Here is a 144,179-nt window from a genome sequence, read left to right as displayed (position 1 = left end):
AACCTCTTCAGGTGCAACGGCTTCTTTAACGGAGGTGCCATGTTGTAACATAACTGAGGATGAAATAGCACACTCTTGTTGCCCTGAAACATTTATTTATTAATCAGGATAAACAACATCTAAACAATCCCATCATCAACAGGTTTTACAGCTGGCATGTGTACCTGCAGGAGTAATGAGGACAGGTGAGGAGACTCATCAAGTCATTGAAGTCAACATAGAAATACTGCTAGAACCACATCAAGGACGCAATCAGAAAGAAGACCATACTTTCCTACAGACTGACCCCAATTTCAAAATCGACTCCTGACCCCTCAAACAAATAAGGATGTTTAACTTCTCAGATTGTTTAATTCAAGCAGTAACCCTGAGGAAGTGAAATTATGTAGTGTTTTACAAGAAAAAAAGGAGCGATAAATGTTCTAAAAACATAGCTGCTTTCCTAACTTGGTGATCATCTCACAACTACTAAGAGACACCTTAAAGACATGAAGAAAGAACAGAAAATTAAAGTACATGAGATCAAAGTGCAGCATTAATTGATAAATTAAAAGGACAGATTTTGATTAGATGCAGACATTAACGTACAGTCTCCACATCTCTTTCAACACCTTCAATTCGCACATATCTTTTGGACCATTGCACATAGGTCATGTGAGACATACTAGTTCATACTGTGACCGTTTGCACATTCCTTCACAAAACTGTACAGCTCTTTCATTTTAAAGGCAGATATATTGTAATTTTCCTCAGTGTTTGTCCCTTTTTATTTTCTCTCACTATATTTAGTGTTATGCAACTAAACCTTGTACCCTTGTCTGTTAAAACCAACTTGGCAATAGACCAGATTCTGACAGTTTGCTTTTGATTTATGACCTTTTTTGAAAGAAAAATCTTTGAAAATGTATTTTGTAATGGCAAACATTTCATGGAACTTTAGGCTGCTCATATTTCAATTTGATGATTTGTTCATAATGTAATACATGTCTACAAGCTTCCTTCTACTCTGTAATTTGTGGGCTTGTTGTATGGTTCTAGATGCAGTATTTCTATGTAGAACTAAAAACTTAGGTGGCCACACCTGGTTTGTAGTTATTTTTCAAAGTCAAGGTTAGGATATGCCCAGCAATGACGTGATGCCCCTTACCAGCTGGGAAAATGTGAAAAATTAACACTACCACTTCATTCTTTCTGTGCCCTTTAGCAAGGCATTCCTCCCTTCTGCCGCTGCAGTGGAGCTCCACAGAGACCTGCAGGAGCAGTGAGCTGTACTGGGAAGCTCCCAGCACAGAGACAATATGAAGTATGATAATGCTGGAAAGTTTCCGTGAATAAATAAAGGTTAAAAGTTTAACACAGCCAAAGGCAAGCTATTAAAATATGCAGATGAGGTCCAGGTGGGGAAAAAAGTGAGATCACTTAAAACTGAAGGTCAAAGAAACAACTGCCACTTTCTGAGCACATATTCACATACAGTTGTACACATTCACAATGTGAGCTGAGTCACGGGGCTCTTATTTTTGTTATATTAAAAGGATTTTTAGGTTTACTTTAATTAAAAGTTGGTGAAAATCAGATCAGAAAAACTGCTTATTTGCACATTCCCTCTTTTCTCTTCAGTTCCTGAAACATTACATTTTCTAATACTGCTGTTTTACTGTAAGCTGCAATGAACAATGTTGTTTTGCACTAGGAGACACAATCACTTTAAAAGGTCATAAAAGTTTAGGTGAAAATCTGTTTTAAAATGATCAGCTCTTTTAAAACAAATTCAGGCGATTTTCAGTTTTCTGTGCTGCTTTTTCTGCTATGTTTACCGCGTTCACTATCTTAGCTAAGCTTGTTAGCATGCAAGCATTTGTTAATTAGCGGCAAGTGCTCATGTGTTGTTCACTTTCATTGTCGGGTCAGTAGGCTACTGCCTGAATCTGCTCAATGAAAAGTTAAAGTCTTTAAAGAAAATGCACTGAGCATAGGACCCATTTTCATTTTTAAGGTTACATTGTTCTGTCCTTGTATAGACGAGTGTTTTAAGTGAAGTTTAAAGGTCCCATGGCATGAAAATTTCACTTTATGAGGTTTTTTAACATTAATATGAGTTCCCCCAGCCTGCCTATGGTCCCCCAGTGGCTAGAAATGGCGTGAGGTGTAAACCGAGCCCTGGGTATCCTGCTCTGCCTTTGAGAAAATGAAAGTTCAGATGGGCCGATCTGGAATCTCCTCCTTATGAGGTCATAAGGGGAAAGGTTACCTCCCCTTTCTCTGCTTTACCCACCCAGAGAATTTGGCTCACCCATGAGAAAGAGACATCATGGCTTTCAAACAAGCAAAGTGGCAGTTGGTCAAGAAATCAAGTTACGTTACTTTAAAGCAACACTAGAGAACTTTTTCCGCGTCAGTCCCCCACAGGTTGGAAGCGTTACATTACATTATGCAAGTTTGCCAGATCGGGTAGCCGAGCTGTAGATCAAACGAGACAACCTGTAGGGGGACCGAACCGGGAAAAGTTTTCTAGTGTTGCTTTAACACTGTAAGTATGTAACCTTCAATGAGGGGTCTTGAATTGACTTTGTATCATTTTAAAAGGCCCAAAATGTTCTTCCTAACCCACCAATCAAACCAGCAACCTTCATTATCTTCCTCAGGTCACCTGGTGAGTCATCCTGTCAGGAAGTTTAAACAGAGCAGTCACAAAAGTTTAGTGGAACCTTTTCTCCAATGACATCGAAGTCTCAGCTCCCCCACTGTCATCCTGAATATATTCCAATAAATTAATGAATATTCATTGGCCTGCTATTAGCATATTGTTAAGGATATTAGCATAGCCAGTGACATAAACATGTGTGACGGGGAGCAGATGAATCAGAGGGCACGCATAGAAAGAGTGGGCAGATCGGGGCCTGGAGGGGGGACAGCAGGTCGGCATTCATTACTATCATGAGCACGGAGGACACAGGAAGGCCTGACAGGGAGAGGTAGCAGCAAAGGAGACATTTCACAACACTGAGATTAAAGTAAAGTCCAGGCAGAGTTAATTTAGAGGTAGACGTAATCTGATGGAGTGGGTGGAGCAAAAACACCAGACTTCCTATTACTTACAGCTGTGACCAAGGAGCAGCAAGAGGATGCTAGCTAGACTTTCAGAGTAATGGTCTTTATACATAGCTTTAACCAGATTTGCTTAACATTGGGTAGTTTGTTAACTTTCTCTGCATTATAGACACTCATTTGGCAGATTACTTCCCACAGAGTTTTAATTAACCCTTGTGTTGTCTTTCTGTTGACCATGAACTTGTTTCAAAGTTTTTTTTTTAAATTCATGGTCAATACACCTAATGTATATGACATTATACCTTAATTTTTTAGCTAAAAAAGCAGAAATTATAAATTCAGATCAGTAATCTTCAAATGCTGTAAATTGAATAAAACACCCAATATTCAATGAAAGTAATCATTTATGTTAATGGTAAAGAACGTTGTATGGGTTCCATACATTATTTTAGGGCAATTTGGTTGAAAAAACCCTTTTTGACCCGAGGACAACACAAGGGTTAAGCATTGATCTCTGGAAGTCCACCTCGTCAAGTTCAATCTTACCCAGATATTCCCCATGTTATGGTGACGGGACAGAGGCCGTGTAAAATTACCTTTTAACCAATCCAGAGTTGTGTGTGGAACAAAAACAGAAAATAAAAAAAATGGAAAGGTGCATCTTTACATCACTATAATAGGACTAATGGCACTTAATGGATTAATCGGCTGCTATGTGTAAAAGCACTTGTGACTGTAGGATTCTCGTAGGGTACAGATTTGATCATTGGCAAATTATCAAAGATGTTTTATCAATATTAATAAAGTTATGAATATGGTTATTAATAACTTTATCAAATCGACAAACAATCAAAACGGGGCACCACCCTGCAAGTCAGGGACCAATAATCAAACTGTGGAACAGTCTCATTTCTGTGGTAATCCTTTAAAAAGGAAATAAAGGAAGGGTTGAATCCAAGCACGGACCTGATCGACCAGCAATTATTACAACAAGTACACAAATAATCACAAGCAACTGCTAATTAAGTATAATAAGATTTATTAACGTCACAATTATCAGTAGCTAATCAATAATCCTTCAATAATAAACTTATATATCATTTACAATATCACAACCAAAACAAAGCAAAAACAAAGCAACATGGACACGTCTGTGTCTGTGTGAGTGTGTGTGAGAGAGAGGAAAAAGGAGGGCGGTGTCGAAATGTAGTTCTAACACAAAAACAACTCCAAAATGGCTACTCCAGTGAGCTGCACAAAACTATTTAGCGAGGGCCGTGGTGGTGCTGGGTGCACGCTTAGCTGGTATGGTAGCTAGTTCCTGTGTTAGCTCTGTACGAACGTAGTTTTTATTCCACGTGGCGAAACTACAGCGTTAGCTCGAGCCACGCTAGCCTGTGTTGTGTGTGTGTGTGTGTGTGTGTGTGTGTGTATTAGTAAAAGAAGAAAGAGAAGAAGCGTAAACACTCTGATCTTAGTTATCGATAATGACCCAGTCCCCCTCAGCCACTCAGGTCTGGGCTAACGTGTAGTTAGGACAGACTTATGTTTTGCTGAGGAAAACGCCATTATAACCACTCCAGTGGCTAACAGCTGATTTTCTTGCAGACAGTAATTAAAACTCCGTGAAAGGAGTGATTAAGCAGGTAGCGATTACAGTTATACCCAGCTACTTAACACAACATAACCAACGGTATAATGATCGATTATACATTCACAGCAACAGATTAATAACCAGATATGGCCAATACATGATTACAATCAGATAACATTAATGGCACAAGCGGTAGCGAACCCTTTGCTCATTAATAACAAAACAAAACGCACTAGTTCTAACATCTGCCCAGAACTGTGTACAGCCTTACGGTGTCGTTGTTTGTCAGTTAAATCTCTTGCCAGAGTTTAACGATCCGTTTAAATCCAGAGCAGTGGACGATACGTGATCCAGGTCGACAAGCAAGAAACAGAACGCCGTCCTTTTCTTGAATCCAGGCTGATTAAACCCGCTGCAGATGAAGGAACACTCGGCCAGTATTTCCTCGGATCCCCTTTGTATATCAGGCCGATATAAACTTGTCCCCGCTCAAAACTCGACCAGCGAGGTGATGCTGGCTAGCTAGTCCGGACTAGTTCTTCCTGTCAGCAACCGGGGGTTACCGTGAAAGCGAAGAAACACAAACGCGGACAGCTTTTATCCTTGCTCCACCTCCTAGTGGCGGGGTGGTGCATTCAAAGACCCGACAGCCAATGGGAAAACTGCAACTTTGTCACAGGTGTGAAGCAGTTCTTTGTCTCACCACCAGTCTGCCTTGCCTAGCATGTGGTGAAGGTAGAACCTCCATCTTGACGACTCAGCCTGTAGGAGTTTGGTGAAACTGGCTTTGGGATTCACATGTAGGCCAAGATCCTTTGTCTCTGCAGTCAGCTCAGTCTGAGCCATTTTTGGTTAAGATCAATGTTTAACCAGCTTCTTGGTCCCCAACATGACGCTCCAGTTACAGTTACCAGGTGTGCACACAGCCACAGAGAGAGGCAAATGCCGTCATGCTGTCGTGAGATGCCAGGTAAGATGAGGCTCTGAAATGCAAATGTGCTCAAAGATAAAGCCCATGCATTTTTCATGGTGAACACGGCAATTTGGCTCCTCTGATATGGCAATGAGCGCTTATTGTCCTGTATGCTCAGCTGGGCGTGCGACCATGGGCACAAATGCAACCCGCACCTCACTGGCTGGAACCGATTCAGCCCTGCACTGCAGGAAACATAAGCAGTGTTCGAAACCGCTCCCTATCACGGATATACTGCACTATATAGTGTGTTCGCCATCTTGTAGTGGGGATCAAATTCTCCGCGGTTCATTTTGTTCACTAAATAGTCCACAATATTGTACCCACAGTACAGTATTAGTAGTATATAGTAGTTTCAGTCTGCTGTGAGTGCTGAATGTTAACCGTTTGACCCTGTGATGTGAGCTGCTAGTTTATCTGTATTTTGCTAGCTTGCTAACTTTCCAATACACACATTCTATGTCAGTATTTGTTAATAAGTGATTAATAACCCATTGTTAAATCAGATAATAGTAGCTATAACAGCTGTGACATTAATGTACCTTTTGGAGTTTATTTCAGAAACTTCCTTCATATCCAGCAATGTACAGCCTGTGACTGCCTTAATACCAAGTAAAAAGTTTAACTCCAACAATATGATATAAATTTGACTGCTTTCTTTAATAACTACATAACACTTGTACTTTCACTTTTAGCACTTGATTAGTACATTTTAAAATAAACTACTTGCAATACTTAAGTACAAAAAATGTTGAATACTTAAGTACTTCCACTTAAGTGGGGTGCTTAGAGAGCACTTCTACTTCTACTCAAGTCACTTTTTTGATAGAGCACTTGTACTTTTACTCAAGTATGGGTCTCTAGTACTTTATACACCTCTGTTTAATAGACACTATAAAGGGAATAGTGAGTGAGTGAATGAGGGAACAGTTTCAAACACAGCTATAATGTAACTGTAAAAAGATGATTTATTGTTTTATATCACTTTAAAAATGAATGTTCATTGTTTCTGTCAATGCTGGATTGCTACTGTATGTCAGAAAATCAGACAAGTTTGAGTTGGTACAGCTCAGCGGTTGCAAAGGATCTGCTGCAGCTGCTAATAAAGATAAAAACATTTGCACATTTGGAAGTGATTCTTCAGAAATCACTGTTGAAGACGAAGTCTGTTCACCAACCTAATGTAATTATACTCTGAACCAAAACATTTTCATTCCTAACTTGTCACAAACAGACGCTTGGTCAGGACCCTTTGGCATCATTTTTCAACGTGCAGGGCATCGTTATGGATAGATCATAGTTTGGGGTAAATAAGTTAGTTTGTTGTGTACATAAACAATATTTGAAATGTTTTAAAAACCATATAGAGAATATTTTAAAATGGTACTGGTATTTCTAGTACTGGTATTTAAAATACCCTTGGGGACATGTTTTCAACATATTGGAGCATGTATGCAAATATACAAAACATGTAGTACATTATCCGTATGTTGATGTCTTCATGTCTGTGTGTGAGTGACAGATAATAACTCACCTTAGAGAATAGTGGCTTCAGGCATGAAGCAACTCGTTACTGTCAGTATCTAATTAAAACAGCCACGGCCGAGTAGTTCCGCTGCCTTTTAATGAGCTGTTTGCCTGATCGCTGTCACCCCTGAGCGCAGGCAGCCGCTCTATCCAAACACCCTAAAACGGAACAGCTCACTCAGCCGAAATGAAACCTGAGGGGACCTTCAAGGGCACAGCAAAGTGGAGGCTCGCCTACATCTCACGCCACTCACTCCCTCTGACCTTCTATCTGTATGTAAAATCTGCTGCTGTGATGCCGCCTTGCTGTCACCTTTTTTTCAGGACATTTATCCCTGATTTATCTGTGTTTGTTATTGCATCTCAGATTTCTGTGGCATTTGACCAACTTTCAAAAGCCTTTTTCAATTGATCAGAAGGAGTTTAGTTGACTGACTGTGGTTGCAGTTTCATTATATCAAAAGAGAGACTTTGTGTTGCATTCGTGGAAGCTAATTCAGATCCTTTACTTCCTTTACTATCAGCAAAATGTTTAAGTACTTAAAGTAAAAGTACTGATTTTGCAGTAGAATGTTCCTTGTCAGAGTTTTCCTATTATATCAGATGTTTCTGGATTAATTTTCCTGCTGCATTAATGTGCATGTTGCATTTTACTGCTATAGATGTTTAAGGTTGTGCTCATTTTAACCCCCTTTATATACTATTGGGTAGTTTAATCCACAGCAATATATCATCTTCTATAAGATCATATGTTTGTAACATCCCTGTGAGAAACACGTATCTCTAAAAAGTCTTTCATGGTGTTCTCAACACATAAAGGAACACTTCATCCTCCAGTTTATCTCAAACTATCTCAACATCAGCACATATGGGGATAACTGGATTTCACTGGGCAGGAAGGGGAGGAAAAAAATCATCTGAAAAGTAAAGCTGTCAGACAAATGTAGTGGAGTAAAAAGTACAACATTTACCTCTGTTGAAGAGGAATAAACCAATAAAGTAGCAAAAAACAGAAACATTCAAGTAAAGTAGAGGTCCCTCGAATGTGTACTTGAGTAAATGAATTCCACATTTTATATTATTATTGCTTACTTCTTCTTTATCTTGCATAGATGTATTCACGAGATGCTAATAAAGGAACCATGTTATATTATATGAAGCAGATGAAAGCAGAAATAATGTGGTAGAGCCAGAGAGAGAGAAAGAGGAATACGAAGAGAAAGAAAGAGAGAGGGAGAGAGAAAGAGAGAGAGAGAGAGAGAGAGAGAGAGAGAGAGAGAGAGAGAGAGAGAGAGAGAGCAGTTATGGTTAGTTAGTTATGGTGTATAGAAACATCAGAGATGTGAGTGTATACAGTGTGTGTGTGAGACAAAAAGACAGGGAGATATAGATAGACGCATGGAGAGAAAGATGGGAGTCTATATTTTATTTATCTCTGCTTAAGTGCCAGTGAGAGCTGCAGTAAAACTGCTGGATGAAACCATTTCACTGGAAGAACAGAGCGTCCTGTAACTCTCACTCTGTTACCTGCAACATGACAGGCCCATGATTTTTTTTTTATTAAAACATAACTCCTATAAAAAGCATTTTGTGATGTATTGTTTAGGTGCAATATCATTAAAACTGCTTTGCACTTACTAATAAAACATTTCTAACATGAACTCTTATTATTACAATTAGCTATTTATGTGATTGTTATTTTCTAGTTTTTAGTTGTAGTTTAACGGTTTTAATTCATTCATTCACATTCAAGACTAATATATTACTAAAATATTTCAAAAACACTTGCATTGAAGGTGAAAGTGAAAAACAATGACGACAAATTGATTTTTGTTTTGGTCTTTAAAATGTGCATTTATACAAAACTGAAATATAACCTATGACAATAAAAACGTTAAAGACAGATATGTAGGCGTACATACATACATATACATACATACATACATATATACATATATATACTTTAAATGTCCTATCTACTTTAAATGTCAGTAAATAGATTCAATGCAACAGTTGTGTCCAAAACCTTGTTGTCAAATGTCAACCTTCATTTCTCAGTCTGTTGCTGCCCTCTGCTGACTGTGAATATAAATATTGTTATATGATAACAGCATTTCCACCTTCCAGAAACGGTGGTCAAGTATTAAGCTCCTTTATACCACTAAGGTTCACACGTGGTGTCAGAATGATCTCTTATGCTATAACTCATGACATGGTCAAAAATATGCACAAATTATAAAACATATGCTTATCTTACAAGAAAGGCAAGAGTCGGCACACTTCCTGCAGAGGCTTGAAGGCTTCAGTGTCTGTAACAGGATGCTGCAGATGTTCCACTACTCTGTGGTGGCAATAAATGGATGAACGTGCCTACTGGGCACAGGCAGGGTACAAACAATCTCATACAGCTTCCTGACCAATTGAGTGTCAATCACAGCTGTCTATCATGATGTTTCACCCTTTTTATAGCATCACATAACTAAACAAAACCTAAACTTATCAGAACAATGAACAACTAAACAAACATCAGCGTGATCAGACTTAAAATGACAGAAACCATCTTTGTGAAAAATGTATTTAACGTGTACTTTGACTTTTTAGTTTGGTCCACTCCGCTAACATGGAGGGAGTGGGATTTATGACATGTAATGCAGCCAGCCACCAGGGGTTGATAAAGATGTTCTGGCTTAATTTACATAGTCTACCTAGTTGGCCTCAACCCCTGGCTCAGACATGAGTTGCAATGGTTAGCATGTCAAGCTAACTAATTATAGTCTTACTGAGGAAAATGTCATTAGCTCTGTATTGACTTTCTTTTTAAGCCTTATCTTTCTTTTCACTTTCAAAGGTTAATAATCTCTTAAATTTATATTTACATATATTTATAATTTACACGTGAAAGGACAAGAACAACTTAATGTCCTATTCTGTTTGTTTGGCATCACAATGCTTTTTTTAATCTTTGGATTGTATTATTTACAATGCATGTGTTTTGCCCCATAGGGTCAAGGGCAAGGACAAAGAAATAAACAGAAAACATAATTGGGACATACTTCTCTGTAATCACTGAAGTTAAAACATGTTGTTGAATAATGAACACATGAATACACATCTCAAATCAACACAAAGAACATGCTATTTCCCAACTAAAATACTGAGCTGCAGTATAATATACTGACTTTGTTCTGAGTGCTGTAGGGAATGAGTCCTAAAACCCAGAAATAAGTTAGTATTTCTGCACTTCCAGTTTCCTTGTTATGAAGTCAAAGGTTTTTTTTCAAATAGCTTTTTGGTTAGATGCCCGTAGGCATTTAGTTAACACAAGCTTAAGAGATTTTCACGTTTTTTTCTTCCTACGACATAAAACATATCAGTAAATACCCCGCTCATGAAAGTTTTTTTTACGTGTCTTAAAAAAGGCTACAAAGGCTGTCAACGCATTGGCATGGCGCACCGCATGAAATTACCGCTAACCACTTCTCTCAAAGTTCAAATTATCACAAGTTTTAACTTGTTGGTGCTGATCTTTGAAGGTGCAACCACCTTTTGCAAAAACCACAAATACCTGCACTGCCCTTTGTCTCTGATCCACGCCCTTCCTCGCGGTTGTAGCGTATCTTTTTAGCAGAAATCAAGCTGCATCTATATTGGAGCACTAAAAGAACAGAACTGTTTCATATCTGTTAAAGCCTTATCTTTATGCTTTCAAAGGTCAATAATCTCTTAAATTAGAGCTGCATTTTCTTACTGTTACTTTCTTTTCTTTCTGTTTTCTTCTAATCATGAAACATTTTTCTTTTTTGGCAGCACAGAAGCTTTTTAAATTTTGGATTTTATCATTTACGATGCCCCTTTACAACCATTTCCTTGTTGGATCAAGCGCAAAAAAATATCCCTATTTGTAAGCATTGTAGTTTCACATATCAATTGAATAAAGAAATAATGACTTTAACCCCATCAGTCTTATACTTGACATCAGACATGTCCTCGCTGTATATATCTTTGCTAATGCTCAGGACCTGATAGCTGTAGTACCAATTCTCATCCCCGTCATACGGAAGGTAGAAGACCTTATCTTTAAAAACAACCTTCCCAAGACCATACTCATTCTTTCCAATATATATTTCACAACCGGAGCAAGTCTTGACTGCATTCTGAGGAACTGAACCGGAGTAGCCATCTTTCCATTCCATTAACTCAAAGTTGTCTTTGTTTACCAGGATCTCAAATGGCCAAAGTAAAGAGCTAACATACTCTTTCCCTCTAAAGGTGTAGTAGCAGTAAGGACCCATGCCATGGTTGTAGAAACCAGCCTGGCCAAAGAATTGGCAGACACAGTCGAAGCGTCCAACATATTGGTTGTTGATGAACACAGCTCCGTTGGGAAGAGAGCTATTAAAGATCTGCCATTCCAGGTTGGTTTTATCAAACTTGATTGAGGGCACTCGGTCCAGCTTGTCCTCAATCTCTGGAGGAGTTGGAAGAGCTTGATTTGTTGATCGGTTAGCAGTGATCTTAGGAACTCTGTCCTCCAGACTTGGGTTTAGCAGGACTGTATAAAAGAAAGGAAAAATAGTATAAATAGTAAAAGTATAAACCACATGACATCAGTAATCAAATGATGTATCCATAATGCCTTCAGCTAAAATTGTAATAAAGGCTATAGGGCAAAACAAAAACTGGCCAATGGAGAGCAAAAATGCAAATAGTTTACCTCAAAATAGTTTTTAAATCACTTACAAATCCTTCCACTGTACAAAAGTGAAGCCAAAATATTCTGGATAAGGGCTCTGCAATCTTGTAATCTTTTAGCCAGATTTTGCGCAGTAGTGATCAGGCAGTAGAGATGTGGTATCGAAGTCCTGTTCATACAGCTTCCTGACCAATTGAGTGTCTATCACAGCTGTATATCATGATGTTTCACCCTTTTTATTCATCACATAACTAATAAAAACCTAAACTTATCAGAACAATGAACAACTAAACAAACATCAGCATGATCAGACTTAAAATGACAGAAACCATCTTTGTGAAAAATTTATTTAACGTGTACTTTGACTTTTTAGTTTGGTCCACTCCGCTAACATGGAGGGAGTGGGATTTATGACATGTAATGCAGCCAGCCACCAGGGGTTGATCAAGATGTTCTGGCTTAATTTACATAGTCTACCTAGTCTGCCTAAACCCCTGGCTCAGACATGAGTTGCAATGGTTAGCATGTCAAGCTAACTAATGAGGAAAATGTCATTAGCTAACTACAGTAGCTTGTGAAGACTAAAAGAAGTCTATAGTATGTTTTAAATGTCAATGTGGGGCTTATGGTAATAAATATGTGGAATATCCAGGCAGATATAGCTGCCTTATTGCCTAATCAAAAACCAATACACTCTCACTTTATCTGGGCTTTGACTTTGACCATTAAATATTGGGGTAGAAGAAATCAATAAGACAAAAAGTTGATCCCTCTTTTATATCTCTCTTACCTTCATCATATTTTGTTGTCTGTTGCTTTGTGTTTGTGTTTTATGTCCCAACAGTTATGAAGACTACAGATCATTTAAAATGTTAACCTGCATCATGGTGCTGTGGTTTATCCACAAACCAGGTTCATTTACCAGCTTGGCAGCAAAAAAACGGCCAATTCGTTTTATTTGCAGTTTAATATCAAATGCTACAAACTGCTCCAAATTCCACTCACACTTAGTTCATTATATACCCAGGATCTGTATTGACTTTCCTTTTAAGCCTTATCTTTCTTTTCACTTTCAAAGGCTAATACTCTCTTAAATTTATATTTACATATATTTATAATTTACACGTGGGACCCATTGGGTCAAGGGCAAGGACAAACAAATAAACAGAAACATAATTGGGACATCCTTCTCTGTAATCACTGAAGTTAAAACATGTTGTTGAATAATAAACACATGAATACACATCATCTCAAATCAACACAAAGAACATGCTATTTCCCAACTAAAAATACTGAGCTGCAGTATAATATACTGACTTTGTTCTGAGTGCTGTAGGGAATGAGTCCTAAAACCCAGAAATAAGTTAGTATTTCTGCACTTCCGGTTTCCTTGTTATGAAGTCAATGTTTTTTTTTTTCAAATGGCTTTTTGGTTAGATGCCCGTAGGCATTTAGTTAACCCAAGCTTAAGATATTTTCAAATTTTTTTCTTCCTACGACATAAAACACATCAGTAAATATTTTTATATTTTTAAATAATTTTTATGTATCTTAAAAAAGACTACAAAGGCTGTCAACGCATTGGCATGGCGCACCGCATGAAATTACCGCTAACCACTTCTCTCAAAGTTCAAATTATCACAAGTTTTAACTTGTTGGTGCTGATCTTTGAAGGTGCAACCACCTTTTGCAAAAACCACAAATACCTGCACTGCCCTTTGTCTCTGATCCACGCCCTTCCTCGCGGTTGTACCGTATCTTTTTAGCAGAAATCAAGCTGCATCTATATTGGAGCACTAAAAGAACAGAACTGTTTCATATCTGTTAAAGCCTTATCTTTATGCTTTCAAAGGTCAATAATCTCTTAAATTAGAGCTGCATTTTCTTACTGTTACTTTCTTTTCTTTCTGTTTTCTTCTAATCATGAAACATTTTTCTTTTTTGGCAGCACAGAAGCTTTTTAAATTTTGGATTTTATCATTTACGATGCCCCTTTACAACCATTTCCTTGTTGGATCAAGCACAAAAAAATATCCCTATTTGTAAGCATTGTAGTTTCACATATCAATTGAATAAAGAAATAATGACTTTAACCCCATCAGTCTTATACTTGACATCAGACATGTCCTCGCTGTATATATCTTTGCTAATGCTCAGGACCTGATAGCTGTAGTACCAACTCTCATCCCCGTCATACGGAAGGTAGAAGACCTTTGTCTCTGATCCGCGCCCTTCCTCGCAGTTGTACCGTATCTTTTTAGCAGAAATCAAGCTGCATCTATATTGGAGCACTAAAAGAACAGAACTGTTTCATTTCTGTTAAAGCCTTATCTTTATGCTTTCAAAGGTCAATAATGTCTTAAATTAATCTAAGAGAAAGGAAAGAGAAAGAGAAATGTCAACTTTATGACATGTTTGTTTGGTATCACAGAAACCTTTGGATGGTATAATTCACGATATACTATATCAAGTTCAAGACCAAGTTGGATCAAAGTCAAGACAGAAAAAGACCTAAATTGGAACATCCTTCTCTGTCATCACTGGAGTTATACATTCCTGCTGAATAAACAGGATAAACTCTTCATATTCGTATATGAATTAATTCATTTTCTGTAGCATTTATCCTAGCCAAATTAGCACAACGGAAGCAGGTAAATAACACATGATAAGGGCCTGTTTACAATCTTCAACACTATGGCTAACAAATGCATTAAAAGCAGACGGAAGGAGAAAAAAGCTCCACTCTTTCTATTTTAGTTAATTATATGACCATTGCTAACTAACATTACCATATAGTAATTTAATTGTGTAAAGCAATGCACATTTAAGATTTAAGAAATTACTCAAATTTTCAGTCATTGAACTTACGAAAGCCAGGAGTTCTCACTGTCTCTCTCATCATCTGAAACAAGGAAATATAAACATTGTATTCTGTTTACTGCTGTACACAGACAGACACACAAACACACAGACATAGACACACACACACACACACACACACACACACACACACACACACACACACACTAACGTTAACTCAAACTAAACACTGGGGAATACAGGTTACAGCTGATGTAACAGATGTTATATATTTTAACGGTTCTTTTTAGGGTTTATTTTGAGGGTCTTTTAAAGTTTTTACATGCTGTCTCAGCTAGTGGTTAGCCGAATTAGCTGTTAGCTAAACTTACGCTAGCTTCCTTTATTCAGTGTGCGGTGGTTTGTGGGATGAGTAGTTCCTTTGCTCGATATTGAAAATATGTACACAGTCTTGTACCTTTGACTTTTTGGGGATTTTCTGTTTTTTTACTTGAAGTGACTCATATGTTTATGAGTCATGTTGTAGCTGGTTAGCCTAAGGCACGGTCTAAAACTCTTTGTATACAGATTTTTCCAGATGTCAATGGGAGAAATGAATGGGAAATTTACTTCCGGAACCCAAGGTCTCTCGGCGTAGACTATACCACTGGGTAGAGGCTCCATATTCATGCGCCATCTTGAAATATGTTAGCCGGTAAGGGACATACAGGACATACTGCTCCGCCTTTCTCGTTTTCGCTGTCACATGATAAACTCACAGCTGCTGCTAATGCTGCTAATGGGTATCGTCGCTTCCCGGCCCCCGGCAAGTTTGAAGAAGGAAACATGGAGGACCACATGTATTCAAAATCCACATTTCAGGAACAGGAGTCTTCTTCTTTGCCCAGAATAAGAAAAAGGATATTGAAAAGAGCAAGAGACCGGCTTTTTGCACCATGAAGGCTATACTGTAGTTGTAATACGTACTTTGAACTGCGTGGCACTTGAGAGTTGATTGCGATAAATGATCTCAACGCTTGATGGGAGAAATTCCTACACATTGGACCTTTAAGTCCTGTCCTTAAAACATACTTGTATCAAAGAACCTTTTCTGATTTTATTTGTGTTTAAACCTCCTTTGAGCTGTCTATTTCTTTCTTTTTGTGTTACTATTCCCCTGCAAAAGCTCAACAAGAAAACACTGTCTGTAGAAACACAAAGAGCACATTTACCACTAAAACCATTCACTAAACTACTGAAGGAATATTGGATGTGTCTTCTATACCAACCTAGTCTCACGGCAGTTTTGAAATGGTCACGCTGTTTAAGCTATTGATTTGTGTACATGGACACATTTATGTTGTTTTGTTGTCAGACTAAACATACATTAAAGGAACACGCCACCGTGTTGAAATAGGGTTTTTCATCGTCTGCCCTAGATTAGATAGGTGGGCATTTTTGTCTCAGTATACACTGTAAATAAAAAAAAGTTATTTCACTGGAATTTACTGTACAATTTTACGTATTTTTTCTGTTTAGTGTTAATGCCATAAAAATACAGAAAAATACTTATATATAATGAGACAATATAGTTGTTTAACAGGATAATTCCATTGCTTAATGGTGTTGAAAGTTAGATTACATTTAATTTTATGTAAAAAGACAAAGAATTTACATAATTTTACTGTGGGAAAAACACCAGTACCTCATATACCTGCTTGCCTAGCTTAGCGTAGTGAATAGAATTCTTTGTTGATGGTTAGCATGTCGTGAGTAAAAGTGAGCCAACAACAACAACAAAAAACCTGGCCTGCATATTAACAACAAGTACAAATAGCAATGCAGATTAAGACTAGGCGATTTCTTAGGCAGATATTGACTTGGGACTATATTGGAGCGAAGCACAGGCGAAGCACTGTTACTTGGGCGCAGAGATAGGAGGCCTACAGGAGTACAGGAGGCTGTTTTGTTCTTTTTCTTTTTTTAAAAGCAGTAAGCATTACAATTATGCAAATAAAACAGTAACACTTTAGTTAAAATATACAACTAAAGAAAGAAAAGAAAAACATCAGAAGACATGAATGCCACTCCCAGGAAGAACTGAGATACTGGAGGCATACCATTTAAGGTCATATCCTTATCAGCTCTGCAGTATTTATACCAGCCTCTTTTCCCCAGTCACTGACAGTTTGGCAAAGTTAGCATCTGCCTTTCTTTTCTTACAACTGTAACCTGGAACTCTGTCACATGTCGGCCTGCCTGACCCTCCGCCTGATTCCTGGACTTTTGACCTGTGTCATTGTAAGTTTTTGAAATTTCCTATAAATCCACTCAACTGATCATGTCTGCCTATTTTTCTTTGTGTTTGGGTCCTTCACTTGATCAATGGTGGAAACAGGAACTTTCTCTCTCAAAAACTGTAAACTTTAAATTAACTATAGTATTTTTACTTTTTCATTTTGATTCTTGTTCTTTTTTAAGAATGTAATTTTTGAATTAAATAAAATGTATGACAAATAATATAGAAGTGTGTGTGTGTGTGTGTGTGTGTGTGTGTGTGTGTGTGTGTGTGTGTGTGTGTGTGTGTGTGTGTGTGTGTGTTTTAGAGGAAGAGGGGAAAAGGAAGAAAATATATGAGAATAAAGGGAAAGAGGAATTTTTAGTTTGAGGACAATGACATAGCTGGATATTTAAAAAGGATTAAGAATATATTGATTGATTATTTACTGTATGTAATTTGGTTTATACTTAAATACTGTTCCTATTTGTGCCTTCTCAAAGGTAGTGAGCACAACCTGACCATGGATCAAACCAACCTGAAATGGCAGACCTTTAATGGCTCTCTCCCCAACGGAGCAGTTTCAATCTACAATGAATATGTTGGACGCACCGACTATGTTGCCAAATACGGTAGCACGGCCGGCTTGTACAACCCTAACAAGGGTCCTTACTGCATCTACCCCTATGGTTTGAAAGAGCATCGTGGCTCTCCATTTGAGATCCTGTTAAACAAAGACAACTTTGAGATTTTAGAATGGAAGGATGGCTCCAACGGTTCAGTGCCTGATAATGCAGTTGAGACCTGCCCCGGCAGCGGTATATATGTTGGGAAGACCCAGTATGGTCTTGGGAAGGTAGATGTTAAAAATAAGTCGTTCTACTATCCGTGGGAAGGTTCTGAGCATTGGGAACGTTCCTACCAGGTCCTGACTGTTAACAAAGGTGTAATGAGGCAGGAAATATCTGATGTCATGTATAAGACTGCGGTTAAACCCATTAAGAGTCCAGTGACCTTGAAAAAATCTGTCGTCACCAACAATGATTGCCGCTCAGTGAAACAGACAACTACACTCTCAGAGACAACCCAAAAGACGCAAAGGTGGGACCACAACCATTCAGTCACAGTGGGCGGTAACACTACCATCACTACTAGAATCCCCTTAATCTTTGAAGGAAAAATTGAGATTAACGCAGGAGTAATTTACCAGTACAGCACGGGGATCACTCATAGCGAGTCGACCACCCACAATGTTGCTGTTGAGGTCAATATCCCACCAAATCACTCCTGCTGTGTCAGTTTGGTGGGATATAAGTACACGGCAGACATCCCATACACTGCACGCCTCAAGCGCACCTACACAAATGGGAAGACCTCATTGACGTCAATCTCTGGGACCTACAGAAGTGTCCAAATTGGAGAAGTCCGGGGTGTGGTGGATCGCTCTACTCCTGTCCCCAACGCCAGGCCCTGTCCTATAAAAATAGCCTTAACATTGTAATGAAAAGCTAAAAATAAACCTGCCTTTATTTTTCATATGCCTTAACATATTCTATAAGATAATTAAACTGCTTGGCATTTAACTATTTCTTCAGTTTTTCAAGCAATTGTTTTCGAGCAACATGAAATGTATGAGAAAATTGCATTTAATCATTGTTTAAAAAATAAAGTTTACTTCCATGCAAACTAAATCTGTTTCACAATCACTTAAATATTCAATCAGTCCGGAACAGCAGCATGGCAATGGTATAACACATCTACAAATAAATAAGCCATCACTTCATTTATTACTTCAGTGTTGTTAATGAAATAATCAGAGATAAGAAAGTATAATAATCCCTTAAAGGTTCAGTACATGTCAACCTTAACTGCTTGGTTCTTTTCCTATCAAGGGGAAACGTTAAGAGAAACATGGTTCAGCTATTCAAAACTGCTAGTAAAAAAGAAGAATGCAAAAGATAAAAGAAAAGTTAAAAGAAATGTGAGTAACCTGGCACTTGGCATCTGTGTCGCACTCATTTAATTAATCTTACATTATAATTTATTGTTATATACAGCCTACCTAATTTATTTTTGCTTTCAGAAGTTAAATATATCCTACACTATTTTGCCATAAAAACCACAAAAGTGCCTTCTTAATCTTGTAGTCATTTTTAATTGTTTAAACCCCTAATTGTTGGGGTTTTGGAATTTATAGAGTGTGGTCTAGACCTACTCTATCTGTAAAGTGTCTCAAGATAACTTTTGTTATGATTTGATACTATAAATAAAATTGAATTGAAATTGAATTGAATTGAATGTATTTAATATACATGTTTTTTTTCTTCTTGGTATTTGTTTTCCATATACACAGTAACTATGTATACATATATCCTTTATTGTGTTTTTTATGTTTTACTATGCTGTTGGCATGTTGTGTTATTGTTTGTTTTTGGTCAGTATTATAAAGGATTAAATCAAAATGTAAATACGTTTTGTACTTTTCAAGAACCACAACTTAAAAATAATAATAAATAAAAACATCCTTCTTTGATTAAATTAGGCACGTTAGAATAAACCATAGGAATTGTTACCTTATCAAAGTAATTAGAGGAAGTAACAGGAATAAATACATAGTGGACACCGCCTTAGGCCTTTATTTTGACAGGACAGCTGAAGACATGAAAGGGGAGAGAGAGGGGGAATTCACGTATATGGAAGTGAGTCTATCGATTAATTGGTACGGTTCAGTCACTTTAAAAAACAGGAATAGACTACAGGGCATTGTAAAGGCATGCAGCAAAATCTCAGGTCTTACCCTGAATGACCTGACTGCACTGTATGGTGGGGGGACATTATTAGTTTAAATAATGGTAGTTTAAATGTTTTATTCATCTATCTACTTGTTAAATGTCCTGCTCTATTGTTTTTGTTTCGTTCTTTACTGTCTACCTGTGTTTTGTGACTGCTACATTGCATGTATGGTGTGTGTGTGGTACTGCTGGCTGTAAACCAAATTGCCCCTCAGGAGATAATAACGTTTTCTTTGAATCCATTGGGTGTATTTTCATGTGGTGAAAGTGTGCCCTCTTGTGGGTACTTTTACATTTAGTTTTACATCAATATAAACATCTTTTTCATGAAGAAAAAGCCTCACATTCTCCATGACAAAGCTGTTCCATCGGAGAAAAAAAAGCATATGACTACAGCTTTTCAATTTGTAATGTTTACTGTGCTTTTGTTTTTGTCACACTGAGGTCATTTCATGAGAATTCCCCATCTTTTAACAAGAAATTAAATCCATTTCCATCTAAAAAACTGAAGGAGGAGTAAACCTCTATACGTGGGCGCGCTCCACCAAGTGAGCTACCCAGACACCCACACTTGGCGTCTTTTTTGACAAGCAAAGGTTAACTAGGGCGCTTTTTTAGTTAAAATAAAAAGGTGGCAACTTCATAAAAAGAGTCTACAGTCATAGGCTACTTATACACAGCTGTGCTAAGATGTAAATGCTAACTAATGATAACGTGCACACAATGACAATGCTAACATGCCAACGTTAGGCAGGTATGTTTTCCATGTCCACAATTATAGTGTTCTAGCATGAAAAGATGTGATAGTTAGCAGTAATCACACAGCTGATGAAAATTATATTAGTTCTGCAAGTATTTGGTCATAAACCAAAGTATTTGGACAAAGAAATATTTGTATCTAATGGTAGACTGGCTGAATGTGTGACATATGTCAGTGGTGTAGTTTATTTTTTTGTATTGAGTATACTGTGATTTTCCCCTCCCAGCCTCATACTCGCCTGTCCCAGAGCGACACCCCATACACTCAGTACTGTGACATTTCCGAATACAAACTGTAGCCGGACAACAGACGTTTCAGTATTGATGGCGTTTACTTAAAGCTCTGGAAAAACAACACTTAAAGTTGAGAAAAGATGAGACAGATTTAACTTTTTGAGAAAGGCAACCAAACCTGAAAACAACAGGACATCACACAAATGAACCATTTAACCAACACCCCTACACTGCTACACAAAACCATGACTAATAATTATCATCATCATACTAGTTTTGTATCTATTAACAATAACATCTGCTGATAAGGGCCTACATTTACTCAAAAGTAAACTGTTTACAATCTTCAACACTATGGCTAACAAATGCATAAAAAGCAGACGGAAGGAGAAAAAAGCTCCACTCTTTCTATTTTAGTTAATTATCTGACCATTGCTAACTAACATTACCATCTAGTAATTTAATTGTGTAAAGCAATGCACATTTAAGATTTAAGAAATTACTCTAATTTTCAGTCATGACCTTATGAAGGCCAGGAGTTCTCACTGTCTCTCTCATCATCTGAAACAAGGACATATAAACATTGTATTCTGTTTACTGCTGTACACAGACAGACACACACACACACACAATAACGTTAACTCAAACTAAACACTGGGGAATACAGGCTACAGCTGATGTAACAGATGTTATATATTTTAACGGTTCTTTTTAGGGTTTATTTTGAGGGTCTTTTAAAGTTATTACATGCTGTCTCAGCTAGTGGTTAGCCGAATTAGCTGTGGTGCGCGGTGGTTTGTGGGATGAGTAGTTCCTTTGCTCGATATTGAAAATATGTACACAGTCTTGTACCTTTGACTTTGTTGGGATTTTCTGTTCGTTTTTTTACTCAAAATTACTCGTTGTATGCTTATGACTCATGTCGTAGCTGGTTAGCCCAAGGCACGGTCTAAAACTCTTTATGTACGGATTTTTCCAGACGTCAATGGGAGAAATGAATGGGAAATTTACTTCCGGAACCCAAGGTCTCTTAGAGTGTGGGTGGGACTGTTGAGCTCTATACGGCGTATACCTGCATATCACGTAGACTACACCACTGGGTAGACGCTCCATATTCATGCGCCATCTTGAAATATGTTAGCCGGTAAGGGACATACAGGACATACTGCTCCGCCTTTCACGTTTTCGCTGTCACATGATAAACTCACAGGTGCTGCTAATGCTGCTAATGGGTATCGTCGCTTCCCGGCCCCGGCAAGTTTGAAGAAGGAAACACGGAGGACCACACGTATTCAAAATCCAAATTTCAGGAATAGGAGTCTTCTTCTTTGCCCAGAATAAGAAAAAGGAGATTGAAAAGAGCAATAGACCAGCTTTTTGCAGCGTGAAGGCTAGTAGTAGTACCGTAGCTGACCTTTAAGTCCTGTCCTTAAAACATACTTGTATCAAAGAACCTTTTCTGATTTTATTTGTGTTTAAACCTTCTTTGAGCTGTCTATTTCTTTCTTCTTACTATTCCCCTGCTAAAGCTCAACAAGAAAACACTGTCTGTAGAAACACAAAGAGCACATTTACCACTAAAACCATTCACTAAACTACTGAAGGAATATTGTACCACTTGGATGTGTCTTCTATACCAACTAGTCTCACGGCAGTTTGTCTCAACTAGTCTCACGGCAGTTTGTGAAATGGTCACGCTATTTAATCTATTGATTTGTGTACATGGACACATTTATGTCGTATTGTTCATGGTGGAGAGCACGGACTTTAAACTAATGTATTTCAATGGGAAGATCTTTCGTGATCACAGTATGACAATGGTAGCGAGTAGTATTAAAAGCCGAAAACTCTGCGCAAGGAGGTTGGTTGGGGTGGTGGATGGGTCAAACAACACAGGAGGATTGTGTCCCGCGTGTGATGGTTCCTTTCCCAGTCCGTTGTTGTCTCATTTCCCGCGAGTCACGTTTGCTTTCCCGGTTCTTCTTTTCCTAATACCAACCGGTTCTTCTTTTCCTAATACCAACCGGTTCTTCTTTTCCTAAACCCAACCCCGTTCTTCATTTCCTGAACCCAACCAGTTCTTCTTTTCACCCAACCAGTTCTTCTTTTCACCCAACCACGGCCTCGTGCTCTCCTTTCCTGTTCTTGATGCTTCCCATTTCATGCTGACCACCACAAAAAAAAACGAGATGAACGTGTCTGTGTACACGAATCCATAGATTAAAAATAACGTGACCATTTCATGAACTGCCGTGAGACCGTGTTGTCTGTACTCAGAAGTGTCATAGTGAAAGGCCTCATAAAGGCCAGAAGGTCAAAGGAAGTTCATATGTTTAGAATTGATGACTGTGTGATTTAATTGCCTAGCAATGAGGTAGAAAAGTGGACGTTGTGCGTCGCTGCGGTGGGAAACAGGATGTCTGGCCTGGGTGAACGTGCAGGTGGCTGCGACAGACGGCTGCGAAACACTGTAAAACAACATACTTTCACTTTTACTTTGGTTGTGACACTGAACAATAAGTAACAGTGGTGTGGGAGTAGATGACTAAATGGAAGGTGATCATACATCAGTAATATTGTTTTAAACTGGAAAATGAGATCACCTGGTACTTCATATGGGAAAGTATAGGCTTGGTTGAAGTAATGGTATAAAACCTACTGCTAGCTTCACTTACTATGAAGCTCATCACATCATAATGTGCAAGTGAAGATTTCAGACTAAACATACATTAAAGGACCTAAATAGGGTTATTCACCATCTCCCCTAGATTTAGATAGGTGGGCATTTTTGTCTCAGTGCATGCATTGTCTTAGTCCAGCAGAAAAATATTTCTTTTTTTTAACCATTAAATGAAGGTTGTAGTCTGTAAATTGATATAATGAGACAGTACAGTTGTTTAACAAGATCATTCCGTGAACCATCACCTTATCGTGGTGGAGAGGTTTGTGTGTCTCTGTGAACCTGAGGGCTGTGTTGTCTGGAGCTTTGTGCTCCTGGTAGGGTCTCCCAAGGCAAAGTGGTCTCAGGTGAGGGGCCAGACAAAGAATGGTTCAAAACCCCAATGAAAAAGCTAAGCAGAGATGGAGTGACCCTGCCCGGAGGAAGCCCGGGGCCCCGTCTGGAGCCAGGCCCAGACGGGCGGGCTCGCCGGCGAAGCCCTGGTGGCCGGGTTTGCCACGGAGCCCGGCCGGGCACAGCCCGAACAAGCTACGTGGCAACTCCCTCTCCATCCCATGGGCCCACCACCTGTGGGAGGAACCGTTGGGGTCGGGTGCGATGCCACATGGGTGGCAGTGAAGGTCAGGGGCCTCGACGGACCAGACCCGGGCGGCAGACGCTGGCTCTGGGGACGTGGAACGTCACCTCTCTGTGGGGGAAGGAGCCGGAACTGGTGCGGGAGGTGGAGCGCTACCGGTTAGATCTGGTGGGGCTTACCTCTACGCACAGTCTCGGTTCTGGAACCATACTCCTGGATAGGGGTTGGACTCTTTTCTTCTCCGGAGTTGCCCAGGGTGTGAGGCGCCGGGCGGGTGTGGGGATACTCACAAGCCCCCGGCTGAGCGCCGCTGTGTTGGAGTTTACCCGGTGGGACGAGAGGGTCGCCTCCCCACGCCTGCGGGTTGTGGGGGAAAACTCTGACTGTTGTTTGTGCATATGCACCAAACAGGAGTTCGGAGTATTCGGCCTTCTTGGAGACCTTGACTGGAGTCCTGCATGGGGCTCCAGTGGGGACTCCATTGTTCTGCTGGGGGACTTCAACGCACACGTGGGCAATGATGGAGACACCTGGAGAGGCGTGATTGGGAGGAACGGCCTCCCTGATCTAAACCAGAGTGGGTGTTTGTTGTTGGACTTCTGTGCTAGTCATGGATTGTCTATAACGAACACCATGTTCGAACATAGGGATGCTCATAAGTGTACCTGGTACCAGAGCACCCTAGGCCGAAGGTCAATGATCGATTTCATAATCGTTTCATCTGATCTGAGGCCGTATGTTTTGGACACTCGGGTGAAGAGAGGGGCAGAGCTGTCAACCGATCACCATCTGGTGATGAGTTGGGTCAGAGGGTGGGGGAAGACTCTGGACAGACCTGGTAAGCCCAAACGTGTAGTGCGGGTAAATTGGGAACGTCTGGAGGAGGCCCCTGTCCAACAGACTTTCAACTCACACCTCCGGGCGGAGCTTTTCGTGCATCCCTGTGGAGGCTGGGGCATTGAACCCGAGTGGACAATGTTCAAAGTTTCCATTGCTGAAGCTGCGGGCGAGCTGTGGTCTTAGGGTCTTAGGTGCCTCAAGGGGCGGTAACCCACGAACACCGTGGTGGACACCGGTGGTCAGGGAAGCCGTCCGACTGAAGAAGGAGTCTTTCCGGGATATGTTATCCCGGAGGACTCGGAGGCAGTTGCAGGGTACCGAAGGGCCCGAAGGGCTGCAGCCTCTGCCGTGAAAGAGGCAAAGCAGCGGGTGTGGGAGAAGTTTGGAGAAGACATGGAGAAGGACTTTCGGTCGGCACCAAAGTGCTTCTGGAAAACTGTTCGCCACCTCAGGAGGGGGAAGGGGGAACCATCCAAGCTGTGTACAGTAAGGATGGGACACTGTTGACCTCAACTGAGGAGGTAATAGGGCGGTGGAAGGAGCACTTTGAGGAACTCCTGAATCCGACTAATACGCCCTCTATGTTAGAGGCAGAGCTGGAGGATAATGGGGGATTGTCGTCGATTTCCCAGGCGGAAGTCACTGATGTAGTCAAACAACTCCACAGTGGCAAAGCCCCTGGGATTGATGAGATCCGTCCAGAAATGCTCAAGGCTCTGGGTGTGGAGGGGCTGTCCTGGTTGACACGCCTTTTCAACATTGCGTGGAAGTCTGGGACGGTGCCAAAGGAGTGGCAGACTGGGGTGGTGGTTCCCCTTTTTAAAAAGGGGACCAGAGGGTGTGTGCCAATTATAGGGGTATCACACTTCTCAGCCTCCCTGGTAAAGTCTACTCCAAGGTGCTGGAAAGGAGGGTTCGGCCGATAGTCGAACCTCGGGTTGAGGAGGAACAATGCGGATTCCGTCCTGGTCGTGGAACAACGGACCAGCTCTTCACTCTCGCAAGGATCCTGGAGGGAGCCTGGGAGTATGCCCAACCGGTCTACATGTGTTTTGTGGATTTGGAGAAGGCGTATGACCGGGTCCCCCGGGAGATACTGTGGGAGGTGCTGCGGGAGTATGGGGTGAGGGGGTCTCTTCTCAGGGCCATCCAATCTCTGTACAACCAAAGCGAGAGCTGTGTCCGGGTTCTCGGTAGTAAGTCTGACTCGTTTCAGGTGAGGGTTGGCATCAGCCAGGGCTGCGCTTTGTCACCAATCCTGTTTGTAGTATTTATGGACAGGATATCGAGGCGTAGTCGGGGTGGGGAGGGGTTGCAGTTTGGTGGGCTGGGGATCTCATCGCTGCTCTTTGCAGATGATGTGGTCCTGATGGCATCATCGGCCTGCGACCTTCAGCACTCACTGGATCGGTTCGCAACCGAGTGTGAAGCGGTTGGGATGAGGATCAGCACCTCTAAATCTGAGGCCATGGTTCTCAGCAGGAAACCGATGGAATGCCTTCTCCAGGTAGGGAATGAGTCCCTCTTTTATAATTTATTTATTTATTTATTGTCTCCTTATCACGGTCTATTGGTCTACTAGTCCAGAATTATTTGTTTGTTTATTTGTTTTTTAGTTGTGTATTGTGTTCGATTGCTGTATGGTTGGTGGCAAACCAGTTTCCCTATCGGGATTAATAAAGTTTTTTCAATTCAATTCAATTCAATTTCAATTCAATTACCCCAAGTGAAGGAGTTCAAGTACCTTGGGGTTGTGTTCGCGAGTGAGGGACAATGGAGCGGGAGATTGGTCGGAGAATCGGGCGCAGCGGGTGCGGTATTGCATTCAATCTATCGCACCGTTGTGGATTTAAAAGAGAGCTTAGCCAGAAGGCAAAGCTCTCGATCTACCGGGTCAGTTTTCGTTCCTACCCTCTCCTATGGTCATGAAGGCTGGATCATGACCGAAAAAACGAGATCCAGGGTACAAGCTGCTGAAATGGGTTTCCTCAGGAGGGTGGCTGGCGTCTCCCTGAGAGATAGGGTGAGAAGCTCAGTCATCCGTGAGGAGCTCGGAGTAGAGCCGCTGCTCGCTGCGTCGAAAAGGAGCCAGTTGAGGTGGTTCGGGCATCTGGTAAGGATGCCCCTGGGCGCCTCCCCTAGGAGGTGTTCCAGGCACGTCCAGCTGGGAGGAGGCCTCGGGAAGACCCAGGACTAGGTGGAGGGATTATATCTCCAACCTTGCCTGGGAACGCCGATCCCCAGTCGGAGCTGGTTAATGTTGCTCGGGAAAGGGAAGTTTGGGGTCCCCTGCTGGAGCTGCTCCCCCCGCGACCCGACACCGGATAAGCGGATGAAGATGGATGGATGGATGGATTCCATGGCTTAATGGTGTTGAAAGTTAAAATACATTGAATTTTATGTAAAAAGACAAAAAATAAACATCATTTTACTGTGGGAAAAACACCAGTACCTCAAATACGTACCTGCTTGCCTAGCTTAGCGTAGTGAATGGAATCCTTTGTTGATGGTTAGCATGTCGTGAGTAAAAGAGAGCCAACAACAACAACATAAAAAAACCTGGCCTGCATATTAACGACTACAAATAGCAATGCAGATTAAGACTAGGCGCTTTCTTAGGCAGATATTGACTTGGGACTATATTAAGGCGAAGCACGGAGGACCACACGTATTCAAAATCCAAATTTCAGGAATAGGAGTCTTCTTCTTTGCCCAGAATAAGAAAAAGGAGATTGAAAAGAGCAAGAGACCAGCTTTTTGCAGCGTGAAGGCTATACCGTAGCTGTAATACGTACTTTGAACTGCGTGTCACTTGAGAGTTGATTGCGATATATGCTCTCAACGCTTGATGCGAGAATTTCCTACACATTGGACCTTTAAGTCCTGTACTTAAAACATACTTGTATCAAAGAACCTTTTCTGATTTTATTTGTGTTTAAACCTTCTTTGAGCTGTCTATTTCTTTCTTCTTACTATTCCCCTGCTAAAGCTCAACAAGAAAAACACTGTAGAAACACAAAGAGCACATTTACCACTAAAACCATTCACTAAACTACTGAAGGAATATTGTACCACTTGGATGTGTCTTCTATACCAACCTAGTCTCACGGCAGTTTGTGAAATGGTCACGCTATTTAATCTATTGATTTGTGTACATGGACACATTTATGTCGTATTGTTCATGGTGGAGAGCACGGAGTTTAAACTAATGTATTTCAATGGGAAGATCTTTCGTGATCACAGCATGACAACGGTAGCGAGTAGTATTAAAAGCCGAAAACTCTGCGCAAGGAGGTTGGTTGGGGTGTTGGATGGGTCAAACAACACAGGAGGATCGTGTCCCGCGTGTGATGGTTCCTTTCCCAGTCCGTTGTTGTCTCATTTCCCGCGAGTCACGTTTGCTTTCCCGGTTCTTCTTTTCCTAATACCTACCGGTTCTTCTTTTCCTAAACCCAACCCCGTTCTTCTTTTCCTGAACCCAACCAGTTCTTCTTTTCACCCAACCAGTTCTTCTTTTCACCCAACCACGGCCTCGTGCTCTCCTTTCCTGTTCTTGATGCTTCCCATTTCATGCTGACCACCACAAAAAAAAGCGAGATGAACGTGTCTGTGTACACGAATCAATAGATTAAAAATAACGTGACCATTTCATGAACTGCCGTGAGACCGTGTTGTCTGTACTCAGAAGTGTCATAGTGAAAGGCTTCATAAAGGCCAGAAGGTCAAAAGAAGTTCATATGTTTAGAATTGATGACTGTGTGATTTAATTGCCTAGCAATGAGGTAGAAAAGTGGACGTTGTGCATCGCTGCGGTGGGAAACAGGATGTCTGGCCTGGGTGAACGTGCAGGTGGCTGCGACAGACGGCTGCGAAACACTGTAAGACAACATACTTTCACTTTTACTTTGGTTGTGACACTGAACAATAAGTAACAGTGGTGTGGGAGTAGATGACTAAATGGAAGGTGATTATACATCAGTGCATGCATTGTCTTAGTCCAGCAGAAAAATATTTCTTTTTTTTAACCATTAAATGAAGGTTGTAGTCTGTAAATTGATATAATGAGACAGTACAGTTGTTTAACAAGATCATTCCATGGCTTAATGGTGTTGAAAGTTAAAATACATTGAATTTTATGTAAAAAGACAAAAAATAAACATCATTTTACTGTGGGAAAAACACCAGTACCTCAAATACGTACCTGCTTGCCTAGCTTAGCGTAGTGAATGGAATCCTTTGTTGATGGTTAGCATGTCGTGAGTAAAAGAGAGCCAACAACAACAACATAAAAAAACCTGGCCTGCATATTAACGACTACAAATAGCAATGCAGATTAAGACTAGGCGCTTTCTTAGGCAGATATTGACTTGGGACTATATTAAGGCGAAGCACAGGCAAAGCACTGCTAATTGGGCGCAGAGATAGTACAGGAGTACAGGAGGCTGTTTTGTTCTTTTTCTGTTTTTAAAAGCAGTAAGCATTACAATTATGCAAATAAACATTAAAACTTTAGTTAAAATATACAACTAAAGAAAGAGAAGAAAAACATCAGAAGACATGAATGCCACTCCCAGGAAGAACTGAGATACTGGAGGCATACCATTTAAGGTTAAATGAATAGTCCCTCACCAGCACGTCATATCCTTATCAGCTCTGCAGTATTTAAAAACCAGCCTCTTCTCCCCAGTCACTGACAGTTTAGCAAAGGTAGCATCTGCCTTTCCTTTCTAGCAACTGTTACTTGGAACCCTGTCACCTGTCGGCCTGCTTGACCCTCCGCCTGATTCCTGAACTTTTGACCTGTGTCACTGTAAGTTTTTGAAACTTCCCATAAATCCACTCAACTGATCATGTCTGCCTATTTTTCTCTGTGTTTGGGTCCTTCACTTGATCAGTGGTGGAAACAGGAACTTTCTCTCTCAGAAACTGTAAACTTTAAATTAACTACAATATTTTTTTATGCTAACAAGCACTCATCCCCCATTAGCATTCCATTGACTGCCATTCATTTTGGCATGACTTTGACAGCCAATAACTTTACATCTGAAGCATTTAAAGACTCTATTTGTCCATTGTTTATTTCTAAAGAAACACTACACCTACAGTCTCCGTATCTGTAAGATTGGGAATGATTGAGATTTCTCTTGGCACAGCTACCAGAAGACTTACAACTTTCAGACACGTTGCTCACGTCACATTCTCTCCGTTGGAGGCTGCGCAGTAAAGCTGGCCATCACCGGAAAAGTGCTTCTAATAGCCTTCACTGGTCTCCATCCAGAGACACGGGGTCTATTGGTCCATTATATACTGTCTATGGTTTTATCCAGTCAAGTGTTCTCAGCAGATAAGCAAAAGAACAAGCAAGATCCTCTGCTCATTTGACAAACGCTACATCCCCGGTACGATACACGCAGACATCGTAGCTTCAGCGAGACGTCATCCATGAAGTTTGTAGTCTTTCTAATTACGTATTTTCACAGTCTTATACTTCAACAGTTTAACAATAAACTGAGACTTTCTTCAGTTGAAAAATAATGATTTAAATTGACGAACATCATATTTGTAATCCATGGCTAAATTCAAACGGGATCAAAAAATAATTATTATCTCTATGCTGCAGGTCATTCCCCCTCTCTCTCCCCTTTTAAGTCTAAGCTGTCCTATCCAAATAAAGGCCTAAAAAAGCCCCAAAAATAATAAAAAATAAAAATAAAATATATATATATATAAGTACTGTATCTTTAAAATCAATTCTAAAAGGGAGAATGGAGGAACATTTACTGGCCAAGCAAGAAACATGTTGGTGAATTATTATTTTATAGTGTATGTCTGATTCTTCCTTATGTGTCTTTGTCTAAAATGTCCCGCTATCCTCCAGAGAACATGAGTGTGTCCACCATCAGGAAACATAAATGACAATTGCAGATTAAAAAAAAAAAACTGGATAAACAGGATGAAGATTAAGTATTAAGTATAAAAAATTCCCTTACCTGAGCTTCCCCGCCCATTTCCCCACCTGCCATGCCATTTCCTTATCAGCTCTGCAGTATTTATACCAGCCTCTTTCTCACACTCTCTACCAGTTTGGCATTTTGCTTTCTAGCATCTGTTACCTGGAACCCAGTCACCTGTCGCCTATCTTCCATCCTACCTGCCTGCCTACCTGCCCGTCTGCCTACCTGCCTGAACCTCTGCCTGACCCCTGGAATTTTGACCGGTGTCACTGTAAGTTTTTCTAACTTCCCCATGAATCCAGTGAACTGATAGTGTCTGCCTGCTTTTGTCTTATCTGGATCCTTTCCTTGTTTGCTCATATACGCCAGCACACATTATTAGTGATAACTGATTGTCTTTCGAAAACATTAAACTATGTTTACTTTATTTTCAGCCACGACAGAGACGCTGGTATTGTTTTTACATTGTGAGTCTGTGTGTGTCCCAGTGGGAGTAGCTCAACATTTGATGTTCTATTTTTACCAGGGTTAGATTTTAAGTTATTTTATTACAGCAATTAACAGATAGTTTTTTCTGTGTTTCAGAGTATTGCTGCTGATTGCCCTGCCGGCTCTTTCCGCAGCCAGTGAGAAGAACGACGATCTAGGTAAACTGAAACTACCGTACAACAACTATTTCCCATTCTTTATTTTCCAAGTGTCCTCATTTATGCATAACTTAAATAAAATCTACACATAGAGGGAAACAGAAGAAAACTATGGAGCTAGAACAGTGACAGTACATTTTAGCATCAAAAAACAAGGCATTGAAAAGATTAAGTTTTTACTTTTAATGTTAACGTATAGGTTGACATTTTTCTAGTCTATCTGGATACAATCTTCACTAGTCCATATGTTAACAGGGTTGTTGGTTGCAGTAATTGTTCCTACTGTCCATACTGGCTTCTAAAAGATTGCTTATTAAGGCAATTCAATTGTAAGTGCATGATGGGGTCCTCGCTATGTGAACAAATTCATTTATAAAGTTCAGATGAAATTAATACGAGATCTCAGGAATCTGAGTTTGACAAAAAAAGTGGATATCTTAAAGTCTTTTTTCCATTTTTGTGCTGCATGTTAACAGTTGCATCTCATGATTGAATCCACAACAACTTTGTTGTCAATTGTTCAATCATGATTATGATTTTGGCTCCCAATGATCACAAAAACAGAATAATAGAGAAAATAATTATTTAGCTCATTACGTTTTGCAAGTAAACTCTTATTTTGTCTTTTGTTCTGACTGAAAAAATAAAGTTTAAATAGGTATTAAGGCAAATTTCACAGTTGTATGTGTTTTTTTACTGTTGATTTATTTAACTTTTCCCACTGTTTTTTAAGTTCAATAATTGCAACATCTTTTCAGAAGTCAACAAGTAGCCTAACCGTGTTAAATTATTGTGATTTCAATATTGACCGAAATAATCATAATTATATTTTTTTCCATAATCGAGCAGCCCTAATGACAGTCGTGCATAGTTACGGTGGACAAGCTACGAATGGAAAATTGATGTTTGGGCGCGGGATTTATGTCAATTTTACTATTTCTAATTAATGACAGCAGTCACTGACCTCTTTTTTTGTATTAAGAAAGCAAGATAAGTGATATAAAAAATAATTGTGTGTGTGTGTGTGTGTGTGTGTGTGTGTGTGTGTGTGTGTGTGTGTTTTAGAGGAAGAGGGGGAAAAGGAACAAAAGATATGAAAATAAAGGGAAAAAGAGGAATTTTTAGTTTGAGGACAATGACATAGCTGGATATTTAAAAAGGATTAGGAATATATTGATTGATTATTTATGTCATTTGGTTTGTACTTAAATAGTTTTCCTATTTGTTCCTTCTCAAAGGTAGTTAGCACAACCTGAACATGGATCAAACCAACCTGGAATGGCAGACCTTTAATGGCTCTCTCCCCAACGGAGCAGTTTCAATCTACAATGAAGAGAAGAAACGCACCGACTATGTTAGCAAATACACTAGCTCGGCCGGCTTCTACAACCCTGACAAGGGTCCTTACTGCTTCTACCCCTATGGAGACAAAGAGCTCAGTGGCTCCCCATTTGAGATCCTGGTAAACAAAGACAACTTTGAGTTTTTAGAATGGAAGGATGGCTCCCACGGTTCAGTGCCTCAGAATGCAGTTGAGACCTGGCCCGGCAGCGGTATATATGTTGGGAAGAACCAGTATGGTCTTGGGAAGGTAGATGTTAAAAATACGGCTTTCTTCCTTCCGTGGGAAGGTAAGGAGCATTGGTACAAGAACTACCAGGTCCTGACCGTTAACAAAGATGTAATCAGCGAGGACATATCTGATATCAAGTATAAAACTGATGGGGTTAAAGCCATTAAGGGTTCTCCAGAGACCATGCAAATATCTGTCGTCACCAACAATGAGTGCCGTTCAGTGAAACGGACAACTACCCTCTCAAAGACAACCCAAAAAGAGACAAGGTGGGACACAAGCTTTTCACTAACAGTGGGCGCTAAGACTACCATCACTGCTGGAATCCCATTAATTGTTGAAGGAAAAATCGAGTTAAGCGCAGAAGCGACCTTCGGGTTCACCAAGGGGACCACTCATACCGAGTCGTCCACCCACACTGATTCTGTTGAGGTCGAAATACCACCAAACCACACCTGTCGTGTCAGTATGGTGGGACATAAGTACGAGGAAGACATCCCATATACCGCACGCCTCAAGCGCACCTACAGAAATGGGAAGACCACATGGGCGTCCATCTCTGGGACCTACAAAAGTGTCCAAATGGCAGAAATCCGGGTTGTGGTGGATCGCTGTGAACCTATACCTAACGCCAAGCCCTGTCCCTTAAACAAAGAGTAATGGAAGCGGTTTCATGAGATACGACACCTGACATATTGTACTGTATGTCCATACCATTGTAATGAAAAGCTAAATATAAACCTTCTTTTGCATTATATGCCTTAACATATTTTATGAGACAGTAGAATTACTTACATTTTATTTTTTTCAAGAAACAAATGAAATATATGAAAAATTGATTTAATGGTTCATTGTTTCAAATAAAATAAACTTACATGCAAACCAAATCTGTGTCATCCACTCAAAAATTCAATCAGTATGCAGGTCAGAGACAGGTGGTGGTATGATGGTATAAAATACCTACAGATAATTGAGTCAGCACTTCATTTATTACTTCAGTGTTGTTAATTAAAATATTCAGCGATAAGACCATTTAGGAGATAAAATATCTTAGTTTTTAGCAGTTTTAATAGTTTAACATCTCATTGCATTCAGTAAAGTGTGAGACAGTGGGGCTGCCCAGGTAGCACAGTTGGTAGAGTTGGTAGAGTGTGTGTTCATATGAAGATGTTTTTTCCTCGACCCAGAGGCCTAGGGTTTGAATCCAACCTGCAGCAATTTCCTGTATGTCTTCCGCCTCTCTCTCCCCTTTCATATCAAAGCTGTCCTGGTGATTAAAGGCAGACATTACCAAAATAAGGTGAGCTTAGGGAAACCTTCCCTCTTCATCTCTGCACAGTGAAGCTCAGATAAATTAATGGGTGGACTTTAAAATACTAGTGATTTTATTTTGTATCAAACAACTTGGCAGGGTTGGTAATGTTGGAAAGCTAGCAAAATTTGAAAGTAGCATTTCCTCAGGGCTCCCCCTAACCCCTCCCCCTGCTCTCGGGGCTTTGACCCACACAGACGTGCATGAGCACGGCTGCATTGCTGCTTCAGAGCAGAGCAGAGAAAGGACCACAAACGGCAGATGTCCTGGAAATGTTCCTCCATTGATCCAGACTAATTGATACCCAAAAAACTATTCGGTGGTGTATTCCTTTAAGGTTTGGGTCATTTTTAAGAGCTTCGTGATTAAATCTTTATTGTGTTTGTGTGAGGAGATTTGGATTTCTTAAAGTTTTCTCAGATGACATTTGACAAGCACTGTTATGAGTTATTGGTTAAAGGTCACTGATATACTATGATAGTTTGAAGGAAAAAGCAAAATAAGTTGCTCCCTTATGAGTCTGTTTTTCCTTACTAAGTTAATAAGTCTCAATATTATCCTGCAATAATGTTAATGAGATCAGCATGACAGGCTTGTGCACAATTCAGAATTGAAATGAGAATGACTCATAAATTCCAATTCAATTCTTGAATTTGAATTGATGTCAAAAACAGGATCTAGAATTACAATTTGAATTTGAATTAAAAGAAGCAGAATTGCAATTCAATACAAATTCAAAGAAATTCATATACATAATTTAAGTGAAGTTTTTAATAATTAAGCTTCACAATATGTCAGATATAATTGCATTAATTGTTATTAGTTTGAACTACCTGTACAGATTAAATTTTCAGGAAATGTTTTCCCCCAGCAGTGAATGTTAAAAGCTCTAGTCACAGAACAAATAATTCAGTTTTAATTATTGTAATTTTGTGGAATATGATGGAACATGACTCCATTTCCCAGAATGCTTTAATTTAACCAAGGATTTAAAATGGTTGCCAAACAATTTGAGGTGGACATTTGTTTGAAAGCTTCTTTTCTACACAATTTGATGGTCAACACTGGGCTTTTTAAGTTTCAGAAGTTCCTTACAACTCCAGATTATAATTTTTATAGATTTGACACCTGTAATAACAGGTAACAAGTCAGCGCGCCTGCGTAGAATCTTCCTTCTACTTCTCTCCTTAGTAGCGCGGAACCAAAACATGTCGAAGCGAACTAAAAAAACTTGTCTGGAAAGACGAGGAGGTGGAGTGGAGTTGTTGTTTGTCTGATGATGACCGGCACAGTTGACCGTGATAAGCCACAGCACAGCACCCACGGGAGCACTACCAATACCCTGAGCCTCGCAGCCCTTCCGCCGCTGCTTGATAGCGAGAGGCAGCGGGCAGAGGAGGCTGAAGCAGACCCTCCTCTGCCCACTGGCCGCTGCCTCTCGCTCTTTCTCTTCATCTGCAATGTTGTCGCTTACTCTGGCTCAAATGAATAGCCTATACATATCATCATCGAACTATAACAACCTCCCAGTAAGCACACATACGTCGCCACGATGTATTGGCGATGTAATCAGAATGCGGCGGGGATACGTAGTAGATTCAGAGTAGATTGCTTGTTTGCTCACTGGCACGACGTCCCTGGGACCCCAGCAAACATTTGGACGTTTAATGACCGTTGAAAAGACGTCCGTGCGAGACGTCCCGTCATGGTTGAAAAATAGTTCCAAAATGAAAGTTGAACCGACGTCTTTGACGTCACTTGGCCGTGAATTCCACGTCTTTTCTGGCCGTGAATTCCACGTCTTTTCTGCGCGTCCCTGGACGCCAGAATTACTCTTCTTCTGGATGTTTATAAGGTGTGTTTCTGCATAAGTGTAGGCTATAAGCCTGCATATTAAACAATCATACACCCATTGTGTTAAATCGTGAACGGCGATCTTGACGTTTACACATCTAAACTTGACAAAGGTTCTAAAAAGGTCCAAAATCGGTCCAGTCATACCTGAACGTCTATAACACGTTATAATCACGTGTATATCAAACAACACTTTACTTATACATTTAAGTTCTTAATATAATTAATTGCATCTGAATATAGGGTTAAGGTTTGTTGCATGTAATTATGCATAATTTATAGTTATTACAGTAACTACATGTAACAAGGACACGGTAAAATAAACTGTTCTTATTTTCATTTTAGTAGTTCATTACAAATGATCATAAAGATAACGGGATGAACTAAAAAGCCACAAAATTCCAAATCACATTTATTTATTTTACGGTTTATACAATACAGATTCACCCGGGAAACAGGAAAAACGTGTTCATTACAAAACAAATTCCGTTTTAGCTCAATTCCGTTAATTTAGTTCAGTTCAATAACACTGTCACAAATATCTCCCTTTGTGTAGCAACTTTTTGCAACATCATTTACACCAGGAAAGTTATTTGTTATAACCCCACACTCTTCCTGGAGCATGTTTCAAGTGTTCCACCATAGCCGCATCAATTTCTGATTCAGTTGAATTTGGGCTCCAACTCTTCACAGCATCTGAGGGAAGAGAATATTACAATAATAAACAAAACAAACAGTAGGAAAAAAATGACATTGAATTATTGTCTAAATGTTTTTATGGTCCTATAACTAAATTAAAAAAAATAAATGAAACAAGATTTTGAACCAGTTTCATGAATGAAACTGAGTTAGAAAAAGCTAAAATCAATATATATATATATATATATCCCTAACCCATTCTATGAAAAAAAATGTAGGATTACTTCACCTTAGAAAAAATAACCAAATAAGGTAAAAAAAAAAATCACGATTAACAGTACAGTGCAGCGTAGCAATTGCATGCAATGTTAAAACATACACTTTCACACCTTTGACTGTAACATTAAACATACTTTATACTATGGTATACCGTTGTATGAGTTCAAAGTAACTTTTAGCCTACTAACGTTTGCTAGCTAGCTAATTTTAGCCAAACTCAGTACATTTCAGTTGACAATGTGGGCATCATTTCTTTCGGTTCATTCATGTCAAACAAGTAAAACTCAAGCACGTTAATCTAATAATACAAAATGTACTTACCCAACAGTAGAGTTTTAATAATATTATCGATACAACTCAATTCCTCCCCTCCTCGTGGTTGTTCAACGTTCAAGTTACTGGCTCCGGAGTCTATGGGGAGAACGCGTTAACATCAGATAATCTATCCTATCGCGGGATTTTGTAATATCGCGATATCTTTTGTTACTACATCTTGGCAGCAGTTTCCCTGTCAATGGTAATTACTGTACATGTTATATATGTGAATGATTACATCCAACTCCGACATAAATGGTGACCGGATATATTTATGTTTTACATGTATGCATACATTCATTTAAAAACAAAAAACAAAGAATACATCAGGTACAACAGGTTGAAATAATGACTAAAATGCAGTGGCTTTGCAATCACTTAACCACACTGGGCACTGTGTAATTATAATTTATTTAAACCACATAAAGTAAATGTACTTTGTATACAAATCGTGTTTCTTTTTCTGTTTTGCTTGACTAGACGTGTAAAAGACGCCAGTGGACGACACTATCCACAGCCTTGACTATAGATCGTGTAAAGGACGCCAGTGGACGCCTTCACAACCTTTTAAAAACTTGGCGAATTAAATTAATTATTGCAGTATTAACCATGCAAGGGTTTAGCGCAGCTTTATCACAATTGATTTCATAGAGGGGCATGATGGACTATAAATGCACGTGTAAAGGACGTCACTTAGTGGACGTCCACTTACAACTGATTCACAACATGGTAGGCTATATGTTGAAGTACACGTAGCTAAAAGTAAAAATAACAATTATACATGCAACCCCACAGAACTGTTGACATGTACAAATGTATCTGAATGCATTTTTAGGAAATGTTCTGTGTAACATCTTTTTACCGATTTATGCCGTCCTACCGCGACTATTTTTGGCCAGGGACACAACGTTGCCGTCGGACCAATGTTTGCTGGGACGTCGCTGCTGTACGTTTCAACGCTCTCTCCGCGACGTGTATATATATACATCGTTCCAACGTATTTCATACATCTTACAGATACACACATATACATCGTTCTTATGTATGTCATACATCGTACAGATGCACTCATATACATCGTTCTAACGTATGTTATACGTCGTACAGATGCACTCATATACATCGTTCTAACGTATGTCTTACATCGTACAGATGCACACATATACATCTTTCTTACGTAGCCTATGTCATACATTGTACAGATGCGGGCTCATATACATCGTCCCAACATCTCCTATACATCTTACAGATGCAGTCTCACGCACATCTTCCTGACATCTGTTATACGTAGTACAGATGTCAGGAAGATGTGCCGATCAATTGATCCTGCATTAACCCATGTAACAAAACTGGTCAGTATAGGTCACATGAAATTACTTTAAATATCTTTACTAAATTGAATTCCTAAAGTAAGATAGATAAATCATACACAATTACTTATAATTACTGTATACATTTTATTTATAAAGCGCTTTTCAGGGTACTCAAAGACAATTTACAAGTTCAAATTATTATAGAAAATAGCACACTGTAACACATTAAAAGCTATTCTTGTATGTACCTAGATTTTTGAATAATCATCCTACTGTGCTCTATACTAAGGGCTAATGTACAAAACACTATTAAAAGTTTAAACCTGTGTTTTCAGGCAAAGAGCTGGGGCACGCACGTTTCCTGAGAACGGTGTGCAGCGGCTTAAGTTATGTTTTCTCTCTTTGGTGGATGTGCCTCTCGATTATTGGCTGTGTTCCAGGTGATACCCAATTATTAGAGACGTGTCTGTAAACCCGTGGTAACAAAAAGTTGCTTGCGCACACAGCAAGATGTTTTAAAAAACGTCACTTTCTAAATTTTGTGATACCTATGGGATCATGGTAATGTTATTTGAACCCAAAGACACTGAACAATTGAGCCAAGAATAACATGTATTTATTAACAAAATTCATTATTTTTCTTAATCTGTAGGAGTCGCTGACATATACAGTATTTCTCTCTTTTGACTACACACTCCTACACACTCCTAGCACACTCCTAGCCTCTCCGTGAACCATCACCTTATCGTGGTGGAGAGGTTTGTGTGTCTCTGTGAACCTGAGGGCTGTGTTGTCTGGAGCTTTGTGCTCCTGGTAGGGTCTCCCAAGGCAAAGTGGTCTCAGGTGAGGGGCCAGACAAAGAATGGTTCAAAAACCCGAATGCAAAAGCTAAGCAGAGATGGAGTGACCCTGCCCGGAGGAAGCCAGGGGCCCCGCCTGGAGCCAGGCCCAGACGGGCGGGCTCGCCGGGCGAAGCGCCTGGTGGCCGGGTTTGCCACGGAGTCCGCCGGGCACAGCCCGAACAAGCTACGTGGGCAACTCCCTCTCCATCCCATGGGCCCACCACCTGTGGGAGGAACCGTTGGGGTCGGGTGCGATGCCACATGGGTGGCAGTGAAGGTCAGGGGCCTCGACGGACCAGACCCGGGCGGCAGACGCTGGCTCTGGGGACGTGGAACGCCACCTCTCTGTGGGGAAGGAGCCGGAACTGGTGCGGGAGGTGGAGCGCTACCGTTAGATCTGGTGGGGCTTACCTCTACGCACAGTCTTGGTTCTGGAACCATACTCCTGGATAGGGGTGGACTCTTTTCTTCTCCGGAGTTGCCCAGGGTGTGAGGCGCCGGGCGGGTGTGGGGATACTCACAAGCCCCGGCTGGCGCCGCTGTGTTGGAGTTTACCCCGTGGACGAGGGGGTCGCCTCCCCACGCCTGCGGGTTGTGGGGGGGAAACTCTGACTGTTGTTTGTGCATATGCACCAAACAGGAGTTCGGAGTATTCGGCCTTCTTGGAGACCTTGACTGGAGTCCTGCATCGGGCTCCAGTGGGGGACTCCATTGTTCTGCTGGGGGACTTCAACGCACACGTGGGCAATGATGGAGACACCTGGAGAGGCGTGATTGGGAGGAACGGCCTCCCTGATCTAAACCAGAGTGGGTGTTTGTTGTTGGACTTCTGTGCTAGTCATGGATTGTCTATAACGAACACCATGTTCGAACATAGGGATGCTCATAAGTGTACCTGGTACCAGAGCACCCTAGGCCGAAGGTCAATGATCGATTTCATAATCGTTTCATCTGATCTGAGGCCGTATGTTTTGGACACTCGGGTGAAGAGAGGGGCAGAGTTGTCAACCGATCACCATCTGGTGATGAGTTGGGTCAGAGGGTGGGGAAGACTCTGGACAGACCTGGTAAGCCCAAACGTGTAGTGCGGGTAAATTGGGAACGTCTGGAGGAGGCCCCTGTCCAACAGACTTTCAACTCACACCTCCGGGCGGAGCTTTTCGTGCATCCCTGTGGAGGCTGGGGGCATTGAACCCGAGTGGACAATGTTCAAAGTTTCCATTGCTGAAGCTGCGGCGAGGAGCTGTGGTCTTAGGGTCTTAGGTGCCTCAAGGGGCGGTAACCCACGAACACCGTGGTGGACACCGGTGGTCAGGGAAGCCGTCCGACTGAAGAAGGAGTCTTTCCGGGATATGTTATCCCGGAGGACTCGGAGGCAGTTGCAGGGTACCGAAGGGCCCGAGGGCTGCAGCCTCTGCCGTGAAAGAGGCAAAGCAGCGGGTGTGGGAGAAGTTTGGAGAAGACATGGAGAAGGACTTTCGGTCGGCACCAAAGTGCTTCTGGAAAACTGTTCGCCACCTCAGGAGGGGGAAGCGGGGAACCATCCAAGCTGTGTACAGTAAGGATGGGACACTGTTGACCTCAACTGAGGAGGTAATAGGGCGGTGGAAGGAGCACTTTGAGGAACTCCTGAATCCGACTAATCGCCCTCTATGTTAGAGGCAGAGCTGGAGGATAATGGGGGATTGTCGCCGATTTCCCAGGCGGAAGTCACTGATGTAGTCAAACAACTACACAGTGGCAAAGCCCCGGGATTGATGAGATCCGTCCAGAAATGCTCAAGGCTCTGGGTGTGGAGGGGCTGTCCTGGTTGACACGCCTTTTCAACATTGCGTGGAAGTCTGGGACGGTGCCAAAGGAGTGGCAGACTGGGGTGGTGGTTCCCCTTTTAAAAAGGGGACCAGAGGGTGTGTGCCAATTATAGGGGTATCACACTTCTCAGCCTCCCTGGTAAAGTCTACTCCAAGGTGCTGGAAAGGAGGGTTCGGCCGATAGTCGAACCTCGGGTTGAGGAGGAACAATGCGGATTCCGTCCTGGTCGTGGAACAACGGACCAGCTCTTCACTCTCAAAGGATCCTGGAGGGAGCCTGGGAGTATGCCCAACCGGTCTACATGTGTTTTGTGGATTTGGAGAAGGCGTATGACCGGGTCCCCCGGGAGATACTGTGGGAGGTGCTGCGGGAGTATGGGGTGAGGGGGTCTCTTTTCAGGGCCATCCAATCTCTGTACAACCAAAGCGAGAGCTGTGTCCGGGTTCTCGGTAGTAAGTCGGACTCGTTTCAGGTGAGGGTTGGCCTCCGCCAGGGCTGCGCTTTGTCACCAATCCTGTTTGTAGTATTTATGGACAGGATATCGAGGCGTAGTCGGGGTGGGGAGGGGTTGCAGTTTGGTGGGCTGGGGATCTCATCGCTGCTCTTTGCAGATGATGTGGTCCTGATGGCATCATCGGCCTGCGACCTTCAGCACTCACTGGATCGGTTCGCAACCGAGTGTGAAGCGGTTGGGATGAGGATCAGCACCTCTAAATCTGAGGCCATGGTTCTCAGCAGGAAACCGATGGAATGCCTTCTCCAGGTAGGGAATGAGTCCTTACCCCAAGTGAAGGAGTTCAAGTACCTTGGGGTTGTGTTCGCGAAAGTGAGGGACAATGGAGCGGGAGATTGGTCGGAGAATCGGGCGCAGCGGTGCGGTATTGCATTCAATCTATCGCACCGTTGTGGACGAAAAAGAGAGCTTAGCCAGAAGGCAAAGCTCTCGATCTACCGGTCAGTTTTAGTTCCTACCTCACCTATGGTCATGAAGGCTGGGTCATGACCGAAAGAACGAGATCCAGGGTACAAGCGGCGAAATGGGTTTCCTCAGGAGGGTGGCTGGCGTCTCCCTTAGAGATAGGGTGAGAAGCTCAGTCATCCGTGAGGAGCTCGGAGTAGAGCCGCTGCTCCTTTGCGTCGAAAGGAGCCAGTTGAGGTGGTTCGGGCATCTGGTAAGGATGCCCCTGGGCGCCTCCCTAGGGAGGTGTTCCAGGCACGCCCAGCTGGGAGGAGGCCTCGGGAAGACCCAGGACTAGGTGGAGGGATTATATCTCCAACCTGGCCTGGGAACGCCTCGGATCCCCAGTCGGAGCTGGTTAATGTTGCTCGAAAGGGAAGTTTGGGGTCCCCTGTTGAACTGCTCCCCCAGCGACCCGACAATCGGATAAGCGGACGAAGATGGATGGATGATGGATGGATGGACTACACACTCCTGAGCTGTAGGCCTATATGTGTACATGTTTGAGAACAAAAACTAATTGTCACACTATATTGTTCACTGTCTATCATAATGTCAATTGCTTCAGTAGCCCAAAAAAAAAAAAAAATGCTGTCCCTGTTACAGCCTGTGCTCCAGTCTGTTGCCAGTCGGGGAAGTCCTTGATGGCCGGCTTCGTACTCAGGAAAGTAGGATTCCTCACTGGTGGTGGTGCAGCTGCTGCTGTGACAAGAACAAAAGATTTGGGTTTTGTGCTTTATTTGAAGAAGTCTCTTTTAATGCATGGAATTTTTTTTTATTTTATTTTTTGTTTCTTCTCCCTTTGTTTTTAATGGTTGCGTTATTTTTATTTATTTTTTTGCAGATGTGAATAGAAGACCAGTTTCATTAAGCAGAATATGGCAAGCCAAATGTCGTTAACGTAGTTAAATTCTCCGCTAAATTTTCCTCAGAAGCTCCAATTCAGCCTTTCAATAGAATTGAACAGTAAGGCCATTTGGTCAGTAGGGGCGGGGCTGCAGTCTGTGCAGTTTAATCTTGGATGAAGTTCAAGATCCACAACAGGTGGGCTGTTTACGGTAGAAGGGATACAGCTACGGCCAAAAGTTATACAAAAATCCCGCTAAATCTAGACTAATATAATAATATACAGTATTTGTTATACTATAACCCAGGAAAACGTGTGTTTTGTTCCTCTAGAGTTTTAATTCAAACCACGATCTGTTTCCTGAACTGAAGTCGTTTTGGTGCCTAAACTTAACTGTTGAAACCGTAGCTGTATCCCATCAAGCTTCAACCGCTGTTAAAGTGCCATTCTGACCATATGTATTTAGATCACTTTGTAAATGAAAACTTTAAATAGCATGTTATACATGTCCCATAAAATATGCCATAACTTTCTCTCAAAAAGGGCTAACCTCAAGGTTTCATAGTTATCACAATTATTTAAAAAGTATTTACTTTTGATACCAAAGGTGTCATCTTATGCTGCCCTCTCTTTACTTCCTACTCCCATTTTCAATTACGATTTTTGTAAACTTACCACAGATGATTTGGCAAAGTAATGTCTGGGAATATGGCAGATTTCCACATTTCCCCGTTGAATATCTTGGTCATCATGGCAATTGAGAGATCTGAAAAATATAAAACATAAAAAATTTAAATAAGATAAGATCCTTAATTAATCCCACAGTGGAGGACATTTTCAGTGATACTGCACCAAAAGGAAAGTGCAATGACAAAAGCATCAGTAAAAATTGCAAGAATAAAGCAGTTAAAACACTTAAGTATACAGACAGAAAGTTTAATAACATGGTATTCACAGTATTGCACAGAGTAGTTATTGATATTGCATAATAAGATGTACATTGATGTTGCACGTGAGTAAATTGTCAGATAGGGTGCGTGTGGTCTACTTGGAGCAGTGTTGATTATAAAGTCTGACAGCAGCAGGAAGGACGTGTGGTATCTCTCCTTCACTGCACGTTAGGGTTACATTTGAATACAAAATGTAACCTAAGTACAACTTCCAAAGGGTTAAAATATTTACTGTTAATGATATGCTTTAATAATAGTTTATTACCTACCCATTTCAAAGTCTGTGTAAGTCTTCTTCTTTGGCTTCCTCTTCTGGAATCATTATTGCCTCTTCCTCTGAGCAGGCCAATTCAGCAGTGGTCGTCAAATCAGTTTTCAAACTCTTTCCTCTTATCTGAAAGAGATTAATATACAGAGGTAATAATTCAAGTACAATGTAATAGATAGAGAAAGTCTAGAAACCCTTGAACACACAGGGGGTTGAAAAATAGAGCATAAGAATCATGAGTGGCACTGTGCCTGCCCCAAATACTAGATAGATTCTGAATTACAGGTGTGTAATTTGCATCATGCAACAAACTAATATGAAAATAACATACTCTTTTCACTTGTTGATCAGGCTTATACACACATCTATTATTTTGGTATAATGTCCTTCATCTCTGCATTGCCTTCTCTCCCACCTCCTGCCCACGTTTTCTGATCTTCCACTATACATCATACCAACATAAAAACAGACTACTATCAAAAAATACTGCTCTTTTGTGAGGATGCAGTATTTGTAGTATTGCAACTACTGTTTTGCAATTAACACGGTGTATTCCTGACATTTTGTAGAAGATGGTGATATTCTTAGCAAGAACCCCCTTTTTAATGAGGGATAACTAGTGAAACAAACAAGCAAACAAACATCAACTAACAGTTTACCAAAGTTACATAAACATTATAGCACACATACGTCGCCACCATAGACAGTATATAGGTCGCCACGATGTATTGGCGATGTAATCAGAATGCGGCGGGGATACGTAGTAGATTCATAGACAGTATAAAATGGACCAATAGACCCCGTGTCTCTGGACGGAGACCAGTGAAGGATATTAGAAGCATTTTTCCGGTGATGGCCAGCTTTACTGCGCAGCCTCCAACTGAGAGAATGTGACGTGAGCAACGTGTCTGAAAGTTGTAAGTCTTCTGGTAGCTGTGCCAAGAGAAATCTCAATCATTTCCAAGCTTACAGATACGGAGAGCGTAGGTATATGTAAGGAGATAACATAAGCACAGGCTAATTATTGCTAACTAACATGCTAGTTAACATTAGTATAACCTAAACAGCTCATGTAAGTCGAAACTGCCTGCGAGCTTCTCCTGTACTATACGGTAATTCCTCTACTATGTGACAGTAAGTCACTTGGTTATGACACAATTGTTAGCTTATATTTACAAAAACATCTGCTACGGAGCCATAACGTGAGGTACAAGGTAATGGAGCCTTTTATACATTGTCGTGTTTCTTTGGAACTAAACAACGGACAAATAGTCTTCAAACATTTCTGATGTAAAGTTATTCGCAGTCAAGTGACGTAAAAAAAAAATGGCGGTCAGCGGAATGCTAACAGGAGTGATGGCCAGTTAGCAACAAAATGGCGCCATGATGGCTCGAGTTCTGAAGCGAAGCTTACCCCCTTGAGTAGATTGCTCGTTTGCTCACTGGCACGACGTCCCCGGGACGTCGCTGCTGTACGTTTCAACGACATGTAGCCGCTCTCTCCGCGACGTGTATATATATACATCGTTACAACGTATTTCATACATCTTACAGATGCACTCATATACATCGTTCTAACAGAAAAATACCAATCAAATTATTGTGATATTGATAATTGTATTGATCTCAAAGTCAAATGTGATTCAATATGTCCATTGAACGTGTTTAGTCCCTGTTAAAGCCGATTATAAACCGCTAATGTCAGTTTGGCTTATGGTCAATTTAGCTTCAAAAAAAGTAAAACATAAAGTTAACTGACTGGGCAGTAACTACATTAAGCTAACGCTAGCTTGCCAGGTAAATTGTTTTTATGTTAATTAATCAACGTTAGTGATATATCAGTAAGAAAATGATGATAACAGGTGACGATGCTCATTGCGGTGTTTTGAAGGCCAACGAAAACGGGCACCATCTAATAACTGATGTTTTATGACCGTTCCCAGCAAACATTTGGACGTTTAATGACCGTTGAAAAGACGTCCGTCCGAGACGTCCCGTCATGGTTGAATAATAGTTCCAAAATGAAAGTTGAACCGACGTCTTTGACGTCACTTGGCCGTGAATTCCACGTCTTTTCTGGCCGTGAATTCCACGTCTTTTCTGCGCGTCCCTGGACGCCAGAATTACTCTTCTTCTGGATGTTTATAAGGTGTGTTTCTGCATAAGTGTAGGCTATAAGCCTGCATATTAAACAATCATACACCCATTGTGTTAAATCGTGAACGGCGATCTTGACGTTTACACATATAAACTTGACAAAGGTTCTAAAAAGGTCCAAAATCGGTCCAGTCATACCTGAACGTCTATAACACGTTATAATCACGTGTAGATCAAACAACACTTTACTTATACATTTAAGTTCTTAATATAATTAATTGCATCTGAATATAGGGTTAAGGTTTGTTGCATGTAATTATGCATAATTTATAGTTAATACAGTAACTACATGTAACAAAGACACTGTAAAATAAACTGTTCTTATTTTCATTTTAGTAGTTCATTACAAATGATCATAAAGATAACGGGATGAACTAAAAAGCCACAAAATTCCAAATCACATTTATTTATTTTACGGTTTATACAATACAGATTCACCCGGGAAACAGGAAAAACGTGTTCATTACAAAACAAATTCAGTTTTAGCTCAATTCCGTTAATTTAGTTCAGTTCAATAACACTGTCACAAATATCTCCCTTTGTGTAGCAACTTTTTGCAACATCATTTACACCAGAACAGTTATTTGTTATAACCCCACACTCTTCCTGGAGCATGTTTCAAGTGTTCCACCATAGCCGCATCAATTTCTGATTCAGTTGAATTTGGGCTCCAACTCTTCACAGCATCTGAGGGAAGAGAATATTACAATAATAAACAAAACAAACAGTAGGAAAAAAATGACATTGAATTATTGTCTAAATGTTTTTATGGTCCTATAACTAAATTAAAAAAAATAAATGAAACAAGATTTTGCACCAGTTTCATGAATGAAATTGAGTTAGAAAAAGCTAAAATCAATATATATATATTTATCCCTAACCCATTCTATGAAAAAAAAATGTAGGATTACTTCACCTTAGAAAAAATAACCAAATAAGGTAAAAAAAAAATCACGATTAACAGTACAGTGCAGCGTAGCAATTGCATGCAATGTTAAAACATACACTTTCACACCTTTGACTGTAACATTAAACATACTTTATACTATGGTATACCGTTGTATGAGTTCAAAGTAACTTTTAGCCTACTAACGTTTGCTAGCTAGCTAATTTTAGCCAAACTCAGTACATTTCAGTTGACAATGTGGGCATCATTTCTTTCGGTTCATTCATGTCAAACAAGTAAAACTCAAGCACGTTAATCTAATAATACAAAATGTACTTACCCAACAGTAGAGTTTTAATAATATTATCGATACAACTCAATTCCTCCCCTCCTCGTGGTTGTTCAACGTTCAAGTTACTGGCTCCGGAGTCTATGGGGAGAACGCGTTAACATCTCGCGAGATAATCTATCCTATCGCGGGATTTTGTAATATCGCGAGATCTTTTGTTACTACATCTTGGCAGCAGTTTCCCTGTCAATGGCAATTACATGTTATATATGTCAATGATTACATCCAACTCCGACATAAATGGTGACCGGATATATTTATGTTTTACATGTATGCATACATTCATTTAAAAACAAACAAACAAAGAATACATCAGGTACAACAGGTTGAAATAATGACTAAAATGCAGTGGCTTTGCAATCACTTAACCACACTGGGCACTTTGTAATTATAATTTATTTAAACCACATAAAGTAAATGTACTTTGTATACAAATCGTGTTTCTTTTTCTGTTTTGCTTGACTAGACGTGTAAAAGACGTCAGTGGACGACTATCCACAGCCTTGACTATAGATGCGTGTAAAGGACGTCAGTGGACGTCTTCACAACCTTTTAAAAACTTGGCGAATTAAATTAATTATTGCAGTATTAACCATGCAAGGGTTTAGCGCAGCTTTATCACAATTGATTTCATAGAGGGGCATGATGGACTATAAATGCACGTGTAAAGGACGTCACTTAGTGGACGTCCACTTACAACTGATTCACAACATGGTAGGCTATATGTTGAAGTACACGTAGCTAAAAGTAAAAATAACAATTATACATGCAACCCCACAGAACTGTTGACATGTACAAATGTATCTGAATGCATTTTTAGGAAATGTTCTGTGTAACATCTTTTTACCGATTTATGCCGTCCTACCGCGACTATTTTTGGCCAGGGACACAACGTTGCCGTCGGACCAATGTTTGCCGGGAGTATGCACTTGTTGTATTTTAATCCAGGCTCATAACAAAAGGGTAAAACCACTGCTGAGTGAACAGAAAAGGCTCCAGGATTAAATAAATCCTGGCTGTTAGCCTGGTAAGGACCAGGCTAGCTGCACAGAATAAATCTCCATGGTGATTTATGTGCCTCTGCTTTCGTGAAACCGAGTCAAGGCTAAATTCATCCAGGATAACCAGGAAATCCCGGCTTAATCCCTTATCTTGGTTTTGTGAAACAGGCCCCAGGTTTATTGTTGTTGTTGTTGTTGTTGTTGGCTCACTTTTACTCACGACATGCTAACCATCAACAAAGGATTCTATTCACTACACTAAGTTAGGCAAGCAGGTACGTATTTGAGGTACTGGTGTTTTTCCCACAGTAAAATTATGTTTCTTTTTTGTCTTTTTACATAAAATTCAATGTAATTTTACTTTCAACACCATTAAGCAGTGGAATTATCCTGTTAAACAACTGTACTGTCTCATTATATCAATTTACAGATTACAACCTTCATTTAATGGTTAAAAAAAAGAAATATTTTTTCTGTATTTTTATGGCATTAACACTTAATGTAGACAAAAAACTTAAAATTGTACAGTGAATTCCAGTGAAATAACTTTTTTTTTATAGTGTAGCGGCGGCGCTGCCGGACTAAGACAATGCATGCACTGAGACAAAAATGCCCACCTATCTAAATCTAGGGGAGATGGTGAATAACCCTATTTCAAAAAACAGTGGCGTGTTCCTTTAATGTATGTTTTGTCTGAAATCTTCACTTGCCCATTATGATGTGATGAGCTTCATAAGTGTAGCTAGCAGTAGTATTTATAAGATTACTTCAACCAAGCCTATACTTGCCCATATAAAGTACCAGGTAATATCAGTTTCCAGTTTAAAATAATATTCCTGATGTATGATCACCTTCCGTTTAGTCATACTTCCACACCACTGTTACTTATTATTGTTCAGTGTCAGAGCAAAGTAAAAGTGAAAGTATGTTGTCTTACAGTGTTTCGCAGCCACCTACACGTTCACCCAGGCCAGACATCCTGTTTCCCACTGGAGCGATGCGCAAAATTTGCACAACTTCCACTTTTCTACCTCATTGCTAGGCAATTAAATCACACAGTCATCTATTCTAAACATATGAACTTCCTTTGACCTTCTGGCCTTTATGAGGCCTTTCACTATGACACTTCTGAGTACAGACAACACGGTCTCACGGCAGTTTGTGTTGTCTGTTGATTTGTGTACACAGACAAGTTCATCTCCTTTTTTTGATGGGAAGTCAGCATGAAATGTGAAGCAACATTGTGGAAAGTGGGGCGTTGAGGTGCCTTTGGGGGGCGTTTGTTTTAAGGCGAGTTTACACCAAAGGTTCACAACAATACAAGTTTACACTTGAAACTACTTGCAAAAAACAGTGGTCTGCAACATTAAAAGCTGCCTGTTTACACCCCTGCGACTGGACGAGACGTGGATTATAACTCTTCTTCTCTTCTGTGTTTCTTTAGGCGTTGTGTGGTGCAGCTTCGTGCTGCCTTCACGGGAACAGGACTTCAGAGTATCATCTTATATAAACTCCGTACTGCAGGGTTATGAATCGGCCTTGTCGTGAACTTTATAGTCTATATTTTAAGGGACTTGGATCATGGATAGGGGGACGCTGGTCCAAAGAGGTTGAGAACCACTGGACTAAAGTAACAGTTTTTAGTGGTAAATGTGCTCTTTGTGTTTCTACAGACAGTGTTTTCTTGTTGAGCTTTAGCAGGGGAACTGTAACACGAAAAGAAAGAAATACACAGCTCAAAGGAGGTTTAAACACAAATAAAACAGAAAAGGTTCTGTGATAAAAGTATGTTTTGACAGGACTTAAAGATCCAATGTGTGGGAATTTCTCCCATCTAGCGTTGCGAGCATATATCGCAATCAACTCTCTCTCACCACGCAGTTTAAAGTACGTAAACAGCTACGGTAGCCTTCATGCTTTTTTCTGATGATGCTGGTCTCTTGCTCTTTTCAATATCCTTTTTTTTTCTGGGCAAAGAAGAAGATTCCTGTTCCTAGAATTTTGATTTTGAATACGTGTGGTCCTCCATGCTTCTTCCATCTTGCCGGGGCAGGGAAGCTACGATACTCATTAGCAGCATTAGCAGCACCTGTGAGTTTATCATGTGCCAGTGAAAACAAGGCGGAGCAATATGTCCTGTATGTCTCTTACCGGCTAACATATTTCAAGATGGCCCATGAATATGGAGCGTCTACCCCAGTTCATGCAAATGCGATTGTAAAATTTCAAGCCAATAGGAATACTTGGAATTGATGGTGGTGGTAAATATTCATGAAGTATTCATGAACGGGCAACACAGATTTTCAGAATGAACAACTAAAAATGTTAAACACTGGACCTTAAAAGGAGACCACTGACTCAGCTGACCTAATAGGTATTCTCAAATACAAGACTTACTAAATAATATAAAGAAATATAATATTAGACTTGTGTGTCTTTTAGTAGGAAAAACTGTTAAGGTTTAGACATCATAATGATTTTAACAGCAGTACAATAGTAATTCATAATAATCACTGATCTTTAACATGAACTAAACTAAAAGTAAACTGTGTTCTGATTGACTCTTTTTGTTGTTAGTGAAATGTCTGGGGAACTATTAGAGGATTGCCATGAAATGTGGTACGGACATACACACAGGTCACAAATTTGATGATTGCCTGGTCTTGGATCTCCGATAGAGCGTGTCCTCATATGTCACACATTCAGACAGTCTACCATCAGATACAAATATTTCTTTGTCCAAATACCTTGGTTTATGACCAAATACCTGCAGAACTAAAGCCACTTTCATCAGCCTTAGCTGTGTGATTACTGCTAACTATCACATCTTAGCATGCTAGCATACTATAATTGTGGACATGGAATACATACCTGCTTAACATCGGCATGTTAGCATTGTCATTGTGTGCACGTTATCATTGGTTAGCATTTACATCTTATCATACTACATCTCATATTACATCTCATCGTGTATAAGTACAGCCTCACAGATTCACTGACTGTAGACTCTTTTTGTGAAGCTGCTACCTTTTTTTATTTTAACTAAAAAAGTGCCCTAGTCAACTTTTGCTTGTCAAAAAAGACACCAAGTGTGAGCGCACGCCCACGTAGGCTATAAAGGTTTACTCCTCGGTGCCGCGGGTTCAACTCCAACCTGCTGCCCTTTGCTGCATGTCATTCCCCCTCTCTCTCCCCTTTCATGTCTTCAGCTGTCCTGTCAAAATAAAGGCCTAAAATGCCCCAAACAAATCTTTTGACGCCAAGTGTAAACAGCCTTAGATGGTCAAACAGACCTAATTATAATACTTTTTTTTTTCTTTCAAAGATCTATCATCTCTGTGTTAACCAAGACATCAAGCAGATGAAAGCAGAAGTCAGACATGAGCAAAAGCCTAGAGGAGGATTAATAAACCTGTTTAATAAAGGGGGTGAACTGGCCTCAAAACTGAATCTACCTACCAAAGGCGGTGTCCACTATTTATTTATTTATTGCTGTTACTTCCTCTGATTACTTTGATAAGGTAACAAATCCTAATGTTTATTCTACCTGGCCTAATTTAATCAAAGAAGGATATGTTTTTATTCATTTTCATTTTGAACGTGCCAACAGCATAGTAAAACATAAAAAACACAATAAAGGATATATGTATATATAGTTACTGTGTATATGGAAAATAAATACAAAGAAGAAAAAGCTATGTATATTAAATACATACATTTAAACAATTAAAAATGATTACAAGATTAATAAGGCATTTTTGTGGTTTTTATGGCAAAATAGTGCAGGAGATATTTGACTACTGAACCAGTCTCTAAGGGATTATTAAACTGTCTTATCTCTGACTATTTCATTAACATCACTGAAGTAATAAATTAAGTGATGACTTTATTTGTAGATGTGTTATACCATTGCCATGCTGCTGTTCCCAACTGATTGAATATGAAGTTTACTTTATTTTTGAAACAATGATCAAATGCAATTTTTTCATACATTTCATTTGTTGCTCGGAAAACAATTGCTTGAAAAACTGAAGAAATAGTTATAGTTTTATCTCTGATTATTTCATTAACAACACTGATGTAATAAATGAAGTGATGGCTCATTTATTTGTATATGTGTTATACCATTGCCATGCTGAATATTTAAGTGATTGTGACAGATTTAGTTTGTATGGAAGTTAACTTTATTTTTGAAAGAATGATTAAATGCAATTTTTTTCATACATTTCATTTGTTGCTCCAAAAACAATTGCTTGAAAATCAGAAGAATAGTTAAATGCCAAGCAGTTTCATTATCTTTTAAAATATGTTATGGAATATGAAAAATAAAGGCAGGTTTATTTTTAGCTTTTCATTACAATGTTAAGGCTATCCCCAATATTACAGGTGTCTTATCTCATTGAGACTCTTTCATTTTTATTTTATTTTTTAAATGGGACAGGGCCTGGTGTTAGGTAGGTTGAGAGCGATCCACCACACCCCGGACTTCTCCCATTTGGACGATTTTGTAGGTCCCAGAGATTTTTTTATTTTATTTGAAAAAATGAATTATTAAATACATTTTTCATACATTTCATTTGTTGCTTGAAAAAATGTAAATTTAATTAGTTTTACTGTCTCATAAAATATGTTAAGGCACATAAAACAAAAGCAGATTTATTTTTAGCTTTTCATTATAATGGTATGGACATACAATATGTCAGGTGTCGTATCTCATGAAACCGCTTCCATTACTCTTTTTTTAAGGGACAGGGCTTGGGATCAGGTATAGGTTCACAGCGATCCACCACACCCCGGACTTCTCCCATTTGGACACTTTTGTAGGTCCCAGAGATGTATTCACAAAAGGTCTGCCCATATCTATAGGTGCGTGTGAGTTTTGCAGTGAAAGGGATGTCTGCCCCGTACTTATATCCCACCATAATGACACGGCAGGAGTAGTTTGGTGGTATTCCAGCCTCAACAGAAACAGCGTGGGTGGTCGACTCGGTATGAGTGGTCCCCTTGGTGAACTGGAGAGTTTTTTCTGTGCCCAACTCGATACCTATGGACATGATTTTGGGGATTCCGGCAGTGACGGTACACTTGATGCCCTCTGTAAACGGAAAGCTGGTGTCCCACCTTTGCTCCTTTTGGATTGTCTTTTCGAGGGTAGTTGTCCGTTTCACTGAACGGCAATCATTGTTGGTGAGGACAGGTGATGTATCCATGATCTCTGGAGGATACTGAATGGGTTTAACCCCATCAATTGTATACTCGTCAACAGAGATGTTCTCGCTGATTACATAGTTGTAAATAAAGGTCAGGACCTGGTAGGAATTTTCCTTATACTCCTTACCTCCCCACGGATAGTAGAAGGACTGATTTTCAACATCTACCTTTCCAAGACCATACTGGTTCTTCCCAACATATATACCACTGCCAGGGCAGGTCTGGACTGCATTTGGAGGCACTGAACCGTTGGAGCCATCCTTCCATTGTAAAAGATCTAAGTTGTTTTTGTTAACCAGGATCTGAAATGGAGAGCCACGATGCTCTTTCCAACAATAGGGGTAGAAGCAGTAAGGACCCTTGTCAGGGTTGTAGAAGCCGGCCGTGCTACCGTATTTGGCAACATAGTCGGTGCGTCCCTCATATCCGTTGTGGATTGAAACTGCTCCGTTGGGGAGAGAGCCATTAAAGTTCTGCCATTCCAGGTTGGATTGATACATGGCCAGGTTGTGCTCACTACCTTTGAGAAAGCACAAATAGGAACACTATTTAAGTATAAAAAAAAAATCACATAAATAATCAATCAATATATTCCTAATCCTTTTTAAATATCCAGCTATGTCATTGTCCTCAAACAAAAAATTCCTCTTTTTCCGTTTATTTTCATATCTTTTGTTCCTTTTCCCCCTCTTCCTCTAAAACACACACACACACACACTTCAAAAAATCACATTATGAAAAAAGAAAAAGGTTTTTTAAAGGTTACAGTTTTTGAGAGAGAAAGTTCCTGTTTCCACCATTGATCAAGTGAAGACATTCAAGTGGATTTATGGGAAGTTTCAAAAACTTACAGTGACACAGGTCAAAAGTCCAGGGATCAGGCGGAGGGTCAGGTAGGCCGACAGGTGACAGAGTTCCAGGTAACAGTTGTTAGAAAGGAAAGGCAGATGCTGACTTCGCCAAACTTTCAGTGACTGGGGAGAAGATGCTGGTATAAATACTGCAGAGCTGACAAGGATATGACGTGCTGGTGAGGGACTATTCATTTAACCTTAAATGGTATGCCTCCAGTATCTCAGTTCTTCCTGGGAGTGGCATTCATGTCTTCTGATGTTTTTCTTCTCTTCCTTTAGTTGTATATTTTAACTAAAATATTACTGTTTTATTTGCATAATTGTAATGCTTACTGCTTTTAAAAACAGAAAAAGAACAAAACAGCCTCCTCTACTCCTGTACTATCTCTGCGCCCAAGTAGCAGTGCTTTGCCTGTGCTTTGCCTTAATATAGTCCCAAGTCAATATCTGCCTAAGAAAGCGCCTAGTCTTAATCTGCATTGCTATTTGTAGTTGTTAATATGCAGGCCAGGTTTTTTGATGTTGTTGTTGTTGGCTCACTTTTACTCACGACATGCTAACCATCAACAAAGGATTCCATTCACTACGCTAAGCTAGGCAAGCAGGTACGTATTTGAGGTACTGGTGTTTTTCCCACAGTAAAATTATGTTTATTTTTTGTCTTTTTACATAAAATTCAATGTATTTTAACTTTCAACACCATTAAGCCATGGAATGATCCTGTTAAACAACTGTACTGTCTCATTATATCAATTTACAGACTACAGCCTTCATTTAATGGTTAAAAAAAAGAAATATTTTTCTGCCGGACTAAGGCAATGCATGCACTGAGACAAAAATGCCCACCTATCTAAATCTAGGGGAGATGGTGAATAACCCTATTTAGTTCCTTTAATGTATGTTTAGTCTGAAATCTTCACTTGCACATTATGATGTGATGAGCTTCATAGTAAGTGAAGCTAGCACTAGGTTTTATACCATTACTTCAACCAAGCCTATACTTTCTCATATGAAGTACCAGGTGATCTAATTTTCCAGTTTAAAACAATATTCCTGATGTATAATCACCTTCCATTTAGTCATCTACTCCCACACCACTGTTACTTATTGTTCAGTGTCACAACCAAAGTAATAGTGAAAGTATGTTGTCTTACAGTGTTTCGCAGCCGTCTGTCGCAGCTACCTGCACGTTCACCCAGGCCAGACATCCTGTTTCCAACCGCAGCGACGCACAAAATTTGCACAACGTCCACTTTTCTACCTCATTGCTAGGCAATTAAATCACACAGTCATCTATTCTAAACATATGAACTTCCTTTGACCTTCTGGCCTTTATGAGGCCTGTCACTATGACACTTCTGAGTACAGACAACACGGTCTCACGGCAGTTCGTGAAATGGTCACGTTATTTTTAATCTATTGATTCGTGTACACTGACACGTTCATCTCGTTTTTTTCGTGGTGGTCAGCATGAAATGGGAAGCATCAAGAACGGAAAAGGAGAGCACGAGGCCATGGTTGGGTGAAAAGAAGAACCGGTTGGTATTAGGAAAAGAAGAACCGGGAAAGCAAACGTGACTGGCGGGAAATGAGACAACAACGGACTGGGAAAGGAACCATCGCACGCGGGACACGATTCTCCTGTGTTGTTTGACCCATCCACCACCCCAACCAATCTCCTTGCGCAGAGTTTTCGGCTTTTAATACTACTCGCTACCGTTGTCATGCTGTGATCACGAAAGATCTTCCCATTGAAATACATTAGTTTAAACTCCGTGCTCTCCAGCATGAAAAATACGACATAAATGTGTCCATGTACACAAATCAATAGATTAAATAGCGTGACCATTTCACAAACTGCCGTGAGACTAGGTTGGTATAGAAGACACATCCAAGTGGTACAATATTCCTTCAGTAGTTTAGTGAATGGTTTTAGTGGTAAATGTGCTCTTTGTGTTTCTACAGACAGTGTTTTCTTGTTGAGCTTTAGCAGGGGAATAGTAAGAAGAAAGAAATAGACAGCTCAAAGAAGGTTTAAACACAAGTAAAATCAGAAAAGGTTCTTTGATACAAGTATGTTTTAAGGACAGGACTTAAAGGTCCAATGTGTAGGAATTTCTCCCATCAAGCGTTGAGAGCATATATCGCAATCAACTCTCAAGTGCCACGCAGTTCAAAGTACGTATTACAGCTACGGTATAGCCTTCATGCTGCAAAAAGCTGGTCTCTTGCTCTTTTCAATCTCCTTTTTCTTATTCTGGGCAAAGAAGAAGACTCCTATTCCTGACATTTGGATTTTGAATACGTGTGGTCCTCCGTGTTTCCTTCTTCAAACTTGCCAGGGCCGGGAAGCGACGATACCCATTAGCAGCATTAGCAGCACCTGTGAGTTTATCATGTGACAGCGAAAACGTGAAAGGCGGAGCAGTATGTCCTGTATGTCTCTTACCGGCTAACATATTTCAAGATGGCCCATGAATATGGAGCGTCTACCCAGTGGTGTAGTCTACGTGATATGCAGGTATACGCCGTATAGAGCTCAAGTCCCACCCACACTCTGAGAGACCTTGGGTTGCGGAAGTAAAAACAGTGGTCTGCAACATTAAAAGCTGCCTGTTTACACCCCTGCGACTGGACGAGACGTGGATTATAACTCTGTTTCTTTAGGCGTTGTGTGGTGCAGCTTCGTGCTGCCTTCACGGGAACAGGACTTCAGAGTATCATCTTATATAAACTCTGTACTGCAGAGTTATGAATCGGCCTTGTCGTGAACTTTATAGTCTATATTTTAAGGGACTTGGATAATGGATACGGGGGCGCTGGTCCAAAGAGGTTGAGAACCACTGGACTAAAGTAACAGTTTTTAGTGGTAAATGTGCTCTTTGTGTTTCTACAGACAGTGTTTTCTTGTTGAGCTTTAGCAGGGGAACTGTAACACAAAAAGAAAGAAATACACAGCTCAAAGGAGGTTTAAACACAAATAAAATCAGAAAAGGTTCTGTGATAAAAGTATGTTTTGACAGGACTTAAAGATCCAATGTGTGGGAATTTCTCCCATCTAGCGTTGCAAGCATATATCGCAATCAACTCTCTCTCACCACGCAGTTTAAAGTACGTAAACAGCTACGGTAGCCTTCACGCTTTTTTTTGATGATGCTGGTCTCTTGCTCTTTTCAATATCCTTTTTTTTCTGGGCAAAGAAGAAGATTCCTGTTCCTGGAATTTGGATTTTGAATACGTGTGGTCCTCCATGCTTCTTCCATCTTGCCGGGGCAGGGAAGCTACAATACCCATTAGCAGCATTAGCAGCACCTGTGAGTTTATCATGTGCCAGTGAAAACAAGGCGGAGCAATATGTCCTGTATGTCTCTTACCGGCAAACATAATTCAAGATGGCCCATGAATATGGAGCGTCTACCCAGTGGTGTAGTCTACGTGATATGCGGGTATACGCCGTATAGAGCTCAACAGTCCCACCCACACTCTGAGAGACCTTGGGTTCCGGAAGTAAATTTCCCATTCATTTCTCCCATTGACGTCTGGAAAAATCCTTACATAAAGAGTTTTAGACCGTGCCTTGGGCTAACCAGCTACGACATGAGTCATAAGCATACAACGAGTAATTTAGAATAAAAAAAAAACAGAAAATCCCCAAAAAGTCAAAGGTACAAGACTGTGTACATATTTTCAATATCGAGCAAAGGAACTACTCATCCCACAAACCACCACGCACTGAATAAAGGAAGCTAGCATAAGTTTAGCTAACAGCTAATTTGGCTAACCGCTAGCTGAGACAGCATGTAATGACTTTAAAAGACCCTCAAAATAAACCCTAAAAAGAACTGTTAAAATATATAACATCTGTTACATCAGCTGTAACCTGTATTCCACAGTGTTTAGTTTGAGTTAACGTTATTGTGCGTGTGTGTGTGTGTGTGTGTGTCAGTGTGTCTGTGTCTGTCTGTGTACAGCAGTAAACAGAATACAATGTTTATATTTCCTTGTTTCAGATGATGAGAGAGACAGTGAGAACTCCTGGCCGTCATAAGGTCAATGACTGAAAATTAGAGTAATTTCTTAAATCTTAAATGTGCATTGCTTTACACAATTAATCTAAAAAAAAATTATATCTGTGCTTGTGAGCAGGTTTTCATTTTGGCCCTGCATTCGTGTGTTCAGTTCATTCAGATGCTGAAATATTTCTGCCATGTATGCCAGCCTTGCACACCACTCATCAGATGCAAGCAGCTTTGCGTCATCGCACCTCTCATCAGTCAAAAACACTTTAAGTTCCTCCCGCAGCTCATACACACGGGCCAACACTTTGCCGCTCGACAACCATCGGACCTCCATGTGGAGCAATAAGGCTTTATGCAAAAAACAATGCGTGACAATAACATCTGGGTGTCTGTCTTTCACTCTGCGAACGAAACCTTTGCAGCGCCCGACCATGGCTGCTGCTCCATCAGTGCAGACACTTGTGTGGTTTTCCCACTCAAGTCCTCCTTGTTCAAGATATTCTGTTGTGACCCGAAACATTTCCTCTCCTGTTGTTTTTTTCTGGCAATGACTTGCAAAATACGCAGTTTTCTGGGAGGGGCATTCGTGTTTCCTGATGGTGAACCTATTTGATCAGATAAGATTGACTTTATTGTCCGTCTCAGTGGAAATTTGTCTTTGGCTTCTCCCAAGCAATACAGATAACACAACACACCATTAACAAAACATGCTGAAAGTTATCTTTGTTTACCAGGATCTCAAATGGGGAGCCACAATGCTCTTTTTCTCTATAGGCGTCCAATATTAATTTTTAATGGACACCTGGCAGCCAATCAGAATGAAGTATTCACCCAGACCATGATATAATATGAAATCATTTTGATGTTTGTGTTTTATTTTCCAGTAGATTTTTTGTAGTGCCAATACAACTTTTCTTTTCAATACAAGTGTTTTAATGCCAATCTTTCTTTTTCATTTCTGTTTTCAATGGCAATTCTTTTTCGATGCCAACAACAATTTACTGTCACTGTTGTAGCCCCATAGAGTTCCTCTTTTTCCCTTTGTTGCATGGACTAAGTATATATATATAAACTGAATACTATGTATGGTGGATTTTTGAAAAGTTACAAACACAACAGAAAACAGGTTGGCTCTTTATTGTTCCAAAGAACAGAGCTATAACACCTTGGGCCCTATTTTAAAGATCTGAAACGCAAGTATGAAACGCAAAACGCAAGTAGCTTTGTGGGCGGATCTCGGGCGCTGTTGCTATTATACCGGCGGGATAAATGAGTCTTGCGCCCAACGCAAATCTAAAATGGGTTGGTCTGAAGTAGATAGGTGTGGTTTGGGCATAACATGCAATAAACCAATCAGAGCGTCATCTCACATTCCCTTTAAGAGCAGGCTCGCTTGTTCCATGGCGGATTGCTATTATAACGGCGGATTTGCCACCTGCACCTGTTGTGCCCCTTATCTCTCTGTTAACTTTCAAAGGTTTATCATCTCTTACATTTATATTACCTGAGAAAGGAAAAACTCAACTGTAGGCCTATGCCCTGTTCTGTGTGTTTGAAGCCTTTTTATCTTTGGATTGTGTAATATACAGTGCATGTGTTTCCCCACATGATAATACACCCAATGGATTCAAGGTCAAGGAAAATGTTATTATCCCAGAGGGGCAAGTTGGTTTACAGCAGGGATCACGTCAGGTGGTTAGACATATGGTTAGACATATGAACTCCTAGAAACTTCATGTGTTCCACAGTCTCCGCTGCAGTGCTGTTAATGTGGACCGGTATGTGCATAGGCCAATTCCTCCTGAAGTCGATCACCAACTCTTAGGTTTTCTCAACATTCAGGATCAAGTTGTTGTTTTGGCACCATTCTGTGAAAAGTCCTCCCTATAACTGCCCTCATCACTGCCTGGATGAGAACCACCACTGTCACTGTGTCACGAGCCAAAGCATTAAGAGTTTAACAAGAGTAATAATAGCTATCATTAAGAAGGGACAGACCACTGACTCAGCTGACCTAATTCTCAAATACAAGACCAACTAAATAATATAAGGAAATATATTAGACTTAGACTAGTCGTGTGTCTTTGGTAGGAAGAATAACTGTCAAATATTTATTCAAATTAACCACTGATCTTGAACATGAACTAAACAAAACTAAATAGGGCTCTAATTGAATTGTCTGGGGAACTGTTAGATGGATTGCCATGAAATGTGGTACAGACATAAGGTCTTGGATCTGTCCTAGACAGTGTCTTTCACTCAGTAATCAATACAATTTTGATTAAGGTTTTTCAGTATGTCCGATTCCATTGGTGGGTATCCAAATCATTGTACACATTAGTCAGTCCACCATCAGATCCAAATTTCTTTGTCTAAATACTTTGGTTTATGACCAAATACCTGCAGAACTAATGACAATACCATCAGCCTCAGCTGTACTGTATGATTACTGCTAATTATCACATCGGCTAGCACACTATAATTGTGAACATGGAAAACATACCTGCTTAACCTCAGCATGTTAACACTGTCATTGTGTGCACATTTGCATGCTGATGTTAGCATTTACCTCTTAGCACATCTGGGCATAAGTACAGCCTCACAGATTTACTGGGTATAGACTCGTCTTTTTACAACTTAGATGGATAAACAGACCAAATCATTATACTTTTAACCCACAAAGGTCTCGATCACCTCTGTGTTTAATCGAGTGGCATCACTACGCATCAAGTAGATGAAAGCAAAAGTGAGACATGAACAAAAGCCTAGAGGCTGATTAGACACACCTGTTTAATAAAGGGGGTGAACTGGCTTCAAAACTTAATCTGCCTACCAAAGGTGGTGTCCACTATTTATTTATTGCTGTTACTTCCTCTAGTTACTTTGATAAGGTAACAATTCTTAATGTTTATTCTCCCTGGCCTAATATAATATATATCAAAAAAGCTGTTTTTATTCAAGATGTGGTTCTTGGAAAGTACACATCTTATCTACATTTTGATTTAATCATTTATGACACTGAACAAAACCAAACAATAACACAGTGTGCCAACTACATAGTCAAACATAAAAAAACTTTAAGAATATAACATTAGCATGACATGAATAAATGTTACGTAAACCTAACGTTATTACAACTTTATTACATTACCTCTTCCATGAACAGATACATTATAATCGATTGGTGGTTGTTCAAAAGGGAAGAAAACAACTCCAATTAGCACACACAACTTCTCAACGTCATCAAAAAGTCTGTTTCAATTAAGAGACTCCTATTGGCAGAAATATTACATATTTTGCATTTAAGATGTTTACTCTCACACCACTGGACCAGTTATTGTTTACTGTTCAACATCAGAGCCAAGACAAAGTGAAAGTAAGTTTGTTTAGTGATAAGCAGCTACAGAATATAAACCTGAAGTAGACTGAAGGTGCATTAAATGATGGACACCACCAGGATGGTAAGTACTTTTCATTGTGTTTTCAGCAAGTTCAGTAGGCCTAAGTGTTAAATTTGTCAAATTGTAAATCTGCATTGCAAAGAATTATGACTACATTTAAATAAATACCCATTTCTATCAATAAATCATGGACAAGTTAACTCCTGTGTCTTGAAATTAAAAGATGTTTTCATCTTGTGCTGAATCTTTGACCAAGCTTGTGTTGGTTTAATTCTGTTTTTATAAACTAACACTAATGTTGTTCTGTGTTTCGTCTCGTGAAGCTGTCAGTGTTGCTGCTGTTGGCCCTGTCGGCTTTATCCTCAGCCAGTCCTCAGGACATCTGGAACAACACAGAGCAGAGAAATGGTAAACACAAACTGGCTTTATACATTTGGGGAAATCGGGAAAAACATTTAGAGACATTTTCATCATAAAATGGCTCATAGATCAACAAAGAATAAAAAGGCAAAGACTCTGCAGTGTTGCAGTTCCGCCCTTGGTTTTTAAAGGATCACATTTATAGTTGAAAATTGTGTTCCATTTTATTTTTGCTTTAATTAATTAATTTAGCAATAGTTTGCTTTGTTGCAGTCCTGACATGTTTAGGTGCACCTGTTCCAAATGTTATTACTCAATTGAATTGGGGTTATCAGCCTCATTGATATGCGTTAAGGGGCCTGCTACACCAACTAGTGGTTCATAAAACTGTGGTAACTGTCGCTGTTAGCGTGGCCAGGATCCCTTGGCATCACTACAAACTCATGCCTGCTCATTCACAAGTTTTTAGTTGTCATTTTGGTATTACATTTTTCATGCAGGCTGTGCGGCTCCTTAACCTACCCTACTCCCTATCAGTGTCGAAATTGAATTGTGGCCTACTGAGCCAACTAGGATGTAGAGTACCACCTATCCACAGTGGTGATAATAACTGATAACGCCCATTCAATCTGCTGATTACATTAAGCAGCTGTTCAATCCTGGTTCAACAATGTGATGGACTTTGTTGTTATTATTATCACTAGTAGTAGTATTCACTCAACATGTTCCTGGTTACCTTTGTTTGTACTATCTAGCTATGTAGATACATGAGCTTTGGTTTCAGTTTTTGCTTGTCTTATATTAAAGCAAACATTGATTTTTGTCTGTGCCGTTTCCCTTTAAATTATTCAGCCTCCTTCAAGAACTCTGATCTAAATGGCAGTGTTGAAATCACCACTAATAGATCAATGCTTACGGATCAACATCTTCTGTCTTTTGCTGAGTTAAGGCAGAAGGTTCAGTCTTCCTCTTTTGTGTCTGACGATGGCTCTAACCTGGAGTGGGTGACCTGGAACAACTTTCTCCCAAACGACGCAGTTTCAATTTACAATGGATATGTTGATCGCATTGATTATGTCTGCAAATACATGTGTGAGGCTGGCTTTTATACCCCCAGCAAGGGTCCTTATTGCCACTATCCCAATGCAAAAAAAGCATATCCTGGTTCCCCGTTTGAGATCCTGGTGAACAAAGACAACTTTGAGATCCTGGAGTGGAAGGAGGATTCGTACGGTTCAGTGCCCCAGAGTTCAGTCAGAACCTGCCCTGGGGGGGACACATATGTAGGGAAGAACAAATATGGACTAGGGAAGGTTGCTACTAAAGATGAGGTCTTCTACCTGCCTTGGGATGGTGATGAATATTGGTACCACTACTACCAGGTCCTGACCATTAATGAGGATATAATCAGCCAGCAGATTTACAATGTCAGGTACAACACTGATGAGTCTCAAATCTTCCACTATCCTCCAGAGGTCATGCAGAAAACTGCCATCAGCAACTATGAATGTCACTCAGTGGTGGAAACAGATACCCTCTCAAAGACATATGAGGTAGAGCACACGTGGGACATTACCTTTTCTGTCAAAGTTGGTGTTACATTGACCTTCTCTGCCAGCATCCCCCTAATCACTACCGAAGGTATTCAGTTCAGCACCGAGGTTTCCTTCGAGTACTCCAAAGGAAACACGGTGGTAGAGGCCACCACTGATACTGTTTCTGTGGAGATCACAGCCCCGCCAAACCACTCCTGCATGGTTACTATGGTGCAGTATAAGTACAAAGTGGACATCCCGTTCACAGCAAGCCTCAGCCGCACCTATGCTGACGGGGTGATCCACAGGACGTCCATCACTGGGACGTATGACAGCGTTCAGGTTGCAGAAGTCCAGGCCGTGGTGGACCGATGTGAACTTCTAGAAAACTCCCAGCCTTGCACATGATGTCTGACATAATATATCTGTATGTTTGATGCTTTTTTACACTTGCAACTTTTGATGACATTGCTCCTATTCCTGTTGAATTTCAGTGCATTTATTGTAAGACACTTTGGATGAAAGCCAAATGAATGTAATGCAATAAATAGAATATGAATATTAATGTTTTTTTTAAAGTTGCACCATAATGAATTGTTGTGTACAAAATAAAATCACTAGGGTTTTAAAGTCCCACTCCACTTCAATGTGTTTTTCTTATCGTTACTTCACTTGTTGAATGTCTGAGCTTCACTGTGCAGAGTTGAAGAAGGAAGGTTTCCCTGAGCCCACCTAAAATCTCATCTTATCAGTTCATTCAGTGCCATCTACTGGATTTATTAGATATTTCAGCTGCTTCGTGAGCATCTACATTGTTTACACTTTACTATTGTGGGGAATTATGTCTTAAATAAGGCCCTAAGGCCTGTCAAATCTGACTCCAATTTATTAAATCTGTACTGAAATAGCATCACACACGGTGTTTGCAGCAGTTTCAGCTCCCCAGGTTGCAGTACCCGCCCTACAAGTGGATGACTATTTCTAAATAGGTGCAAATACTATTTGTAGTAAAGCATGTCCTCCCTTAAAGGCCCAAATCTTTTTCTTGTAAATAGTTACATGCATCTTTTTGCAAACTTTGTTGGAAAATTGCATGACATAGCTGTAGTATTGTCTTGAATATTGTAAAATAAATTTGCCCAGGTTTATCAGCCTGTGTAACTTGTACACAGGCTCTTGTTTGCATTCAGTATGACTCCATAGCTCTGCTGTGATACAGCAGATGTTGAGCTGGTCCGACGGTGACCCTGTGGCTAAGAGCTAAAATGTTGGATGGAGCAGTGAGGACTTCCAGAAGCAGAGGAAATGTAAAAAAAGGAGCAGACCAAGAGAACAGCTGCATAACAGATTGTGAAGATCAATACAATAATGGGGGTGCTTCAGTATTTTAGATAGAAATGGATTTAATTTCTTGTTATTTGAAAAAGATGGAGAATTCTCATGAAATGTTCAGAAACCCTTGACCTCAGTGTGACAAAAACAAAAGCACAGTAAACATTACAAATTGAAAAACTGTAGTCATATGCTTTGTTTTCTCCAATGGAACAGCTTTGTCATGGAGAATGTGATGCTTTTTCTTCATGAAAAAGATGTTTGTATTGATTTTAAACTAAAACTAAAACTATTTGCTATATGACCTGCACAGTGTAGGTAAGAAAAGGAAAAACTGTTTATTTAAGAAACAGACAGCTCAAATAAAATCAGAAAAGGCTATTTGATAAAATTATGTTTTAAGAAGGGACTTAAAGGAGACCACTGACTAAGCTGACCTAATAGGTATTCTCAAATACAAGACCCACTAAATAATATAAGGAAATATAATATTAGACTTGTGTATCTTTGGTAGGAAAAACTGTTAAAGGAACACGCCGACTTATTGGGACATTAGCTCATTCACCGTAAGAGTTAAACAAGTCGATACATACCCTTCTCATCTACGTGCATGTCGTAACTCTGTCTGACGGCTGCACCGGTAGCTTAGCCTAGCACATATCTTGGAGGTAACTGGTTCCAACTAGCCTACTGCTCCAAATAAGTGACAAACTAACGCCAACATGTTCCTATTTACATGTTGTGATTTGTATAGTCACAGCGTGTGCAAATAACAACGTCACATGAGACACAGCCATCTTCTAACCTATACTATATTCTCAGAAAGGCGAAGCTGTGCTACTTGGGCGGAGTGATATGCTTGCAGTTCTGCTCTCCGAGAGCAGAGCTGATGGTGGAGCCGTCAGACAGAGTTACGACACACACGGAGATGAGAAGGGTATATATCGACTTGTCTAACTCTCGGGGTTATGGTGAATAAGCTAATGCCCCAATAAGTCGGCGTGTTCCTTTAAGGTTTAGGCATCATCATGATTTTAACAGCAGTAAAATATTAATACAAAATAACCACTGATCCTTAACATGAACTAAACAAAAAGTAAACCGTGTTCTGATTGACTCTTTTTTTTGTTAGTGAAATGTCTGGGGAACTATTAGAAAATTGCCATGAAATGTGGTACGGACATACACACAGGTCACAAATTTGATGATTGCCTGGTCTTGGATCTCCGATAGAGCGTGTCCTCATATGTCACACATTCAGCCAGTCTACTATCAGATACAAATATTTCTTTGTCTAAATACTTTGATTTATGACCAACTACCTGCAGAACTAATGCCATTTTCATCAGCTTTAGCCTTAGCTGTATGATTACTGCTAACTATCACATCTTAGCATGCTAGTGCACTATAATTGTGGACATTGAAAACATACTTGCTTAACATCAACATGTTAGCATTGTCATTGTGTGCACGTTATCATTAGTTAGCATTTACATCTTAGCACAGCTGTGTATAAGTACAGCCTCACAGATTCACTGACTGTAGACTCTTTTTGTGAAGCTGCTACCTTTTTTTATTTTAACTGAAAAAGCGCCCTAGTCAACTTTTGCTTGTCAAAAAAGACACCAAGTGGGCGTCTGGGTAGCTCACTTGGTGGAGCGCGCCCTCATATATAGAGGTTTACTCCTCGGCACAGCAGCCGCGGGTTCGACTCCGACCTGCAGCCCTTTGCTACATGTCATTCGCCCTCTCTCTCCCCTTTCATGTCTTCAGCTGTCCTGTCAAAATAAAGGCCTAAAATGCCCCCCAAAAAAAAAAAAAAAAAAAAAAGACGCCAAGTGTAAACAGCATTACATGGTCAAATTATAACACTTTTTTTTTCTTTCAACAATCTCTGTGTTAATCACGACATCAAGTAGATGAAAGCAAAAGTGAGACATGAACAAAAGCCTAGAGGCTGATTAGACACACCTGTTTAATAAAGGGGGTGAACTGGCTTCAAAACTTAATCTGCCTACCAAAGGTGGTGTCCACTATTTATTTATTGCTGTTACTTCCTCTGATTACTTTGATAAGGTAACAAATCCTAATGTTTATTCTACCTGGCCTAATTTAATCAAAGAAGGATATGTTTTTATTCATTATCATTTTGAAGTTGTGGTTCTTGGAAAGTACAGAACTTATTTACATTTTGATTTAATCCTTTATGTAGAGTCTTTTACCATCTCTTACATTAGGCCAATGAGGTGGGACCAGGGAAGAACTTGCTTGGATGCGTGTTCTGCGTACCAATAATCAATGTCCACAATCTGTCTGCATTTCGATGCTGTGAGCCATTTATTTTGCTAACGGCCTGCTCACCGTCGCACAAGCAATACAGTCCATTTCATTTCATTTCTGGTTAAGCTCCATTCATTTTCTTTTGCCCACAAATCAAACAATGACACGCAAAGCTGACACAGTGAAAAGCTGTCTGCTTTTCCCCCTAGCCACACACCTGTGTGTCCCTGGCTGTTAATTACCTATATGCCTTCCCAAAGGCAATGCTCCACCCAGTGCTCCTAACATAAAACTGCAGATTAATTAGCATAACCAATGTGGTATATAAACAAAACAAAGTTGTGTAATGGCTCCAACACTTCACTTTATGATACTGAACAAAAACAAACAATAACACAACGTGCGAACAGCATAGGAAAACATAAAAAACCCAATAAAGGATATATGTATGTATAGTTACTGTGTATATGGAAAATAAATACAAAGATAAAAAACAATGTATATTAAATACATACATTTAAACAATTTCAAATGATTACAAAATTAATAAGGCACTTTTGTGGTTTTTATGGCAAAATAGTGTAGGAGATATTTGACTTCTGAAAGCAAAAAGAAATTAGGTAGGCTGTATATAAAAATACATTATAATGTAAGATTAATTAAATGAGTGCAACCTGGACACAGATAAGTGGCAGGTTACTCACATTCTTTAATCTTTGCTATTCTTCTTTTTTACAAGCCGTTTTGAATGGCTGAACCATGTTTCTCTTATCTTTCCCCTTTATAGGAGAAAAACCAAGCAGTTAAGGTTGACATGTACTGAACCAGTCTCTAAGGGATTATTAAACTGTCTTATCTCTGACTATTTCATTAACATCACTGAAGTAATAAATGAAGTGATGACTTTATTTGTAGATGTGTTATACCATTGCCATGCTGCTGTTCCCAACTGATTGAATATGAAGTTTACTTTATTTTTGAAACAATGATCAAATGCAATTTTTTCATACATTTCATTTGTTGCTTGGAAAACAATTGCTTGAAAAACTGAAGAAATAGTTAAATGCCAAGCAGTTTCATTATCTTATAGAATATGTTGAGGCATATGAAAAATAAAGGCAGGTTTATTTTTAGCTTTTCATTACAATGTTAAGGCTATCCACGATATTACAGGTGTCTTATCTCATGGAGCCTCTTTCATTTTTTTAATTTTTTATAGGACAGGGCCTGGTGTTAGGGACAGGTGTACAGCGATCCACCTCACCATGGACTTCTCCCATTTGGACACTGCTGTAGGTCCCAGAGATGGACGTCCATGTCGTCTCCCCGTTTCTGTAGGTGTGCTTGAGGCGTGCAGTGTATGGGATGTCTGTCTCATACTTACATCCCACCATACTGACACGACAGGAGTGGTTTGGTTGGACATTAGTATCAACAGACACAGTGGTGAACTCTGTATAAGTGGTCCCCTTGGTGTACTGGTAAATCGTTTCAGCGCTAACCTCGATACCTGCAGAGGAGATTAAAGGGATTCTAGCAGTGATGCTAGTCTTGACGCCCATTCTAAACCAAAAGCTGAAGTCCCACCTTTGCTCCTTTTGGGTTGTCTCTGAGAGTGTAGTTGTCTGTTTCACTGACTGGCACTCATTGTTGGTGACGACAGATATTTGCATGGTCTCTGGAGGATACTCAATGGGTTTAACCCCATCAGTCTTATACTTGACATCAGATATGTCCTGGTAGTTCTTGTACCAACACTCAGAACCTTCCCACGGAACGAAGAGGGCCTTGTGTTGAACAACCACCTTCCCAAGACCATACTCATTCTTCCCAACATAAACATCGCTGCCGGGGCAGGTCTCGACTGCATTATCAGGCACTGAACCCCAGGAGTCATCCTTCCATTCTAAAAGCTCAAGGTTGTCTTTTTTTACCAGGATCTCAAATGGGGAGTCACGGAGCTCTTTCTCTCCATAGGGGTAGAGGCAGTAAGGACCCTTGTCAGGGTTGTAGAAGCCAGCCATGCTACCGCATTTGCTAACATAGTCGGTGCGTCTCGCCTTTTCATTGTAGATTGAAACTGCTCCGTTGGGAAGAGAGCAATTAAAAGTCTGCCATTCAAGGTTGGTTAGATCCATGCCCAGGTTGTGTTCACTACCTTTGAGAAGGCACAAATAGGAACACTATTTAAGTATAAACCAAATTACATAAATAATCAATCAATATATTCCTAATCCTTTTTAAATATCCAGCTATGTCATTGTCCTCAAACAAAAAAATCCTCTTTTTCCCTTCATTTTTATATCTTTTGCTGACCTAGCCATGGAGCTAGCAGGCCGCTCCCTCTACCGTGCAGACCGCACAGCTGACTCTGGTAAGTCAAGAGGAGGAGGCGTCTGTGCATACATCCACAACAGTTGGTGCACAGACACTATTGTCATTGTCACTATTGAGACATTGCTGCCCGGATTTGGAGTTCCTGATGCTGAAATGCAGGCCTTTCTATCTGCCTAGGGAATTTTCAGCTGTTTTTATCACTACTGTCTATGTGCACCCCAGAGCCAATGCTAAAAGAGCCATGGGTAAGCTATATGATGCCATATGCAAGCAGCAAAACAGACACCCGGAGAGCATATTTATAGTAGCAGGGGATTTTAACAACACTAACCTGAAGACAGCTCTGCCCAAATTTTACAAGAATGTAAACATTAAAACAAGGAATAACAAAACACGGGACCAGGTGTATACAAATGTTTACGGAGCCTATAAAACCCAGTCTTCACCTCATCTTGGACAGTCTGACCATCTATCCCTGCCCCTGACACCAGCCTACAAGCCCATCATCAGCAGGATCAAACCTCAGATAAAGACGGACTGCAGAAGCCTCCTCAGCCCTGCAGGACTGTTTTGATGACACCAGGTGGGAACTCTTTGAACATACAGACATTGAGCACCACACATCCACAGTCCTCTCCTACATCAACTTCTGCAAAGCGGAAATACAAAGAACGCATTGAGGACAACTTCAATGACAACAACCCCCGTGCAATGTGGCAGGGTGTAAAGAAAATTACTGACTATAAAGGCAAGGCAAGGCAAGGCAATTTTATTTGTATAGCACATTTCCGCAGGTGTGCAACTCAATGTGCTTTACATAAAACATTAAAACATAGTTAGAAGTTCAATACAAAATTAAAAATAGTTGATACAGAATTAAAACAATTCATAAAAAAAATAAAATTAAAAATAGATTAAAAACAAAAATAAAAGAATATTCCCAATACAGTGCAGTACAAATAATTAAACATAAGCAGTATCAAAAAGAAAGGTCTTCAGCCTTGTTTTAAAAGAACTGAGTGTGGGTGCCGATCTACAGTTTACCGGAAGTTCATTCCAGATGCGTGGTGCATAGAAACCGAATGCTGCTTCCCCCTTTTTTGTTCTGACTCTGGGGACAGCAAGCAAACCTGTCCCTGATGATCTTAGAAGCCTCTGCGGTTCATAGTTCACAAGTAGATCTGATAGGTAATTTGGCCCTAAACCATTTAGCGACTCATAAACCAGAAGAAGAATTTTGAAGTCTATTCTTTGTGGTATAGGAAACCAATGTAGAGACTTTAAAATTGGAGTGATATGAGCCACTTTCCTTGTGTTAGTGAGGACTCAAGCAGCTGCATTTTCAATCAGCTGTAGCTGTCTGACTGATTTTTTAGAAAGACCTGTAAGAACACCGTTACAGTAGTCAAGTCTACTGAAAATAAAAGCATGGACAAGCTTTTCTAAGTCCTGTTGACACATAAGTCCTTTTACCCTTGATATATTTTTAAGGTGGTAAAAGGCTGACTTTGTTATCATCTTAATGTGACTGTTAAAATTCAGATCAGAGTCCATGATTACACCGAGATTTCTTGCTTTGTCTGTGGTTTTTGACATTATAGTTTGAAGCTGGGCGCTGGTTCTTAGTCGTTCTTCTTTGGCTCCAAAAATCATCACCTCAGTTTTTCCTTCATTTAATTTTAGAAAGTTGTGGCACATCCAATCATTAATTTGTTCAATGCACCTAGCCAGTTTTTGTATTGGACTATAGTCTCCAGGCGACAGCGTTATATAAATTTGTGTGTCATCAGCATAGCTATGGTAACTTATGCTATTGTTTTTCATTATCTGGGCCAGTGGGAGCATATAGATATTAAACAGAAGAGGCCCCAGGACAGAGCCCTGTGGAACTCCACACGTCATGTCTTTGTGCTCAGAAACATAGTTCCCTACGTATACAAAGTATTTTCTATTCTTTAAATAGGATTGGAACCACTTTAATACCAAGCCGGAGAGGCCAACCCAGTTTTCTAATCGATCCAAAAGTATATTGTGATCAACCGTATCGAATGCAGCACTAAGATCAAGTAATACTAAGACTGTTGTATTACCACCATCCGAGTTCAAGTGGATGTCATTAAAAACTTTGACAAGAGCCGTTTCAGTGCTGTGTTGAGGTTTGAAATTCTGATTGATTGATTTGCTTAAAAATTGAAGGTTCGAAATTGGCCTGTAATTGTCCATTAGATTTATTTACAATTAGAAACATTTTTGAAGAAGTCCGCCGGTAGAATATCCAGACAATAAGGAGGTTTTTAGATGTTGTATAATGTCCTCTAGGTTTTTACAGGTAATCATTTGAAATTGTGTCATATTGGCATTTGTTTTGTCTGGACATTGTGACAACATATACCCTGTATTTGATTTGGATGCACTGACTGTTTGCCTAATTTTTAGAATTTTGTCTTTGAAGAAGATGGCAAAATCATTGCAACCTTTGGTGGATGAGAGGTCAGATGCTACTGGCACTGGTGTGTTTGTTAACCTATAAACAGAGCAACAGTAACACCACCTCCATCAACCCAGACAAATTGACTAACAAACTACAAACACTGGGTCTGGGAGACCTTCTCTGCCAGTGGATCATAGACTTCCTCACCAATAGACCCCAACGTGTCAGGATCAGCCATCATACCTCCTCTAGCATTATTCTCAACAAGCCCTCTATTCACTCTTCAACCACGACTGCACCTCCTCCCACAACTCCAACACACAGTGACTAATTTTAATGGCACAGTATTTACCAGTGAAATGCAATACAACAGTGTCACCTAGTGGCCATCTGAATTAACATGAGACTGCACACAAGGGGTCTGGAATTTCTTTTTGGCCACTAATCTAATTACAAATCTGCTACATTTTACACATGGCCTACATCATCAGGAACAGGTATAATACAGCAAAATAATGTCCCATCTAAATGCTAACATAGGGCAGATATAAACCAGGTTACAGTTCAAGTGGATACCAACATTAATAATGAACTATAAGGGTTTACAAAGTGAAAGTAATCTCCCTAAATGCTAGGTTCTACTGATGAGCTCTACACATGTATCTAAGCAAACTACGTGATGATACTCAAAACATATATCACATACAATGCTCAAAGGAATCTAAACATATAGGAATTACACCGAACAACTCACTATTCAGCAATGACACACAAATCACACACAACTGTTGCCTCCCTCTCTCTCCGCTGCTGCATCTGTCTTGAGCATAGACAGTATATAGGTCTTGAGCTGACGGCAGGAAACGTTCATACTGACGCATGCGCACCACAGGCACGACCTTTCCAACATTGTTCTCAATCCCTTTGAGAACAACAACTCTCTTAGCCTTATTAGCTTGATTTGTTGATTGGTTATCAGTGATCTTAGGAACTCTGTCCTCCAAACTTGGGTTAATTTACATGACTGTAAAAGGAAAAAAGACACACATAGGAACAATGTTATATACACAAAATTACATTAGTAAACAACCAATGTATTCCTAATGCTTTTAGCTAAATATGTAATAAATGCTACAGGGCAAACAAAAACTAGCCAATGGAGAGTGGAAATCTAAATGTTTATCCCAATTCTTTTTTTTATATCACTTATCTTGCTTTCTTAATAAAAAATGAGGTCAGTGACTGCTGTCATTAATTAGAAATTGTCAAACTGACCTAAACCCCACGCCCAAACAGCAATTGTCCCGCCATAGCTCAGTCAGTCTTTAGATTTCTCCACATATTTTACACCTGTAAAACTAATTAAACAAATTTAGAGGGTTGTGTCTTTTTCCATCCTTTGTGGAAAATTCAAAAACACCCCCATCACCTTCCTATTTAATGCCTTTTGACCTGTAGAGGTCACAACTTAAGAAGTTTAGGGCAAACATTATTATAATAAATTATTGAACAAAAGAAATGGTTAAAGAATGGCTCCTACACTGTTTTCAATGCCTTGTTTTTTATGCTAAAATGTACTGTCACTGTTCTAGCTCCATAGTTTTCTTCTGTTTCCCTCTATGTGTAGATTTTATTTACGTGATGCATAAATGAGGACACTTGGACACATCACTCCTGTCCTTCAGAACCTCCACTGGCTCCCTGTTTCCCAACACATCCAGTTTAAAGTCCTCCTCCTCACCCACAAAGCCCTCCATAACCAGGCTCCTTCCTACCTCACAGACCTGTTCCACCGCCACAATCCTCCCGGTAACCTCCGCTCCTCTGACGCAAACCTCCCCACCACTCAGGACCAAGCACCGTACCTGGGGTGACAGAGCTTTCACCATTGCAGCCCCCTCCCTCTGGAACTCCCTACCCATACACATCCGTGACTGTACTGACCTGGACACATTCAAAACACTAATCAAAAACTTTCTCTACAGATTAGCTTTCCACATACAATAGTCTTACATTTCTCACCTGATAGTTACTGGTTCTATTGTTTTTAATTGCTTTTAATATGCTTGTTTATGTGTTGGTTTTATTGCTTATCTGTTTTTAATGCGATGTATGTGCTGGTTTTACTGTGAAGTGTCTTTGAGTACCATGAAAAGCGCTATATAAATAAAATGTATTATTATTATTATTATTATTATACATGCAATGTAGAAATCACAAAAACGGTAGACAGTAAAGAACAAAACAAAAACATAAACAATAGAGCATAACATTTAACAAGTAGCTAGATTAATAAAACGTTTAAACTACCTTAGTTTAAATAATTTTTTTGAACCTGTTGGTCTTGCAAGTACCCAGACGGTATCCACGGCTGGACAGAAGCAACTTTATTTCATTAAAAAGAGGATAGCTCGGTTCACACAGGACTGATCGGGCCTTCTTAAGCTCCCTTGCCTGATACAGTGCAGTCAGGTCATTCAGGGTAAGACCTGCAATTTTGCTGCATGCCTTTACAACGCCCTGTAGTCTAGTCCTTAGTACCAACTAATTGCTAGACTCACTTCCATATAAGCCTGATTACTGTACTCCAGTACCATACAATACATAACACCATCTATAACACATGTCAAATGGTAATTGCGGAGTCAGTGTTTGCTGTGTGACCGGGTTCAGTGCTTATCTTATCCAACCTATCAATGAAGTGCAGCTCCTCTTCACATCTGTTTCACATGTGTTTGTTAAAACAAAACAAAACTTTTTTGATATATGACCTGTACAGTGTAGGTAAGAATAAGAAAAAAACATTTTTTAAAGAAAGAGACAACTCAGAGGCGGTTCAAGCTCAAATAAAATCTAGAAAGGCTATTTGATAAAAGTAAATTTTAAGAATGGACTTAGTGTCCATGAACCATGGTTATTTGTACCAAATTTAATGGCAATCCATCAAATAGTGTTTAAGATATTTCAGGCTTCTAGGTGAGAATATTTGTAGTTTTATAAATGTTGAGGTTAACAAGATAAAATCAATGAAAGGTAAATCTGATGAAGTCTATTTGAACTTTTCTCTATACTGGAATTTCAAACAACCATGCTATTGTGTTCATGCTGCAGGCTTGTGCAAAATTCTGAATTTCAGAATTGGCCTCCATTCAATTTATGAATTGGAATTTGAATGACAGGAAGTTGAATTAAATGAATTGCAATTCGAAGAAATTCCACACAGTCACACATCAGAAAGAATGTGTTGAATCTCACATGCATTCAGTGTTAGGAAGGTTACTTTAGAAATTGCTTACTGTTATAAGTTACCCATTATACAGTACAGGCCAAAAGTTTGGACACACCTTCTCATTCAATGCGTTTCCTTTTTATTTTCATGACTATTTACATTGTAGATTCTCACTGAAGGCATCAAAACTATGAATGAACATATATGGAATTAATACAGTGTGAAATATCTGAAAACATGTCTTATATTTTAGATTCTTCAAAGTAGCCACCCTTTGCTTTTTTATTAATAAGGGAAATAATTCCACTAATTAACCCTGACAAAGAACACCTGTGAAGTGAAAACCATTTCAGGTGACTACCTCATGAAGCTCATTGAGAGAACACCAAGGGTTTGCAAAGTTATCAAAAAAGCAAAGGGTGGCTACTTTGAAGAATCTAAAATATAAGACATGTTTTCAGTTATTTCACACTTTTTTGTTAAGTACATAATTCCATATGTGTTCATTCATAGTTTTGATGCCTTCAGTGAGAATCTACGATGCAAATAGTCATGAAAATAAAGGAAACGCATTGAATGAGAAGGTGTGTCCAAACTTTTGGCCTGTACTGTATATATATATATATATATATATATATATATATATATATATACATATATATATGTACAGTTGAAACCAGATATTTACATATACTTAAAAAAAAACCACAAAAACATTTATTTCTTTACTGTCATACATTAAATCAGAGTAAACTTTTTCTGTTTTAGATCAATACATATTAACATATTTTCTGCATTTGTTAAATGTCAGAATCGAGCGAGGGAGAATTTGTATGTGTTTTTTTTTATCACTTTCATCAAAGTCAGAAGTATACATACACTTCCTTAGTATTTTGTAGAAATGCTCCGAAACTGTTTCACTTGGGCCAAACGTTTTGGGTATCCTTCCACAAGCTTTCTACAATAGTTTGCTGGAATTTTGGCCCACTCCTCTTGACAGAACTAGTGTAACTGGGTCAGGTCTGTCGGCCTTCTTGCTTGCACTCGCCTTTTCAGTGCCGCCCACAAATGTTCTATGGGATTGAGATCAAGGCTTTCTGATGGCCACTCCAATACCTTGACTTTGTTGTCCTTAAGCCACTTTGTAACTAATTTGGAGGTATGCTTGGGGTCATTGTCCATTTGGAAGACCTATTTTGCGCCCAAACTTTAACTTTCTGGCTGCTGTCTTCAGATGTTGCTTCAATATATCCACATAATCTTCTTTTCTCATGATGCAATCTATTTTGTGAAGTGCACCAGTCCCTTATGCAGCAAAGCAGCCTCACAACATTACACTACCACCCCCATACTTCACAGTTTGGATGGTGTTCTGAGGCTTCAACGAACTGTTACATTTTTGTTTTGTCAGACCACAGGACATGTCTCCAGAAATTAAGATTTTTTTCCCCTTGTGCAGTTGCAAACTGTAGTCTGGCTTTTTTATGGTGGTTTTGAAGTAATGGCTTTCTTCTCCAATAGTAACCTTTTAGCTCATGGTGGTACAGGACTCGTTTACTGTGGATAATGACACTGTCTTACCAGTTTCAGCTAGCATCTTCACAAGGTCTTTTGCTGTTGTGCTGGGATTGATTCGCACATTTCGAACCAAAAAACTTTCCTCTCTGGGACTCAGAATCCGTCTCCTTCCTGAGCAGTATGATGGTTGTACATTCCCATGATTTTTATACTTGCGTATTATTGTCTGAACGGATGAACGTGGGACCTTCAGGCATCTGGAAATTGCACCTAAGGATGAGCCACACTTGTGGAGGTCCACACTTCTTTTCCTGATGTCTTGGTTGATTTCTCTTGATTTTCCCATGATGTCAAAGAAAGAGGCTCTGTGTTTGAGGTGTGCCTTTATATGCATCCACAGTTCAAGAGGAGTGGAGCAAAATTCCAGCAAACTATTGTAGAAAGCTTGTGGAAGGATACCCAAAACGTTTGGCCCAAGTGAAACAGTTTCAGGGGAAATTCTACCAAATACTAAGGAAGTGTATGTATACTTCTGACTTTGATGAAAATCACTAATTTTAGTGACGGCTAATCACTGTCACTCTCTCATTCGCTTTACCACACATTCCCCAAGCACAATCACATGCCGGCCCTGCTATTCTCTTAAAGAGATCGACTCACACACCAAGGCACAAGTATAAATCGACACAGTCATGTTAGCAGCTCCTTGAGGCTGTACAGCATAAGCAAAGTGGTGCTTTAAGCTCAGTACATCAGCATGCTAATATACCCAATGATAATGCTAGTATGTTGATGTTGAGCAGGCATGTTTGCCATCCTTTTATTTTTTATTTTTTTACTGTGTTAGCATTCTAATACTTGCTCATTTGTCATTAGTTTGCACGTTTGGTATTCTTAGTATAAGTATTGGATACACAGAAATGTTGAACTGATCATTAGGAGTTAATGTCCATGAACCATGAGTATTTGTACCAAATTTATTGTCAATCCGTTCAATAGTTGTTAGGACATTTCCCTAAAAGTGAAGAACATGTTGTCTGAACCAAATTTAATGGCAATCCATTAAATAGTTGTTGAGCTATTTCAGGCTTCTAGGTGGTAATATTTGTATTTTTATAAATGTGGAGCTTAACAAGATAAAGTCAATGAAAGGAATATCTCATTAAAAGGTGCAATATGTAATATTGTGTGTAATACTGGCAGCTAGCGGTTAAAATAGTTACTGCACTACCAATTCAAAATACTGGAGAGTCGTCTCCCCCACCCCCTCCTGCCCAGACTCGAAGTTCACGGAGGTTGCCAGGTTGAGACCGCAGCATTCACAACAATGTTGCTAGACGCTTGTCTCACATAGCCAGACGTTACTCCACAGCACAGCAGAGTAGCTAACGTTAGATGCTGGCTATATTGACAGTCATAAAAGCCCTTGCTCACGCGGAGCTCTGTAACCAACTGACAGACACACTTTTTCGGCTTAAAATTACAGTATGAACCGCTAAAAACACAACAACCTCACTGTCCTCTCCACACGCCAGTCAGGCACACTTCCTCGGCTTAGAATTACAATACGAAACGCTAAAAATACCACTACCTTGCCGACACACTTCATTGGCTTAGAATTACGGCAACAATCGCTAAACACACTGCAAACTCACAGTCCTCTCTTTCCGATTTACAGCCCCTCTCTCGTGGTTTAAAATAACTCACCGTTGTCGGCTCCAGCCGCTGAAGAGGCTACACGCTGTAACCAGCCATGACAACAGTTAGCAGGGTTAGCATGGCGGCGTTAGCCAGGACCAGTCGGGATCACTTTACTGGCTATGTCTCAATTGTTTTTGCGAGTAACCAACTCGGTTACTCTAGCTATATAATTCAATGTGAGTACACAAATGTTGAAATGACAAAAAATGCCCGTCCCTAGTAGCTGTGATAAATTAGCATGAAGCTAATGCTTACCTGTTCAGGAGAAAATAAGCCAACTCTGCGTCCTTTTGGGCTCTAAGCTGTCTCCATCTTTCAAATACAACTCCAGTATTTACCAGGGGATTGTTACGTCTCTGGTCACGCAACTGTTAGAAACATGCCGTTTTCTTTTTTTTATGTCATGTAAAATCTATCTCCGTTGATCCTGTTCGTTTGTTTGCTGCTTTCATGGCTGTACTACCGTTACAGCTGTAGCGTGCTGGGTTTACGTTTTTACAGGTATATCTGGCAACCCGGCCTGCCTGTCAAACTGATGATAATAATTGTTGATAACAACACACAGATCAAAACATAAACATAAATTCCGTCACGGAATGTAAATTTCAAAAAGAAAAAATACTGAAATTAGCATTGTTGTCAGAAAAGATAGTATTTCAGTTTAACATGTTTCCTTAATATCTGATGAGGCATTGGTGTCATTTTTGGATTTATTACAGTATAAATATTACATATTGGACCTTTAAAGGTTGTAGTGTGACAATTAATATTTCTTTCTTCTTGTATTACTTATTTTAAGCAGGTAATTAAACGTTTTGTAGAAAAATCATACAAGAGATGAAGTAATATTCCAGGCAGATTATTTTTTATGTATTTAAACATGACTGGAAGGCAGATATGAACGGTGTATATCCCTTCTTTTCTAAAAAGCCTAAAAATCACATGTGAGAAAACAAGCATCACAGAAGGTCCAAAAGCCTAAAACTGCCTTTGTGGTGGGATTAAAATTCAATTGTGGGGGCACGTCTAACAGCGATGCCGTTCCACAACAGCGAAGGCTTGATCCCCTTCACAGTGCAAACAGCTCTTCCTCCTCATGCTTCAGTAACCAAAAGCTGCTGTGTATTGTCTTCAGTTGCGCTTAATTTGATTCACAAGACCGTTATGGACTAACAGTGTACAAAAACTAAATCTATGAAGTTGTTATTGTTTTCTGTTGCTGATGATAGGTTTGTTTACATCAGTAAACCAGTCAAATGGCTTGTATGTTTTATTGAAGGCCCAGGGTCCAGGACCCCGATTCACCACTGTATTTATTATAATCATTCAAGAATCCGAAAAAGGTTTTTTTTTAGGTTTTGTATGTCACCTATATACTATACTATGAAACTATAACATGAAAACACAAGCTTTAATGTCTGAACCGAGACGGCACTACATGTCTTCTCTTTTATTAATCAAAAACACAATCAATGGAAACTTTCATCACAGCATTTCACCACTTCTGTTTTCCCCTTCACAATAAAAGCTCTATGGCTTAACGCCATCAGACACCATATATATACATATATACTGACTGAGTTTATACCGTTCTCTTAATACATCCATGTTTTATACTGCAGCCTATATCTATGACACCAGCAGAGTGTCTGAGGCTCCCAAGACGGGGGAGCTCCGAGGCTCCGTCCACCATCTGCCCGCCCCCCCATTAACCTATAAAATGATGTGTTTTCTCATGCGGGACAGGAGAAGACACAAAATCAATGCATCTCTATTATTGTGCGGGCATAAATTCTCAGAGTTTTGCGGGTGCGGGCGGAGGTGGACATACATATTGCGGGAGCGGGCGGGAGTGTAACACACGTTGCGGGTGTGGGCGGTAATAGTCAGAAATTCCGCGGGAGCGGGATAGTATAGTACATTTATCATTTTCACCAATATTTAACATTGATTATGTCAGATATCTAAAGATAACATTTTTCTTTCAGGGACAAGGTTTGGAATTGGGTACAGGTTCACAGCGATCCACAACAGAGTAGATTTTTCCAATGTTGACGCCCTTGTAGGTCCCAGTGATGTACGCCCATGTCGTCTGCCCGTTGCTGTAGGTGCGGCTTAGGCGAGCTGTGTAGGGGATGTCTGCATTATACTTATGTCCCACCATACGGACACTGCAGGAGTGGTTTGGTGGGACATTTTGCTCCACAGAGACCGAGTAGGTTTTTGACTCCACCACAGTGGTTCCACTGGAGAATTGCTTTGTTGTTTCAACACTGAGCGTAATACCTGCAGAGCCGATGAATGGGATTTTGGCGGTGATGCTATTACTGACCCCAGTCATGATAGCAGTGCTGGTGTCCCACCTTTTCTCCTCCATGTAGGTTTTTGAGAGCTCAAATCTTTTCACAACTGGGCTGCACTCATTGTTGGCTATGATGGACTTGGTCATGGTCTCTGGAGGATGCTGGAAGACTGTAACATTAGTGTTGTAATTGACATTGGAAATGCGCACGCTGCTTATTTCTTTATTGAGGGTCAGGACCTGGTAGCTCTTGTACCAATACTCATCACCATTCCAGGGAAGGAAGAAAGCCTCGTGTTTAACACTCACCTTCCCAAGGCCATATTTGTTCCTCCCAACATATGTGTCTCCGCATGTGGAGACTGCATTGCGAGGCACTGAACCGTAGGAGCCATCCTTCCATTCTAAAAGTTCTAAGTTGTCTTTGTTTACCAGGAACTCAAATGAGCTGGCACGGTACTCTTTCCCTGACAAGGGGTAGTAGCAGTAATGACCACTCCAGTTGGGGTTGTAGAAGCCAGATGAGCACCCGTATTTGCAGACATAGTCGGTGCGACCGGCATATCCATTGTATATTGAAACGGCACCAGACGGGAGAGAGCCAGATGAGGTCTGCCATTTCAGGTTGGAGTCACCAAACACAAAGGAGGAAGATTGACCCAGCCTGTTTTCAAATTCAGCATGGGGCGGAAGAGCCAACAAAGATCCGTTGGTTGTGATTTGAGGAATCCTGTTCCCTAGATCTGGGTTCAGAATTGGAACTATATACAAAGAAAGGGGGAAGACAAGAACAGTCATATCACATACACACGTCATAGTAGTATGGATTTGATTGGAGAAAGAAGCAGATTCCCATATTATTCTTTACTGTGGTTAAAATGTATTATAAAGACTGAGGTTCATTGTCATGTAGCTTATCAGGAGAGATTACAAAATTCATCCACAAGAAGGAAAGTCAGTAGGACTTTACCAGTTAATTTCTTATCCTCAAGTTTACAGCAATCAACCCTTTTGAAAATGAAGAATGATATACAATTATGTGTTAGAGAACAGAAAAATCTAGATAACTGGTATGTCAGCCTTTGTAAATTGATTAAAGAAGACATAGAGTCTGATATTAAAGCTGGAGACAACTATAATGTTACAAAAAAGCCATTCAATACAAAACCTTATTGGGATAAATAGTTAAAAGAATGGTGGCAATGTATGCGTAAAGCAGAAAATGTTTCTGAAGTGTTTAAATAAAATAGAAAGGAAGAAACAATTAGAAACGTTTAAGAATAGTCAGAATAGGTTTGATAAAAGATACAGATTCTACAAAAGACGTTATCAAAGAGGACTGATATTAAACCTGAAGAGAATCCAAATGTCTGACCCTTAGAGATTTTGGTCAGAAATAAATAAACTAGGGCCAAGGCGTAGTTGGAAAATACCCATGGAAGTGCTGGGGAATAATGGTAGTTTAGTGACTGGGCTGTCTGATATAATCAATAGATTTTAAGATTTCAAAGGTCTTTTCTCTAGTGAGATGTTTGACTTTGATGGGAGGTACTACGAGGACTTATGTCAGAGGAAAAATGTAATAGAGGGCTATATTTTAAAAGGGAAATATTGGATAAATAAGGATCTTAATAATAGTCTTACATAAGAAGAAGTTGAAATGGCTTTTAATAAAGCTAAATTGGGAAAAGCGACGGGGTTGAAAATATCCCAAATGAAATACTAAAATCACCCAAACTATTTTATATTTTGTGTGATTTCTTTAGAGGATGCTTTGAATCTGGCGAAATACCATCTATGTGACTTAAATCAATTATTAATCCGATACCAAAATCCCAAAATCCAAGGGTGCCTTTAAATTATAGAGGGATTAGTTTAATGAGCACAGTTTATAAGATGTATTCTACAATACTTAATGGCAGGCTTATGTTGTATTTAGAGAAAGAAGAGCTCCTTGTGGAAGAACAAAATGGGTTCCGTAAATCAAGATCATGTTCAGATCACATTTTGTATTGTCTTATAACTAAAAGAATAAGTGAAAATAAGCCAACATATCCGTGCTTTATCAATTTTCATAAAGCTTTTGATATGATCAATAGGGATCTGTTAGCATATAAACTTATAGAGTACGGGGTAAATGGACATTTTTATTGGGCACTGAAGTCTGTTTATCATAAGCCCATAGCATGTGTAAGATTGAATGAACTCCATACAAACCAGGTTCCCAACCTTTATTAGGAGTAAAACAGGGTGATGCTTTGTCCCCCACATTATTTGCAATTTATATAAATGATTTGGCAAAGGAAATTAAAGCACTGAATTGTGGGATAAGATGTGGAAATGAAATGATAAGTATTCTTTGGTACGCAGATGACATAGTATTTCTGTCACCCTCTGAAGATAATATGCAGCGGATGCTCTCCTATGATTGGTGTAATAAATGGAGACTGTTAATAATTCACTTTAGAAAACCTTTAATTACTCGCAGCACTTATGAGTTTAAAATTGGGTCACACAAGCTGAACATTGCAGATTCATATAAATATCTAGGTTTCTATATTGATGAACATTGAATTTCAGAAAAGGTGTTAAGGTTCTTGCTGATTCAGCATGTAGAGCTTTGGGAGGAATCATTGGTAAAAGCAAGAATCTGAAAGACATAAGTTTTCAAACTTATTCTAAATAGTTTCAAGCTTGTGTGTGCCCTATACTTGATTATATTGTGGGTGTTAGAGGACTTAGGAATATATCTAATTGCGAATTATTCCAAAATAGTGCCATAAGATATTTTCTGGGTGTGCATAAATATACCCCTACATTGGCGATAGTGGGAGACATTGGATGGGAATCATGTGAGGCTCGCTGGAAGGATAGGGACGCAAATATGACGAGGAAAATATTTCTCTGGGATAAACACATTCTTGATCCTTGGTCTAACGATATACACAAATTGTTTTGTAATCATGGTTTTGGTGAGTTTTTTTTAAATAATGAAAAGCTGAATATTGATTTGTTTAAAAAATCTGTTTGCTAAAAACAAAAGGCAGTGGTCCGACAATATATGGGCTAAGCCAAAATTGCGTATTTTTGTGATGATAAAACCGGAATATGGCAAAGAAAATTATGTTGTATATAATTTGACAAAAAGGCAAAGCTCTTTATGTGTTCAAGTAAGATCTGGGGTTTTGCCTTTGACTGTTGAAACAGGACGATATGTTAATTTAGAAGAGGAAAAACGGATCTGTCCCATGTGTTGTTTGAATGATATAGAAAATGAGTTCCATTTTGTTTTTTTACTGTCCTTTTTATTGTGAACAGCGTGATTTTTTGTTTGGTAAGATAAAAGCAGAGATTGATTTGGTAAATATGGATGATGCTCAAAGACTGAGATGGCTGTTCACATATGAAACATAAATTGAGGAACAAATGAGAAAAAATGAGGAAAAAAGCTCTTTATCGAGATTAACTGAGGATTTGTTGTATGTATATGTATATATTAGTATTTATGTATTTCTCGGCATGACACAGAAATAAAATATAACTAACTAACTAACTAACTAACTAACTAACATTAAACAGGGAAAAACAAGATTCAGGGCAATGTATCAAAATGTTTACATTAAAATGAGAAATGGAAGCAGTAAATCACAAGTCTCAAGGTAAATTCCAAATCAAACTAAAAATGTATGGATAGATAGCAGTGAATAGAGTAAAGTGGGGAAATGGTCTTTACTTATTGTCCAATATTGTCTCTGTTGTCATCTCTTGATGTTGTTTTTATTGCTCTTTGTGTCATGTTCTGACAAACAAATGTTTTCTGTCAATCTAAGTGTATCATAAATGAGTTAGTTTGGGAGCTTTATTTCCACACTGTGGAAAATTCCAAAAAAGTCCAAAGACATTTGCCGCTGCTCATTAGGCCTAGAGCTATGAGCACAGTTTTAATTGAAGGTGACTCTGATGAGCATATCAACATTTTAATCAACTCAGATCTTCTCTTATCTGGATTTTGGCAGCTGAACAATCAGAGGACACTATTTATATTTTAGTGAGCATATCAACTTTGAACTATTAAAGTGGAAATTACACACAAAGTAGACACAGAGACATATCAACAACAAACAAGCAGCATATATCCCATACATGCTGCAAAGGAAATTCACGGAACCAGTTTCTGTTTACCTTTTCCGATCTGTGAGCTCTTCTTCACGATGTCTTGCAGACTAGCACTAGAGGACATAGCCAGCAGGGCCGGCAGCAACAACACTGACAGCTTCATCTAAAACACAGCACGAAACCACTGAACATACTTTGAAATCATATGAAACATTTTTAAATTAGTATAATATGCCCTTGTATTGCTTGGGATATCTGTACATACTTGTTTACAACTAGGAAGACTTGAATAAAGATTACAAAAAGCATGTGCAAAATATTAAAAGTTTTAAATTGCGGAAGCATACTTAATTTTGTTCTTTTATGGGATAAAAACTCCTAAACACTTTTACATTTCCCAATTAAACATGCCACCTCTTGTATGCTTCTAGGATTCTTTAGCCAAAACACAAATGTCCACAGCACAGTACAGTAAAATGAATATACCTTACCATTTCATTGACAGTCAAACATCACTTTGTCCATCTCCTGTCACCTCCAGGCTTATATACTGTAGCTGCTTTATTGCTAAACCATAACCACATAGTTTCACTTCCACTTGGCTCTGAACTTGACTAATTTAATCATTGTAAGAGTTTTATTGTCTCTATCAGATCCAATAAATAACTCTTTATTTCCAACTTTTTCTCCATGACGGACAGTTAACACGTGTCCTTTTCTTTCAGCTTTTCTAGCAATAGAATCTCTCCAAAACCTGCAGTAAACACAACAAGTAACACCTTGTTAGATCACAGACTAAAGATGGAGAGTAGTTCTATTTCATCCCCGCTGACGGTGAAGGCAGCGTCTGTGCCCCCCGCTCCTGGTATTAAGTTGTTTTTTCCTTTGCTGGATATAACCTTCGTTGTTGTGTTCTCACCGAAGCTATCTATTTTCCCAGCGGTTTAGTAACCGTTAACAATGAAGGCAGCATTTCCGCCACCCGCTCCTGGTGTGAAGTTGTTTTTTCTTTGCTGTATAACCTTCATTGCTGTGTTTTTGCTGAAGCCAACTATTTTTCCAGCGGTTTAGCAACCGTTAATGTGTCCGGTAAATTCGCCGCAGCTGACCTGTCGCACGCAAATTTGACTTCATGGGAGCGCCGTAACTATTTATACCTGCGCTGGTGGTCGTGACATAGTTGCAGTCTTCTCTTGAACAGCGGTGGCACTAATGAAGAAAAGCTACCGACTTTGCTATTTCTACGGACTAGAACGAAGAAGAAAAAGGTAAACAGCGGCAGAACTGGCAGCAGCATTGACGTCAATGCTTCGATTTGATTCAATGACCTACTTCGTCGGATCAAGCCTTTCATTCGCCATAAAAGAACTCATCTTAACCCAGTAAGTTTACAAGAGAGACTTGCAGTCACTCTGAGAGTCCTGGCATCCGGTTGTCGGCAAACTCATTCAGGCCTCCTGTTTCCGCTTTGTCGCACGCCGCTGAAAAAAAAAGAGCCGTGCGCGGCCTCGGCTCGCGCGCCATAAATCGGACGCGCCGGCAGGATATTACGTAATTTTGACGTCACGATGTCGCGCGCCACCTTGGATGCGTCTAGTATATAACGGCCTTTGTCTGATGCACCCACCGCTAGCCTTGCTTAGCACAGATCCTGGAGGTAACCGGCTCCATCTAGCCTACTGCTCCCAATAATTGACAAAATAACGCCATCACAGCCATCTTCTAACCGTATACAAACTAGGAACTATATTCTCAGAAGGCGAAGCACTGCTACTTAGGCGGAGTGATTAGCGCAACACTTGAAAAGCACCGTTGTTACTCTCTGCTCCTCACCACGGGGCTTCTCAGGTGCTGCGAAAAAATCACTCCGCCCAAGTAGCAGAAGTAGCAGTGCTTCGCCTTCTGAGAATATAGTTACTAGTTTGTATACGGTTAGAATATGGCTGTGTCTTATGTGATCTCAAAATATATTTATAAAATGTTAAAATCAAATAGCAGCTTCATGTTTTTGTGCTGAGTTAGCTTGGATAAATGCTGGGGAAAAGGGATTTATTACATATGATAACATAATGTATATCGGAAGAGTTTATTTTGTTTATTCAATTGATATGTGAAACTACAATGCTTACAAATAGGGATATTTCTTTGCCCTTGATGATAAAATCCAAAATTTAAATAGCTTCTGTGCTGCCAAAAACAATAATGTTTTGTGATTAGAAGAAAACAGAAAGAAAAGAAAGTAACAGTAAGAAAGTTCAGCTTTATATGTGCTGCATGAATAAAGACCGACAGGAATTCCTAGCAAAAGAGCCTATAGCTATCAAACAGGTGCACAATTTCTCCTGGTGATTTACACATTTTATCAGCAATGTTATCAATAACTTATGACTGACATTGACAGTTTTCAGGCTAAAAGTTATTTACCTGCTTCCGTTGTGCTAATTTGGCTAGGATAAATGCTACAGAAAATGAATTAATTCATATTCGAATATGAAGAGTTTATCCTGTTTATTCAGCAGGAATGTATAACTCCAGTGATCACAGAGAGGGATGTTCCAATTTTCTTTTTTTGTCTTGCCTTTGAACCAACTTGGCCTTGAACTTGATATAGTATATCGTAAATTATACAATCCAAAGATTAAAAGGTTTCTGTGATACCAAACAAACATGTCATAAAGTTGACATTTCTCTTTCTCTTTCTTTTCTCTTAGATTAAGTTAAGAGATTATTAACCTTTGAAAGCCTTATGGCTTTAACAGAAATGAAACAGTTCTGTTCTTTTAGTGCTCCAATATAGATGCAGCTTGATTTCTGCTAAAAAGATACGGTACAACCTAGAGGAAGGGGGCAGATCAGAGACAAAGGGCAGTGCAGGTATTTGTGGTTTTTGCAAAAGGTGGTTGCACCTTCAAAGATCAGCACCAACAAGTTAAAAGTTGTGATAATTTGAAGTGTGAGAGCAGTGGTTAGCGGTAATTTCATGCAGTGCGACATGCCAATGCGTTGACAGCCTCTGTAGCCTTTTTTAAGACATGTAAAAAAACTTTCATTACTTTATGTGTTTTATGTCGTAGAAAAAAAAAACGTGAAGATCTCTTAAGCTTGTGTTAACTAAATGCCTACGGGCATCTAACCAAAAAGCCATTTGAAAAAAAAAAAAAACATTGACTTCATAACAAGGAAACCGGAAGTGCAAAAATACTAACTTATTTCTGGGTTTTAGGACTCATTCCCTACAGCACTCAGAACAAAGTCATTATATTATACTGCAGTTCAATATTTTAAGTTGGGAAATAGCATGTTCTTTGTGTTGATTTGAGATGATGTGTATTCATGTGTTTATTATTCAACAACATGTTTTAACTTCAGTGATTACAGAGAAGGATGTCCCAATTATGTTTCTGTTTATTTGTTTGTCCTTGCCCTTGACCCTATGGGGCAAAACACATGCATTGTAAATAATACAATCCAAAGATTAAAAAAAGCATTGTGATGCCAAACAAACAGAACAAGGCATAAAGTTGATCTTTTCCTTTCACTTGTAAATTATAAATATATGTAAATATAAATTTAAGAGATTATTAACCTTTGAAGGCAAAAAGAATGATAAGGCTTAAAAGGAAAGTCAATACAGATCCTGGGTATACAATAAACTTAGTGTGAGTTGAATTTGTAGCAGTTTGTAGCATTTGATATTAATAAACTGCAAATAAAACGAATTGGCCGCACAATTAAGGTTTCGAAATCTTTTTTTTTTGCTGCCAAGCTAATGAATGAACCTGGTTTGCCAATAAACCACAGCACCATGATGCAGGTTAACATTTTAAATAATCTGTAGTCTTCATAACTGTTGGGACATAAAACACAAAGCAACAGACAACAACATATGATGAAGGAAAGAGAGATATAAAAGAGGGATAAACTTTTAGTCTTATTGATTTCTTCTACCCCAATATTTAATGGTCAAAGTCAAAGCCCAGATGATGTGAGCGTATGTTTGTTTTTGATTAGGCAATAAGGCAGCTATATTTGCCTGGATACGTTGGAATGGTTCATAAATCTGATGCTGAGTAATTCTTGGATACATTTGAATCACTTTTTATAGTAAGTTAGAAGTAGAAAGTTAATTTATGCAAGAAATGTACCGCCACTAACTTAATTAAAAAGCAATCATTGCATTACTACTTATAATTTGAATTTTCTCAGATGCGTAAACAGATAAGTCAGTAATTCTCATCTTCCGCATTACAAAGTCTTGTCTTTAAAACAAACACTGCCTTTTTAGCCGTCTCAGTGGCTCAAGATATGAAGTCTGGATTTGTTGGTATGCTTTAAACAAAGATAAGTAAACACTATTTTTGTTCTGTGTTTTATTTGCAGATGACGCTGCCAGTGTTGCTGCTGTTAGCCCTGCCGGTTATTTACACTGAAGGTAAACTAAAACTTCCCACGTTGTTGTTACTTTGTCCTCATTTATGTATTACTTTATATGGGATGAGGATAGAAATTGCTTTTACACAAAATGTATAGAGCAAAATATGTGTATGAAAATAGGAGGAAAGAGGAATTCACTTTATTATTGTTAGATAACATATTTGAATTATTTATTAAAACTTATTTAACTTGCTTGTATTACAGCTGTACCTTTTTGGTTTTGAGAGACAATTTACAGAAATAACCTCTTTGGAGCTGAGACATCCAAACAGTTCAGGCTGTCCTGAACTGTTCATATACTTACGAAAGTAATACACTGTAATTAGTATGTACCTTATTCCTCATATTTATTACTGTAAGCCCCACATTGACATTTAAAACATACTATAGACTTTTTTTAGGTTACATTTGTCTTCACAAGCTACTGTAGTTTAGCCTGGATCCCAGCCGAATTTAGCCCCGCCCACAACATTCGAGGTCGGGAAGTTCACATTCTGACTAGAATCTGAGTATGACCACGTCAGGCTAACTGTAGTTAGCTAATGACATTTTCCTCAGTAAGACTATTAGTAGTTAGCTTGACATGCTAACCATTGCAACTCATGTCTGAGCCAGGGGTTGAGGCAGACTAGGTAGACTATGTAAATTAAGCCAGAACATCTTGATCAACCCCTGGTGGCTGGCTGCATTACATGTCATAAATCCCACTCCCTCCATGTTAGCGGAGTGGACCAAACTAAAAAGTCAAAGTACACGTTAAATACATTTTTCACAAAGATGGTTTCTGTCATTTTAAGTCTGATCACGCTGATGTTTGTTTAGTTGTTCATTGTTCTGATAAGTTTAGGTTTTGTTTAGTTATGTGATGCTATAAAAAGGGTGAAACATCATGATAGACAGCTGTGATTGACACTCAATTGGTCAGGAAGCTGTATGAACAGGACTTCGATACCACATCTCTACTGCCTGATCACTACTGCGCAAAATCTGGCGCCAAGATTACAAGATGGCAGAGCCCTTATCCAGAATATTTTGGCTTCACTTTTGTACAGTGGAAGTGATTTAAAAACTATTTTGAGGTAAACTATTTGCATTTTTGCTCTCCATTGGCCAGTTTTTGTTTTGCCCTATAGCCTTTATTACAATTTTAGTTGATACATATTATGGATACATCATTTTATTACTGATGTCATGTGGTTTATACTTTTACTATTTATACTATTTTTCCTTTCTTTTATACAGTCCTGCTAAACCAAAGTCTGGAGGACAGAGTTAACCGATCAACAAACCAAGCTCTTCCAACTCCTCCAGATATTGAGGACAAGCTGGACCGGGTGCCCTCAATCAAGTTTGATAAAACCAACCTGGAATGGCAGATCTTTAATGGCTCTCTTCCCAACGGAGCTGTGTTCATCAACAACCAATATGTTGGACGCTTCGACTATGTCTGCCAATTCTTTGGCCAGGCTGGTTTCTACAACCATGGCATGGGTCCTTACTGCTACTACACCTTTAGAGGGAAAGAGTATGTTAGCTCTTTAATTTGGCCATTTGAGATCCTGGTAAACAAAGACAACTTTGAGTTAATGGAATGGAAAGATGGCTACTCCGGTTCAGTTCCTCAGAATGCTGTCGAGACCTGCTCTGGTTGCAATATATATGTTGGAAAGAACGAGTATGGTCTTGGGAAGGTTGTTGTTAAAGATAAGGTCTTCTACCTTCCGTATGACGGGGATGAGTATTGGTACTACAGCTATCAGGTCCTGAGCATTAGCAAAGATATATACAGTGAGGACATGTCTGATGTCAAGTATAAGACTGATGGGGTTAAAGTCATTGATTATCCTCCAGAGATCATGCGCAAGTCTTTCATCACCAACTATGAGTGTCAGTCAGTCACAGCAACAGCTACCGTCTCAAAGACAATCCAAGTGGAGCAAACGTGGGACACCAGCTTTTCAATCACAGTGGGCGTCAAGACGAGCATCACTGCCCAAATCCCCTCAATCCTGTCCACAGGTATTGAGTTTAGTGTGGAAAAAAAACTCCAGTTTACAGAGGGGACCACTTATACCGAATCCACCACCAGCACTGTTTCTGTTGAGGTCAATGTCCCACCAAACCACTCCTGCCGTGTCACTTTGGTGGGATATAAGTACGGGGCAGACATCCCTTACACTGCACGCCTCAAGCGCACCTACATCAATGGGGGGATCTCATGGACGTCCATCTCTGGAAACTACAGCAGCGTCCAAATGGGAGAAGTCCGAGGTGTGGTGGATCCCTGTGAACCTGTACCTGATCCCACTCCCTGTCCCTGAGAGAAGAATGGAAAAGGTTCTATGTTATACAGTACCTGACATATTGTGGCTACCCTTAACTTAAGTATTAATTGTAATGAAAAGCTTAAAAATAAACTTGCTTTCATTAGAAATTAGCATTTCATCATTGTTACATGTAAAATAAACTTTTAATGCAAACTAATGTATCTCAAGCCTGCATTTCTTTAAAATAAAATTTTCCACAGATTGCTTTGACAGTTCGTAAAGTTTCTTTGTTGAATAGCTGGGATGTGTCTGTGTGAACTGTAATCTCCATGGCTTCGGAGATTGTTTGTACCCTGCCTGTGCCCAGTAGGCACGTTCATCCATTCTTTGCCACCACAGACTGGTGGAACATCTGCAGCATCCTGTTACAGACATTTAAGCCTTGAAGCCTCTGCAGGAAGTGTGCCGACTCTTGCCCTTCTTGTAAGATAAGCATATGTTTTATAATTTGTGCATATTTTTAACCTGTCACGAGTTACAGCATAAGAGATCATTCTGACACCACGTGTGAACCTTAGTAGTATAAAGGAGCTTAATACTTGACGACGGTTTCTGTAAGGTTGAAATGCTGATCTCAGAACAATTTTTATATTAACAGGCAGCGGAGGGCAGCAACAGACTGTGAATGAATGAATTGAAACCGTTAAATTACTAACTAAAAACTAGAAAATAAAAAAAGAAAATCACATAAATAGCTAATTGTAATAAGGAGTTCATGTTAGAGATGTTAAACTCTTAAAAATGCTAAAAGCTAACAAGATATTTTATCTCCTAAATTGTCTTATCTCTGAATATTTTAAATAACAACACTGAAGTAATAAATAAAGTGCTGGCTCATTTATCTGTAGGTGTTTTATACCACCACCTATCTGTGACCTGCATACTGATTGAATATTTGAGTGATGATGACACAGATTTGATTTGCATGTAAGTTTATTTTATTTGAAACAACGAACTATTAAATACATTTTTCATACATTTCATTTGTTGTTTGAAAAAATTTAAATTTAAGTAGTTTTACTGTCTCATAAAATATGTTAAGGCAAATAAAACAAAAGCCGGTTTATTTTAGCTTTTCATTACAATGGTATGGACATACAGGTGTCATAAACTCATAAAACTGCTTCCAATAATTTCTTTCTTTCTTTTATTTTTCTTTCTTTTTTTTTTTAAGTGCTTGGGATCAGTTGTAGGTTTACAGGGATCCACCACACCCATGACTGTTCCTATTTGGATGCTTTCGTAGGTCCCAGAGATGGACGTCCATGAGGTCTCCCCATTTTTGTAGCTGCGCTTGAGGCGTGCAGTGTATGGGATGTCTGTCCCGTACTTATATCCCACCATTCTGACACGGCAGGAGTGGTTTGGTGGTATTTCAGTCTCAACAGAAACAGACTGGGTGGTCGACTCGTTATAAGTGGTCCCCTTGGTTAACTGGAGGGTCGTTTCAGCGCTAATCTCCATGCTTGTGGACAAGATTTTGGGGATTCCGGCAGTGATGTTAGTCTTGACGCCCATTGTAAACGAAGAGCTGGTGTCCCACCTTTGCTCCGTTTGAGAGGGTAGTTGTCTGTTTTGCTGGCTGGTTCCCATTGTTGGTGACGACAGTTGTTTGTATGTTCTGTGGAGGATAGTCAATAGATTTAACCCAATCGGTATTATACTTGACATCAGATATGTCCTCGATGATTACATCTTTGTTAAAGGTCAGGACTTGGTAGTTCTTGTACCAATACTCATAACCTTCCCACGGAAGGAAGAAGGCCTTGTCTTTAACATCTACCTTCCCAAGATCATACTGGTTCTTCCCAACATATATATTGCATCCAGGGCGGGTCTCGACTGCATTATCAGGCACTGAACCATTGGAGCCATCCTTCCATTCTAAAAACTCAAAGTTGCCTTTGTTTACCAGGATCTCAAATGGGGAGCCACGGAGCTCTTTTCCTCCACCGGGGTAGAGGCAGTAAGAACCCTTGCCAGGGTTGTAGAAGCCGGCCGAGCTGCCGCATTTGGCAACATAGTCGGTGCATCCAACGTATCCGTTGTAAATTGAAACTGCTCCGTTGGGGAGAGAGCCATCAAAGGTCTGCCATTTCAGTTTGGCTTGATTAATCTTGACAAATGAGGACTGGTCCACTTTGTTTGTCTTGGCCTCATTAGCTTGAGTTGTCGATTGGTTAGCAGTGATCTTAGGAACTATGTTCCCCAGACTTGGGTTCTGTAACATGACTGTAAAAGGAAAAAGACAGACATAGGAACAATGTTATATAAACCAAATTACATTACTAAACAATAAATGTATTCCTAATGCTTTTAGCTAAATTTGTAATAAATGCTGCAGGGCAAAAAGAAACTAGCCAATGGAGAGCGAAAATCTAAATGTTTATCCCAATTATTTTTTATTATCACTTATCTTGCTTTCTTAATAAAAAGGACTGTTAGGAGGTCAGTGACTGCTGTCATAACTGGTCAGTGACTGCTGTCAGAAATAGTCAAACTGACCTAAACACCGTGCCCAAACAGCGATTGTCCAACCATAGCTTGGTCACCGTAACTATGCACAGCTGTCAGTCAGTCTTTAGATTTCTCCACATATTTTACACCTTTAAAATTAATTAAACAAATTCAGAGGGTTGTGTCTTTTTCCATCCTTTGGGAAATTAAAAAACACAACAACAAATGTGTTGTGGATTCAATTCTGTGCTTAACTGCTCAATCATGAGATGCAATTGTTAAAATGCAGCACAAAAAAGGAAAAAAAAGAATTTAAGATATCCACTTCCTGACTGGTTCCTCTTGGTCTGATTCCTGAGATCTCATATTAATTTCAGTTGAATTTTATAAATTAATTTGTTCACATAGCGAGGACCCATCATGCACTTACAGTTGAATTGCCTTAAAAAGCAATCTTTTATCAGCCAGTATGGACTGTAGGAAGAATTACTGTAACCAAAAACCCTGTTAACATATGAACTAGTGAAGATTGTATCAAGAAAATCTAGACTAGAAAAATGTCAACCTATAAGTTAACATTAAAAGTAAAAACATATTGTTTTCAGTGCCTTGTTTTTTGATGCTAAGATGTACTGTCACTGTCCTAGCTCCATAGTTTTCTTCCGTTTCCCTCTATGTGTAGATTTTATTTAAGTGATGCATAAATGAGGACACTTGGAAAATAAACTGCAGAATGGGAATAATGGTTGTACGGTAGTTTCAGTTTAACTAGATCGTCGTTCTTCTCGCTGGCTGAGGAAAGAGCAGGCAGGGCAATCAGCAGCAATACTCACAGCTTCAGCTGCAGAAGAAACAGAAGAAAATAACTGTTCATTGCTGTAATAAAATAACTTCAAATCTAACCCTGGTGAAAATATCAGAACATCAAATGTTGAGCTACACACGCTGGGACGCCATGATGACACACACAGACTCACAAGGTGAAAACAATACCAGTGTCTCTGTCATGGCTGGAAATTAAGTAAACATAGATTCATGTTTTTGAGAGACAATCAGTTATCACTAATAATGTGTGCTGCCGTATGTGAGCAAACAAGGAAATAATCCAAATAAGACAAAAGCAGGCAGACATGATCAGTTCAGTGGATTTATGGGAAAGTTGGAAAAACTTACAGTGACAGCGGTCAAAAGTCCAGGGATCAGGCAGAGGGTCAGGCAGGTAGGCAGACGAGCAGGTAGGACGGAAGATAGGCAACAGGTGACAGGTAACAGATGCTAGAAAGCCAAAAGGCAAACTGTTAGCAAGTGGAGGAAAAAAGCTGGTATAAATACTGCAGAGCTGATAAGGAAATGGCGTGGCAGGTGGGGAAATGGCGGGGAAGCTCAGATGAGGGAATTTTTTAAAATCCTGTTTATCCCGTTATACCTGCAATTGGCATTTATGTTTCCTGATGGTGGACACACTCGTGTTCTCTGGAGGATAGCGGGACATTTTAGACAAAGACACGTAAGGAAGAATGAGACATACACTATAAAATAATAATTCAGCAACATGTTTCTTGCTTGTTGGCCAGTAAATGTTCCTCCATTCTCCCTGCTTTTAAGATTGATTTTAAATATACAGTATTGTTAAGGCTCTGCATTGTCAGGGTCACAGTTCCTGGTGAGATAGTGTCAAACCATGAGAAAGTGAAGCAGATTTCAGCTGAAAAGCAACCATTTCTCTGCAGGCACAATTTGGTTGTGTGTCCTTCAGTAAGGGCTTGTAAAGTCAGACACATGGATTTCTGTTAGTTAAAACACACCACTTTTACTGTAAAACACCTTGTAACTTTGTTTAAAAAATGTGCTATATTACCACTTATAGTTATTGTTATTAAATTGAATTGTAAACCAAGTTCCATTAGTAACCCTCATACATATTTTTTATATTCCTTTTCATGTCCTAAGATGTCACAAAAAAACAAGATGCAAAATTAAATTATTATTACTATTGCAAGATGTACAATAAATAATTTTGCCACATTTTTTTTTATTGATTTAGGATCAACTTTTTATCCAAATTGCATAGGCATGCTACATATTTTATAGACTGCCATAACATTATTAATTTGTTTAAGTTCATTAATGTTTTTGCTAAAATCTTCACTTGCCCATTATGATGTGATGAGTTTCATAGTAAGTGTAGCTAGCAGTAATTTTTACTTCAACCAAGCCTACTTGCCCATATAAAGTACCAGGTAATCTAATTTTCCAGTTTAAAACAATATTCCTGATGTATAATCACCTTCCGTTTAGTCATCTACACTGTAAGAAAAAAACGGATAATGTCTTGGCAGAAAATTATCAGTACATTTTCCGTTAAGTTTACGGACGTTTCTGTTTATCCAAATACAAAAAAGTGTATATATTTACAGTGTATGCTCTGTACCTTTGACGGATGTTTCTGTTAGTCCACAAAATGGAAAAAATCTGTAAAATTGCAGCATAGCCTCAATTCTAATTAAAACTGTACTGTCAGATGAAGCCTCAGTTTTATGATACTGTATTTTTTTATACTCAAACAATGCTTTACAGTAATACAATGGCTGCTACCATCACAAGACCAATTAGTGTGCTAAATTAATTAACTAAACAGCTACAACATGATCAAATAATCCACCATAAACAAAATAACATGTTTATTTATTTTACAAGAGTTCTTCCTTAACGAACTTAACAAACATCTCATTACTCATTGTAACATGAAGTAAGTAGTGAGTTAAAAGAAAGATTCATAAGACTTGAAACATCCCCCCCTCCATGTATCTGATTTAGTTCATAAAAAACACATATACACATACACATACACACATACACACACACACACTAACTGACAAAACAATTATACTGATTGTAAGTGCCATACAATTACATGAGCAGGAATCATTTCAATGTGTGCCTGCAGAATTTGTAGTGCATTGCGGAATATTTATTCTAAACTTGAATAAATAAAACCAAAGATGATCAAGAGAGCAAACATTCTGTCTACTGCTGTCAGAGAACATTCTTACTTAGAAAATACTCACATATTGAGCTAAAGCTTCAAACAGGCCTGAGGGTCAATGCATTAGAACGGTAGCCTAGAACTCTAGACGCACCCTAGTGGCAGCAAATTTAATTTGCTGCCACTAGGATGGTGGGTCTGGCTTGTCAGGCTATGTGAACGGAGCATTGTCAAAGTTCTGGCCGTAAAACTAGTACAGCAGTATATAAAGTACACTGTACAGCTGATCCCAATTTAATTTACAGTTTTAAAGTGTGCAATATAACACTTGAAACACCCCCACCTCCCCCTTTCACAAACCCATGCTAAACTCTCCTGTGAACACAACATATCTATGTAGAAACACAATCTGGCAAAAAGCTCAGATTAAAAGTGGAACACAACAAATTCTGTTTGAATCAAGCTTTTAGCCCACATGTCTGTTACAGTTTTTTACTAGGGCTGTCAATCGATTAAAAAATGTAATCAAATTAATAGCAGACTCTGTGATTAATTAATCTAAATTAATCGCACACATCATTTTTGCTGTGAAAGTATTTTAATTATTTCAATTCAAATGAATCAATGAATAATCAGAATTAGTGACATTACAGTTTTAAAAAAAACTCTTTTTATTATTATTTTCACTGTTCAAATAATGACCATATACATATATATGTATATATATATATATATATATATATATATATATATATCACAATAAATAATATGCCCTAATATGCTGAGGAAATAAATTCAAAAGGGTATTTCAACAATAGCGAATGCACCGCAAGTCTGTAGATTATTTATTATTATTATTTAGATTATTGAACGCACCATCTCTGTCTGTGTTTTTCCGACAACGGCAGAAACACAGTCAAACTCTACACCATTTAGCGTTAGCTGTCAGTATTTTAACCGTGCTTAATCCAGCTACTAGCTAGCGGAAGGCTAACGTTACCTGCTGTTGAGTGTAGTGTTATCCATAGACAGTTAAAGAAACTTCTGTTGCGCATTCTCTCGTCTCCCTCCTTCATTTTACAGTTGAATGGTAGCTAGACTGGCTCTGGGTGAAAGGTCAATTTGGAATGGATTAATCCATAAAAATAAAAATTTTCTCAGATGAATTAATCAAAATGCGTTATTTTAACAGCCCTATTTTTTACAATCACTTTGGCACTAATTTCGGAACCTTGACGTAATTTTTCAAAACTCTAGACACAAAACTCACAACCAATGATCAAAATACACTTTTTTCAATTGCTCGGATACAATACACATAAACCAAAGATCATTTGTTCATTTAACAAAATTAAATTTCAGATGATTGTCTATTCATTTCATTACAATCATTTAACTATCAATCGATACAACTACTCAAAATGATAAGTAACTGTTGCATTACTCTTAATGCATATAGTTTTATGGAAACAGACAAACAATATTCCATGTTTAGATCATGAAAGTTTCAAGATAACGAGATTCATTGTCACCAATTAGTGTTGAGCATGAACCAATTAGACTATATTATCTATGGATGTAATATTTCATCATCATTCTTTACTGTAATGTACTACTGTTCACAGTATCAGGCACTGTTTCTATGAGATTACAGTATTACAGTACTGCACTGTATGCATGCAGGCCCTTGGAATTGCTTGTCCAATTCTGCCAACTCGTTACTGATGATTGAGATATACACTTTATATATATATATACTGTATATATATACTCATACCACATTGTTCGTCATGCCCAAAGTTTTTTTCCAAGATGTTTGGCTAATTGCAATAGAGATGAGAACCTTCGGCCAAATCCACAAGACAGAGTTGATGAATATGTAGAAGTACAGTAATCACTTCTTTGTTTTGCTTTTTACAGTACAAGCAAGTTGAGGAACACTGCATTTTATGTTTTACATACTTTTGTTTTTCTATTTTTTAGCTAATTATTTTAGCTAATGATCGTACTGTATTGTTTTTCATGGATACATTTCATGTTTTGTTCAATGATTCCGGTGTGTCTGTAGTATTCTCTCTACTACTGCAGTACTTTTACAGGGATGTATTTACATCTAGTACCATAATGAAACATGTATCACGTATTTTGTACTGCAATATTTAATAATTGTACGAAGAATGACCCAGTGAAACTATGGGTAGCTTGTGTGTGGGTGATCTAAAGTAACGTTTCGATAGTATTTCATACTATCCTCTATTCCTCTAGCTCTGAGTAGTGATGACTTCATGAGCTTCTTTAATGATAAAATTACAACAATTAGAGATAAAATTCATCACCTTTTGCCCTCAACTTCTGATGGTTCACCTTTCAACGCAGGACCGCTAGAAAGAACAACTATTCCCGACATATACTTAGACTGCTTTTATCCTATAGACCTTCAACAATTAATGTTAAAGATATCCTCAGCTAAGCCATCTACCTGTCTCTTAGACCCCATCCCAACGAGATTACTCAAAGAAGCGTTACCCGTGGTAAACACTTCATTACTGGATATGATCAATATGTCTTTATTAACAGGTTATGTACCGCAGTCATTTAAAGTAGCTGTGATAAAACCTCTTCTGAAAAAACCCACCGATCCTGATGTCTTAGCAAACTATAGACCTATATCTAACCTTCCCTTTCTCTCCAAGATCCTTGAGAAGGTGGTTGCTAATCAGTTATGTGATTTTCTACATAGCAATAGTTTATTTGATGACTTTCAATCAGGATTTAGAAAGCATCATAGCACAGAGACGGCACTGGTGAAAATTACTAACGACCTTTTAACTGCTGCAGACAAAGGACTTGTCTCCATACTTGTTTTACTAGATCTTAGTGCTGCATTTGACACTATTGACCATTCAATCCTGTTACAGAGATTGGAACACTTGGTTGGCATTAAAGGAGTTGCTCTGGGCTGGTTTAAGTCCTATTTCTCTGATCGATCTCAATTTGTAAATGTTAATGATAAATCCTCCAAGTACGCTTAAAGTTAGCCATGGGGTTCCTCAAGGCTCAGTGCTTGGACCAATTCTATTCTCCTTATATATGCTTCCTCTAGGCAATATTATTAGGAAACACTCAATTAACTTTCACTGTTATGCGGATGACACCCAATTATACTTGTCAATCAAACCAGACGAAACCAGTCAGCTAGCTAAATTTCAAGCGTGCATTAAAGATATAAAATCCTGGATGACCTATAATTTTCTGATGTTAAACCCTAACAAAACTGAAGTTATTGTGCTGGGACCTAAACACCTCAGAACTTCATTATCTAAAGATATAGCTACTCTGGATGGTGTTGTCCTGGCCTCCAGCACTACTGTCAAAAATTTAGGAGTTATTTTTGATCAGGATATATCCTTTAATGCCAATCTAAAACAAACCTCAAGAACAGCCTTTTTCATCTTCGTAACATTGCTAAAATTAGGAATATCCTGTCTCAAAACGACGCTGAAAAACTAGTCCATGCATTTGTTACTTCTAGGCTGGACTATTGTAATTCCCTACTGTCAGGTTGCTCAAATAAGTCCCTTGAGACTCTCCAGCTGATCCAGAATGCTGCAGCGCGTGTTCTCACAAGAACTAAGAAAAGAGATCATATTTCTCCTGTATTAGCTTCTCTGCACTGGCTTCCTGTTGAATCCAGGATTGAGTTTAAAATCCTTCTATTGACCTACAAAGCTCTAAATGGTCTAGCACCATCATATCTAGAAGAGCTCCTAATACCCTATTGTCCCACTAGAGCACTGCGCTCCCAGAATGCAGAGTTACTGGTGGTACCTAGAGTCTCTAAAAGTAGAATGGGAGCAAGAGCCTTCAGCTACCAGGCTCCTCTCCTATGGAACCAGCTCCCGATCTGGGTTCGGGGGGCAGAAACTGTAATCGCTTTCAAGAATGAACTTAAAACTCTTATATTTGATAAAGCTTATAGTTAGGGAGAGAGGAGTTGCAGTGTTCACCTAACTGGCCCACCTGCTTCTCTTCATAATTGTTAGATTAATAATACATAACAAAGTAGAGGGAGACAGGCCAGCCAAGCCCGATCCGGCAGGGGGATAGTTCTAAGCCCGAAAAAGCTACCTCTCCTTATGACCTGTCTCTCTTAGTTACGCTGTTATAGTTCTAGACTGCCGGGGGACTTCCTTCCTCTGACACACTGAGCTGCTCTCTCCTCTCCCTTTCTATTTTCTATTTACTATTTACTTTTACTATTACTATTTGTGTGTATCCAGTCCCAGAAATGCTTGTTACTAATCCTAGCTTACTAGTCCTTATGTTTTTTTCCCCCAGCGTATTTCCTTGGAGAACGTTGGCACCAAGATCCTGGTTCCAGCTGTCGCCGTGGTCCTGCTGCACTCCCTGCCGAGCTCAGCGGTGCCCTGCAATGTCATGCTGCTTCCTGCTGAACCCTGCTGCTTCCTGCTGAACCCTGCAGCTCCCCGCTACATCCAGTCACTGTTCCACTATTAATGTGACTATTATCGCCACTGTTCATCACGCCCCCAACCGGCCCGTCAGACACCGCCTACCAAGAGCCTGGGTCTGTCCGAGGTTTCTTCCCAAGAGGGAGTTTTTCCTCGCCACTGTCGCACTGCTTGCTCTTGAGGGAATTACTGTAATTGTTGGAATTGTTGGGGCTTTGTAAATTATAGAGTGTGGTCTAGACCTACTCTATCTGTAAAGTGTCTCGAGATAACTCTTGTTATGATTTGATACTATAAATAAAATTGAATTGAATTGAATTGAATAATAAATTAGTTTTTTGAAACAATGATTGTGTGTGCAATATTTATTTAAAGATATGATTGCACAATTCAATGTTTTGAACATTGGACAGCCTGTGTTACAAGTGATGATCGTTTTGACTTTTGTGTCTAAAGTTTTGAAAAATGATATCAAGGTTCTGAAATTAGTAGCAAAGTGATTGTAAAAAACGGTAGCATAAACACTGTGTGTGTGTGTGTGTGTGTGTTGTGTGTGTGGGTGTGTGAAAAAAAACAGTTCTTCGTTGATCTCCCTCTGACCAGCTGACACCTTATTTATGTCTTGTAATATTGCAGCCTCCGATGGAGCGTATTGTTGTCCTCCAGGAAACATGGTGTAAATGTTCTTCCAGTGGTTGTCCATTAGGCTACAGAGAAATTATTGACACCATCCACCAAATTACAAGGAGTAACTCAGGTATGAATCTGAATATACCAATTCAATAGAATTAATCAAAAGAGGTGAATTTTATATCAACTGACAAAGACATATTCCTACCCCACATACAGTACATTCGAGACTTAAGGTTGTCAGGACATTGTGTAAAGACATTGTTGTCGTGTTTTTAAGTCAATTGTTTTTAATGTTTCCTCATTCCCCAAAACACAAAAAAACAGTGGCAGCAGCCGGAGTCTGAGAAGGGTGGGAGAATAATTGTGGAATTTGTTTCAACATAATTAAACTTGATATGATTGACACAAGGAACACATCAGGTGATGCTGTTGCACAACAACACTGTACCAACTGGGTTTGTAATTTTTACTTTTGTAACTCTCGCCAAAATGCAACCTAGGGTCTTTTTGTGAATTTACGCAAGTCAAACTTTTGGTTAAAAGCATATTAAGGACGGAAGCGCCTCTTTTAAGATTCACCGTATTCTTGTTTTTTGGTCAAATGGCCTTTTGAATGGGAGTGCTAAGGGCACTTTTAAAACACTAAGAAGGCTTGACATAACATGAAACTTTGCTTGAAGTATCTCCAGCAGCTCTACACATGAACTACACCTGTACACAAGGGATATACTAAATCTTTTGCTACTTGTTTCGATATTGACTCGTTTTGACTGCCGAGATGGCAGCAACAACAAGAGCTACGGTGAGTTGTTCAAAACCTTTCTTTTTAGTAAACTCTGTGTACACAAAGAATGTTGTCAATGCTTGCGTTAATGTGTAGAGCTCCTGGAGATACTTCAAGCAAAGTTTCATGTTGTGTCGAGCCTTCTAGTGTTTTGAAAATAGCTATTTTGAGGCTAGCATAAAAGTGCCCCTAGCGCTCCCATTCAAAATGAAAAAAAAATGAGAATACGGTGAATCTTAAAAGTGGCGCTTCTGTCCTATATATGCTTTTAAAGGGATACTTCACCAATTTAGCATTGAGCTTTGTATCAGTAGAAACCCGGTAGTATTTCTGAATGACCGTGCTTCCCTCCCTCATGTCCCCCTGAGACGTCCAAATGATTTCCGGGTATGCAGCTGCTTACTACCTACGATCGCTTCCGGGTCACGAAAAAAATGAATGAGGAATAAGATTTATACACACAATTTAATTTCCGAGTTCCATCTACAAACACATCAAAGAAAATCGGATAACGAGATAGTTATTCGTTTTCCGTTTTTTTTTATATCAAAACAAAAAACGAAAAATGGCTTGTTTTCCGTTTTTTGTTTTTCTATTTACTAATGTTAATTGGGAAACTGGCCGTTTCTCGTTTTTGTTTTTTTCCTTTCAAAACGAAAATCCGTTGGCCGCCAAGTACACGGACCTAGGAGCTACTTCCGCATGTTTTCAACCCGCCCATAGGGGGTTGGACTGCCGAGTCTGGCCGAGGTATTCCGAATGCAAACGACCGTCAGCCATCTTGAAGCCTCGCTAACCAGGCTCTCTCTTTTCACAATTATGTGCATTCAAACTACTGCACATGTGTACCACCCGGGTACATTGGTACAGATCGGAGAATATGCAGGAAATGTTATTACAGACGGAATACTCGGCACACTACGTAAGCTTCGCCTGCACGAAGACCAGAACGGAGACCAGAACGGAGACCAGAACACATTCAGCCAGTCTACCGTCAGATACAAATATTTCTTTTTCCAAATACTTTGGTTTATGACCAAATACATGCAGAACTAATGGCATTTTCATCAGCCTTAGCTGTGTGATTACTGCTAACTATCACATCTAAGCATGCTAGCACATAATCATTTACATCTTAGCACAGCTGTGTATAAGTAGCCTATGCCTCACAGATTCACTGACTGTAGACTCTTTTTGTGAAGCTGAGACCTTTTTTTATTTTAACTGAAAAAGCGCCCTAGTCAACTTTTGCTTGTCAAAAAAGACACCAAGTGTGGGCGTCTGGGTAGCTCACTTGGTGGAGCGCGCCCTCATATATAGAGGTTTACTCCTCGGCACAGCAGCCGCTGTGTTCGACTCCTACCTGCGGCCCTTTGCTACATGTCATTCCCCTTTGCTCTCCCCTTTCATGTCTTCAGCTGTCCTGTCAAAATAAAGGCCTAAAATGCCCCGCCGCCCCCCCAAAAAAAAAAAAAGACACCAAGTGTAAATGGCCTTACATGGTCAAACAGACCAAATTATAATACTTTGTTTTTCTTTCAACGATCTCTATCACCTCTGTGTTAATCAAGACATCAAGCAGATGAAAGCAGAAATGAGATTAGACTAAATTAGATTAGATTATATAGTTACTGTGTATATGGAAAATAAATACAAAGAAGAAAAAATGATGTATATTAAATATACATTTAAACAATTAAAAATGATTACAAGATTAATAAGGAACTTTTGTGGTTTTTATGGCAAAATAGTGCAGGAGATATTTGACTTCTGAAAGCAAAAACAAATTAGGTAGGCTGTATATAACAATAAATTATAATGTAAGATTAATTAAATGAATGCAACTGGACACAGATAAGTGCCAGGTTACTCACATTTCTTTTAACTTTTCTTTTATCTTTTGCATTCTTCTTTTTTACTAGCAGTTTTGAATGGCTGAACCATGTTTCTCTTAACTTTTCTCCTTGATAGGAGAAGAACCAAGCAGGTTTAGGTTGACATATACTGAACCAGTCTTTAAGGGATTATTAAACTTTCTCATCTCTGATTATTTCATTAATAACACTGAAGTAATAAATGAAGTGATGGCTCATTTATTTGTAGATGTGTGTGGTATCTTGAAGTCGTGATGAAATGAAGATGTATGGTTGAAGAGAATTGCAGACGCTGCCTTAATTTTATATAAGATTTATTAAATCAAAAGATTCCAGCATCGATACAAGCCTGCAGGTGCTTGGAGGGTTGCACCGCCGAATATGTAAATCCTCCTGTCTGCTTCTTCAACAGGGTTATTTAAAGAATAACAATTACATAAGGAAAAGGTGAGTTGGCAGAGTAAGATCATAGTCCATTTGCGGAAAAACAAGTTATTCAACAGTTATACAACTTAACATGATTTGGCAGTTCAAAAGTCCCCTAAAACAGTTATGCATACAACGTATGGATTGTCAACTACCAATCCCAGCGCTCCACATACCTTCAGTACATCAGGCCATAGAAAGGTAAAGTAAATCATTAACCCCAGTCCATGTACATTGTGCTTTAGAATGACTTGCACATTTGACTTTAAAATATAATAATAATAATAATAATAATAATAAATTGAATTTATATAGCGCTTTTCATAGATTCAAAGTCGCTTTACAGGGCAGGGTAAATTATAAAAACAGAACAAAACAAAACAAACAAAACAAAACAAGATTCAGGCACAGATGGAAAGGGAGGGGGGCGTGGGGTTAGGGATAGGCAGAGGTGAAGAGATGGGTCTTGAGGCGGGACTGGAAGATGGTGAGGGACTCAGAGGTGCGGATCTCTTGGGGGAGGGAGTTCCAGGGCCTGGGAGCTGCTCTGGAGAAGGCTCTGTACCCAAAACCGTGGAGTTTGGACTTTTGGATGGAAAGGAGACCAGCTGAGGTGGATCTGAGGGACCGTGAGGGTTGGTACGGGGAGAGGAGGTCAGTGAGGTATGAGGGGGCCAGATGGTGGAGGGCTTGTAGGTGAGGACCAGGATTTTGTAGGTGATCCGGTGGGAGATAGGAAGCCAGTGGAGTTGTTTTAGGACTGGAGTGATGTGGTGCCAGGATTTGGAGCGGGTGATGAGTTGGGCGGCTGAGTTCTGGACCAGTTGGAGTCGGTTGATCTTGGTAGAGCTTAAGCCAAGGAGAAGTGAGTTGCAGTAGTCCAGTCGGGAGGAGATGAAGGCGTGAATGAGTCTTTCAGCAGCAGGGGGTGTGAGAGAGGGTCTGATTTTGGCAATGTTGCGGAGGTGAAAGAAGAAGGTTTTAGTGACTTGACGGATGTGAGGCTCAAGGGAGAGGGTGGAATCAAAGATAACACCAAGGTTGCGGGCCTGGGAAGATGGGGAGACAATGGTGCTGTCGATGGTGAGAGTGGGGTTATTGGTTTTGCTGAGTGTGGATTTGGAGCCAATGAGGAGGAAATATAACCTTGATACATAGAATGCAACAGGTACATTAGCTCATCAGATACCACATGTGTTGTACCATTGCCATGCTGCTGTTCCGGACTGACTGAATATGAAGTTTACTTTATTTTTGAAACAATGATTAAATGCAATATTTTCATACATTTCATTTGTTGCTACGGAAAACAATTGCTTAAAAAACTGAAGAAATAGTTAAATGCCAAGCAGTTTCATTATCTTATAAAATATTTTAAGGCATATGAATAATAGAGGCAGGTTTATTATTAGTAGGGCTGTCAAAATATTGTTAATTTCGATTAATTAATCTGAGAAAAAATAGCGCATTAAAAAAATAACGCAGATTAATCCATTCCATATTGACCTTTCACCCAGAGCCGTTCTGACTGAAAAATGAAGGAGGAAGACGAGAGAATGCGCAACAGAAACATTGCTGCATGTGACGCTAGTTTCTTTAACTGTCTCAACTTATGGTTAACACTACACTCAACAGCAGGTAACGTTAGCCTTCCGCTAGCTAGTAGGCCTAGCTGGATTAAACCATAGACAGTTAAAGTGAATGGACTAACAGATGCCGTTGTTTTTGACGGAGACAAGTGAAGGATATTAGAAGCACTTTTCCGGTGATAGCTGAGCGTTACTGAGCAGCTGCACACTGAGCTTGCCGACGTAGATGTGACGTGAGCAACGTGTCTGAACGTTGTAAGTCTTCTGGTAACTGTGCCAAGAGAAATCTCAGTCATTCCGAATCTTGCAGAGACAGAGAGCGTAGGTATATGTAAGGAGATAACATGGGCACAGGCTAATTATTGCTAACTATTGCTAACTAAAATGCTAGTTAACATTAGTAATTGAACTTAAACAGCTAATGTAAGTCGAAACTGCCTGCGAGCTTCTCCTGTGCTATATGGTAATTCCTCTATTATGTGACAGTAAGTCGTGTGGTTATGACACAATCGTTAGCCTGTTTTTACAAAAACGTCTGCTATGGAGCCATAACGTGAGGTACGAGTTAATGGAGCCTTTTATACATTGTTGTGTTTCTTTAGAAATAAACAATGGACAAATAGAGTCTTTAAAAGCTTCAGATGTAAAGTTATTGGCTGTCAAAGTGACGCCAAAATGAATGGCAGTCAATGGGATGCTAACAGGGGATGAGTGCTTGTTAGCATCAAAGTGGCGCCATAGCGGCTTCGCTCTGAGGAGGCAGGCTGGCCCCCCTTGGATTAAACACAGTTAAAATGCTGACAGCTAATGCTAAATTGTGTAAAGAAAAACACAGATGGAGATTGTGCGTTCAATGAAACTGGTAATCTACAGCGTCGCGGTGCATTCATAATTATTGTAAAAGACCCTTTTGAATTTATTTCCTCAGCATATTAGGTCATATTGTTGATTGTTATATATATATATATATATGGTCATTATTTGACAGTATTTAACAGTGAAAATAATAATAAAAAAGGTTTTTTTTACTTTAATGTCACTAATGCTGATTATTCATTGATTCATTTGAATTGAAATATTTAAAATGTGATTAATTTAGATTAATTAATCACAGAGTCTGTAATTAATTCGATTACATTTTTTAACAATTGACAGCCCTAATTTTTAGGTTTTCATTACAATGTTAAGGCTATCCACATTATTACAGGTGTCTTATCTCATGGAGTATCTTTCAATTTATTTAAATTTTTTTCTATGGGGCTGGCGTTAGGTAGAGGTTCACAGCGATCCACCTTACTATGGACTTCTCCAATTTGGACGTTTTTGTAGGTCCCAGAGATGGACGTCCATGAGGTCGTCCCGTTTCTGTGGGTGCGCTTGAGGCGTGCAGTGTATGGGATGTCTGCCGTGTACTTATGTCCCACCATTCTGACACAGCAGGAGTGGTTTGGTGGGACTTCGACCTCAACAGCAACAGACTGGGTTTTCGACTCAGTAAGAGTGGTCCCCTTGGTGAACTGGGAGGTCGTTTCTGCGTTAAACTCGAGTTTTCCTTCAGCGATGAAGGGGATTCCAGTGGTGATACTAGTCTTAGCGCCCACTGTGAATGAAAAGCTGGTGTCCCACCTTTGCTCCTTTTGGGTTGTCTTTGAGAGGGTAGTTGTCTGTTTCACTGACCGGCACTGCTCGTTGCTGATGACATATTTGTCCAAGGTCATTGCAGGACTCTTAATGACTTCATCCCCATCAATCTTATACTTGACATCAGTTATGTCCTCGCTGATTACATCTTTGTTAACGGTCAGGACCTGGTAGGAACGTTCCTTATACTCCTTACCTTCCCACGGATAGTAGAAGGCCTGATTTTCAACATCTACCTTTCCAAGACCATACTGGTTCTTCCCAACATATATACCGCTGCCGGGGCAGGTCTCGACTGCATTCGGAGGCACTGAACCGTGGGAGCCATCCTTCCATTCTAAAAGCTCAGAGTTGTCTTTGTTAACCAGGATCTGAAATGGAGAGCCACGATGCTCTTTCCAACAATAGGGGTAGATGCAGTAAGGACCCTTGTTAGGGTTGTATAAGCCGGCCGTGCCATCGTAATGGGCAACATAGTCGGTGCGTCCAGCATATCCGTTGTAGATTGAAACTGCTCCATTGGGGAGACAACCATTAAAGGTCTGCCATTCCAGTTTGGTTTGATGCATGGCCAGGTTGTGCTCACTACCTTTGAGAAGGCACAAATAGGAACAATATTTAAGCATAAACCAAATTACATAAATAATCAATCAATATATTCCTAATCTTTTTTAAATATCCAGCTATGTCATTGTCCTCAAACAAAAAAATCCTCTCTTTCCCTCTCTTTCTTTATTTTCATATTTTTTCTTTGTCACGCCTGCCCTGCTCTTGTGGTGTTTTGTGTGTTTGGACCTGTTTTATTTAGCTGTTTTTCTGTTCCCCTTAGTGTTTCTTGTTTTGTTGCTTTCTGTCTTTTGGTTTTCCCGCCTTTGTTATTGTCTGATGTCTTTTACCTGTTCACCAGTCCTTGTGTCAAGTTTCTTTGTTTTAGTTGGTTTCATGTTTCTGTTGGTTTTCCCATTTCCTGTTTTATTTTGAAGTCCGTCTTGTCTCCCTTGTCTTGTCTAGTATACTTCCTGTTTTCAGTTTTCCCACCCTTGTGATTGCCCAATGTGTTTCACCTGTTTCCCTCTCCTTGTGTCAGCTGTCTCTTGTTTACGCATTACCCTGTTTATTTAGTCTCTGTGTTTCCTTTGTGTCTTGTGGGATCATTTCATTCTGTCTGTGTGCTTCATGTGTTGATGGTCAGTGGTGACAAGCTTTTGCTCTGAGTTTTTTGTGTTTTCTGGAGTGATGTACTGTGTGTGCCTTCTCATTCTTGGCTTCCTGGCCTTCATACTATTGGAAGTACTTGTAAGTTTTTGTTAATAAACTCTGTTTTCGGAACTGAACTGCACGTGGGTCCAAGCCTCGCTACTTACTCCCGTGACATTCTTCCTTTTCCCCTCTTCCTCTATTACACACACACACACTTCTATATTATTTGTCATACATTTTATTTAATTAAAAAAAATCACATTATTAAAAAAGAACAAGAATCAAAATGAAAAGGTAAAAATATTATAATTAATTTAAAGTTTACAGGTTTTGAGAGAGAAAGTTCCTGTTTCCACCATTGATCAAGAGAAGGACCCAAACACAGAGAAAAATAGGCTGACATGATTAGTTGAGTGGATTTATGGGAAGTTTCAAAAACTTACAATGACACAGGTCAAAAGTCCAGGAATCAAGTGGAGGGTCAGGCAGGCCGACAGGTGACAGAGTTCCAGGTAACCGTTGCTAGAAAGGAAAGGCAGATGCTAACTTTGCCGAACTGTCAGTGATTGGGGAAAAGAGGCTGGTATAAATACTGCAGAGCTGATAAGGATATGACGTGCTGGTGAGGGACTATTCATTTAACTTTAAATGGTATGCCTCCAGTATCTCAGTTCTCCCTGGGAGTGGCATTCATGTCTTCTGATGTTTTTCTTCTCTTTCTTTAGTTGTATATTTTAACTAAAGTGTGAATGTTTATTTGCATAATTGTAATGCTTACTGCTTTTAAAAAAAGAAAAAGAACAAAACAGCCTCCTGTACTCCTGTACTATCTCTGCGCCCAAGTAGCAGTGCTTTGAAGGCCTGTGCTTCGCCTCAATATAGACCCAAATAAATATCTGCCTAAGAAATCGCCTAGTCTTAATCTGCATTGCTATTTGTAGTCGTTAATATGCAGGACAGGTTTTTTTCATCACCATCACCTAGCAACGGTCTCTATCTAGGAAAGCTGTGAAAGCCGGGTGAAGTTTTCGGAGGAATCATAGCCAAATCAGTCTAATACATCGATGCCATCAACACAACGTTTAGGAGCGCAATACTAATGATTTAGTTTGAAGTTCCTGTGACGGGATGTTTACAGTCTATGGTTCAGACTCAGACACACGGAGCTCTGAAGCAGACCTGTTTACAGCGCAGCTTCAGGTTATAACAGACGCGTTCAGCTGTCGACATGCTGCGGCAGATGTGTTGCGTTTGTGCTCTGTGTATTTCTGCAGTAGATTCGGATTTCCACCTCCAATGTAGAGCAGTGTACAGCCCTATGGTACAGCCACTTCCCTAGCTTAACTCTTTGTCTCATTCAGACACCCAAACGGGGCTCTGTGTCTGGTAGAAGGTCTATTCTACCTTATCAGCAGAGCAATCACGTAATGCACAGCAGACTAATGGTGCAGGTAGCCGATAGATTATTTTCTGAAATATAGTGACTTTATTCTTGTAATAGCCTATTATAACTTTATTTTTCTCAAAATCATGACATCCAAATCACAGAGAACACAGATATACTGTATTTTGAATGTGCACAAAGTTTTGGACATTGCTCAAACACATCTGAAATATTACAGTCCAGGGGTTTATTAATACATTAACAACAAAAGAGCAAAACAGGAGGGAGGAGTAGGCCAAATGATGCCTAGGCTACATGTGTGCTGACTCAGATATAATTAGAAAAGTCCATCCATAGGAGAATAAATAGTTGAAAGCAATACAGAATGCCTGAGAGCCTTACTTCAATACATTCCATTATGTTTTTATATTTGGATTGTAATCTATGTTTGTCTTTACATAAAGATATTTGCAGCATACATTGATTCAGAAAAAGGTAGAAATATGTGCATAACAATTCACCAGAATGCAAGAAATGAAGTGTTTAATGCTCAAATTTTTCAATAAATAATTTAAATTCTTTTGGTGTTATTGGAATAAATAACACTTCAAAAAATCTTTTTTAGAATGAGGAGCCTATGATCAAAATAATGAAGTTACTGTCTTTGTCTATGTCTGACCTGGGATGGCACATGTTCATGTTAAAAATAGTGTGCACGTGCACAAGCACTACGGTCACGCGCAAAGTGTCCCGGTTTCAGCTACCGGAAATCTGGTTACCCTATATTAGAAGCACTTTTCCGGTGATAGCTGAGCGTTACTGAGCAGCTGCACACTGAGCTTGCCGACGTAGATGTGACGTGAGCAACGTGTCTGAACGTTGTAAGTCTTCTGGCAGCTGTGCCAAGAGAAATCTCAATCATTCCGAATCTTGCAGAGACAGAGAGCGTAGGTATATGTAAGGAGATAACATGGGCACAGGCTAATTATTGCTAACTAACATGCTAGTTAACATTAGCAATTGAACTTAAACAGCTAATGTAAGTTGAAACTGCCTGCGAGCTTCTCCTGTGCTATATGGTAATTCCTCTACTATGCGACAGTAAGTTGCGTGGTTATGACACAATCGTTAGCCTGTTTTTACAAAAACGTCTGCTATGGAGCCATAAAGTGAGGTACAAGGTAATGAAGCCTTTTATACATTGTAAGGAGATAACATGGGCACAGGCTAATTATTGATCACTAACATGCTAGTTAACATTAGTAATTAAACCTAAACAGCTAATGTAAGTCGAAACTGCCTGCGAGCTTCTCCTGTACTATACGGTAATTCCTCTACTATGCGACAGTAAGTCACTTGGTTATGACACAATCGTTAGCTTATTTTTACAAAAACGTCTGCTACGGAGCCATAATGTGAGGTACAAGGTAATGAAGCCTTTTATACATTGTCGTGTTTCTTTGGAACTAAACAACGGACAAATAGAGTCTTTAAAAGCTTCAAATGTAAAGTTATTCGCAGTCAAGTGACGTTAAAAAAAAATGGCGGTCAGCGGAATGCTAACAGGAGGTGATGGCCAGTTAGCAACAAAATGGCGCCATGATGGCTCGAGTTCTGAAGCGAAGCTTACCCCCTTGGATAAAACCCAGCACTTAAGATAACGTTACATGTGTTGTGGAACAGAGCTAAGCTAGCTAGCTAGCGAGCGAGCCGAGCATCAAGCTAGGTGAGGTAAGTTGTGTGAGACGGGAGATGTAGTCCACTGAGTGGTTTCACACAAAACTAAGTGGTCATATGACAAACCTACAGCTAACTGAGACTTTCTTCGGTTGAAAAATTATCTTTTAAATTGACGAACATCATATTTGTAATCCATGGCTCAATTCAAACGGGATCAAAAAATAATTTGCTTCTCCACGTTCACTACAGTTAATATTTTTTCTGAGTTTAGGTCCCATGAGGTCCACTGGAAGGGGCGGGACTTCGGCTCTCTATTGAGCTTGCTTGAAAAGCTTGCACGCAAACATCATTCATTTCATTGGATCACTTGCTGGTGACGATGCAGCCTGTGGGCAGGCATAAGAGTCCACACGTGGGGTAGAAGCCGCTGATTGGCTGAGAAGCTGTCACTCAAAGCTTTCCTCGGGCTGCTTATTGGATGAACTGCTAGAATGAAAATCACTCACTACTCACTATAGGCCTGGGTCAAAATGGGCGGGCCCGGTCCTAAAATGCCCAATGGTAGCGCCACGGGTGGTGGCAGGGCGTTCTGAACCCTATGGGGAACTCACTTGATTCCTCTACCTGTTCCACTGTTTAAAAAATAGCGGCACAACTTGGTAGGCGTTATCCTGGTAATTTCTCTGCGTGAGAAATACAAGGTGTGGCGTGTGAGCGTGTGAACGGGTTGAAATGCGTGTGTCTCACGCCCAATGCGTGAGACTTGAGAGCCTTGTCAGTGGGATTTAGAGGTTGATAGATGGAACCCTTAAACATATAGACCTTTTCCCCTTCTTATAAGATGTCACCCTGAAACCGAAACTGAAACTGATTTCAGCCTCCATCTTGTCAGTTGTCTGAACAGAAAAAGATCAAGATGTACAACAAATCACATAGTGCCACATTTGGGATCAGCTTTTAATCAGAATTTGATATGCCTCATAAGCATATTTTGTGGATTACCAATTAAAATGATCACTTATTTAAGTTCACTTTTACCAAACCTCACTCAAAATATTTTTTTGCAGTTCTGACTTCTTAGACTTAGCTAGCGTCTTGTTTGTTTTTTTCAACATTCCTGCCAAGTCCTGCCAAGAACATTCACTACACTTCTACAGAAGTGCCCCGCCTACATGCCCACATGCTCCCCACTTCATAAAAACAACTGACATAAAAAGGTTATGTTAGGGATTTACCAACAATTAAACGCACAAACACTTCTTTTTTTTACTGATTCCTACCTAACCCCACTGTTTATAGGTCAAAATAAGATTATGGTTTGCCAAAACTTTAGAGGCCAATCTTTACAGGTATTTTCCGGCTCTCTATGTACAGCACTGTCAAATATATTTCGTCAATGTTGGTCCACTTACTGTAACATGCTGTTATGTGGAATTAAAGGAAACATATCAGAAATAGGGCAGACAAACAACAGGGTTTTTGCTATGTACATGTAGGCTAGTATATAAAGTCATAATTACATGACTCTACAGAGCCGTGTGCTCTACTGAACCAAAGCCGGTCTACGGAAAGCCGTTCCACTCCCTATTCAGCCAGCCCCATTGTACCAAATTTGTTTGCAGTTCCACCAGAGTTCCACTGGGGGTGATCGCGGTCCAATGCAAAATGAATGGGACTCTATGGAGCTAGACGGCTAAATGTGGCTCTTTTGGCCGATTGTCGTTGAGAAACCTCAGATTTGATTGTAGTTTTTACAAGTTCAACATGGGTTATAGTAGGGCTGGGCGATATGGACCAAAAGTCATATCCCGATATATTTTGGCTGAATATCGATATACGATATATATCCCGATATTTTTTTCCGCAAAGTGAGAGCAAATGTTCAGTCAAAGCCAAAATCAAATATGACATGTCACAAGTAGTTTCATAGAGACAGTTGCAAAATCAAATAAATAATAAACCGGTTTCTTCACCTGGTTCATGATTAAATGCTCAGCTGTTCAAATAACAATAAAATGTAAACCTAAATACTGTATAACAGGAGTACCTTTTTTGAAATCAAAGCTCCATATTTGTGATTCGTTCCAAAGGTCAATTAAGCTTTTGATATTAATATAATCTACTTTGTTCAAAATGTAATGCCTCATGCCTGTAAGCCTAGGTTTATAGTCCCATTCTTCCACTTGATACTGCTTCCACTTAAGTAAACTAAAAGATGAACTATCGACTACAAAACAAAGAAACTAATTAATGTGTTAATACAAAGAATATTTATTATGATCGGTTCACAGATCTGAGTCCAAACGGAAACTTCACCCTTCTGAACTAAGAGTTTCTGCTTCAAGGTGAAGTTTAAAACAGACTGAAATGTCCAGGCTCATTCCTCCACTATCTATTTCTGTATGTATTTATGCGTTACATGTCATTTTAACGGGCACTGAGCTCCAGATCCTGCAGCTGCAGACGGTCTCTGCTGCCCCGCTGTAGCTTCTCTCCGTCCGCCTGCCGCCGGCAAACTTAGTGGAACTTTCCGCCGATATCGACATACAGGTCGTCCTGGACTACGTGTAAGATCCTACCGATCACCACTCTGTCTTTGGCTGGTCCGATTTGGATCAGCGGGGACCGGCGCAGCAGCGAGGCAAAACTTGACTACACTAAAATGAGTATGAACGTGACTAAAACTAATAAAAACTAAAATTACAGCTTGACACAAAGACTAGACTAAAATTAAAACAGGCTGCCAAAAACATTAAAAACAAATGCCTTTTTTTTATGCAAAAATGTACTGTCACTGTTCTAGCTCCATAGTTTTCTTCTGTTGCCCTCTGTGTAGAATTTATTTAAGAGATGCTTAAATGAGGACACTTGGAAAATAAACCGCAGAATGGGAAATAGTAGTTGTACGGTAGTTTCAGTTTACCTAAATCGTCGTTCTTCTCGCTGGCTGACGAAAGAGCAGGCAGGGCAATCAGCAGCAATACTCACAGCTTCAGCTGCAGATGAAACACAGAACAAAATAACTGTTAATTGCATTTTGCCATGATGACACAAACAGACTCACAAGGTGAAAACAATACCAGCGTCTCTGTCGTGGTTGGAAATAAAGTAATAATGTATGCTGGCCAGTGTCTGACTGGGATCAAAAAACGGCCCTGGCATTTGCAACACACCAGCCCTATTTTTGTCAACAACCTAGCTTGGAAAATAGTAACTCTGCCTTCCGAGTTAACTTTCCACGCACCTTGCAGCTGTATGCATAAAATAACTTTATCAGTAGTTGCCCATAGGGGTGCAGCCCATCTGGCATTTGCCCAAATTCCAGATGGCCAGTCCGTCACTGATGCTGGCATATGTGAGCAAACAAGGAAATGATCCAAATGAGACAAAAGCAGGCAGACACAATCAGTTCACTGGATTTATGGGGAAGTTAGAAAAACTTACAGTGACACCGGTCAAAATTCCAGGGATCAGGCAGGTAGGACGGAAGATAGGCGACAGGTGCCTGGGTACCAGGTAACAGATGCTAGAATGCAAAAAGGCAAATTAGCCAAACTGTGAGAGAGTGGGAGAAAGAGGCTGGTATAAATACTGCAGCACTGATAAGGAAATGGCGTGGCAGGTGGGGAGATGGGCGGGGAAGCTCAGATGAGGGGATTTTTTTATTTTATCTTAAATCCTGTTTATCCATTTTTTTTTTTTTTTTTTTTTTGACCTGTAATTGGCATTTATGTTTCCTGATGGTGAACACACTCGTAATCTCTGGAGGATAGTGGAAAATTGTCATCAATCAAAGACACACATGGAAAAATTAGACATACACATACAATTCACCAACAACTTTTTCAACAACTTGCTTGGCCAGTAAATGTTCCTCCATTCTCCCTGCTTTTAGAATTGATTTTAAAGATACAGTACTTTTAAGGCTCTGCATTGTCAGGGTCACAGTTCCTGGTGAGATAGTGTCAAACCATGAGAAAGTGAAGTAGATTTCAGCTGAAAAGCAACCATTTCTCTGCAGGCACAATTTGGTTGTGTCCTTCAGTAAGGGCTTGTTAAGTCAGACAGATGCATTCATGTTAGTTAATTAGTTAATTCTCCAAAACACACACCACTTTGCTTTTTTACTGTAAAACACCTTGTAACTCTGTTTAAAAACGTGTGCTATATTACCACTTATAATTATTGCTAATCAATCCAAATGTAAACCAAATTCCATTAGTAACCCTCAAACATATGTTTTATATTCCTTTTCATATCCTAAGATGTCACAAAAAACAATATGCAAAAATTATTATTATTGCAAGATGTACAATAAAATCATTTTGCTGCAACATTTTCTTATTGATTTAGGATCAGCTTTTTATCCAAATTGCATAGGCATCCTACATATTTTATGGACTGCCATACAATTATTCATTTATTTAAGTTCATTAATGTTTTTGCTAAAATCTTCACTTTCCCATTATGATGTGATGAGCTTCATAGTAAGTGTAGCTAACAGTAGTTTTTATAAGACAAGCCTATACTTGCCCATATAAAGTACCAGGTAATATCATTTTCCAGTTTAAAACAATATTCCTGATGTGATCACCTTCCGTTTAGTCATCTACTCCCACGCCACTTTCTTGTTATTGTTCAGTGTCAGAACCAAGACATTGTGAAAGTATGTTGGCTTACAGTGTTTTTTCAATCAGCTATGAAAACATTTGAAAATCTCCACTTATGGCTCTTTAAAGATAAATTGATAATAAATAAAAAATACATTTATTTTCTAAGTTCTAATCCTGTACCCTTTTGTCATTTGTTCAGTTATCTCTTGTTTCATGTCAATTATGTAAAACAGTTGTCCAACCATAGTTTAGCAACTGTTGCTATGCAGGGAAGTCAGTCAAGCTGGTATTATACAATATGAGATAGCATTATGTTTGCCAAACATAATTGTATATCTACCTTTTTAACAGATTGTTTGAATCTATATTTTCTATAATGTTCCCTTTAATTACGTAGTTTAGTGAATGGTTTTGTTTGACTAAAGTAACAGTTTTTAGTGGTAAATGTGCTCTTTGTGTTTCTACAGACAGTGTAGAATTAATAAAATACAATATGACAAACACAATACAAAATGTAATATATATATGCAAGTATACGTAAGATCAACACTCTACCTGGTGTTAAAAGCCAAAGAAAAGAGGTGAGTTTTAAGAAGATTCTTAAAATTAGACAGAGAGGAGGCCTGTCCAATGTGCAGAGGCAGTCCATTCCAAAGTTTTGGAGCTGCAACGGCAAACGCTTGATCCCCTCTGAGCTTAAGCCTAGCTTTAGGCACCATCAGGAGCAGCTGGTCAGCTGACCTGAGAGATCGGCTAGGAGTGTAGGGGTGCAGCAGCTCAGAGAGGTAAGGTGGGGCAAGGCCGTTCAAGACTTTAAAAACAAATAAAATAATTTTAAAATGAATCCTCAAATGGACAGGCAACCAGTGGAGTGAAGCTAAAATAGGTGAAATGTGCTCGTACTTGCGTGTGCCATTTAAAAGACGTGCAGCAGCATTTACCAGTTGAAGACGTGCAATGGAGGACCCACTAGCCCCTATATAAAGTGCAATACAGTAATCCAGCCAAGTGGTCACAAAGGCGTGGATTACTGTCTCAAAGTGTTGTCACAGACGAGCCACCAAAGACCATGACTTCTGTCTTTTCTTCATTAAAATTTAGAGAAATTTAAATACATCCAAGCTTTAATGTCATGTAAACACTGTAGCAGTGGGTTAACAGAGTAAGAATCAAACTTTTTGAGGGGGACGTAGATCTGGCTGTCGTCCACATAGCAGTGAAAAGAAATGCCATGTTTTCTGAGAATGGAACCAAGTGGGAGTAGATATAGAGAAAATAAAAGAGGGGCAAGCACCGAGCCCTGTGGGACCCCACAGGGCTCGGTGCAGTGGAGGACACAGTGGAGGACACTGAGTCATCAAGTCATCAAGGCCGACACAGAAAGTCCGATGTGACAGGTAGGACCTGAACCATTCCAGTGCTGTGCCACCGACGCCCAGCCACTGCTCCAAACGAACAATGAGGATGTCATGGTCCACTGTATCAAATGCTGCAGTCAAATCTAAAAGTACAAGGATAACACAGTGACCAGAGTCAGTAGCTAAAAAGATATCATTAAAAACTCTTAAAAGCGCTGATTCTGTGCTGTGCAATGTTTTAAAACCAGATTGAAAAATTTCAAGAATATTTTGTTCATTTAAAAAGTCCATGAGCTGGGAATATACAATCTTCTCTAAGATTTTAGAGAAGAAGGGCAATTTGGAGCTAGGCCTAAAATTTGCCAAAATAGTAGGATCCAGCCCAGGTTTTTTTTAATAAAGGCAGCACAACTGCATGTTTAAGATTTACAGGGACTACTCCAGAGTAAAGACTGCTATTAATAACTGTGAGACAAGATGGCCCAACAGTGGGAAAAACCTCCTTAAAAAATCGTGGCGAAACATTATCATCATGAGAACTCGAGGGCTTCAGATGACCCACAATCTCCTGCACAAAAGGCAGGGTCACAGGTTCAAACGTGTCGAACAAAGTACGGCAGGGCACAAACACCAAAGGATCAGAAGCAGAAGGTGAAATAAGTGCTCTGGTAGAAGTGACTTTATAAATGAAGTAGTGAAGAAAATCCTCACACACAGCAGGAGAGGCCTCAATTACAGTCTGTGGTGCATTTAGATCGGGGTTTACAACAGTTTAGAAGAACAATATCAGAAAAAAATATTTCTTTTTGCCTCTTTCACAATGGATTGGTAATGATGCCAGCAATCCTTCAATATTTGAAAAGACACTTGCAATTTGTCCTTTTTCCACTTTCGCTCAACTCTTCGACAATCCTGTCTGGCAGTGCAGGTTGTTTCATTCAGCCAAGGCTCTGATATGGCTTTCTTCTGCCTGGTCTTTAATGGAGCCGCAATGTCTATAGCAACTTAGGAATCACTCTTTTATCAGCCAGTATGTACAGTGAAAACAATTACAGCGACCAACAACCTTTATACATATGCACTTGTGACAAGATGATTGTATCAGGATAGACTTGAAGAATGTAAAGGCCTTTTATCTTAACATAACGTTAAAAGAAGAAAACACACGTTTGAAAATACAAGCAAGCGAGCTAAGAAACTTAACAAGGGTATGTTAAAACGAAATAACTCAGATCTTAAATGTTTCAATATTATACTTATAATACTAGGATTGTGTATTGGATTAATAAGCAAACAGTCAAGTATGTCATAAGATCTAAAGAAAGTATAGTTTATCTAGTTTGTTTTTCCTTTAAATGTATCTATAAAGTAGGTCTATGTGTTTTTAAAAAATAGCTGAAAAACGATCAACTTACTAGCTTCAGAGATCTCAAATATATCTCAGTCTATTAATGAGGCGCCAAATATAAGTCAGACATATGCATGTATGTTAGTTAATTAGTTAATTCCCCAAAACACACACCACTTTGCTGTTTTACTGTAAAACACCTTGTAACTTTGTTTAAAAATGTGCTATATTACCACTTATAACTATTGTTATTAAATCCAAATGTAAACCAAGTTTCATAAGTAACCCTCAAACATATTTTTATATTCCTTCTCATGTCCTAAGATGTCACAAAAAAACGAGATGCGAAAATAAATTTGTATTATTGCAAGATGTACAATAAGTCATTTTGCCACAACATGTTACACTAAAAAAATGTTTGAGTGTAAGATAATACCATGGACGATTAATAGAACACATGGTGAATTACAACCATTAGCTATATACATTATTACAGTCATGCGAGTGGGCGGGCGCAGTCCCGCGGGTCTGTTTGCGTCCATTATGGGCGTTCGTCATACCTAGTTTAATAACTCTGGATTTGGCTAAAAATGTGAAAAACCTGACGTTTTAAACAAGGACCCTTTAATTGTTCGGGCTGGTAAGTTGATGTAACCCCCAAAAAAATGATCAACTGAAATATAGAAGATTCTTTCGCCATGCAAAGTCTATGTGAAAAGTCTGTCTGGGCCATGGGGTGCAGTACAACCATTATCCGCTAACCCCATGGTGGCTTTTAGACATGGCGCTCTTCCTGGGGGCTTGGATGCTTGCTCATGCCATGGCAACGCCATTCCTGCTTGTGTACTGCTTGCCCCCCTCATTTGCTGCTTGAAGCTATATTTCCGTAGTCACTCAGAATTTTCCTTTCAAGCTTTTAGTATTTTTGTTCTGAATTAAGTAAACTGGTTTACTTCAGTTGTCCCATTGCCCCGATGTCACTTCACAAGAGGAAGAAAATGCTGTTGCAGCATGAACGTCCCGTCGTGAATCTTTCATGAGAGGAAGAACAGCGTAATCATCCAGTCATACCTACCAAAGACCCGCTCAAACCAACGTTCACCAGTTTTTGTTTGAGTACTAAAGCGCACCAAATTATTTCAGAACTAAATTTACTGTATTCTTAGGGAAAAAGATGTTGCTTGCTCGTCAGGTCACCCTCCCTGGTTTGAGCAGAGGAAAAACAAAAAAGCCCCTTACAAAGAGTGTACAGAGCCCTTTATACCAGTTTAGTTGGGACTCTAGTCCTCGAAAAAGGAAATAGAGAGAGTGTCATCTTACAGTAGGCCTACCTCCCCTGTCCCTCTGCAATCAATCATGGTCCTTCTGCTTGGTACTTGCGCAGAAGCGAGCCAATTGGTCCCGTACCCCTTCCTCCTTGTCAGTAATCCAAGTAAGTAAATCAAACATTGACAATCTCATGACTGCAAGGCCTGTTTCTTTAGAAACCATGTCTTTCTACAGAAATTTCATGAAGTTCAGTAAACATGAAGTTCAAAAATAAGTAACTAGACACATATCCTGGTAAATAGGCTATTGTAAAGCTCAAGTTGTACACTCTACAGATTTAATGGGTACTAAGAAAGAGTATTAATGCCAGTTTATATTGTAAACATGTCACAATTCAACTGAATATTTAGTAGATAAAAGCAATTATAGAGCCTCAATCATCCTTTGTTTATTTTTTGTTTTTTCATAGCAAGCTAACAGAAGCATCATAAGAATATTATTGATTATAAACAAACAAAAAACTTTAGGAGGGCAGTTTAGGAAGAACAACATCAAAACTTAAGACACTACTATGTGATTAAAAGCTATAGTCATATTGTCAGCACTTTGCTTGCTTGTTCTTCATATATTTCTCTGTTATGTTTTTATCATTAACATCATTATTATTAGTATCCCATCATAATTTTTTTGGAATATAGGCCTTAAGGCCATGATAATTAGACTGTCATGCACCCTCAGTCTTGTGCTGTTTTCAGCTAAAAAATGTACTTATCATCTCCTCCAACAGGAGCAATCCCGGAAGTGTAACGTTATGGATATAGACTACCTTTAAAGAGATACTTTGCTGATTTTGAAAAAGCTCTCTGTTCTGGCAGTGTGTAGATGAATGGCTTATATGTTTCTTTTAATTCCACATAACCGCATTTTACAGTAAGTGGAGTGTAAAGAGCCAAAAAAAGCTCTCCAACATTGGCAAAATATATTTGACAGTGCAGTACACAGGGAGCCGGAAAATACCTATAAAGATTGGCCTCTAAAGTTTTGGCAAACCATAATCTTATTTTGACCTAAAAAAAACAGTGGGGTTATGTAGGAATCAGTAAAGTGTGTAATTGTTGGTAAATTCCTAACATAACCTTTTTATGACAGTTGTTTTTATAAAGTGGGGAGCATGTGGGCATAGGCGGGGCAGTTCTGTAGAAGTGTAGTGAATAACAGTATTCTTGGCAGGACTTGGCAGGAGTGTTGAAAAAACAAACAAGACGCCCACACAACACACAAACACGCAGGTTCCAGTAAAGTGTTCTCATCAGTTCTAGTAGTCAGAACTGCAAAAAAATATTTTGAGTTTATTGTACAAATATTTGAACCTTTTTTATATATTGGTCCCCTTTTTTTACTCTGGTATTTCATTGCAGAACACCAGTGTGTGTGTGGTAGGGCAGAGGTTTTTAGAAGCATGACAGAAGACTTTTCAATCCTTTTTGTGAAGTTTCAGAGAGCATCATCAGACCTGCAACACTACTGCTTGCTACACTAACTATGAAGCTCAAATCATCATAATGGGCAAGTGAAGATTTTAGACATATGAACTTAAGTGATCATTTTAATTGGTAATCCACAAAATATGCTTATGAGGCATATCAAATTCTGATGAAAAGCTGATCCTGAATCACTATGTGGCACTATGTGATTTGTTGTACATCTTTATCTTTTTCTGTTCAGACAGCTGACAAGATGGAGGCTGAAATCAGTTTCAGTTTCACGGTGACATCTTATAAGAAGGGGAAAAAGGTTCCATCCATCATCATCGGCTTATCAGGGGTCAATTGTGGGGCAGCAGCTCCAGGAGGGGACCCCAAACTTCCCTTTTCTGAGCCACATGTAACAGCTCTGACAGGGGGATCCTGAGGCGTTCGCAGGACAGGCTGGATATGAAGCTCAGCACAAATTCTTTCAAGAAGACGTCATTAACCCAATCACTACTCTTTCTTCTTAAATCAAATCAGCTGTTTAGAAGTGACGCTTTCAGTTAAACCAATCAGACTTGGCCACGAAATTCAAGGGCCAATCACAGCCTTACAACTCTGCTTTAAATCTGTTCTGTCCCTGTGCTGTCAGCTGTCGTTTCAGGCAAAGCGTTCGACCCTCCTCCTCCGGTCATCGTGTTTCTCCCGGCTGACCGCTCCGTTTCCTCTTCGGTCTGATCTCCGGTCCCTTTCTCCGCCACCACCAGTGTCTAGACTCCATCAGGGGGTTATGTTCCAACTTTGCAACTGCTTAATACTGAATGACAGGCAACCAACTGACAGGAAAGAAATAAAAAGGAGAGAGGCATGCAGAAGGGGGTACAGTTAGGCTTTTCAGCCTAACTTTATTTTGATTCTTCCTAGTGTCCCTTTGTCTAAAATGTTTGACTATTCTCCAGAGATCTTAAATGAGTCCACCATCAGAAAACATGAATGCCACTCACAGGTAGAACTCAGAAAACTGGAGAAACAAGATTTAAGATAAAGTAAAAAAGTTGCCTGACTTGAGTTCCCCGCACATCTCCCCACCTGCCAAGCCATTTCCTTATCAGCTCTGCTATACGTATACCAGCTTCTTTTCCCCACTCTCTAACAGTTCGCCACAGTTCCCTCATGCCTTTGCTTTCTAGCATCTGTTATGTGGAACCCTGTCGCCTGTCTTCCTGCCCACCTGCCTGCCTGACCCTCCGCCTGATCCCTGGAGTTTTGACTGGTGTCACTGTAAGTTTTTGTAACTTCCCCATAAATCCACTGAACTGATCATGTCAGCCTGCTTTTCTCTGTGTTTGGGTCCATTCCTTGTTGGTTCACATACAATAGCACCCATCATCAGTGAAAACAGATTTCCTCTCAAAAACTTTCAACTGAAATTTTTCCTTTACTTGTGAGTCTGTGTGTGTCATCATGGCAATTTGATTGCTTATTTTGACGTTTAAACAGTGGGGTTAGGTAGGAATCATTAAAAAAAGAGTGTTTGTGCGTGTAATTGTTGGTAAATCCCTAACATAACCTTTTTATGTCAGTTGTTTTTATGAAGTGGGGAGCATGTGGGCATGTAGGTGGGGCACTTCTGTAGAAGTGTAGTGAATAACAGTATTCTTGGCAGGACTTGGCAGGAGTGTTGAAAAAAAAAAAAAAAACGCCCACACAACACACAAACACGCAGGTTCCAGTAAAGTGTTCTCATCAGTTCTAAAAGTCAGAACTGCAAAAAAATATTTTGATTGAGGTTTGGTAAAAGTGAACTTAAATAAGTGATCATTTTAATTGGTAATCCACAAAATATGCTTATGAATCATATCAAATTCTGATTAAAAGCTGATCCCAAATCACTACGTGGCACTATGTGATTTGTTGTACATCTTGATCTTTTTCTGTTCAGACAGCTGACAAGATGGAGGCTGAAATCAGTTTCAGTTTCAGTTTCAGGGTGACATCTTATAAGAAGGGGAAAAGGGCTATATGTTTAAGGGTTCCATCCATCATCATCGGCTTATAAGGAGTCAATTGTGGGGCAGCAGCTCCAGCAGGGGACCCCAAACTTCTGAGCCACATTTAACAGCTCTAACAGGAGGATCCCGAGGCTTTCGCAGGACAGGCTGGATATGAAGCGCAGCACAAATTCTTTCAGGAACACATCATTAACCCAATCACTACTCTTTCTTCTTAAAGAGGTGATAGAGTGCAAAACCGATTTTACCTTGTCATAGTTGAATAATGATAGTTTAGTGGGTAACTAGGACCTACATAGAACCTCTAAATCCCATTGACAAGGCTCTCAAGTCTCACCTTCCGGTGGACCTCATGGGATCTAAACTGTACGGTAGTGAACGCAGAGAAGCAAATTATTTTTTGATCCCGTTTGAATTGAGCCATGGATTACAAATATGATGTTCATTAATTTAAAAGATAATTTTTCAACCGAAGAAAGTCTCAGTTAGCTGTAGGTTTGTCATAGTACCACTTAGTTTTGTGTGAAACCGCTCAGTGGACTACATCTCCCGTCTCACACAACCTACCTCACCTAACTTGATGCTCGGCTCGCTCGCTAGCTAGCTTAGCTCTGTTCCACAACACATGTAACGTTATCTTAACTGCTGGGTTTTATCCAGTCAAGTGTTTTCAGCAGATTAGCTAAAGAACAAGCAAGATCCTCTGCTCATTTGACAAACGCTACATCCCCGGTGCGATACACACAGACATCATAGCTTCAGCGAGAAGTCATCCATGAAGTTTGTAGTCTTTCTAATTACATATTTTCACAGTCTTATACTTCAACAGTTTAACAATAAACTGAGACTTTCTTCGGTTGAAAAATAATGTTTTAAATTAAAAAATATCATATTTGTAATCCATGGCTCAATTCAAACGGGATCAAAAAATAATTATTATCTCTCCATTGACTCTAGTTCATACTTTTTCGAAAGATAGGTCCCATTGGCAGGAAGTAGAAGGGCATGACTTCGGCTCTCTATGAGACAGACACAGAGTGTAGCTTTTAGCTAGCTGATATAAAACGCAAAGCAAAGCAAAGCAAAGCACCTTGTTTTCATTTAAATTCACCAAGAAACGCTCCGAGGAGCAGGAGGAGGACATTTTAAGTAACGCGGTTACAAGTGACGAGTAATGCCGCGTTCTATTTACCTCGGAACTCGTTTTTTACGAGGTCAAAGTTTGAAACACGCCCCCTGACCTTGTATTTACGAGCTCGGAAATCGTACAACCTCGCAGTACACCGAGTTCAAAATCCAACATGGCTGCCCCCTGTATCAACAGTTGTGAAAGCTGCAGTAACATAAAGTTATAAGCACTTATGTCTCATTTGTGTCACTAAATCAGTCGTTCACACAGGTATGTGCAACTTCTATCTGTGGACATGTTGTTACACTGTTTGCATGCACAGTGAGACAGTGTAAGGCGTTGTTATCAACTAGTTGCCAACAATAGCTAACCGGGCTAGAGCTAATGAAAATATATTATATTATATATACATATTTTTCATACATATTTTTTGGCTTATTTTAACTGGCCCATCCAGTTTTCTGGAGGCCCACCTACAATCAAAATCCTGGCGCCGCTAGTGCCTGCCACGCACCAGCTGAGTGAGTGCGGATTTCAAGTTGCGGCTTTCGTCGCCGTTTGTGACTTTGCCTGAGAGTGAGTGACACGTGTACTTGCCCTGTTGTTTATCTGGTTGCCATGACTTCGCGAGTGATGACGTCCTGTCACTGTTCCAGTTGAGGGGAGAGAGAGTGGATGACAGTTGGCTTGAGTTCAGTCAAAGAATTTCTAATACAGGAAGCAGTTCCTCTTCCTCGTTACTTCAGGCTTCTGAACTGGTTGAAGTTCCACCAGAGTTCCATATAGGGGGCGCTCACAGGCCAGTGCAGAATGAATAGGACTCTATGGAGCTATAGCCCTCAAAACCCACTTTTCTCAGGATATAATTTTTTGTCTAGTAATTTGAATATTGCATTCGAAAGGGGAGGCTAAGAAAATACACACTGCTGGGTGTTCGATTTTTTAAAGTATTTTTTTGTTCTAAAAAGCCTTTTAAAATGTCAATGACGTCATACACATATACGGCCGGAGATACTGCTTTACGACAAGCTCTGAGTCGCTTCCTTTGTTCTCTCGAGGCATCACAGCTGACAGGTAAGGCTCTCCCTGTCAACACACATGCTAGAAAGAGGTTTGCTGATGTTTTAAAGACCACGCCGAAATATTCACTCTGACATTCTGGCTCTGCTTCGGATGCCGTCAAGCTGGAGCTCCGATCGTAATCAGTCCTTCACTGACCAATCAGCATTCATTAGCAGAATGCTAGTGTGTTATGGGCTACAACGACTCACCCTGTAAGAAATCAAAAGGACATAAGTACTCGTTCATTCAACTTTCGACCTATAACCCATGTTGAACTTGTAAAAACTACAATCAAATCTGAGGTTTCTCAACGACAATCGGCCAAAAGAGCCACATTTAGCCGTCTAGCTCCATAGAGTCCCATTCATTTTGCATTGGACCGCGATCACCCCCAGTGGAACTCTGGTGGAACTGCAAACAAATTTGGTACAATGGGGCTGGCTGAATAGGGAGTGGAACGGCTTTCCGTAGACCGGCTTTGGTTCAGTAGAGCACACGGCTCTGTAGAGTCATGTAATTATGACTTTATATACTAGCCTACATGTACATAGCAAAAACCCTGTTGTTTGTCTGCCGTATTTCTGATATGTTTCCTTTAATTCCACATAACAGCATGTTACAGTAAGTGGACCAACATTGACGAAATATATTTGACAGTGCTGTACATAGAGAGCCGGAAAATACCTGTAAAGATTGGCTTCTAAAGTTTTGGCAAACCATAATCTTATTTTAAACAGTGGGGTTAGGTAGGAATCAGTAAAAAAAAGAAGTGTTTGTGCGTGTAATTGTTGGTAAATCCCTAACATAACCTTTTTATGTCAGTTGTTTTTATGAAGTGGGGAGCATGTGGGCATGTAGGCGGGGCACTTCTGTAGAAGTGTAGTGAATGTTCTTGGCAGGACTTGGCAGGAATGTTGAAAAAAACAAACAAGACGCCCACACAACACACAAACACGCAGGTTCCAGTAAAGTGTTCTCATCAGTTCTGACGGTGGCAGAGAGGAGGACACTGGATAAACTGCTGGACATTCCTGACAATGCCAGCCACCCCCTGCACACCGTCATTAGCAACCAGAGGAGCCTGTTCAGTGGAAGGCTGCTCCTTCCCAAGTGTAGGACCAACAGACTCAAGAACTCCTTTGTCCCTCATTCTATCATACTGTACAACTCCTCACTCGGGGGGAGGAGGAAATAGGGTAAAGAGGACAGAACAGAACACTGTGCAATAAATTATTAATAATCTACTCACATACAAACCTGGACACTCTTAACTGCTCTTAACTGCTAATTTATGCTAAATGTCATTTATTTATTAACTGTATAATAACACAATACCATACACAGTCCTATATATATATATCTATCTTTATTTATCTGTAGTTTATTGTTGTTTTACTGTTTGTTTATTTTTGTAAAAATATTTAGCTAAAAGGTTATTGTTATTCTTATACTGTTTTTTTTCTATCTTTTTCTATTTAAAGTGTTTTGTAAGATGCTAAAATCTGCTGCTGGAAATCTAATTTCCTTGCGGGAGTCATCCCAAAGGGATCAATAAAGAGAAGTCTAAGTCTAAGAAGTCAGAACTGCAAAAAAATATTTTGAGTGAGGTTTGGTAAAAGTGAACTTAAATAAGTGATCATTTTAATTGGTAATCCACAAAATATGCTTATGAGGCATATCAAATTCTGATTAAAAGCTGATCCCAAATGTGGCACTATGTGATTTGTTGTACATCTTGATCTTTTTCTGTTCAGACAACTGACAAGATGGAGGCTGAAATCAGTTTCAGTTTCGGTTTCAGGGTGACATCTTATAAGAAGGGGAAAAGGTCTATATGTTTAAGGGTTCCATCCATCAACCTCTAAATCCCACTGACAAGGCTCTGACACGTGTGCTTGCCCTGTTGTTTATCTGGTTGCCATGACGAGTGATGACATCCTGTCACTGTTCCAGTTGAGGGGAGAGAGAGCGGATAACAGTTGGCTTGAGTTCAGTCAATGAATTTCTAATATAGGAAGTAGTTCCTCTCCCTCTCTACTTCCAAGGGGGTAAGCTTCGCTTCAGAACTCGAACCTCCGATGGCGCCATTTTGTTGCTACAAAGGTATCACCTCCTGTTAGCATTCCACTGACCGCCATTTTTTTTTTTACGTCACTTGACGAATAACTTTACATCTGAAGCGTTTAAAGACTCTATTTGTCCATTGCTTAGTTCTAAAGAAACACGACAACGTATAAAAGGCTCCATTACCTTGTATCTCACGTTATGGCTCCGTAGCAGACGCTTTTATAAAAATAGGCTAACGATTGTGTCACATAGTAGAGGAATTACCGTATAGTACAGGGTAAGCTTGCAGGCAGTTTCGACTTACATGAGCTGTTTAGGTTTAATTGCTAATGTCAACTAGCATGTTATTTAGCAATAATTAGCCTGTGCCTATGTTATCTCCTTACATATACCTACACTCTCCGTATCTGTAAGATTGGGAATGATTGAGATTTCTCTTAGCGCAGCCACCAGAAGACTTACAACTTTCAGACATGTTGCTCACGTCACATTCTCTCAGTTGGAGGCTGCGCAGTAAAGCTGGCCATCACTGGAAAAGTGCTTCTAATAGCCTTCACTGGTCTCCATCCACAGACACGGGGTCTATTGGTCCATTATATACTGTCTATGGTTACTTCCGGGTTCTGAACTGGTTGCAGTTCCACCAGAGATCCATATAGGGGGCGCTCACAGGCCAGTGCAGAATGAATGGGACTCTATGGAGCTATACCTCTCAAAATCCACTTTTCTCAGGATATAATTTTTTGTCTAGTAATTTGAATGTTGCATTCGAAAGGGGAGGCTAAGAAAATACACACTGCTGGGTGTCAGATTTTTTTAAAGTCATTTTTGTTCTAAAAAGCCTTTTAAAATGTCAATGACGTCATACACATATACGGCCAGAGACACTGCTTTACGACAAGCTCTGAGTCACTTCCTTTGTTCTCTCGAGGCATCGACAACACAGCTGACAGGTTAGGCTCTCCGTGTCAATACAGATGCTAGAAAGAGGTAATGCTAATGTTTTAAAGACCACGCCGAAATATTCACTCTGACATTCAGGCTCTGCTTCAGATGCCGTCCAGCTGGATCTCCAATCGTAATCAGTCCTTCACTGACCAATCAGCATTCATTAGCAGAATGCTAGCGTGTTATGGGCAACAACGACTCACCCTGTAAGAAATCAAAAGGACATAAGTACTCGTTCATTCAAATTTCGACCTATAACCCATGTTGAACTTGCAAAAACTACAATCAAATCTGAGGTTTCTCAACGGCAATCGGGCGAAAGAGCCACATTTAGCCGTCTAGCTCCATAGGCTCCCATTCATTTTGCATTGGACCACGATCACCCCCAGTGGAACTCTGGTGGAACTGCAAACAAATACGGTACAATGGGACTGAATAGGGAGTGGAACGGCTTTCCATCGACCGGCTTTGACGAAATTCAAACTGTAAATATACTATAGTTATGCTGAAAGTGTAGCTAGCTAGCTGCAATCAATTCCCATTGTATTAAATGGGACATATAGCTAGCTAGCTGCTCGTCCTAACAAGACCCCTCAGTTCATAAACATAACTTAAATTCAAATCGGACACAACGATTAGCTTTGTAAGACCTTGGGGTAGCTGTGATATAAGTGCCGTGACGAAATTCAAACTCTTATTAAAGCTGCGAGCAGCGATGGACGGGCCCTCGCGCCTCGCTGGTGGTTACCGGCGAACGCTGCTCCTTGCAACCGTGCATTCGCGCGGCACTCAGACGCCGCAAATCGTCAACAATGAAAAGGGAACTCCCTGCCGAGTTCAACCATAGCTCACACAAGACTCTACGTCATAAGGTTCATTAGCTGTGAAAGGGGGCGTGGCTAAAGCATAGGGGACGGGTCCAACCATCACCAATTAAAAATGAAGCCTCTGCTGGGATGAATGATACCTCACACAAGACTCTACCTTAAACGGTTCAAATGTTATGAAAGGGGGCGTGGCTTATGCATAGGGGGTGGGCCAAACCATCACCGATAAAGAAGGAAGTCTCTGCTGAGTTCAATGACACCTCACACAAGACTCTACCTTAAATGGTTCAAATGTTATGAAAGGGGTCGTGGCCTGAGTAAGTGGGCGTGGTCATATAATAGGGGGCGTCTCAGTATCACACGTAGACCACACATTCTGAGTTTCATGCAAATCGCATGATGTTTGTCATATAAGGCAGATTTCCTGTTGCCAGCGGGGGGCGCTATGACCAAAAGTCAATTTTGGCCTGTAGGTGTCCTCAGGCCTGGACCCTTGTATATTGTGAGAAATTTCGGGCAGATACGACAACAACTTCTTTGTTCAACGCTAAACACTCAAAAAGGCCGCCACGCCCACTCCCTCTGACGAAAAGTTTTTCTTTTAATAACTTTTCATCGTTAAGGTGTTGGGATGGTACAGACCAAGTTTGAAGTCCATCGGATGAAATCTCTAGGAGGAGTACGTTAAAGTATAGCACCTTGACTTTTAGGCCTTCTTCCTGTTGCTACTAGGGGGCGCTATGACTTTAAGTAAATATCGGCCTCTATTTGTCCTCAGGGTTGGACTCTTATGAATCGTGAAAAGTTTCGAGGTAATCAGACAACGTACACTCGAGTTAAACCCACTTCCTGTTTCGGCGGCGAAACGCACAAAATGGCCGCCCTGCCACGGCCATGCCCTATGACGAAAAGTTTTTCTTTTAACAACTTTTCATCTTAAACATCTTAAGATGGCACGGACCGAGTTTGAAGTTGATCGGATGAAATCTCTAGGAGGAGTTCGTTAAAGTACGACATGTGGAAATGGCCAAAATCGCACTAATTTCGAACATTTAATTCAAAATGGCGGACTTCCTGTTGGGTTTAGGGTATGGCTCTAATGAAGTTTTTTGTACATCTTGACATGTTACATATGTGTACCAAGTTTCGTGAGTCTACATTAAACGCACTGCAGGGGCTCAATTTTCTTAATTTTCTAGGGGGCGCTAGCGAGCCATTTTTGTGCGCCTATTCCCGAAACCCATAAAATACGTACATTTTCACCAGACTTGATGCGACCGCCAAATTTGGTGAGTTTTTGAATATATTAAGCCCCTCAAAAAGCCAATTCATTTGACGGGAAAATAATAGAAAGAAAGAAAGAAACAATAATTCCTTCAGTTTCAATAGGGCCTTCGCCGCTGTTGGCGCTCGGGCCCTAAAAATAATAATAATTCCTACAGTTTCAATAGGGCCTTCGCCACTGTTGGCGCTCGGGCCCTAAATATATTATAATTATGCCGGCAGCCGGCCGCGGAGCCCCGGTAGGGTGACTTCGCCCTGGGTATGGAGCCCAGCAGGCTGCCGCTTTCTCATCAGACAGTGTGGAGTCTGATGAGAAAATTTTACCAAATTTGCAATTAGCCATCAATTTTCGTAAAACGGCCCATATTTGAGCTTTATATAGTTGATTTCTCGCATAAAAAAGTCTCAGAAGTGAATTTGGTAACGAAACATTGCAGTGTCTGGAATATGAGATTCTGTCGTGTCTCTAATGTGTGTGTATGGGGATTCGCTCAACCAATCAGCGCGCGTCTCTAATGTGTGTGTATGGCGATTTGCTCAACCAGTCAGCGCGCAACTCATCTAAATATTCATGAGCATACCATATTTGGAAGAAAAGCTCTTGTTACAAATAGGGCCAAAACACAGGGATGCATAAGGGCCAATAAAATATCAACCAGGCCATTTTCAGCCCAACCAGTGTTACATACCCCATTAGGAGACCATAAGGAACAGTGTGAAATACTCTATATAATCATTCTATCACCCCTTTAAATCAAAATCAGCTGTTTAGAAGTGAAGCTTTCAGTTAAACCAATCAGACTTGGCCAGCTGACAAGATGGAGGCTGAAATCAGTTTCAGTTTCAGGGTGACATCTTATAAGAAAGGGAAAAGGGCTATATGTTTAAGGGTTCCATCCATCGTCATCGACTTATCAGGGGTCAATTGTGGGGCAGCAGCTCCAGGAGGGGACCCCAAACTTCCCTTTTCTGAGCCACATTTAACAGCTCTGACAGGGGGATCCCGAGGCGTTCGCAGGACAGGCTGGATATGAAGCTCAGCACAAATTCTTTCAAGAAGACGTCATTAACCCAATCACTACTCTTTCTTCTTAAATCAAATCAGTTGTTTAGAAGTGACGCTTTCAGTTAAACCAATCGGACTTGGCCACGAAATTCAAGGGCCAATCACAGCCTTACAACTCTGCTTTAAATCTGTTCTGCCCCTGTGCTGTCAGCTGTCGTTTCAGGCACTTCCTGTTTCGGCGGCGAAACGCACAAAATGGCCGCCCTGCCACGGCCACGCCCTATGACGAAAAGTTTTTCTTTTAACAACTTTTCATCTTTAACATCTTACGATGGCACAGACCGAGTTTGAAGTTGATTGGATGAAATCTCTAGGAGGAGTTCGTTAAAGTACGACGTGGAAAAGGCCAAAATCGCACTAATTTCGAACATTTAATTCAAAATGGCGGACTTCCTGTTGGGTTTAGGGTATGGCTCTAATGAAGTTTTTTGTACATCTTGACATGTTACATATGTGTACAGGCAAAGCGTTCGACCCTCCTCCTCCCCTGCCGCCTCCGGTCATCGTGTTTCTCCCGGCTGACCGCTCCGTTTCCTCTTCGGTCTGATCTCCGGTCCCTTTCTCCGCCACCACCAGTGTCTAGAATCCATCAGGGGGTTATGTTCCTGTTCTCTACCCCTTTGAAAATATTATTAATTCAATGGAGTCTAAGCTCCAAAATACTTTGTACATTCAATATTATACAGTTGTACAGTACATATTTTTGCATATCTGCAAACGAAGTCTCTCCTGATTGAAATATAATCTCTCCACCTAGTCCCAGGTCATCCCGAGGCCTCTTTCTATCTGGACTAAGGAGGCCCCTAGGGGGCATTCTTACTAGAAGCCCCAACCACCTTTGCAACTTTGCAACCGCTTAATACTGAATGACAGGCAACCAACTGACAGGAGAGAAATAAAAAGGAGAGAGGCATGCAGAAGGGGGTACAGTTAGGCTTTTCAGCCTAACTTTATTTTGATTCTTCCTAGTGTCCCTTTGTCTAAAATGTTTGACTATTCTCCAGAGATCTTAAATGAGTCCACCATCAGAAAACATGAATGCCACTCACAGGTAGAACTCAGAAAACTGGAGAAACAAGATTTAAGATAAAGTAAAAAAGTTGCCTGACTTGAGTTCCCCGCACATCTCCCCACCTGCCAAGCCATTTCCTTATCAGCTCTGCTATACGTATACCAGCTTCTTTTCCCCACTCTCTAACAGTTCGCCACAGTTCCCTCATGCCTTTGCTTTCTAGCATCTGTTATGTGGAACCCTGTCGCCTGTCTTCCTGCCCACCTGCCTGCCTGACCCTCCGCCTGATCCCTGGAGTTTTGACTGGTGTCACTGTAAGTTTTTGTAACTTCCCCATAAATCCACTGAACTGATCATGTCAGCCTGCTTTTCTCTGTGTTTGGGTCCTTTCCTTGTTGGTTCACATACAATAGCACCCATCATCAGTGAAAACAGATTTCCTCTCAAAAACTTTCAACTAAAATGTTTCCTTTACTTGTGAGTCTGTGTGTGTCATCATGGCAAAATGGTGTCCCAACGGGAGTACCTCAACATTTGATTTTCTGATATTTTCACCAGGGTTACATTTTAGGTTAGGTTATCACGGCAATTAACAGTTATTTTGTTGTGTGTTTCATCTGAAGCTGAAGCTGTGAGTATTGCTGCTGATGGCCCTGCCGGGTCTGTCCTCAGCCAGCGAGAAGAACGACAAACTAGGTAAACTAAAAGTGTGATTACAAGGACTATTTCCCATTCTGCTGTTTATTTTTCCAAGTGTACTCATTTATGCATCACTTAAATAAAATGTACACAATAGAGGGAAACGGAAGAAAACTATGGCGCTAGAACAGTGACAGTACATTTTAGCATCAAAAAACCAACACAGTCTCACTCCCTACTCGTCAAATGTCTGATGTATGGTCAAGGACCTCTGGCGTTATGTTGGTTTATTTATTATTACCGGTGAAATATTACAGAATGCTGTGTGTCCGTACCACATTTCATGGCAATCTATCTAATAGTTCCCCAGACATTTCACTAACAACAAAAAGAGTCAATCAGAACACAGTTTACTTTTCTTTAGTTCATGTTTAAGATTAGTGGTTATTTTGTATTAATATTTTACTGCTGTTAAAATCATGATGATACCTAAACCTTAACAGTTTTTTCCTACCAAAGATAAGTCTAATATTATATTTCCTTATATTATTTAGTGGGTCTTGTATTTAAGAATACCTATTAGGTCAGCTGAGTCAAATGTGAAACAGATGTGAAGAGGAGCTGCACTTCATTGATAGGTTGGATAAGATAAGCACTGAACCCAGTCACACAGCTAACACTGACTCAGCTATTACCATTTGACATGTGTTATAGATGGTGTTATGTATTGTATGGTACTGGAGTACAGTAATCAGGCTTATATGGAAGTGAGTCTAGCAAATCCATTGGGTGTATTATCATGTGGGGAAAGAGTGCCCTCTTGTGGGTACTTCTACATCAGCATAAACATATTTTTCATGAAGAAAAAGCATCACATTCTCCATGACAAAGCTGTTCCATCGGAGAAAACAAAGCATATGACTACGGTTTTTCAATTTGTAATGTTTACTGTGCTTTTGTTTTTGTCACACTGAGGTCAAAGGTTTCGGAACATTTCATGAGAATTCAAACAAGAAATTAAATCCATTTCCATCTAAAATACTGAAGCACCCCCATTATTGTATTGATCTTCACATTGTTGTGCAGCTGTTCTCTTGGTCTGCTCTTTTTTTTACATTTCCTCTGCTTCTGGAAGTCCTCACTGCTCCATCAAACATTTTAGCTCTTATCCACAGGGTCACCGTCGGACCAGCTCAACATCTGTTGTATCACAGCAGAGCTATGGAGTCATACTGAATGCAAACAAGAGCCTGTGTACAAGTTACACAGGCTGATAAACCTGGGCAAATTTATTTTACAATATTCAAGACAATACTACAACTATGTCATGCGATTTTCCAACACAGTTTGCAAAAGAAATGCATGTAACTACAAGAAAAAGATTGGGGCCTTTAAAGGTCCGATGACATGGTGCTCTTTGGCTGCTTTTATATAGACCTTAGTGGTCCCCTAATACTGTATCTGAAGTCTCTTTTATATAGACCTTAGTGGTCCCCTAATACTGTATCTGAAGTCTCTTTTATATAGACCTTAGTGGTCCCCTAATACTGTATCTGAAGTCTCTTTTATATAGACCTTAGTAGTCCCCTAATAATGTATCTGAAGTCTCTTTTATATAGACCTTAGTGGTCCGCTAATACTGTATCTGAAGTCTCTTTTATATAGACCTTAGTGGTCCCCTAATAATGTATCTGAAGTCTCTTTCCCAAAATTCAGCCTTGGTGCAGAATTACAGCCACTAGAGCCAGTCCAACAATGAGCTTTCCTTAGGATGTGCCATTTCTGTGTCTGTAGCTATTGAGGAGGAGAGAGGGGGGGCAAGGTGGAGGGTGGGGGTGTGGCCTTGACCAACTGCCACTTTTCTCATTTGAAAGCCATGATGTCTCTCTCTCATGGGTTGGCCAAATTCTCTGGGTGGGCAAAGCAGAGAAAGGGGAGGTAACCTTGCTCCTTATGACCTCATAAGGAGAAGATTCCTGATTGGTCCATCTGAGCTTTCATTTTCTCAAAGGCAGAGCAGGATACCCAGGGCTCGGTTTACACCTATCACCATTTCAAGCCAATTGGGACCATAGGCAGGCTGGGGGAACGCATATTAATGTTAAAAAACCTCATATAGTGAAATTTTCATGCCATGGGACCTTTAAGGGAGGACAGGCTTTACTACAAATGGTATTTGCACCTATTTAGAAATAGTCATCCACTTGTAGCAACCTCTTGAGCTGAAACAGTTGCAAACACTGTGTCTGATGCTATTTCCGCGCAGATTTGACTAACCCTAACCCCTTAACCCAACCACTCCATTGTCCCTTGTCTTCATCAGCAGGCTCCATCATATCATCATCAACCAAGTCGCCATCGTCCAGACAGATGTTGTGAACAAAGGCAGCTGGTGATATTTTGGAAGTGGATAGTTCGCCCCAGTATCCTGATGACTGCTCTGCAATTTCTGTGCACAATGTCATGGATTGTGGCCCTTGGGATATCAAAGGCCATCGATGCAACTCTTCATGAAGCAGCATGAGCCAGCCAGTAGACAAACACCAGTACTTCAAATGTCCTTAGTCCAGCCAACACATCAAACTCAAGAGCAGAAGTTAAAGTCCCTGAAATCCCACACAGTTGTTTTGAGTTCATCTTCCAGGCCTGTGTGGGTGTGTGTGGACTGATTGATTGACTGTTGCACCTGATAGTATAGGACAAATGACACATGTATCATTCTGATTGATAGAAAAGATTTGTGACCTAGAAAATTCCCATCTAAGCTCCGGCCCACTTTAACCTGAGCAGAGGTCTAATCAGCCACAATACCTGAAATTCACTGTGTGGGTGTTCAGAGGCTTTAATGGACAGACGAGAAGGACGCAGGTTGGGGCGCAGGTCAACCTTTTCCTCCAAATGCTGATGAATGATGGGCACCATGGTATTCAGGTACTCAGTGTGTCATGGGGGTCACACTCTAAAATGTGAAACAATTGAAGAATTATGAGTAATTGCGTATGCTTGCCATTTTACATAAAAGCCAAATAAAACCTGTGTTCCTGAATATATCATTTTGTTCTCTAGTTAGATGTCCAATACAAAGGATATATATATATACAATGTAATCATATGAATATTCAATAAAACTATGCAACAACATCATCCATTTTCTAAAAAACTAGCAAGTACAGCCATTTACTTACCCATCTGAGAGTGACACGCCAGTAATACTGGATAGGGCTGGGAAGCAGATTTGTCGTAGTCTAAGAACCAATGTTTGGCCGGTGTTGATGCTGTAGCCAAAGAATCTGCATGATATCTGCAAGATAACATAGACCACATTATTTCTCATTCTGTTCTTTAGTAGTGTGTCCGTTCTGTAATATAATAATGATAATAGACTGTTATATTGTCCAAACATATGTAAGCTGGTTGTTAATATCAGTTTATAAACAGCAGGCTTACACAGATTTTTAAGAAGCTGCAAGCAATAAGGCTTGTGATTTTGATTGGTGTAAGAAAATATCAATACACTTATTATAGTATTGTGATATGTTTTTTTTATACTGTATGGATTCTGAAAAACACTACAAATTTGTAATAAATAGTTAACATGCAAAGATGCGAGAGTGGTTCATTTTGTGTTCTTTAAACTCCAAACCATGTTGTTTTAGTGTATCGCTTAATTTTTCACTCCATAAAGTGTTGTTAATACTGAGTTTTATTTTTCAAAAATCTAATCAACTAAAGGTAATTTTACAAGGTAAGGTCAGGAGAGTGGAATTCAATCTCACACCATATAGACATAAAGAAAATTAAACACATACAAGTCTTTTACTCAGCACCTAAAACAACAGAAGGTCAATACATACATGCCAGCACTAAAACTATCATGCATTTATTCTGTTAGTTTGTAATGTCAACATATGTATATATTTTACTTGTTGTTTCCTCTTAGTTCATACAAACTGCTGTGTGCTTTGTTTTGTTGTTAATCATTTTGCCTCTGTGTTGTGTATTGATTTGTATTGTTTTTTTTTTTACATCGAGGCCAGGGTACTACGGATGAAAAATAGCCTTTTGGCTAATTCTGTCACTTTAAACCCATGTAAAACCATGCGTTTTTATTAATTCGCAGTGTCCACTTCTTAAATAAAGTGAATTTAACCTCTCAATCAGGAATATGGCTAACTCTGCATCGCTTTTGAATCCTTTCCGGTCCCGTAGCTGTCTCCACGTCGGGTAGGCCTCTCCGATGTTTACTCGGGTTCTATCGCGGGCTCGGCTCTCGTTCCTCTTAGCTAGCTTTTCGTCATTGGTCAGATTCCGTTTGCATGTCTTTGCCGTGTAAGCTGTTGTTGGTAAACGAGGGATGGGCAGTTTGTTCAATATTGGTGGTTGTTCCTCAGCCATCGTTGTGTTTTGCTTAGTCCTCATCTTCTTCTTCTTTATGGTTTTATTGGTGGTTGGCAAACCAACCTATAGGGGCATTACCCCCACCAACTGGACTGGAGTACACTGGCAATAAAACAAACAATTTTACTGTCTATGTCATTACACTTTTCCCATCAAAAACAAGGGTGGACCTGCTAAAAATGCAATGTTGGTGCAATGACAAATAGCAATACCAGGGTTTAAGTGGTAAATAAATTATAGCCTTAAAAAGGATGCAGCAGTTTAGAAAATTAAAACATGTACATACTGTATATCAAGAGTCTTTAAGGCGTTTAAGTTTAGTGCTGAATAGATTGTATTTTGCCTAATGTTCCATTTAATTTACAAAAAATTTGAATACATTTTCTTTGTTACAGAATTTACTTTTGTGAATGTGAACTACTGCCAACATAAAAAAAAGATGGATATAATACTGTTTTTGTAAAACGCTCTTACAACATATGGTTAGTATACAGTAGAAAGCTGTTTCTGTTATTTAAGGGGCATATTATTCCTGTTACTCTTAAGTAATTCAGAAGATTACTTTCCATGATGTCTCTCCTAGCAGATCCCCCAATGCAATATAGTGTTTTTCATCAATTAGTCCTGATATTAATTCCCTTATTTCTTCATCATACCTGAACATTAATATAACGATTATACCTGTTTAACATCAGCATGGTAGTATTTATTCACACTGGTATCATGTAGTTGTTTTTTATTTAAGCAGGTTTTAGGATATTCACCCCAGTAATTGGAGTTTAAAAAAATTGGCTTTGTTGTGCTCACAGCATTGAAAAATGACATTTAAAAAAAATCCAACATTTACTCTTCCTGTTAGTCGGGATAGCCTATGGACTTCATATGTACAGATTTGGTTACAAGTTCTTTCTACATAAGAAACAGTCCCTAGAGAAAGTTCAAAAAGACGACCTTCCACTTAAAAAGACAATATATGAAGTTTATTGAAATAAGGCCTGAGCTGAAATATCTAAGATAAGCAGCAGGTGGCACTAAAAGATTACTATTTGCTAACCACGCATTGTAAATATAGCCAGTCCACAGCTCATTATCCCATACAGCAGTGCAGTAATGATCAAACATGATCCTATAAATTACATAGTATTACACATTGCATAACCAGCTGAAGGCTCCAGTCAAAACAGTCAGTATTGAAGTTGCTGACTACAGTTGAAATCCTCCATGAAGAAGATTCACAAAGAGCCACGTTTCAACACTTCAGGGGGTTACTGAGTGATTTGGATTTCTGAAAGTTTTCTCAGATGATATTTGACAAGCACTGTTATGATACAAGCTCCTGATATACATTGAAGGTCACTGATATGATAGTTTGGAGGACGGAGATAACTGATAAGTTACCTCCTTATCACTCTGTTTATCCTCACTCGTTAATAATCCTGAATCTTATCCTGCATTTTTCTTTATAACGGGTCGTGAAGTCAGCATGAACACAACTGCACGGTTGTTGGATATTATATAGAGAAGAGTTCAAAAAGACATCCATTGCCTTTATCTTGTTAAGCTCCACATTTATTAAACTACAAACATTCCCACCTGGAAGCTGGGTTTGGGAATTCAAACCAGCAACACCACAAGTACCTTATTTAATAACCAAAAGCAATTTAAAAATAATGTCACTGTTTATTTATTATTATTTTCTTTTTTTTAAATAAAATCTACACCGGATCCTATTTGGCTTTGCTACTCCCTAAGCAGTGATGTCACAACAGCTGTTTCCATTAGCTACTAATCAGAGAACCTGCCAAATGCTTGAATGTTTCCTAAAGACAGAAGGTCAACAGCAGTTTTCCACTCTTTGGGATTCGATGTGAATTCAGTCCAAATACTTCTTGTTCATGTAGGATGTTGGCCTTGGAGATAACTCAGGGAGGATTGTTTAAAAAGTAGAAACTAATGGAACCAGTTAGAAAGATTATTTTGGTTTGCAGGTGTAAATTGCTCCTAAAATATTAGTTTACTTCTTCCTATTGATACAGTGTAAGGTCAACGTTATTAACACAGAAAACATTGAAAACATAATGCCTTACACTTTCATACCTACTGTTCAATATGTCCATGTATGGTTCAAATCCATGTTTATTTCTTAAAAGGTTTTTCATTATCTCAACGTTGGATCACTTAATTTGATGACTGCCAGGGTATATGATAATTCAATTTCATATTTTATAAACTTTAATGATCATCGTTTTCCAAAATACTGTTGTTTAAGGAGCTCAGGAAGAATAGCTGCTGCAATGCAGGAGCTAATGGGGATCTATAAACCAGGGGTGTCAAACTATTTACACTATGGACCACACTGGAAAAAGAGAATCACACCAAGGGCCAGACATGTAGAGTTTATTTGTTTTCGTTCAGACTTTTTTGTGGCTTTCTCAGACCTTTTTCTCACCTTTTTGTAAATTTGTTGCTTTTTCTGACATTTTTGTACGCTTTTTGTCGCATTTTGTTTACATGAAGCCCTAAAAAGTCATCAAAAGAGTTCCTTAGCCATCATAGAATTTAGCAAATCAAGCAAAACAATGATAATTTCCTTTAACAACAACCTGTTTCACAGCCTGAATATGAAAACTCTCTGCTTCTGGGGGAATTTCAGAGTCTCAGAGTTGGCAAATCTGCCATATTCTGCTTTGAATGTCATGTAATTGCATTTAAAAAAAACACTTTCCTGTGTTTTTGGTTTGGCGCCCACAACTAGGCAGGCCAAAATTTATTGTGAACCCAAATTGATATACGGGCGGATCTAAATCTGCAAGGGGCGGATTTGGCCCGGGGCCTTGAGTTTGACACATATGTGCTATAAACCAACAAAACAATTAATCATCATGAATTTAATCAAAAACTGACAACTGTATTGTTAGTTTTTGTTTTATGCATAGATGAAGAGAGTATTTTTTTGCTAATATATAAACATATTTTACACTCCACAAAGAATAGTCTAACATTTGTTGTCCATCTTAATGTTACAGCTAAGGACATCATTCACAAGCTATTCTTGTCAGTCTCCCATCTGACATTAGGTATGCATCACTATATCTCGTAATGGATTCAAGGCTCAACCTAAAATTCAGTCTAGACAAGACTGGGCTCATGTTCCTTCAGGAGAAGGGATGCCCTACTGAGACTTGTCCATCACTATAGATAATTAGAAGGGCAATCGGAGAGCGCAGACCTCCGCCAAAGCCATGCCCTTTCTCGCAATGTTAATGAACCTGAAAAATTATGTATGTATCTCGGCTCTAGAATTCAATAGATTCTTCCTTGGCCCATGCTACACCCTTCCACCAACTTCCATGAAAATCAGGCTAGTAGTTTTTCCGTGATCCTGCTGACAAACAAACCAAGAAACCAAACCAAAAACATGATCTCTTGGCGGAGGTGATTGGAGGGAGGCTCTTACATTTTGATGACACCTTGCTCTTGTTCCTACTAAGGTTAAGGTTAGTTGCTCCAGAGGTGTGCAACCTCTGACATATTGTAAGTCACTTTGGATAAAAGCATCAGCTAAATGACATGTAATGTAATGGTTAAATGTACTTATTGTAAGTCTATTCGGACCAAAGCATCCAAAGCGCTAGATTAACATAATGGAATGGTATCGAGTCTGTAAGCTTACAGTTACAGTCGATAGACTCAGCCAGTAATTGTCTGTTAACAGAAATCATAGATTCATATATGCTGAAATCTCATCTTCATATATGGGCCAAACTCTAACACATGCAGAAAATTTAATGGAAATCCATTGCATTTTTGCAGAGAAAGCAATAGACTAACTAACAGGCAGGAAAAAGAAACTTTTTAGAGAAAATAAATTCCATGTAAGTTTAGAAAGACACTGACAGCTGTTCACAAACTCACTGCGCCAGTTTCAGTTAATTGGTCACTTAACTGCTTTATAGTTCAGCCATAAACCAGTACATATAAACCTGGAGGCGAGTGGCTGTGGACTCAGTGGGGATCAACTGTAAGGGTGAGTGCTGTTCAGTTTCTTATCAATCAGACTCAGGACAATCACTGATGATCATGATCAAGTGGCAATAATCTCCACTAATCCATGTATAAATTGGTTATAGCGCTTTTCTTTTATGATATAATATTTTTTGTTAATTATTTGTTGCAAAGATTTGTCAAGTAAATACAGAGATGGGAAGTACAAATACTTTGTTACTGTACTCAGATTTTTCACATATTTTTACTTTACTATTTATTTTTGTGCCGACTTTTTACTTTTACTCCTTACATTTTAACATGAATATCTTACATTTTACAAAATTGGCTCGTTGCTTTAGTTTGAAATAGTTTCAGTGTTTTCAGTTTTGCGTCATCAATACCAAATTCAATCTAATTGAATGGGA

At 39.6% G+C, this 144,179-nt stretch overlaps 8 protein-coding genes and 1 pseudogene across 9 annotated transcripts in view; 4 read left to right on the top strand and 5 right to left on the bottom strand.

The window, feature by feature from the left end:
- The window catches only part of LOC114555804 (natterin-3-like), an 83,880-nt gene extending 50,221 nt beyond the window's left edge, over positions 1–33,659 (top strand). The window contains exons 2-4 of one of the 2 annotated variants that reach the window (XM_028578505.1): positions 30,901–31,022; positions 31,337–31,398; positions 32,637–33,659. In XM_028578505.1, coding sequence (XP_028434306.1) covers positions 32,657–33,631 — 975 coding nt within the window. In that variant the 5' untranslated portion in view covers positions 30,901–31,022; positions 31,337–31,398; positions 32,637–32,656 and the 3' untranslated portion in view covers positions 33,632–33,659. Of the gene's footprint in view, positions 1–30,880; positions 31,023–31,336; positions 31,399–32,636 lie in introns of both variants that reach the window. The other variant, XM_028578504.1, reaches the window with a different exon arrangement.
- Positions 17,439–18,416, top strand: LOC114556278 (natterin-3-like). Its single transcript, XM_028579188.1, has one exon. The coding sequence runs from the start codon at positions 17,439–17,441 to the stop codon at positions 18,414–18,416; it is 978 nt and encodes a 325-aa protein (XP_028434989.1).
- Positions 33,660–53,483: 19,824 nt separating the features above from the next.
- LOC114556277 (natterin-3-like) lies at positions 53,484–56,026 on the bottom strand. Its single transcript, XM_028579186.1, has 2 exons — positions 56,002–56,026; positions 53,484–54,484 (listed from the first exon to the last, which is right to left on the bottom strand). Exons 1-2 carry the CDS (start codon positions 56,024–56,026, stop codon positions 53,484–53,486), a joined length of 1,026 nt encoding a protein of 341 aa, XP_028434987.1.
- Positions 56,027–62,280: 6,254 nt separating this feature from the next.
- Positions 62,281–64,541, top strand: LOC114556276 (natterin-3-like). The gene is made up of 3 exons (XM_028579185.1): positions 62,281–62,298; positions 62,562–62,646; positions 63,451–64,541. Exons 1-3 carry the CDS (start codon positions 62,281–62,283, stop codon positions 64,539–64,541), a joined length of 1,194 nt encoding a protein of 397 aa, XP_028434986.1.
- A 4,409-nt stretch (positions 64,542–68,950) lies between these two features.
- On the bottom strand, positions 68,951–69,769 carry LOC114556275 (natterin-3-like). The gene has a single exon (XM_028579184.1). It carries the CDS (start codon positions 69,767–69,769, stop codon positions 68,951–68,953), a length of 819 nt encoding a protein of 272 aa, XP_028434985.1.
- An 11,176-nt stretch (positions 69,770–80,945) lies between these two features.
- LOC114556273 (natterin-3-like) lies at positions 80,946–85,542 on the bottom strand. The gene is made up of 2 exons (XM_028579183.1): positions 85,446–85,542; positions 80,946–82,024 (listed from the first exon to the last, which is right to left on the bottom strand). Exons 1-2 carry the CDS (start codon positions 85,540–85,542, stop codon positions 80,946–80,948), a joined length of 1,176 nt encoding a protein of 391 aa, XP_028434984.1.
- Positions 85,543–89,184: 3,642 nt separating this feature from the next.
- LOC114556272 (natterin-3-like) lies at positions 89,185–92,134 on the top strand. Its single transcript, XM_028579182.1, has 3 exons — positions 89,185–89,193; positions 89,760–89,811; positions 91,056–92,134. The coding sequence occupies exons 1-3, from the start codon at positions 89,185–89,187 to the stop codon at positions 92,132–92,134; spliced, it is 1,140 nt and encodes a 379-aa protein (XP_028434983.1).
- A 14,032-nt stretch (positions 92,135–106,166) lies between these two features.
- On the bottom strand, positions 106,167–107,345 carry LOC114556271 (uncharacterized; annotated as a pseudogene).
- Positions 107,346–108,524: 1,179 nt separating this feature from the next.
- On the bottom strand, positions 108,525–128,676 carry LOC114556270 (uncharacterized). The gene is made up of 6 exons (XM_028579181.1): positions 128,517–128,676; positions 119,174–119,380; positions 118,621–118,690; positions 116,711–116,792; positions 110,966–111,028; positions 108,525–109,133 (listed from the first exon to the last, which is right to left on the bottom strand). The coding sequence occupies exons 1-6, from the start codon at positions 128,674–128,676 to the stop codon at positions 108,579–108,581; spliced, it is 1,137 nt and encodes a 378-aa protein (XP_028434982.1). The 3' UTR covers positions 108,525–108,578.
- Between the last annotated feature and the right edge of the window lie 15,503 nt (positions 128,677–144,179).

Source organism: Perca flavescens, chromosome 5 (assembly GCF_004354835.1).
Source record: "Perca flavescens isolate YP-PL-M2 chromosome 5, PFLA_1.0, whole genome shotgun sequence".
NCBI classification, from domain to species: Eukaryota; Metazoa; Chordata; class Actinopteri; order Perciformes; family Percidae; genus Perca; species Perca flavescens.
Note: the sequence above shows the minus strand (reverse complement) of the source record. Positions and strands in the feature narration are given on the sequence as shown.

Coding starts and splice junctions, on each gene's coding strand:
- LOC114556273 (XM_028579183.1), bottom strand. CDS start 85,542: ATGAAGCTGTCAGTGTTGTTGCTGCCGGCCCTGCTGGCTATGTCCTCT. Junction 82,025..85,445: donor GAGCTCACAGATCGGAAAAG/GTAAACAGAAAC, acceptor CTTTGTATATAG/TTCCAATTCTGAACCCAGAT.
- LOC114556270 (XM_028579181.1), bottom strand. CDS start 128,676: ATGAGGGACAAAGGAGTTCTTGAGTCTGTTGGTCCTACACTTGGGAAG. Junction 119,381..128,516: donor GTGTCCTCCTCTCTGCCACC/GTCAGAACTGAT, acceptor TTGTACTTTTAG/ATTTGACTGCAGCATTTGAT. Junction 118,691..119,173: donor GTGGGGTCCCACAGGGCTCG/GTGCTTGCCCCT, acceptor TTGTTTTTAAAG/TCTTGAACGGCCTTGCCCCA.
- LOC114556275 (XM_028579184.1), bottom strand. CDS start 69,769: ATGGCTGGCTTCTACAACCCTGACAAGGGTCCTTACTGCCTCTACCCC.
- LOC114556272 (XM_028579182.1), top strand. Junction 89,812..91,055: donor GCCGGTTATTTACACTGAAG/GTAAACTAAAAC, acceptor TCTTTTATACAG/TCCTGCTAAACCAAAGTCTG.
- LOC114556278 (XM_028579188.1), top strand. CDS start 17,439: ATGGATCAAACCAACCTGAAATGGCAGACCTTTAATGGCTCTCTCCCC.
- LOC114556276 (XM_028579185.1), top strand. Junction 62,647..63,450: donor CAACACAGAGCAGAGAAATG/GTAAACACAAAC, acceptor TAAATTATTCAG/CCTCCTTCAAGAACTCTGAT.
- LOC114556277 (XM_028579186.1), bottom strand. CDS start 56,026: ATGTCTGGCCTGGGTGAACGTGCAG. Junction 54,485..56,001: donor TGGCCTGGGTGAACGTGCAG/GTAGCTGCGACA, acceptor GCTTTCTCAAAG/GTAGTGAGCACAACCTGGCC.